This window comes from Lepisma saccharinum, chromosome 16 (genome assembly GCF_977018435.1).
Source record: "Lepisma saccharinum chromosome 16, izLepSacc3.1, whole genome shotgun sequence".
NCBI classification, from domain to species: domain Eukaryota; kingdom Metazoa; phylum Arthropoda; class Insecta; order Zygentoma; family Lepismatidae; genus Lepisma; species Lepisma saccharinum.
In genome coordinates this window covers 22651794-22771298 of record NC_139244.1, presented here as the reverse complement: position 1 = coordinate 22771298, position 119505 = coordinate 22651794, and the positions used below count along the sequence as shown (strand labels likewise).

The window sequence follows — 119505 nt, the reverse complement described above, 5'->3', positions numbered from 1 at the left end:
TGTTTTAACTTTAGCAGGTGCCATTTTCCAATATCTTTGTGATTAATAAAATTCCATTTTTAATGATTTCCTTTATTTTAAACACATATGCAACTGTAATATTAATTATAATTACAATTAGATTGTGTTCTCAAATTTGAAAGAAACTACTGATTTAAAAAAAAAACAAATCTCAAGTTTTGTTTTATTTTGTTCACTTTGTAGTACATATGACTAGTAAATTAAATAGTGTTCTTTTTCTTATTTTACAATGGAATATTTCGGAACAAAGTACAAATAATTGGATATTTTTCAACATAGTACAAGGATGCAAAATGCTACATTTTTTTAACAATGAACAATGTGCAAAAACTTGGTGCACTTTCACAAACATAACATTTTCTCCAAAAGCTTTATATTTTATTGCAATGATTTTGCAAATTTTAACAATGTCCTGAGCAAAATTACATTGTTTCAACCAGTCCTAAATTATGTTTTTGAAGCAGTGTTATAAAATGCAATTTATATAAAGTTGCTTATTTTTTCCCAATGACTTCTGCTTTCAGTCTCTCAGCTAATGCCTTGCGAATTTGAAGTGTTTTAGGATTTACTTGAGGAGTTCCTTTAAGAGCAGTTTGTGCAGCACGTGCAGACTTTGGTCGGGATTTTGCAGTTGTCTTTTCCACTGCATTCAACTGTTTCTCTCTCTCAGCTTTCTTTAAAACAAGAAGTTTATCACGCTGTGCTTTGAGATATTCCTGACGACGTTTCATTTCATCATCATCAACCTATGACAGAAGACATTCATGAGTTATCACATAGCTAAACTACACAACCAATTATGCAAGAACTAAATGTGGTGACACTTTTTTTTACATCAGCAATTCCAGCTGTTTTTATTTTCTAGTCTAAGCTGACCTTCATGGCAGAATAGTACACACAGCATACTAGAACAGCAAGCATCTCAGGTTCGAATCCCAGGCTGGACATTTGAGTTCTTTGTGAGTATTTCTTCAATTTCATCATATTACTCATCCTCATGATTAGCCAAAAGTGGTAGAAAAGATTGATTTCTTTGTTATAAATACAAATTTTCTCCAACAAAATAAGTCACATGGAAATAGTTTGGTTTCATTTCTACTACTCACCATTCTCAAAAGCAGCTTCTCTTATGCTAGACATCCACATTGACTCAAATTGCATGTAGGGTAATAATATAAAATTCCTTAAATTAGTTTGCAATTGTTTTATAACTAACCTCTGATGTAGTTTTTAGTTGCTCATCTTCTGCCCTATTATATGGTGCTGGTGCTTCTGCTTCTGAAAAGACAAAATAATAAATATGTACAGGGAATTTCACATACTTTGCCCAAATTGTAAGGCCCAGTCAAATGAAAATGGGTCACCATGCATAGAACTCAAGGTATGCGAAAGTTGGTAACACTGGCAAAGTTTATGAACAATACTCCCATCTGTAGGATGGAAGGGGGAAGCACAGTGACTAACACATACATACACACTCATTTGTTTATTGCCCACGAAGTGAGTTTAGCAACACAGCCCGCAACCTAACCAACTCGAATTTTCATGAAATTTAGGTAGTTGAAACTATGCATGGAACTTAGTAACTATGAAAATGAGTCTCCTATGTTTTTCCATCATATATTTAATCAGCATGAAGTTATTACTGCATGCTTGTAACCATTTTCTCCTTTTCGAGGTGTTAAAAACAAAGCTTTAGAATGCTCCTAACGTGTTAGGAACTCGTCAAGATCACGCTAACATGTTGTCGGGAGAGATGTCGCTAAAGATACGTTTGGAAAAAACTTAGCCACTTCATTTCTCGTGAAATTCAAGCCTGATTTGATATATCACATCACCCCCTTTCCTTTGAAATTTTTGCATTGAATTCAATATGGTGGTCAACAATATGCCGGACCTGCACTTGACACACACGACTAGGGATCTCCCTGTGCCTAACCTATTTCTTTCATGACCAATTATACCCAGGATAACTCCTTTACATTTTGTAGGGGGTGTTGAGGGACATTTGACTCGTTATAGTTCATGTAATGAGGCTTGTATCAGTCACATAGTTACACATATTATTTTGTATCTTCTGATCCCATTTCAGTCCCAGAATAATATTTTGATATGTTTTAGAGTATGGCATGAGGGGCCAAATATATTTTTTTCACGATTTTTGGTGATTATATGTTTTGAGATATTCAAGGTCAAAGGTCAAGGTCATGTGACAAAATTATATTTTTTTCCAAAGGTAGGCTTGTTATATATCTCTGGAAAGCTTGTTCAATTCCATGTACAATAAGCTTTATTTGAGCTTCCTAGGCGAAATAGGGGCGGAGTTACAGCACATTTAGTATAGCTAAGCGGGCTCAAAAAGAGCAATTGATGCTGACTTTGACCTTGATAATTTAACAATTACAAGATGCACGAGACTCAAAATTTTCATAGTTACCAAGTTCCATGCATAGTTTCAACTCCCCAAATTTCATGAAAATCGGAGATGGTCAGGTTGGAAATTGCACCTATCTGTGTTGATTTGGCATGGAATGACTCTTCTGCATGGTAATGACTGGCCCCACACTTCCAGTCTGGTGAGGGATGTGCTTCAGGGATGTGACTTGGAAACACTTCAACATCCTCCCTGCATTCCGAATCTCTTCCCCATGTGATTTTCACATTTTTAACAACCTGAAGAGACATTCTTGAACATTGGTTTAACTTGGATGTCGACGTATGCAACTGGGTAAGGTGGTGGATTCGTCAGCATCCAACAAGCTTCTACGAGAATGGAATTGACTGTCTTTGTCTTCCAGAGGAATAAATGTGTTAACAGCTATGGATGTTATTTTTAGGTAGTACATTCTCAATTAAACTTTTTGGTGGCTAACCCATTTTCATTTGACTACCCCATATCAGGCTTATATATGTTAGGCTAGCTAAGCTATCTCTGAAGCCCAGACTAAATACAGAATACAGGAAATAATCGACTAGCAAATGTGACTGATGTTTCACTCTCAAATAACAACTGCGGGAGAAAACAATAGTTTATGGGCATCTTTTCTTTAAGGCCTCTTCTTTTAGATTCTTCCCTGACCAGCGCCTGGAGGTGACCCATGACATATTTGGGTGGTTTCTAGGCCCAAGCGATGGACAGGGAAGTATTCATTTTACCACGGAGATAAATCTACAGCAATGCCAATTCGCTAACCAACATGGGATTTTTCCCAGGCAAGGGAAATTTTTAAAGAAACTACAATTACAGGAATGGGAAAAGGGTGGCAAGTGACAGGGAATTTTTTTCCCTCTGCGCCAACACTGTCCCATTGAACACATGCAGAAACGAGAGACTGCTGACCTTCAACCAACCATTACAATGGTGATGAAGTTTTGAACCCCTCGGCTGCTTTATTTATGACTTGGGGAGAGTGGTTGACCACGTTGAAGGAAGTTCAAGAAAATTACGTACCTTACTGCGCAGATGTTATTTAGTGTATTGAGTGAGTGACACATACATTTTGAATGATCTGTGCTGCATTGTGTAGCGAACAAACATGAGTGACATATTTAACGAACTGTTAACGAAACAATTTACTCTGCTTTTCTATGAGGATAAGCTTCAAATCATGAAGATATGCAGGCCTCCGGCATCCCAAAGAAGACCAGAATGGATTTGATTTAGTTTTGTTATTTAGCATCGCTTTTCTGCCACTTTAGCTAATCGCGACTACGAGGATGAGTAACAGATATGATGAAATTGACAGTCACAAACAGTAACCTTACCCAGGCCTGGATTTGAATCTCGGACCTCTGGCTTTGTAGTATGCTATACTAATAACAATTTTACCACAGAGGTCAGTAAAAGAAGAATGGAGTTCCTGTTCAAATGAAATATTCAAGGTAAGAAGTGTATTATGTATTTTATTGTCGCACGTAGGCCTACATAAATATTTCACAACATGGGCCTCTATATTTTATAAGTAACTATGAAGTACTTGAAATCCTTTCCTTACTGTTTCTATATTAATGAAACACTGACATTTTTTATAATTATTTGTAAATTGTAATGTACGTGCTTTTCATCACAATGTCACATCACTTCAAAATCCAAGAAATTGAACTAAAAAGAGCCTCCCATTCGAACATTATGATATGAAGAGATAGTCCAGGTTTTGAACCCCGCATACAGCACCGCCCCTTATATATTATAATGTATGACAGAAAATATCACTTCAAGTGAAAAAATAGAAAAAGATATGTGTGTATACAGGGTGACTGGTAATTAGATGTATTCCCTGAAAGGGGTTAAAGTAGAGACAATTTTCAATAAATTTGACCATAAGATACCCAGTCCGAAAATTAGTAGTTTTCGAGATAATCGAATTTCAATTGTTTTTTTTAAAAAATGACAATTTTACACATAAAAAGATGAATTGAGAAAAAACTGCTCATTGTATGGAACTTACAGTGAGTCACATAATTATTCGGACACAGTAAATTTCTAACGTTTAAGAGCAGGAAGGGAGTGAAATCTGTGTACAGCTTTGAAGTTGATTTTCGTTTAAAAAATGTCATGTTTAGCACAAAATTGGACGATAAAAAGTTAAAAAAAAGAACATCAGCAACAATATAACGAAGGATGAATCCCTACCGTTGCAAAAATAGTGCCACAAAATTATTCGGACACATAGTAAATGTTAACGTAAGTTTGCGATACAGTGACAATTTCGATTTACGGATTGATTGATACTCTGTTCATATATATTAACTCTGGTTTCCTGTAGGTTTCTATAGCAATTACGATCGCGTTTTGTTTAACAAAGTTGTGATATAAAACATTTTCTATGTAGAAATGGGGCGAAGAGGAAAGGAAAGTTCATTTGAACAACGTCAGTTAGTGATATGGCACCACGCTAAGGGTAAAACTTACCGTGCAATTGCCTCAATGTTGAAAATGAAAAAAAGTACAGTTGCAGATATTATTAAGCGATTTAAAGATGAAGACAGGATCGAGTCCCACGGTCATACAGGGAGACCAATAATTTTTTCCCCTAGAGAAGAGACAGTAATCGCGAGGAAAATTAAAAAAAAACCAAAGATGAGTGCTCCAATGGTGTGTGCTGAGGTAGTTGAGGAGTGTGGAAAGCATAGTCATCCTGAAACTATACGAAGAGTGCTCAGAAGGGCAAACTATCATGGCCGTGTAGCTAGGAGAAAGCCATTTGTAAGTAAGCCAAACAGGACAAAAAGACTGGTGTTCGCAAAGGAACACTTAGGAAAGGATCAGACATGGTGGAATCGGGTAATTTTCACTGACGAGAGTAAATTCAATATTTGTGAGTCAGATGGGAGGGTGACAGTGTGGCGTAAACCAAATGAGGAGCTCCGAGGGAAAAATTTGCAAGCAACAGTGAAGCATGGGGGTGGTCACATAATGGTTTGGGGCTGCATGTCGGCCCAAGGCGTTGGTAAATTGGCTTTCATCGAACAGACAATGGACAGGTACAGTTACTTTGACATTCTGAAGTCAAATCTAAAGACTAGTGCTGAAATGATGGGCATTCTTTGTAACTTTATGTTTTATCAAGATAATGACCTGAAGCACACTTCCCGCATAGTACAAGAATGGTTATTGTACAACTGCCCAAAAGTGCTCCATCCTCCACCGCAGTCTCCAGACTTGAACGTCATTGAGCACCTCTGGTGTAAGTTGGAGAAAGAAGTGAGGAAGACACCTATAACCTCGAAGGCAGACCTCAAGGAAAGACTTCAACATGAATGGGCCAACATATCGCCAGTGTACACCAGAAAATTGGTAGAAAGTATGCCAAATCATTTATCCGAGGTGTTAAAAATGAAAGGGATGCCTACCAGATACTGACATTTCTGTTCGTTGATTATGAAGCGTTTTTTCCTGTTTCTCCTTCCATGTGTCCGAATAATTTTGTTTAACCCACAAAAAATGTTTGTTTTGTTTAATGAAAATATTTTACTAATATATTATATTAAACATAATTGAAGATAATTAACAGTGTGCTCATATTGTGTTTTGTTTGTTAAATAAATATTAAACATTTATCATCGTATTATATCACGACTACGTCAGTAAATATTCAGAAATCTTATCTGTCCGAATAATTATGTGACTCACCGTATTTCAGCATTTTCTGATAGCTAACAAATAAGTGGTTCGTTGAAAAAAAAAGTTTTTCCCAAATAACAATCACATGTAAGTAACGGGTGGGTCTAAACTTACAAGTGATGATAAAAGAATGCACTCTTAGTTTACTTGGCAACGTATTAATAACAAAAATGGTATGACACGAAACGTACAAATTACTTAAATTACTTCCTTGTGCAATCTGCTATCCAACAAGGTACAAATGTTGCTAATGTTCACATTTGTGTACAAGAAAAAATACTTCATACATCTTCATGTGAATGGAATCAATGAACAATACAATTAAAGAACATTACACGTCTTGATCAAAGTGGGCACCTCCGTTACGAATGCAGGCACGCAGGTTTTTACGGACATTTGGTCTCTTAACTCGTGATCTGATGGTGTCATTGATGTGTTGACCAGCTGTTAAGATCCTCTCCCTGAGCTCTTCTTGCGAGTTTACCGGTGTCTTGTCATGTGGCTCCAAATGTAAAAGTCGCAAGGCGTCAAATCGATCGGGGGATCGAGCTGGGCAGTCATCATGCTGATAAATCATGTCACGTCTTGTAGCTAGAGGCACATCCTCCAACAACATTGCCATCCCGTTCCTCAAAAAATGTTCATAAGTGATGCCATTTATTTGGGGCAGGAAAAATGGCTCGATCAAATTATTGTTGCTTACGCCCATCCATACTTCTGCCTGGGCGTGCGACAGTGGCTGGATGAAAATTACCCAAAGAAATGGATTGGCCGAGGTGCCCCGATTCCCTGGCCGGCTCGATCCCCTGATTTGCCGCCTTGCGACTTTTACATTTGAGCCACATGACAAGACACCGGTAAACTCGCAAGAAGAGCTCAGGGAGAGGATCTTAACAGCTGGTCAACACATCAATGACACCATCAGATCACGAGTTAAGAGACCAAATGTCCGTAAAAACCTGCGTGCCTGCATTCGTAACGGAGGTGCCCACTTTGATCAAGACGTGTAATGTTCTTTAATTGTATTGTTCATTGATTCCTTTCACATGAAGATGAATGAAGTATTTTTTCTTGTACACAAATGTGAACGTTAGCAACATTTGTACCTTGTTGGGTAGCAGATGACACAAGGAAGTAATTAAAGTAATTTGTACGCTTCGTGTCATACCATTTTTGTTATTAATACGTTGCTAAGTAAACTAAGAGTGCATTTTTTTATCATCACTTGTAAGTTTAGACCCACCCGTTACTTACATGTGATTGTTATTTGGGAAAAACTTTTTTTTTCAACGAACCACTTATTTGTTAGCTATCAGAAAATGCTGAAATAAGTTCCATACCATGAGCAGTTTTTTCTCAATTCATCTTTTTATGTGGAAAATTGTCATTTTTAAAAAAACAATTGAAATTCGATTATCTCGAAAACTACTAATTTTCGGACGGGGTATCATATGGTCAAATTTATTGCAAATTGTCTCTACTTTAACCCCTTTCAGGGAATACATCTAATTACCAGTCACCCTGTATATTTAAGTGAGAATTATGTGCAAGTAAATCACCACATAGCTAATGAAATGAATGTGAGGTTTCACAATACCAAACTCTTAAATATTCTAAATGAGTTAATGGTCATCAAGAAAATTTTTAATGGTGACGCATTCCAAGCTGCCAATTCCTTGCACAAAGGATTAATGAGTGTTCACAGAAAAGTATGTTTATAAATTGATGTTTCCACACCCCTATATGACTTCATGATGTCGTGCAAAGCAAAGGGGAACACTTTATTTTTTTCTTACTGTACTATGTAGTTTATTTTGATAATAGCACAGGCAATAGACTAAAGTTAACCATTTTTTATGATTTGCACCTTTTTCTCCAGATGTGTCCTATGTCTGGGAGGAATTTGAAAAAAAATTCTAAATGTCCTATATTTTGGGTATAAAGCGACCACAAGGAAAAAAACCTTGGGCGAAAAGTCCCAGTGCAGCTTTCCCTTCTTCCATTCAGCTCGGCCCATAAGGAAGCATGGTCCACTCTCTCCCTCCCCTCCTCGCGGGAGTATGGGGCACAGGAGTTGTGGGTCTGCGCAGGTTTCTTTGCTTGTGGTTCCACTATATCACATAACTTGCATTGAGAGAACATGTCTTTCAATGAAAAACAGAAAGTCAGAGGAAATTCTGAGAATAATTGTCTCCTCAGAAAAGTGTGCTTGAAATTAAGGTTGTGAGAAAGAAATTTCCAATCTCGATCTGACTTCAGAAAATAACTTTGCAATTTTCAGGATCCTGAACAAGAAGGAAATTCTGAATGATCGTTTATTAAAAGTATGTGGCCACGGTGGCTCAGTCGGTAATGCGTCTGACTACCATGCTAAAGGTCCCGGGTTCGATCCCCAGCCGGTTCAAATCCGGGAACTTTTCTAACGATGGAAGCGGCCCCGGCACCCACCCAGCATCGAATAACATGGGTACCTGGGGGAAACCCTGGGGGGTAAAGGTGGTTAGGGGCGTGATGCTGATCACATCACCCCCACTCACGACCGGATCAAGAAAGTGGGGCGTTACCCCCACACCCCCTATATGCCTTCATGGCGTGGTGCTATGCACAGGGGAGCACTTTACCTTTTATCTTTTTTTTTTACGTTTATTAAAAGTGCTTAACACAAGGAAAGGTGCTTTAAATAAGACATTTCAAGTTTCTATTTGAACTGAGATGAATTTTTAAACCCTCAATCAACATTTGTAATTTATAATCAATATTTTTCATTACCATTAATAATTTCTTTTACATTAAAACTTAAAACTATTGAAAAACATAAATTCCACCAAGTGCAATCTTGGTTAGAAGTAGAAATAAGGTAAGCTTAAGATTTAATAAATTTTAATTATTATTATTAGAAAGTTTGCTTCAAGCCAAACTATCACTTTCATATAATCATGTGCCAAAGTGGTGATATAATTGTTGAAAATCACAAGTTTTGTTTTTATACGTACCAGTATCACTAGTTTCTTCCTCCATCAGTTTTTTCTCAAGAGCGTGTTTCAATTTTTCCTTTCCACGGTGCTTTTCTGTTTCTAATCGGTGGTGTTCCTCCTGCGAGGTGGCAAGAACTTGTTGAAGTTCTTGATTCTCTTTGTCCATAAACTCCTTAGTTGCTAGATGTTCAGCTATAGATTTCCTATACATTTATGGGAATTCAAGATTTCAGTCTTGAACAAGTCACTTGTCAATTAAAATATTAGAGTAATTTATATTATTTTTTCTTGGATTGGATATATATAGAAAAATATTTGGAAGGATGAATCAACTTTCAGTTATCTGAGGATAGTAAAATTTAAATGCTGCTAATAAATATTAATTGTACATGTTATTAAAATAATTACATTATTATTTTTTAAAACTAGTTTGTAATTAATGAAATGTTACTTTCTAAATTTCTCAATGAAGCACTGATTAGTATAACAGTTACAATATAATTTTTCGGAACATTTTTAGTTTCAAATCTATTGAAATATATCCATGCATTTTAATTTTTTTGAAAATGTATATGATTTATTGCCATTTTACATTTTATTATTAATACAATAAATTCTGCATCAGTCTCTCTCAGGTTATGAATAAAGTAACATCTCTAGGTCACCTCCAAACCATAAGTTCTATATTGAAAATGATTTCAAATAATATAGTGATTTTATCAAATAATGGAGTGATAATACAATTAATGCAAAATGTTTACAAAACCTATGGAGTGTGGTTGGGCCTTTTAAACCATTATACTGTATACGACCATGTTTGTAGGTCCAGACCTCAAGCACTACTTCATTTATTACAGTACCTTCTACAGCCAATGGCAAAGATAATAGTAGGAAGATTGTCCATAGCTATATTCATTCTTTCTTATTTTACATTCTGTGCTGTTTTAAGGAACGAAATTCTGCTGATACGAAGCCAATGTTGTCCTCTACTTGTTGACATTTTTGTTTCAACACATTACCATCACATGGTAGCAAAACAGACCGAATGAAAATGGTCATGGACAATTCGCCTCCCATTTCTTTTGCCGTTGAGTGTACATAAGTGTGTAGATTTATTTTTGTTTAGGTGAATTGTGTATTGTTTTATTATTTTGAATTTTAAAATGATACATAGTTTTTTTGTTTTTTTTTTAACTAAGTTGAACTTCATGATGGAATAATGTTTTGAAGGCAAGGCTTGCCAAATAGTTCACCATTCCTCCCAAACTGGGCTGACATGTGGTCAGCATGTTGAGTTCAGTTGCTGCACTCAAGTAGGGTTACCAGATCGCTGTAAGGGAAATGTAGGATATGCTGTCCCAAAATGTAGGACATTCAGTAAAAATGTAGGACACAACACATTCTCAATAAATAATACGTAAAGTTGGAAATTAGTAATTAAGAAAATAAATATTTATTTAATGAAAATCCCTACCAAAAGGCCAGTTAAGATGAAAACTGAAGATGAATTTAAGAAGAGAATTGGATCTGCTATTTTGTATGAATGCATCCTGAACTGTGTTTGGCAGACAAGCAAGGCTTTGGCGTCTGGACTCGCAGCCAGTATAATCTTATGTGGGGCTTGTGTCGGTTGTCACTATATGTTTATGACTATCTATTCATCCATCGTATCTTAACCACCATTCATCCTCATCTTTGCGATTAGCCAAAGGGACAGAAAAAAGTGAAGAAAAATAAACTAAATCAACCAATCAATAGCAAAGATTCTTGACCACGAGAATAATTTATTGCCTTTTTATTGACCTACTTGTTGATTTTTTACTTTTTCTTGATTTCCATGACTTTCTTGACTGGCAGACACCCTGAATAATTTTGTTCTCTATACCCCTGCTATACAATCAAATTATATTGAATATTGAATAAGAATGGGCAACACCTTGTTCCATCAGTATAAACCCTAAGGCAAGATATTCTGCTCAGGCATTGAACAGAAAGTGGTCTCAAAACTTTGAATTTCACTATTGAGTTTGGAAGCGCAGTCTATTAGACTTGTAACTTGCATGATTTTTTCTGTTACGTATTTTCCTTTTTTGTGACACTCAAAATGTAGGACATTTATGATATTTTTCAAATTCCTCCCGGACGCCAGACATAAGGCTAAAATGTAGGACATGTCCAGGAAAAACCGGACGTCTGGTAACCCTACACTCAAGTAGATAAAAGAGAGAGACAACCTTCTTTCTTTCCCTCTCCTTTTCTCTTCCTCTCCCAGACAGGGATGGGGGTCCCCTTCCCTGTCCACCTCACCCTCTCTCTGTGGTCCCCCTTCTATCTATCTCAAGGAGAGAAAAAAGAAGTTATGGAAAAGCTAATAAACTAAGGTGCTTCGTTAGAACATATGACGTCTGTGTGTGGTCATTTCTACATGAATGAACAAATTTTAAGTCCAGAAATCAATGTAGCAACATATCTCTTGAGCACCAGCAGAGAGTAGCTAGCTCTTTACTAGGCAGAAACATGATGGTGAAAGATTTACACTCTTGCTTGTCACATGAAGTCAGAGACTACATTAGAACATATTAATAGCAAATCAAACTGAAAACTTAAGTATGAGGAATAATGTTTAAGACTATTGACAGTTCTGTATTTTGAAATTGGAAGCAGAGAAACCTCGGTGAGGTTGGAAAAATAGAGAGATGAAAATGAGAAGATACTGATCTGTCTTAAAGAAGAATTTGCAAATGGTTGTAGCTTACTTAAAATTTTGAAAAATAACCACGTACTTGATAACTTCTTCCATAATCTTTGATTCCTCATCACTTTGACTTTCACCATCTGGCAAGAATGATTCTGGAGTGATTCCATGTTGTTGCTGGAGAAGTTCCAGTGCTTGTAGCTGCAGTTCTATGTTCTTCTGGACCATCATTCTCTCAAAGATCTCATAGTCATTCGCAGCCCATACCTGCTCAAATAGGGTCTATGTAATGAGGAAAAATTGAGCATTGTTACTATTGATTTATTTATAGTGTTCAGGCTTTCATATTACATAAGATACTTAGATGCAAATTGTAATGGTAATTGTAAATTTACATCCAAATAAAGTCTTCCAAACAGTGGCGGCGCCAGGATCAATCATCTAGGTGTCAGAGCGAAATTTAGGTGGTGTGATGTTGAAAACATGATACACTCGTGCAGCCTTTAGCCACTACATCAAAAATCAACCATCTTTTAGTAGGCACCTAGACAGATAGCACGTAAGTTAACTGCAAGTTAAATCGACATTCAATTTAACTTGCAGTTAACTTACGTGCTATCTGGGATGCCAATGAAACTGAAAAATACTAGCGACTTTCTTCATTTAGCACATGTTTGAAAATTTGAAAGAAACAGCTTGTTCAAGGGAAGTTAATGACACACATGAACACCCAGAGGATTTTTTTCCAGGAAGGGGGGTGGGGGAGAAGACAAAGAAGGCATATTTTTTCCTCTAATAGTGTTGCCCTCTCAAAAAATCATTCCTTCAGTTCGAAGTAATCATGTTCCTGCAACGCTCTTATAATAATTAACATAAATTACAGGATAAAATGAAATTGTATGTGTGAAATATATATAGGTTGACGTCCATTTTTCTCTGGATGCCGTTGATACCATATATTATGTCTTACACTCTAAGAAAGTGGTAATAGAGTGTAAACATTCAGAGACACATTACAGTCTTATTGAACTATGCAGTGGATACACACTTTTTTATCCTTTGTGATACAACATTGGAGGTACAAAGTTTAGTTAATCAAATGTTAAACACATGAGAAGTATTACAGAGTTTCGAAAAAGGTGTGCGCAAGCACCCCACTGGCGCCGCCCCTGCTTTCAAACAACAGTACATTCCAGTAGTGGTGGTGGATCATTACATCAGTAGCATGCCAAGGCATTTCCTGAAGGTTGGGCAGTGCTCTAGTTTACCTTCATTTTGGCATAGACAGTATTTTTTAAAAAGAGAAGCTGAAGTGGGACTATATACTGCATTCAGTAGTAGTGATGTAAACCTATGTACACTTGTCATTCTAACTAAATTTTAAAATTCATCCCAGCTACTTTTTACAGGATGCATAAATACATACAAGGGCCATTGAAGCATGATTGGTACTTTTAGGTGTACAAAGCAACAGAATGCATTTATAGGAGTGGGAACCATATTGATTTCCTGATGTAATCCTAGTCTACATTCGTGCAGTTGTCCCAGCATTTCACTAGTTCCCAAAACCATCTGTATGCTGTATGCTGGAGCCAAAAACATACACTAAATTGTCAAAAGTATCCGGACACCCCATTATACTGCAGAACTGAAGCCTAGACATCACTATGGTAGGGCATCAACAGATTTTTCACTATTTCCTTTCTCAAAAAGCAGTCTTCGAAATAGGCACTTATGACTAAAATATACAAAAGCAGCCACTACAAAATTTGTGCATTCCTCTCAGAAATGGCCTGGAATAGTATTTAAACATAGAAGCCTACATTTTCTGCCCAAGGAACAAAAATGGAATTTAGATCAAATCCTCCTGTTGTAATGAAGTCATTAGTAGACCTCGGATTTTTAGGTTCCTAAAATAGGTTCCAAAAACACTTAAATAGGTTATAAAAATCCTAAAATAGGTTCTAAAAATCCTAAAATAGGTCCTAAAAATCTTGTTAGGCTCGAAAAATCCTGAAGTAGGTTAAAAAAAACTTAAAATAGTTCAAAATTCCTGAAAAATACTGATTAGGTATAGTCACGGGCAATGAAAATGGGACAACGATATCTTGAAATACGCACTATCTTGCATAACGTTATGTGTGCTGCCTGACCCTATGGCAATGGCAGAACTTAACTTTGGAAATTTGCTATTAAAATCCACTCTTCGCTGTATACTTAGGCAACAATCTCTTTTCATGTTATCCACAGTCACACTTTGCAATTTTGTCTGTGAGGATCATCTTATATGCTGAAAATAATCTTTCAACTAAAACAGTCAGTGGTGCAAACTTCAATGTTGAAATGTTGTGCCTTTTCAAGGCGTGAATGCCACAAAGCACCGAAGTGACTCTAAAGTGAGCAAGACTACGCAGATTAGATCACTTTGGATTCTACAGGTAACAGTGGTACCAGACATTTTGCTTTGTTTAGAGCTTTGAAAAATCACTATCATCACAGGAAGGGAAATCAACAGAGAGTACTTTCCAACAGCGGCGGCTCTAAGGGGAGAGCCGCCGTGCCATGGCTCTAACCTCAGAAAAAGAAATAGCACTTGCTTTGCCAAAATATAGTTAAATTAATACATTTACAAACGAGGAGATTCGAATCTCGTAAGCGTTCCAGCTTACGGCCGCCTCAATTTCTTCGCCGCATCCCCAGCTGTTGTCTCACTTGCTCTGGGCCAGCATAGTCTGGCCTAAGCGCAGAGGCATGCGCGGAGGCATGAAAAAGTCTCCGCAGTTAACGAGCGAGGAGGTGGGGTGGTAGCCCAGTGGCAGCCATAAGACAACCAGCCGTGCCAGCTCGCGTCGTGCCACGACGCGAGAGCTTTTGCATTGTGTTGACATAGTTGAAAACTTCACAGAGAAGTGACTAATCCTGACTGATTTGTAATACTCGTTGGAGAAGTAATTCGCGAGAAAGATGCTTTCCTGCATACTTGGCAAGAACGAACGTAATATCTTCCCCAAATTTATATAACTATTTAAATAGATGCGTCTAAAGAGCCATCCAGACTTTTTTGTTATTGATTTCTTCCTTAAGAAAAGATATATTCCTTGCTCTCACGCACACAGACAATCATGTGTTGCAACTGACATTGACAACATTGAAGACATTTACTGTACAAAATAATTGCCTAAATATTAAAGGGAATTCGCATCACCAGGGGATTTTTTATTTTAATATTTGTAAAAAATCACACGGAAAATCTATCAGTATAAGAATTTCACTTGGAGATATAATTCAATTTCTTGCATTGAATTCTAAAAATTGTAGATCTACAGTTCATTTAGCAGATAATCATATTTCAGTTGTTAGTAACACCGATTGTTGATGTACTGTCTGCCGTGCTGGGGTTGCAAATTATGAACAAAGCAAGGCGAGAATACCGTGATCGACTCGGTGTCTCTAATTGTTCAGTGTTTTTCTTTTTAGTGAAGTGAAAGTGTCCGATGGTGTGTGAAAGGAAGGGTAGTTAGTAAAGATGAGTCAGATTAGAGCATTATTACATACATCGTTTTCCAAGGTACTATACAATATTAAATTAAAAGTTAAACAACTTGGCTGTCCCACGCCAGATTTAAACATCAATTCTATTTAAAAATATCAAAAAAATGGTAAAGGTGACAGGCGTCGAAATTTTAATAGTCACATTTATTTCCTAGAAACTCTGGCCAACCTCCACACAGCATGCTACGATGCCAGGGATTGCGGGTTCGAATCTCGGCCTGGGCATCGCTGTTCTTTGTGAGTGTTCACTCATCCTTATGTTCGGGATTAGCCAAAAGTAGTACAAATGCGAAGTAAAATAAACCAATCTTAGGAACTCTGAATTTTTTTCTGCAATTTTAGTAAACAAAGTTCCATTAAAATTACCTCTTTCATTAGATTTCTATGACATATGCTAGCGAAAATTTTTCGATTTCTTGATCACGTTGGCACTACCCATCATACTAGCTGCCAGCCACCACTGCTTTCCAATCACGTTCATCATTGAATTTTTTCGTGACCAAACAAAGCAAATGCCTCTGTGTAACATAAAAATCCTGTAAAATCTTTAAAAAAGGCTTGATTTAGGCACATAAACCTAAAATAGGTTCTAACAAACAAAATAGTTTTTTTAGGCACTATAAAACTTCATCAGTTTTTGCATTTTTTAACGAAACGCTGACATAACTTATTATTTCTTACATACCTCTAAAGAAAAAAATAGGTTAAAAACAAAATCCGATGTCTAGTCAGCTCCTTGCCAAGGAGCTGGCATATTGTACAGAATCCATATTCAAGATCGATCTTATAACATAAATCATAAATGAACATCCAAGTTGGTCGCCTGACTTCATATCTTTATTTTTCCCACACATTTTACCTTTATTTCTAATAAACATGTATTGTTGCTTATGCACATTCCTGATTTTTATATGTAATTACCCTGTTTGGTATTTTTTGCATCATTAAATTAAAAGCAGTGTTCAATAAGTGCCCCCCGCATCTGCTTCATTGTTAACATGTTGAACCGCCCCTCCCCTCTCCTTCACTCATGCAGGTGTGCTTCAATACAGCAAAACCAGCAGTGCTGGCCCACACATTGCAGTTGGAAAATGCTATTTTTAATTTTTCATTATATCTTCCCTATTACCTTAAAGGTTCATCCTTTTCTGATGTGGGGCCATTTTATGATTCGTTGAATCTTGGACTTTTCTCCCCCCCCCCCCTTCAAGCAGGGTTGGTGAAAACTCGCCATCCACACCTTCTTGAGGCATGTTGACTAAAACATGTGACCCAGCACCCTGCTGAAGGAATAGCCAAGGGAAGCAGTGTTCGAATGTGGAAACACAACCTTGAACCATCCAATGAGAGGCTACTTTTTATGCTCCGAATCTGCAGTGTCTGAAATAACAGTCGGGTACCAGCAGTGAGGTCTACTGACGTTCTGAAGTGTTGTGTTAATGTACTGATTAGCAGGTTGTCTAAAATGTATGACTATATTTCTCTCTCCAAAATTATTCAGCAAGTCAGTGTTTTGTACAAAAAACAAATAAATAGGAAAATGTTTACTATTGTATGCTTCCAAATGGAAATATTTTCCAAAGAAATACATGCTTATCTGCAGTATTTTGTCAATTTTAAGCATGGGAAAAATTCTAGGTTCATATTCCAACTAGTGTTCTGTTGCATGCCATGCACTAAACATTCAAAATATAACAATACTATACCTATTTATACATAAACTATCCAATATTGTACTGTAGTCTTGGAGGCACAGGCATGAAACAGAGAACATTGAGACCTGTGTTGAAACTTAATAATGAGATATTAATTTATTCAGCTCAGAAACATATGTTGCAATGTACTGAAAAAGGATACCCAAACATACACTATATTACAATAGAATTAGAATACACAGTAAATTAGCCAACTTTTCTCAGTTTCTATCAAAGAAAGGAGTTACAGAAATGTAGCTATGTTTGAAATCCACTGCAGAGGGAATAGTGTACTTTGTAATATTTACATGTAGAATCTATTGCTCATAGACAAATCACTTACTGTCGAGTCCATCCAATGTTTAAGACTTATAAGTTTGCACTCAATCTAGTAATATAATACCAGTTTAACAACAAAATACATTTTTCTTCTAGGTCATTAAGTTTGTTACTTATTCCATTAAAATATTAAAAAAGCTAATGTGACAACTGTTTGTTAGTGTGTGTGTATGTTTGTGTGGATAAAGCTATTATTTATTAAAACTGAAATAGTTTGTGGAACTATGTGATTTGATTTTTATTTAGCATCACTTTTCTGCCACTTTTGGCTAATTGCAATGTTGAGGATGAGTGATGATATGATGAAGGGACATTCACAAAGAACACTCTTGCGGAGGCCAGGATTCAAACGTGGGACCCCTGGTGTCATAGTGCACTGTACTACCACTCTGCCATATAGGCAAACTTGAACTACTTTAATATTGTTTTGAAGAATATAGATAAGCAAGTATATATAAAAGAAAATGAGAATATTTAACTTATTAAAATATATAAATTGGTAGAGGGGTCACATATAGTAACTTCAAATCAATGTACAGAGAGACAATGTATTTTTATGATAAAGAATAGTATTATAGTTTTATAAATGATACTAACTATGTGATGGATTATATTCTTTAGGGATGGGACCGATTAATCGGTACTCTATCGGTATCGGCCGATATAGGCATATCGGTGTATCGGTTTATCGGTAAAATTACCGATTATTTTACCGATCCGATATATCGATTATTTTCTGATAATTTAGTGCAAAATTCTGCCATTTTGTTGTAATTTTTATGGATAATATACATGCCCTACTTTCTAAAAAAGTAAATGTCTACATATGCAATTTCTCTTGCACTGCAGTCACCTTGAAACACACATTTATTAAAGAGGTCAGTGAACCTTTCAGGTTCTTCAAGGACCATTTCTAATTTTATATCGGATCGGTAGAATATCGGTTATCGGTATCGGTAAATTTTATATCGGTACTTTATCGGTATCGGCCAAATTTTCATATTGGCCCATCCCTAATATTCTTTTGATGAGTAGTCCAAAGATATGTTTTGCTGTTTCCATATTTTTGAAGATGATTTATGCAGTTGGCTGCCTTCATTGCATGACATTTGGTGTTCAAAATGTATGCTGTTCATGTACAGGGGGAAATGTCCGTGGAAAATGTACCTATGCTAATACATCATGGCAGGCAGTTGTGAATGAGAGGTCAAGTAGTACTAATGAGTACCTGCCAAGTGTAATACTGAAATCCATAAGTGCCCCATTGAGGATTATGGTTTGGCCATGATATTGAAACAATTTATCAAAATTGTGACTTTTATCTGCATGGAAGGTTAATGATTAGCATCCATGCTAAATCAATCAGTCATAGGTCGGGCAGAAATACTAGGTTGGATGCCACTAAAAATGTTGACCTTAAAGGTCATTTCAAGGTCATATTGTTGCCCAAAAAGGTCAAATCACAAAGTCACCCAAATGTAGTCATGTAATATATCAAAAGAAAGGTATGGACGAGATAAATAGTTTGGTACTTACTATTTTTAGGTTACAATATCGATCTCAGAAGTAGGCCATAGTCCCAAATTTGATTGATTGATTTAGTTTATTTTACTTCGCGTTTTGTGCCTCTTGGCTAATTTGCGAAGATGGGGATGAGTGATGAAATTGATTAATGGACATTCACAAACAACCAAGCCCAGGTGGGATTCGAACCCGGGACCCTTGGCATCACAGCGCGATGTGCTAACCACTCGCACAGGGTCCGGCTCCGAAATTTGAGAATGTTATACAGGGTTATTCATAATGATTGTCTGAGTTTCATTTTTTCTTCCTGAACAGGTTATGAAACATTTGGCATTTTTAATTGCACCAATTGACGGAGGCACTCTCAAAGTTTGCTTTCATAATAGACAGTATCCTGTATTTATATATTGAGCTGCTAGGAGGTAGGTTTCACAAAACAGCGGGCCTTGGCTCTAAGATGTTTTTTTGTTCTTGAGTTTCATCATAGTCAGTTAGTTTGCATTGTCCAATGGCAAATTCCATTCACCGGAATCCAGCAGTTTTACGAAAGTGCAACTGCAACAGATGTGAGCCTTCAATGTGTGGGTGCCATGGATCATTGCAATATTACTGTGGATGAAAATGACTCTGCATTGGGAATCAGAAATCCCCCTAGGTCAAATAATTGTGGCTCAGCATTATTGTCTGCATTATGAACAGGATGGCAATCAGCTTGTTTTGCATTGAGATTCGAGATAAGCTTGATCTACAATTGTACCCTGAGGCACTCCAGTTTCAAAATCAAAACGATTGCCCCAGTTGCCCGCAAGATCCTGCTGATCGTGTTCTAGGACAACAAAGAGTTCTGTTACTGGACTTACTTGAAGATGGAAATGTGAATCCCATGGTACTGTGGAAAACTGGCTGGTGGTCTCCTTCCTGATAACATGAGGAGACCTTACATGGCAGTTCAACCCCTTCCCCCTCCAACCTCCTTTTACAGTCCTGTTCTGACACCCAGCACATCTTCCCAGTTTCCCAGATGGTGCTGTCTACACAGCATTATACCAACAATAATGATATGAAACATGCTGCTTACAAACTTTTCCTAGAGAGGTTTCTTTAATTACGTGTACTATGGTGGAATATGTGCCTCATTATCAGTGGTTGGTTACCTTCTTGTCCATAATGACATGTCACCGAAAGGAGCACCTCCCGAATGGCATAGTGGTAACATCATCGCCTTGTAATCAAGAGGTCTCAGGTTTGATGCCCAGTGAAGGCATGTAGTGGTTTCAGATCCCACTTTAAACATAAGTCCAGTCCCAATTAGCCTATGTGTGCATAAAGTGGACATAAACACTCAAATTCACCAGAATAGACAGTCCTTTCATTTATGGATGCAGATTGCTACTTATTTCCATTATTAAATTTTGTGGATTTTCAAGGGATCTTATTAGGCAAAATGCATGTATGTGAATACAATAAAGACGAATAAATACACAAAAGCATACAGAAATTAGATATATCAAAGTGCAAGTAAGTTAAAACAAAAAAGATAATTAACCTGATGAAACTGAGACTCTATTTCCCCAGATGTCTTGTTACAAGCTTGTTCAAATTGGTCCGGTGTGATTCCAATATCTTCCATGTAGCTACCAAGCATGAAATCAACCTAGAAAGGAAAATATAGATGGAGTTAGTGGATTTCATTTTTCATTTTCATTAGAATCCATTTCATTTCATACACATTTTATATCTGACAGCAATTTGTTGCAGTCATGGCTTCCACTAGTGTACTTAAATACTTACTAATACACAACATATTAAAATCAAGTTATTCTTTTTTCAAAAAGACATGAACAGAAATATCACTCAAGTCAGTGGCGTACGCAAGGGGGGGTTACCGGGTTTAAACCCCCCCTTGAGCTTTCGAAATATTATGGAAAAGGCTGTAGAAAAAATTAAAAATGGCTAATTTATTATAGTCAAAGATCTGCGACAGTAATAATAATAATAACAATAGTCTACTACTACTAATATTAATAATTTGAATTATTATTCCCATGCAGCATGGAGAAAAACATAACATTCCAAACACAATCTAAGCGGCCGTAAAGTTCAATTTTGCAATTTTTTTTTTTTGCAAAAAGTCACGCAGCAACTCTCGCGAGAATTGTGAAAATTCCTTGCTTCGTCGCAGTGTGCCAACGTTATTGCAAACGTTCTTCCCGGTACTGATTTCACATCCCCTTGTGAACTCTCAAGTGATGCTGAGTCTACATCCACATCGTTAAATAATGTTGAAGAAGTGCTTTGTGAATCACCAAGAAGTGATAAATGTGTTGGAATATCTATAAACTTACTTTTGAACAAAAACATAGACTCAGTGAAATTTAGCAACACGTATTCTCGCGCTTCACCATCATCCTGGGTGAGTTCCATGAATGTAAATTTCCCCGTGCATATAGCACCGTGCCATGAAGGCACACGTAGTGGTGTGATGGGCCCCACACATTCTCGATCTCAGTCACTTTGCAGGTGATGTGATCAGCACCATGCTCCTGCAGCCTTTATCCCCAGGATTGCTCTCAGGTACCCATTGCTTTGAGGCTGGGTGCGGAGACAAGGTTAGATAAATTCCAACCAATTCCGGGAATTGAACCTGGATCTCCCATGAGGTTGTCAGACTAGACCACCGCGGCTCCTTGAATGAGTTTCATATTTTGATTATTCAATAAATTTAATATATTTGCTTGTTTTTATGGATTTTCTTCACACTTGAAATGTCTCACCTATCATATACAAATAACTGTTGACTAGACAATTATTTCGTAACAAAGAAACAAAAAAATGTAATTTTGTTATATTGCTTTCATAAATATGTTTATGTAGATCGCTTCTACTTAATAATAGTAGTGATATAAGTAGTAACAGCAGCTGCATTAGTAGTATTATTAGTAGTAATTAAACTAATTAATTAATTATAAGTATTATTAATTAAAGTATAATAAAACAATGGTAATGTGAATTTATAGAAAGTTTTCAAAATAACCCCCCCTTGATGAAATCCTGCGTACGCTACTGACTCAAGTAACCTATGTTCAGTGTGCATTATAACCTGTCTTTAGTTTTATGTATTCATTATTTCACTAGGAAACCAATGAATTTCAGTAGATTTCAGCAGTGACGTGCGGTGACGTCGACACTTGGGGTAGCAGTCAGTGACGTGCTCAAGGGGGGGGGTCACACCCCTCCTCCCTTTAGGGCCAGTATTCCTACAAAAAAGAAGAATGTCAATAACAGGAAAAGATTGCAAAATTATGAATGAGTACTATAAAAAAGTACACGTAACCCCCACCCACATTCGAAAATAAAAAACTATTTGATTTGACTCTAAGCCAGAGATCCTGTGTTCGAATCTCGGATTGGCCATTTGCGTTATTTGTGTGTGTCCCTTCATCAATTTTGTCGTACCAAAGGTGGCGGAAAAGCGAAGTAAAATAAACCAAATTGAGCAATCAATCAATGATTTGATTTCATTTTTGTTACTTAGCGTCGCTTTTTTGTCACATTTGGTTAATTGCGAAGATGATACGATGAAATTGATGAAGGGACGAGCACAGGGAACGCCCATGCCCGGGTCGGGGTTCGAACCCGGAACTCCTGGTGTCGTAGCGTGCTGTGATAACCACTCCCCCACGCTTGGTTGATTTGGTGACAGGTAACAAAACACAACACTTTTTTGTAGTTTCTTCAATGATATTCATTTGACTTTTTGAGTTCTGAGATACATTTTTCATTCCAAATTATTTCATTATTCACTGCAACACATAGGACAAGAATGCGCACTCATCACGGGTTCGAATCCTGGCCTGGATTGTTCATATGAGGTCCCTTAACCAATTTCATTATATTATCACTCAATCCTCATTTTCGCGATAACCAAATGTGGCAGAAAAGCGAAGTAAAATAAACCAAACCAACAACAATATGAACACGTGTTCTCCTGCCCAAATAAATACATCCGTATTTATGACTGTTAGAGACCAAGAGTAGTATATTTAAATGAAACACTACTAAAACGAGAGTCAGCGAGAGCCTGAGCACATATTTGTAATTTAATCATTATATATTCCATATTTGAAAAAGAAAAAAAAAGAAAGCATAACATTATTGTCTGCACATAACACGTTCCCATTTCATAAATAATAAAACTACATCCCATATTATACATACGCCCATATTGTACAACGTGTAAAAGGTTGTGTAAATACAGAGAACCTAAGTATTGTAGAAAATTTTACCCTGAGTTCTTTATAGGATTTACAAAGGAATCGAAGGGAAACGAATCCCCTGTCCTATAGGAGATAGACTGGGGGACCTGAAAGCCTGGGCTTTCAACCATTGCAGCGGGTCGGCGAGGGGCCAAGGGAGGTAGAGGTAGAAATCTTCCTTTTCCTTGGGCCGACCGTTTCTACCTGGAAACTGGTCTGGCGGAAGAAGAGCGAGCTAGGGTATCCAGCCAGCTTTGCCCGCGGAGAACCCGATGGACGAGAAGCGCGTGGAAAAGAAAGTGTTGCGTATGAGCTGTGGTGGCTTTAATAAGGCAATAAAGAATGTGATTTGAATATAATTCGAGATGTGAGATAGATTGATCTATCTCTGCTAGACCAGCTACTCCTCAGTGCACGTCACTGGATTTCAGAGAACACAGTAGAGTACAACAGATAACAGTAGATTTTGTCTACTGTAAACAGTAGAAATTTTCAGTAGGAAATACAAACCAAAGACAGCAAATTCTTCAAAATGTGTGTCTGAAAAAAAAATGTAATTTTTATGGAAAATTTCATGTAAATGAAACTGAATAACAACACGATACATCAAATGAGATGAGGATCATATATTGTAAATATTTTTCCTTAAATATTATATTTAAAAGAAGGAACACATTCTAATCTCTAACCTTTTTCATTAGCTGTATCGTTGACAGGTTGAAGGAAATAACTACCTTCATTTCAAACCGAAATTTCATGAAAGTGGAAAGGTAAGGTAAAGTTGCACGATTCCATTACGTTCTCAGCCATTTGGACATGATGTTATCAGCACCATGGTCTTTCCGCCTTTATCTCCAGGGTTGCCCAGAGACTTTGTGAACCCCAGAGCCGCCTTATGCAGAGACATGTTCAAAAAAATTCCAAACCAAAAGCACCCACTCCAGGAATCAAACCTGGGTCTCCCACATTGCAGTAAGATGCAGGTACCTAGCTAGGTTGGTAAGTTTGGGGGTACACCTCACACACATACATACATATATATGTATATGTGTGTGTCTGTACAAACCCCCCCCCCCCCACACACACACAGTGCTTTTTTTTCTGCAGGTACCCGGTACTGGAACCTTGGTGTAGGTGAGAGTAACACTACATTTCTTTCCTTTTTGTTTTGTAGAAATTATTGCAAAATTTGACCCAGTTTTACAAGAACATTTGAGACGAATATAAACTCGGAAAATCCATGACCATTATTTGGGACTCTAAATGCAGAATGAACTCGTAACTTAATAAGCGTCTAGAGTAACATACGAAATTCTAGAATGTCTTAAGATATCCATGTATTTTTTTCTGTTATATCAGACTTGAGCGGCAAAGCGAAATGTGTCATTAGTCCATATATTTGTAAATTTGTCTAAAAAATATTAAAAAATACAGGATATTCTTGGATGTTGCATCAGTTGCCAGGTATAGATATAAAAGAGGGGCATGATAATCGCGGAAAAACGAAAAGTGGTCACAATGAAGTTCAAGCTAGTCATCTAATTCATTAAATTAGGCACACACAGGAGATGTACTACGTAGATTATTCTGCGAGAAATACAAGCTCGACCAGGACTCTAACCCTGCTCTCTGGCATTCCGTGCCATTGGTCTACCACACCACTGAGCTACCGAGCCGGCCTGGCTTCGCTTGATTTTTCGCTGGCGCTATTTTACCTGTGTGGAATCGTCTCTGCAAGTGCTACAGCAACGGGATCTGTTGCCTTTGGCCTTTAAAACACTGTAGACTTCGACGTTGCCTGGTTCCTCCCAGCGTAGAGATGCCAATTCACTGCAGAGACGATTCTACACAGGTAAAACAGCGCCAGCCAAAAATCAGGCGAACCCAGGCCGGCTCGGTAGCTCAGTGACGGCTTCCCCGATGGCGTAGTGGCAACGTCGTCGCCTTGTAATCAACAGGTCCCGGGTTCGATACCCGGTGGAGGCACATTGCACAAAACGCAATAACACAGCAACTGGGCAACAACGAAATATCGAATTATCTTTGTGGATCTCTGTGGCGGAGTGGTTAGTCATCTTACGTGGAATATAACATTAATGGAACCAGAATCGAACCTGGAAACCCTTTTTCCAAGGTGACCGTGTTAGCCACTAAAGGCTTAGGAGAGGCCCGAGTCTCTTGCAGCAGCTCATTATGCATTTGAGGAGTGATGCCGTTTGATAAGAAATTCTATACTTCCGTAGAAATAGTCTTTGCGTGTCCAGCACTCACGATTTGTTGGTACTGAATATAGGAGAGCTCCCACGCACTCAAATCATTGCACTCTCGTCTTTCGTGCTAGAGGTCCCAAGTTCGATCTATGGTGGGAGCTCAAACATTTCTGTGCTGCCACAATATCGTGAGGACAATTGGGGAGTTACTTGAGATCGATATGGTAGCGAATTCTGGCCTCGAAACCAAAAGGGACTCAACGTGCTGTCCACGCGTAAGCCACCTGAAATCTCATCCCGTCAAATTAGCACAACGTGGTACAAAATCAGAGGACCAGGTTTGGACCCTAGTCAGGCATGGTTACCTTATCGCTATTTATTCAGGTCATCTTTCATCCTCATCGCCGCAGTTGCCCCAGAAGAAAGAAAAGCGACATAAAATATTCAAATTAGAAAGAAAATTAGAAAATGCATCTTGAAGTTGCAGGAGTTGAGTTCAACACGCAGGTTTAGATTCCGCTCCCACGAGTAGACAAATAACAATAGAGAATGCTTGATAGGTAATTTGCTTCTCTACATCTAATGATTACATTATGTAAGGATTGATTGATTGAGTTGGTGTTTTAAGTCCACCTTATGCACAGTGAGGCACTGGACCTGTACATGCCTTTCTGTGCATAAAGTGGACTTACAACACCAACTCATTCAATCAATCATTTGCTTTGTAAGTCTTGTAAACTGGACGCACACGAATAAACTTTCTAGTTTGGCCTCATCAAAAACTAGCTCAACTCTCCGAAGGTAAGGGAAAATCTATCCGTTGTACATAGCCCTGTGCCCTGAGGCACTTAGGATATATTATGACTAGCATCACTGTTGAGCGACTTTTACCCTAAACGATTTCCCCCATTTATAAAAGGCTGAGAATTTGTCCCAGATCGACTTATGCAGAGATATGGACGGAAAATTTCTGACCTTGAGAGTTGAACCCGGGCTCCTGTGTTGTGGTTAAAGGCTCTTTTAGAACACAAAATTTTGTGACACATTTCACCTAAATTGAAAAATATAATGTATAGTAGAAAAATAATGATGATAAATACTGTAGAAAAATACTACTTTCACACACAATTAACAATATTATCAGAACTTGCCTTACCAGTAGAGGAGATGCAATGCAACCATTGACGATGTTTCTTTGTAAAATTGTCCACGACTTTATCGGGAGTGACTTCAATGCGTTGGTGAATGTGGTCGATTCTGATCCATTGTTTTCATAGGTGGCAGCTTCACACTCGACTTTTCACTCGCAATGTACGAAAACGATATCGCGTATACTAAGTGATTCTACCATCTCGCGTTTACAGAAACTATATAACCACGAATTACCATCGGACCACCAAACCGATACCTCACAGCTTACAGTCAACAATTGTCCAGAATGGGGTAAAAGGCGGGAGAGGTTTCATAGAAAATGCGTGGAAACTTTCTGAGGAGCGATGGGAAGTCGGTACATTACAAGGGCTTATTACTTTGCCTCAGTGGAAACAATAAACCTCCAACCCCCATGGCTTGTGAATGAGTCTGGAAGAACCTTCTAGAGCGGCTTGACTCGTTGCTGTCAAAAGTGTTGTCTCTTGCTATTTCAAAAGCAATGGTCCTTACCGAACCATAAAATAATTAACCCACAGAGTTCTAGCGGCGTATCCGTAATCCACGTTTTCAAGGATCCTCCGAAGGAGTGATTGGGATCTCTGAAGGGAATATGGACAGCTGTTACCACTTAGCTGGAAGCCAAGGAGAGAAAGTGCATTTTCGAAAGGTCTCCTATAGCTCGACCACAAGGAAAAAAACCTTCCGTCCAAAGCGTTCGCGCAACTTCCCTGCCGTTATCGGTGTTCGGGGCAGTGTTGCCAGGTCAGATTTGAAAAATTCTGGAGATTGTTCCTTGGGAAACCAGAAGATCTGCTACAAAATCCGATGATCTAATAGTAGCGGATGAACGACGTTCTTGGGGGCGGAGGGGCGGCATAGTCGTGTGCACTGAGGGGGGGGCAATGGGAGTGGCGCGCATTGTTTACGGTGTAAACGTCACAGATATTTTTGTAACAATGGTGCTAAACCCAGCACCCTCTATTTGGCGAAAATATACTGAAGATCTCCATTTCAGGAGTGGACATGTTTCAAACAAAATAAAGTAAACCGTCCGAGGGAACCGACCAACATCTTTCATCTCTTCCGCATTTTCCGGTTAGAGGGTGCGTGGAAAACACCCTCAAATTTGCCCTTTCTCAGCACCGACACAAGGGGTTTGCGATGCCTCTATTATCGCGAGGAATTTTTATGACAGGAAATGGTAGAAAGTTGTGTTCACAGATGAATCTAACGTGCCGCCTTTCGTTGTCGGCGATTTTCCACAATCTTTCAAGTCGAATGCTGACAATAACAAATCAATTTGCCTTCTCCTGGTGTTCGGTGTACAGTTATCGATAGGGGTGGGCACGCGTCCTGCACCATAATGAGAAAATGCATTACGTATGTGAAATATATTTGGTGAATTAGACAGCGTGTCTTCCTCAATAATTCAAGATAGCAACGCTTATGCTAGGGTGCCACCCATCCTCCCCATCTGCTAGAAATACACACACACACCTACAAACTTGTTTCTACCTCGTAAGGCAAGAACGTTTCACTGTGTTTGTGTCACATTATCCATTTCATCAGTTTTTCATTCATCCATAGGCTATTGTCGTACTTACCCGTAGAGGCACAAAAGCGACGTAAAATAACTAAAATAGAAATAGAGTTTAGGGTGGGATAAAATACAGCCATCTAAAAATAGTAATGTAGTAAAAGTAATAAAGTAATGTCCTAGCACAATTGAGTAGCGTTTGACATAATTTCACAGTTCAAACAGCACTTTTCACAGCTGAGTGGAGTTCCACTCCACATCTCACCTCCATGTTCAAGTAAGATGAGCAGGAAACGTGTTTTTAAGCTGGCCGTTGGAGGTTCCATAGCAATAGTTTATTAAGGAATTATCCCGAGAAATCAATAGGCCTGGCAACGCTGACGTGAGCCAGCGCGAATGTTGCTCCCCCCCTGCCCTTTCTCGCACCCGCCGGCGCGATGTGCTTCTGCGCAGGTTTTTTTGCTTGTGGTTCCACTATACATCCCTGATCGGGCTGGGCCATAAAACTTCTGCAAATGCATCTATTTTTGTATTGGACGGAAGATTCAGGGAAATGAAGGGCACAAAGAAATGGTTTCCTTGCGGGTCATGCAGGAGAACAATTCAAGAGCAGTTTTTCAAACTGTAAGCAAAATTTAATGAAGAACTATTTTGCACTATTTATCACCGAATTCAAATTTCCGGTATAATATGCAAACAAGTTTGCCGGGGCCACGTAGACGTTTGCGGGGACCCGTGCCCCCTTGGCCTCCCTAACGACGTCCCTGCCCTATAAACTTAACAACTAGTATTTTCAATGTGTCATTTTTTACTAAATACAAAAATTAATATGGAACAGAATAGCTTACCAGGTTCTTATATTCCTCATGTATTTTTCGGTATTCTTGCTCATTCTCCTTTCCTCCGGGCTCAAAAACTGAAAAGAAATAAGTGAATTATAGTCAAGTCCACATAAATAGAACCCATTCCGTTTTAATGTCTGAAACAGATTACATTAATAGATTTTAATTTGGAGCATGTTTTGAACATTCTATTATTTAAACTCTCGAGAATAACGAGAATAACGCAAATGTAGGGTAAAAATAATTATAGCGTACATTGATAATATGATATAAAAGAAAATAGATAATTATAATATAAACCAGAGCTGTGAGTCTTAGAGCAACATATATTTTTGTTTCATGTCCAAATGTTGTACAATTTTTATTTTTTTCAGTACACACATCTAAGTTATATTTGATATTATGTAACAGAAGGTCATCTCCCCATTCACCTCATGAATGATGACAAAGGTCTTGATGAAATCATAAAAAATGTACAAGATTTGATGTGTGCAGAATACAATGTGCCCACGTATCTCTGAAGTATCATTAGATTTGTAGGCGCTATGTTTTTCATTAGAAGCATGATGGTTGCAAGGGGAGTACAAAATTGCCAGCTTATTTATTTATATATTTATTTATTTATTCACCTTAATCAATCTACACCCCTCTCTGCTAATGTTTGGCACTTAAGAGGTATGTAGTTTATGTAATATTGATATTGTTCAATAGAAGGTGCTGAAATGTCACACACACAAACACATACACACAGGGAAATTTTTCAAATACGACACTGTAAATGCATGCAAAATGGTACGTCACGGACACTGCTGGGTTGTAACGATTCCATTGGAAGTCAATGCATTCATTACAACTCAGAACTGTCCGTGACTGTACATCGAACACAGGGTACACTAATTTATCACATGCAATTGGTACTATTTCCTTTCCTGCCTCGGTAGCTTAATCGTGAGGATGAGTATAAATGCTGACTTAACGACAGTAGGGACAATAGGGACGGTACCAAGTCGACAATTCGCAGGTCTTGTTTTGAATTGTAAATGCCTGTCTCATTCTCGATCTCATCTATATTTATAAACATTTACATTGGTGTCGGTCTCATATTGAGTCTCGAAATACATAGTGCAAACAACGCGTGCAACGTGTCATTGCACGAATTTTCTCGAGGAGCTGATCTCGTTCTCGTGTAGAATTTCACAACTTTGTCGCGGTATGGATACCATCCCTAACAAAGATAACGAAACCTTCATATCTTACCCAGATTCGAACCTAGGACCTCTGAATTCGTATCCATTCCATATTTAGAGGGGGGGTCTGGTCCCTCTGGACCCTTCCCAAAAGACCCTACCAAGTACAAAATTAAATACTTGTTGATTTCTGCAGAGCTTAAATAAAGATAAGGTTCAGATTATTATTATACAGCTTTGGTCTTCTTCAGACTCTGCACCAAGTACAAATGTAACAAGGTACAAAACAGGACGATATATATACACAAAAAAAGAGAAAGAAAAAGAGGCTGAGAGACAGGTTGAAACGACATAGGGATGATGTACGACTTAAGAGAGAGAGAAATGCGATATTTAAACACACGAGAGAAACAGGACATGACATAGAGTGGGATGAGGCTAAGCAGACAGGAAGGGAGAAGAGAATACTAGTGAGAAAATGGAAGGAGGCCAAGGAAATAGAGAAGAAAGGTGAAGAAGACACAGTGAACTGGAATGGGGGACTGAAGATAAACAAAGAATGGAAGAAGGTGTTAGAAAGAGTGGAAAGGACAAGATAGAGAGGAGAGAAGAAGGAAGAAGAATGAAGGAAAAAGAGCGTGAGATAAAGAGTCCAACCACATTCCAGATGAAAGAAAATGTTTAGCTTTTCAGGTGAAAGTACAGTTGACAAGGGAAAGCCACCTGCTAGAATGTTCCAGAACAACTTTCTAATAGTCTGGAGGGGAGTAATTCTTCTGTATATATATCGTCCTGTTTTGTACCTTACATTCGTACTTGGTGCAGAGTCTGTAGAAGACCTTGCTAGAAGGTTGAAACGTTACGTTTAGTTTATGTTTTTAATAAAATAAATTTCTGCCTTGGTCAGCATATTGAGTTTTTCATATCATGGAAACAAGGCTTAATGGTGTTATAAATGATAGTGATCTTAACTAGGCTTAAAGTAGATAACGATGAATACATGCTGTTATATCTCTATTCTTATATCATAATTTTACCCGTTCATGTAATAATATTAATAATTGTTATTACGATTAATTGACGGATTTTAATAACAATATTATTAATATATATACATATTCATTTTAACATATTAATTATAAAATGTTATTATTATTACTAGTAGTAGTAGTAGTATATGTGTGGCACTTGGTTGGGACCCTTCTCAAAATATAATTCCAAATACGTGTCTGCATCGTATGTGATCTTCTTACAATCACACACGCATGAACACCAAACAAATTAACCGATATTTAAACAATGTAACTGCACCTGTCGCTTTTGTGAAATTAATTGCTCATCAGGTGCCATAGAGTACAAGGAATTAATCCATAAATGCCAGGAACAGTCGATCTAAAGCGACAGAGGATTGCGTCACGCCAGAAACGTGTGTTTTGCTTCTTTTGATCATAGAAGCAGTTGCCATTAAACCAGTTGTCGACTGACCTCGCTCGAGTCCATTAACTATTAATAGGCCCCCCATCTGTGTGTCGTGACCAGGTTGATTGATTTTTTTAGAGGAAAGTTCAACCAACAGAAAAGCTCTTCAAAGACTGTCAGGTAGGAAGGAAAACACTCTCTAGCCTCTTGACTTATTCATTGGCCGTTCAGAGTTTATTTTTATGTTTTTTCAGAGGATCTTCCGAAACACCTGCCGCATTAACATGATCATATCAGTTCTACGCGTATTCTTGCCATCATATCATGTATGCTTGTCATCCTTAAGGGACCTTTCATACCGTAGCGACAGACGACAAGCAGAGGAGGCTCAAGATAAAATTCTCTCCCGAGGGAGGTGAATTTTTGTCGCCCCCTAACTTTCTACCATCCCTCAATAAAAACATGACACATATTTACGGTTTTAACGAAGATAAATAATATCCTTATTTCTTAAATACCGTAAGTGTTACTGTTAAAGAACACGTTTATTTTATTCAGGTATTTATTTAATACCTACATACAGTGGCGAAGCGTAGAGTTCCTAGCAGGGTAGGCACAAAAGTGCGATAATTTCCATTAGTTGCTTAAATCTGCAAAAAGAAAGGGAGGGGGCTATGTCATGGAGAGTGGTTCAATGTCTCTCCAGGCCGCTGCTTTACTTGCCAGGGCGTGGCGTTTTCAAAAGTGTTGTTACCGGCCATCAGTATGATAATTATGTCTTGGACGTTCTCCTCCCGCCCACCAGATGTCATCCATCTAGATTTTTGTTCATTTCGTTTTTCTTTATTTGTTTGTATTTTTTCAACCCCTGATTTATGCACACACCTCCAGAAAGAACTACCAATCATGAGACATCGCGAAAATGCAACGAACAGTGCTCGAGCCGTGCTGTCAATTCTTCATCACTTTTGTTTTCTAAATGCATTTATTTATTTTGCAATGAGGTGAAAAGGACTAGAAGAACCCCATAATTTTCGAGTCAGTCTGACGTTTGTGCTGTGAGCAGACGACAGAATTCCGCAGTTTCAGCGACTACGTTCTACTGTTGCCAACTTAGTTTTTTTTTTTAGCAAGACTTCCTCGCACCGAGGAAAACACCATTGTTATCTGTTGTCTAACTAAAGGAATGGTTGTAGTTAATTCCAGTCTTGGCTTTCTAGATAAATGAATTTACGACACCTGTATGTGCAAGTAAACATAATTTAAATTTTGATTAATTTCGTCTCATTTGTTCTGATCTATGCTAATCGTGACGATGAGAATGTATGGAGAATGAATTAAAGATGATCAGGAAACATTGGCATGACCACAATTAGGTCACCTGGCTTCGTAACGTGTTAGGATGACCACCACGGGGCTTTCAAGAAAAAAAAACAAAAGTAAAGGTGACCTCTCTCATTCAGTGTGTGTACTTCGCATCCTAGTTTGTTCTACCCCTTGTGCTAGTAGACACCTTTACGTGATAATAGAACATAGGATCCTTGTTTGGGACCCGGCAACACGACGGGTTACTATGTAACATATAAACAGGTTATAATAAATATAGTTGCTTGAGAGAATAGAATCCCAATTTTTAGGCACAATTTAGCTCTTTTCTGCCAATCCAATGTGACAACACTGGCCTGTTCCGCCAGACCTGAACAGACATGGCCCGCGGAATAACTCCATAACACTCTTTGTCCTAAACCCAAAAAAAAGTCTTCCCATCAGGGTTGGCAAAATTTGTGTTTTTTTTAAAAAGAACAAAACAAACTGTTTTTTTTGTTTAAAACATGTTTTTTTTGTTTTAAACATAGTTTTGAACATGAGTTTAAAAAAACATATTTTAAACAAAACAAATTCAGCCTTTTCCCAGTAAATTATAGTTAAAGTCGTTAAAGAGAAAAAAATACTAATTTTTATGAGTACAGTGGCGACAAGGACAGTTTATTTACCTTTGGAGATAAGGTTTACCATACTGCAGGGTAGGGGTGTGCGGGACAGAAGTTTTTGGGTCGGGACGGGAAATTCTTTAAATCCCGACATTCGGGACGGGAAAAATTCTCAATTTCCCGAAAAAGTCGGAAACTTTTCTGGACGGGATGTGTTCGAAATTTCCCAAAGCTCTTGAAATCTCGAATTATATTCGTAATTTCCATCTTAAGAGCTTGTCTTTGCACTTCTGGTACAAATACTAACAATTTCCGATACGTTCCAGACATTTACAATGAAGAGAACGTCTACAATTGACAACGTTTTAAAATGACCATTCGGAATTTCCAGACTGCTTGGAATCCCAAAAAGTCGGGAAGTCATTTCCGGAAGTCGGGATCGGGACGGAAATTTTCTTTCCCGATGCCGGTCCCGACTTTTCGGGATCCCGCACACCTCTACTGCAGGGACAAAAGTTGTGGGTAATAGCCCCACTTTTTCCGCCACTACTGAAGTAGGTTATGATTTATATTCATCTAAATTTCAAGAAACTAAATATTATAGAATTACTATCCTCGTCCTGTAAAAAATCACGGTGAAATATTTCATGCTGTCTGAACAGTTTATATAGCAGAAAACAACCTGCAGTGTCATAATAGATTCTCCAGATCAATTTATCTTTCAAAGTACAAAATTATGTTACCAAAAGTAAGCATCTGCGCTTCATTCAGTTATACAGACCAATGAATCGTATCGCAAAAGAAAAAAAAATCACGGCATGATCAAAATCAGGCATTGTGTATTCAGATATTAGTTTCCATTTCCAGCTTCCACCAGTCTCAAACTTACAGGACGATACGAAACAAGAAACTGAGAGGTTCCGATTTCTACAGTAAAGCACGGGTCTTTCTTGTCGCACAACAATTTTGCTACCTTGTGCATACATAGCTAGCCTGCCTAACCTAACAACATAGGCATTTAGATTAAAATTAAAAAGCTTTCTCCCGTGACGTCAGAACATAAGGTTGCTCAAGTGTTGTGCGATAAGTGAGACCTGTAAAGCCCGGATTAATTGACACAGATTCAATTAAAAACAGGGTTTCCTAACAAAAAAAATTATCACAGACTACGAAATATATACAACCAAAATGTGTTTTAAACACTTGCAAAAAAAACATGTTTAAAACACATTGTTTTAAACGTTTAAAACATTTGTAAAAAAAACAAAGCCGTGTGTTTTAAACGTTTAAAACAAAGTGTTTTAAACACTTTTGTTTTAAACATGCCAACCCTGCTTCCCATGCATTGTACTCTCATTGTTCGCCCTCTTCTCTTGTTATCCCTTCAGGGTAAACGAAACTGCCCACCTTTTCGCTTGTGTCGGCTGCATAAAAAATGTCTGCTTGTAATATCTATTCGACCACAGTGTTAACGCATTAAATAACGTTTCAACAACTTTTATTTTTTTTTAATATTTTGCTGTCACTTGCCACTGCTACTTGCAAAGGAAAATATAGTTGAAAACATTTTAGAAATGATTGTTATAAGAAGGAAACATGAAAGACCAAAAGTGGGTCCTACCTTAACGATGATTACATCTTCACTCGATTGTTCTTGCATTTCAGTCCAGCACTTCTTTCATAAATCTGATCGCTGCGCACGACACGAATCACAAACAAAGCTCTACCGCCACGAAACTCGCGTTCCGAGCCACGCTCCCTTGTAGCGTCCTGAGCAGGAGGCAAGTTTTCACAGAGGGAAGAAAGGAGGGAATCCCCGTTCACGATAAAAATAAACTATTCTATTTCCAGTGAAAGTAAAACTACTTTGTAAATATAAGGCGTATCTAGCATTTTAATTTACATAATTTGGTATGAAGACTTACTTTACAAATATAAGTTCTTTAGACTTTCTGTTTACGCTACGGTGTTGGGTGAATCGACAAGACGATCAGCACTCTGACCAGAAAACGAAGTCAGAAGTACAGTACTCCGCAATTTTCAATTTCACTTACACTTGTCGATGAAAGGAAGGAAAACCCAAGTTTCGTACACAATATGGAGAATGTACAATGAAATAGAAATCTCTCTGCACGAACACAGGCTAATGTTTATAAAAAAAAGCTGGTACACCACAAATTTCCAACCCTGGCGGAAATGCAGTGTTGCTGACATTCTGTTCGTCCTAGTGGGTAACACCGCGAGGCCGGCCTCAGGAGCAAGTTATAAGCATACGTACAGTACTCGTAAGATTAGGCTTCCCGTATATGCGACCGTACGACAGAGTGTGAAGAGAAGAGGCCGCAGCAAATGTGCCTCACTCCGTGGAAAGTTCGTATACTGGACAGGGTTAGAATTTTTTTGTAATTATCATAAATGAAAATTCCGAACTTTTGCATTGCGTTACATATGTTTTGACGAAATAAGTAAATACACCTTGAAAAGAGTAATGCCGCGGGTAGGCCCGGCCTCCTGGCCTCATAGGACGCTTCGCCACTGCCTACATAACGATATCAAAATTACAGTAATCTCTTATCTTAAATTTCTACATGATTTTGCAATATACATTTTGGATTATGCAGCAGTAAGTTCAATTATTATTGTCTATACATATCCAACTCTTTTTAAAACAAACAACCATGCTTATACGTATATTCAGAAATAACGTTTTGGCGCTAATCAAGGGGGACGCCCCAGTTTTGCGCCCGGCGCCACTGGCGACAAACGACACGTGCCACTTGGAAACCAACCATCAGAAATCAATGCAACCTTTCGGATCGAGTTTAGTTATTGTTTTAAGTCCACTTTATGCACAAAAAGCTAATCAGGACTGGACCTACATTTTTAAATGGAATCCGAACCTCTGTGCAATATGCCTCCACCGGGAATCGAACCCGGGACCCCTTGATTTCAAGGCGGTGACGTCTTCCGAACCGAAGCGATACTACATACAAGTGCACGCGCCCACTTACACCGTTCTGGGCTCACAAGTTTTGCGTAGCATGGATGAAGAGAGAAAGTGTATGCAACCTACAACACATAAGTGTTGTTTGGGTTTCAGTCATTCAAGGCAAGGAACGGATTTTTTCCAACCTGCAACCTGTATGCTATTAAGTGCATAGTGCCCACCAATGAAGAGGGGCAGTGCCGGATCTACAAATCTTGCCCCCCCCCAAAGGTTACCAAAGGTCCCCTCTACCTACCTTCACACATATACACATATTATATATACAGGGCCGGCTCTACCGTACGTGCAACACGTGCATTTGCACGGGGCGGCAAGCCAAGGAGGCGGCAAAATGTTTTATAATGGAAGCTGCATTACTTGAGGCAGTTTGGTCTTCTTGGGGCGGAGAAAATTCAAATTAAATCCATTTGCATATGCAGTATAAAGCAGAAACGGATAAGAAAGCAAAAAGAAACTGCGAAAGAAAGCGGTGCTGAGAGTTCATATTACTTGTCCTCTTACAAAAGCAGCTATTATTGTTTTGTCTGTGAAAATGGTAAGCAACGTCTACTGTGCGTGTGCGGTGCCAAGTTACTACGCTATCTATTGTTTGATCGCCCGCCAGTCCTCCGCCCCGCCCCGTGTTATCCAGGTTTGAGTTAAACTGAGCTGTCGCATTCGGTAGTCGGAAATAGAGCTGCATTGTTCTTTGACGTGTTAATCGCGAAAGGTGGTGATGATAGGTACTGCCGAATCGCGCAAGACGCAATAGTAAGTACGAATATCTGCTGCTTTTGTCGTTGCTGGTTGCACCTCATTTACGATCTTGACGGTATAACGATAGTGCAGTTAGTGTATGTCGTGTGTGAGAACGCGTGCGCGTTTGAGTGTGACAATGTATTGAGCGACTTGTGTATTTGTGCTGTCATTAAAACAACTGGTTTGTAAAGTCGTCGTAAGAGATTTAAAAAATATTTGTTGCATTTATAACTGTAAACTAAGGTATGTCTGATAAAAGGAGAAAAAAAACACTCGGGTGCAGACGCAAACTATTTGCTTTATTATTATATACTTAAGTAGACTCTCCAGCTGTAGTTCTACTTCTTGAACTGGTGAGTCAATTTCACAAGGAAATTGACATCGTGCAATAACCCCCCTTTTTTTAAAGAAGGGGCTTATTATTTTGACTGTCAATAACAGAAATACAGTTCCATCAGAGTGACCAAAGGAAAAAAATAGCTTTAAAAAATTAGTGTGAAAATACAAAACCCGGTAAAAAATTCATGGTTTCAAATTGTATCCGTTACTCCTAGGCATTAACGGTTATATGGACAATATTTCCGAAACCATCTGAGTTACAAATACGACATTTGGTGGGCTGAAAGGACTGTGAATTATCTACGTGATGCAATATACATCTTCTGTATAAGTTTCTCCGTGTGTGTTCTTGTAAACGATCGATTTCTCCGTAACTACATAGATTCGGTAGACAGAGAGATCTATCTCAGTAATATTCAAACTGTGCTTCCCTAGGGAGACGCAGAAGTTTCGTAGGAGAGACGCGAGAACTTCTGAAAAAAAAGTTTAAGATGTATTAATAAAAAATATGCCTCTTTTGGCTAATTACGAAGATGGGTATGAGTGATGGTATGATGCCCGGATTCGAATCCGGGACCCCTGGCGTCGTAGCGCTATGTGCTAACCACTCCGCAACGGGGACCGTCCCGTAATTTTGAACGTAGACAAGAACTACACTCGTACCTTAAAAGAAACAAACTAATGTTCTGAATTGCAAGGGAATGATACGTGCTGTGCCTGTTAGACAGCCTTCAAAAGGGAGCTGCTGCTTTGTGCCACCTCCCTTGGGTGCAATTCTTTATATTTATGCCACGGCTAGTATCTTCAGGGTAGGATTCTTGTTAGAAATGAAATGAAACAGTAAGCCTACCAATGGAGACAGTTAATCGATTATATTATATCTTTCTTTGTACATGAAGATTATAGTTGAGAACACATGAGAATATATTCATATAGAAGTAATCTGACTTTTTACAGAAATTTCAATTGCTATAGTTCTTATTTGTTTGTCGTCACTTTCACATTCACTTGTGTGGGCTTCCTACGAGTTCTTGATCTTGACAGGGGCTTCCTCCTGGGTACAAACTGGGACTTCCTTCTGGATCTGGACTTTGGCTTTCTTCTGGATACGAACTGGAACTTCCTTCTAGACTCGGGAATTCCTTCTGGACTTGGACTTCCTTCTGGACTCGGACTTCCTTCTCGGGCTTATCTTCTTCTATCACAAATCTTTTGCTTTATTAATTGCCCTATTTGAGTCGACCAAATCCCAGAAAGTTTTGCCTTTTATTTTCCCAATACTAATATCAAGTCCAATCCAGTAACCCACCTTGGGGCGTCGATTAAAACGCGCCACCAACTATACTGTTCTCGACCACAAATGTAAACTTGGTGCTGCGGTTGATAAAGCGCTCCCAAGTCGGTGCAGCGATCGTGACGCGCAGCCAAAAGGTGCCGTGGGTCGCGATCGGAACGTGCCGCCACTGATGTAATCAAAAATTCCACATAGGGGAACGTAGTAAGCCTACAGATCAGAGATCAGTTATACGACACACATTTATATTGGTATTTTCACTTCTTTAAATTTCATATATACGAGGGGTGTCCCATAAGTAGTGAGCCTGATAGGGTTCCCATAGTTCAATCTGAAAATTATTTGGGGATTTGAAATAGCAAATCTTTGTAAGTGTATATGCAAAGCGGTGTCCAGTTCTAACCATCTTATTCTTCTGTACAGGAGCTAGAAGTGTGCTAAGTGCGTAACGTCATAAAAATGAAGAGAGAAGAGATACGAACAGTGGTCAAGTATCTGTTGAAAAAGAGGTTCAGTCCCAAAGAAATCCATGAGGATATGCTGACAACATTATGAGAGGATGCTCCATCCTCTGCCACAGTGAAGAGATGGGTAGCCAAATTTAAGCGGGGGAGAGTGAGTGTGGAAGATGACTCTCGCCCAGGCAGGTCAGTGGAGATGGTGACAAGAAAATGTAGAGAAAGTGCACAAGTTTATTCTTGCAGACAGACGTGTGACTGTGCGATATATTGCAGAGGAACTGAAGATGTCAAAATCAACAGTGGAGCGCATTGTGCATAACCAGTTGGGGATGAAAAGGTTTCTGCGCGTTGGGTTCCAAAACTTCTGACAAGTGAACAAAAGTTGACAAGAAGCATGATCTCAGAACGAAATCTTGAGCTGTTCCAGGCCGATCCAGACGGATTTGATGGACGACTTGTGACTGTTGACGAAACCTGGGCTCATCACTAGGTACCGGAGCCAAAACAGGCATCAAAACAGTGGAAACACCCCGGTTCCCCCACCCCAAAGAAGGCAAAGTCCGGTCCCTCTGCTGGGAAAATGATGACGACAGTCTTCTGGGACTCTAAGGGTGTTTTGTTGGTTAATCATCTCCGAGAGGGGAACACCATGATCGGAGAGCATTATGCTACCCTGGTGAGGCAATTAAGGGATGGTTTGAAGACTAAGCGACGGACAAAGCTCTCTAAAGGGGTGATTCTGCATCACGACAATGCACGTGTTCACACATCGCTTGTTGCGATGGCAACCATCCGTGATTGTGGGTTTGAATTGTTGGAACATCCCCCTTATTCACCAGATCTTGCTCCACCAGACTTTCATCTCTTCCCTAACCTGAAAAAAGCTTTGGGCGGTGTGCAATATCAGTGTGATGATGACGTCATCAGTGTTGTGGGTGACTATTTTGCAAGCCTTGAGGAAAGCTTTTATGAGACCGGGCTAAAATCACTGCAGAAGCGTTGGCAAAAGTGTGTGGACCTGCAGGGAGACTATGTGAAAAAAGGTTGCTATTGTGGTTTCATCCTGTTCTCCTCTAGGTTAGGCTCGCTACTTATGGGACACCCCTCGTATTTACATATGAGTATATTGTTAATTTCACAAGGATCTTTATTAATTAGTCATCTCTATATCTTTTCTTTTTTTCTTACATTGTACTTTATTATTGTTTATCTTTCTAATTAACTTTTACGTCTATTTACAATATCATTTATCATAATACAGCGATCTTCTTATTTACACGCCTAGTGCTGCTATCTCTGTTTCACTTTAGCAACTAGTTTCAAGTATTAGGCCTATTGGGTACGTAATATTTGGAAGAGAAAAATTGAAGATCAAAACATTGCTGATTGCTTTCCTACATTAAGCATGTTATTACCATAAAAGAAACAGGACAACAATTAAATGACGAAATCAAATCTGTGTTTGTGGAACCCTTGTCACTCACAACTTCTGTGAAAAGTACTGCTGGAAGTTGCCGTGACCAAGTCCAAAGACAGATTACAAGTAAATATCTAGAGTGAGACTTCCAAATATGTACCCCGATTCGATAAACTGCGTGACGAGAAAAAAATTCATACATCCCTCTGACTTTCCTAAACATTGTAATATGCTTGTTATTAACATCTATTCCCTTGAATATTGTATCGCTGAGTGAATTGACACCAGTTTAAAATATTTAAAAAAATATATTATAAATATATATCACTTGTATTAATCATACATTATATTTTCATTATTTGATGTGTACCAACAGTAAATAAACACATGAAAAGATTTTGTGTTGCTCTTTTATGGTCACATGTATTTATATTTTATTATTGAGGGGAGCCGCGTGCAGATTATGGCAGCTTAGGCGAGCCACGAGCCCACGACAGCAAAAGGTTTGAAAACTCCTGATCTATCTGATAGTAAACTGACGTCTTATAATGAATCTCGATCTGATTGACTGCCTGTGACGATCAAACAATCGCAAATGAGCAATGGATATACTGTCAGTATATGTATAATTCAGCATGTCCTAAGGAGAGGTGTTGTTGCTTTCGGCATTTTCTGTGAAAAAAGGATAAAGTGTTTTCAAAACCTGAAGCCTCGATGCCGGTTCACTTAGTATATTCTCCTTCTCTCCGAAAAAAATCCTACGTACGCTGGTGAATGAATGGCATTCTCCACGTCGAATACTCAGAGCATTCCCTGACATTCGCTACGAGACTCGGCGGCAAGCGGTCTGGCGTCAGCGCTTGTCTTTCGCGGTGAACGGGGTCCGCGACAGTCGCACGCTACAGTCTGTTTTTTTCGCTCTCCCTGCCTTCGCTCTCTTTCCCTTTCTGTTGACATTGGAGACTGGCGCCAGTGTAATCCTCCCTCGGAAGTTGTGTTGTGTCGTGTCCGTCTGTTGAGGATTGTGGCTTAATATGGCACCACAAAACTTTACATTACAACAAAGGATTTATCTTGTCGAGTGTTACTTCGGAAAGAGGAATTGTGGAGAAGTGCGACGACGTTTTGCAACGAAATTTCCTGGTGTTCCCATTCCACATAGGACCACTATATTAAACCTCGTAAAAATGTTTAGAGTAACAGGGTCAGTTCTGAATAAAAGTGGAAAGAAAAACCCACGTGTACTTACTGAGGAAAAACTCGATGAGATAGGACAAAGGTTAGAACAGTTCTCGGAAATCTATCCGCCGCGTCTCACAAGAAACGGGTGTTAAAAACCACAGTATTTAGAGCTGCTAAAATTCTTGAATCTAAATATAAAAAATTAAATCTAAAAAATAAAGTATACAAAGACAAGCCGCACACCATCCGTGAGTTAAAAGAGAGCATTGTACGAGAGATCTGGAGAATTACAGTAGACGAACTCGCACGTGTAAATGCCAATTTCCTTCGGAGATGGCAGGAATGTGTTGCAGCAGAGGGACATCGTTTTCAACACCTTCTGTAGTCAAGGTTAGTACACAATATGAAAACTGTAATTTTAATAGCCGACTGTAGCGACTGTCGCAGAGCCCGTTCACCGGGAAAGACAAGCGTTGACGCCGGGCCGCTTACCGCCGAGTCTCGTAGCGAATGCCAGGGAATACTCTGTATATTCAACGCGTATGTTTAAATCGGCCGGTTCCTACAATTTTAAAAATAAATATTTAACTTTAAAAAGACCATTTATTACATAATCTTACAGGAATAATCAGTATACAGTCCTAAGAGTTCTTCGTGCTTCTAATAGGCTACTTTGTATTGTAGGTTCGAACTTGTATATTTATTACAATACCATAATGGTATCTATAATTATTATTATTGATTGATTGATTGATTGATTTGGTGTTTTAAGTCCACTTTATGCACAGTAAGGCTAATTGGGACTGGACCTACAGTTTAAAGTGGGATCCGAACCACTTGTGCCTTCACCGGGTATCGAACAGCTTGATTACTAGGCGACGACGCTACCACTGTGCCATCGGGGAGGCCCCAATTATTATTATTATTATTACATATATTCGTGTACCATCATCCGCGGCGGAGTGATTAGCACAGTCGCTACGACATCAGGGATCCCGGGTTCGAATCCCAGCTTGGACATGAGTTTATTTGTGAGTGTTCCTTCATCAATTTCATCATACTATCATCACTAATATTCCTCTTAGAGATCAGCCAAAAGTTTCAGAAAAGCGAGGTAAAATAAACCAAATAAAAAAAAGTTCATATTTGTGTGAATTGCATCATATTTGTTGGTTGCCTAACCCGAAAATCTCACCTCGAACCCCTGGTTTAATTAGTGCTTATTTTCTGGTGTACGCCGTACCGGTAAATCTTTATAGATGAGAACAAAGCTGATAATATTTTATTTTAACGAAAGAAGCGACCGTGGGTGTGTGTTTGTGCATGGATGCATTTATGAACATCCCACATCAGTAGTTCTTATTACTAGCGTACACAGGATTTTTTCAGAGTGGGCTAGAATTGTAAGGGCATATATTTCATAGCTGCGTGCTAAGGAGGTTTTACTATAAAATATTTCGTAATTAACATTTCTAACCTTCGTTTTAAAAGTTATTCGAAGGGGCGATTTAAAGGGGTGATTTCATTTTCGATTTTTTTTTTAATGAGTTCTTTACTTATTTCAATTGAAAATGTCGATTATTTTTAATTTTAAGAAAAGGTTGTAGTCTGATCAGCTCCCCCTCTATGTACGCCAGTGGGTTTTGTGATTAACACAATAACAAATCAAATTAAAGGTTGAAAACAAAAGCACCCAGAAAACAAAGCACCTTGTATAACCACAGATAAAGATATATATCTGTAGTATAACCTTCAATAATTCAGAAACAAATAGAGTTTAAATATATAATTTGATGTGCCGAAAGATATATAAAATATCAACTTAATTCTACAGACCGATTGGTTTATTCATTTGTCTTCTTGAGGCCTTATTGTAAACCAAATACATCTGAGACAAGAAAATGAGTATAACGTTTACTTCGTGAAAGTCACTCACAAGTTCTTCCGACGTCAGCAATGTAAGGTGCAATCGATATTATGCTGTTAACATATCAGAACGCTAACAAAGAAAGATAGACCTAGACCTACTACTCACTCAATGATTTCTGCTCGATGAAAGTCATGATAGGGACATTCCAAACAGGTCCACGAAGAAAGCCTACCAAGGAATCGAAAACCCATGATGACTCATCCGCACTCATGTTTGAAGCTGGCTGCCTTCGCGAAAGACTTGAAAACACTTCCTTGTCTTATTCCATGCACAAGCACGGGTTTAAGGTCTGCAATTTACGTTGTCATGGCAACAGAACCGCCGTAATCACAACATTGACCTAGCAGGGTTTACCGCTAACCGGAAATGGATGGTTTAAGTTGAAGTGCGCATGCGAGCGATGTATGTTATCTGCCTGCTTTGTCGGTATTATCAAAGATATTATCACAATTGATTTAACGCAACGTTAACGCTTCCTCAAACATTATAAACTTATTTTAGGTGGGGCAAAGACTTTCCAAAGCAGAAGTAAATTTAAATGAAAAATACTTCTTCTTACCGTTTATCAGTTTTCTGTTGATAATTGCCTAAAAAATTAATGCATAATAATAATAACAATAATGATGATGAACGTGATAAAATATTGTTGTTATTATATTATAATATTATGTATAAAATATTAATCAGAGACTTCACTTTTATGAGCTGGAAGTAACAGTCATTTTTCTTATACTTTAAATACTGTATTTCTTTATTTATTTTGGCATTAATTTTTGTGAAATTTTAATGGTCTTATTTAGAAATATCCTTATTTAGCATTGGTAAATAAGGACTGTATGATGCAATCTATACTTTTACATTCATTATTACTAATAGACCTGTTAGTTTTAATAATAGGTAATCACGGACGTCTAGAAGGGGTGAAAGGGAGCCATGCCTCCCGTAAATAAATGTTAACCTATTATTATACATTTCACAGATATGATTTAATTCCTGTCACAGTAATTTTTGTTAATTATTATAATGGCATTGCAGAAACATAGTAACCTCAAACCAAAAGACTGTTTTTTGATGGGGGCTCGCCCCTCCCTGGAAAAAACCCTGCGAACTTCATGAAGGTAATCATTATTATTGTACGTGATACACTTGGTTAACGTGCGGGATCAATTCCGAAATAAATTTCTAGATTCGTGTTTGACTATAAATTGTACTTCAGTTATTTATTTCTTAATAGAGAAAGCCGTTTATAAAGGCACCATAAATTTTAAAAAATCAGTGAACAACCAAAATAGGGCGTGAACATGAACTTTATCAACTTATTCAACTCAGTCACCTTTTGAAACTAACATTCCGAAAACTAGGGAAAAAAGTTAGTAATTATTTACAATGGTTCAGAGATACTTTATGGTTGGTTGCTTGTGATTCATTTAACGCTTTATTAAGCTCGATGAAGTTAAATGGGCTGTAGTAAAGGGTAGAGATAAATACCAGAAGACACAAGGTGAGATGGAATCATCAGGATAGCTTTGTTTGATTCCATAATTCTACCTGAGATCAGTATCGTACTCATTTAGTTTGAGTTTAAGTTTTTGTTTTAAGTCCACTTTATGCACAGAAAGGCTAATCGGGACTGGACCAACAGTTTAAAGTGAGATCCGAACCACTATGTGCCTCCACCGGATCTCAAAACCGGAACCCCTTGATTACAAGGCCACGACGATACCACTGGGCCATCGGGGAGGCTCTCAAATATTCGAAACAGAGGGGCGGTGAGATATACACACCGTCCTTACACTCTCCAAATTTTCACGGTACTCTTACCTAAAAGTTTTCACAAGTGTTTAATTTATTATCATTTTAGCGTTCAAATATTGAGATGCGAGATAGTATTTCTGTTAACGAGATATTTAAAGACCATACAAGTGGCATAAATAATATATCTTCGTTTTTCAGTCTGATTTGAATATTAACGTTTTGAAAATACAATAATTTCGTTTATAATTGAATATTATAAGGAAAGTATTGGTCCAAAAGAATAGTGGAAAGGGTGGTGGGGATGTTTTTAAATATACGCTTCGTCATCTTTGAGTTATTGGGGACATGCTGTATATTTGCTTGTTTATTCGACTTTCTTGCCCCCACCCCCCGTTGCTAACTACGCCCGTCCTTCTAAGATGCTTTGGATTAATTTGACTGGATCAAGAAGATAAGTGGTACAGCCACAGAAAACTCTGGATTCTTATGATCCCATTGAAAGCCAATTGGGTTGTTACAACCCAGAAGTGTCCGTGAGTGTATAAGCATCCAGATAATGGGAATTTCCCCTTATCTCCCTTAAATGTATAGAGCGACCGCAAGGAAAAGAACCTTCCCAGAAAAGTTCCCGCGCATCTCTCCCTTCTTCCGCTCAACTCGGGCCATAAGGAAAAATGCTCCATTCTCACCCTCCCCTCCACGCGGGAGTACGGTGCACAGGAGTCGTGGGTCTGCACATGTTTTTTCCTTGTGGTTCCACGATGAATGCCAGCTTGGACTCATACTTAGGGACTACATGCTTCAGCAGTTAGGTTGAATACATTGATTTCTAATGAGGTGAATTAGCATTTAGTTTCTCGCTTTCCATGTGTTTATTATGGAAAGCGCCGTGCAATTATTATGACTACGTGTATGCCACAGTTTTGGCACCCTTGCCATCCAGTTTTGGAACCCAATCGCCGCCACTGATGGCAAAAATGTTAACTCGTAAAAAAAGAAGGTTATGTCCTCCCGTTTACGAAAACACTGGGGATACCACTGCTCATGGGGGGAATTCATAAGCATTTATATTACTTGCAATATAATTTTAAACGAGTAGTTCGTGTAGGCTATGGAAAGTCAAATATTGTGGTCCCCATAAAAAAAAAATACTGAAATCCCGCCTGTGGTGATATGCTAACATGTTTTGCTTCTGCTGGAAAATTTATCAATCCATTCCACACACCTTAACACATAGAGAGAGCTATCCATCAATGCAAATGACTGCCTCGCATAGACAGATCGATGTGAATGTTCTGCTTGATTGTGTAACCAATAGATACTTTATTTATAGTGTTGCTTTTCTTCACTTTTTAGGTTAATCTCGACGATGAGGATGATTGATGAATAGGTTCAGTAGCGGCGCTTGGATATCAAATCTGGTGGCAAGGATAGTTTATTTTCTCGTGAACGCCCCTAATCGCCGCCAGTGATTAGATTACATATGTGATATGAGACTGTTACAGACGTTTCAAAAGCACCCAATATATACATGGCCGTTCAGAAGAGGGATAAGGGGGAGCAGTGTCCCTCTGAAAAATTAATGTCAGGCTGTATTTCTCACAAATATAGCTATTTCATTCCAGTCATATTCATTTGATTTAATTATTATGAAGGACCAAGGGCGCCCGCAAGGTGGGGGGTTCCGGGGGCACTTGCCTCACTGAGATATCTGGATAAGGATCATGTAATTCGAATGGTGAAATTGTAGCGATATTTTATTACGAATAATGTTGTTTTCCGTGATATTAACTGCCATGTTCAACAAATTAACGAGAGAGCGTTTTTACAGGAGCCAATTAGCATGTTGACTTGTGAAACTAGGGATGTACGGGACGGAAAACTTTTGGTCGGGACGGGATTGGGAAGGAAAATATAATAATTTTGATGTTCGGGACTGAAAAAAATCTCAGGAAATTTTCGAAATTTTCCGCTGCGGTGAAAAATCTCGAATTGAACACAGTATTTCTCCTTCAAGTGATTGTTTTTGCATTTATGGAGTAAGAACTTAAATTTTAAGAAATTACAGGTAGCTTACGTATAGTGCAGCAAATAAGATCCCTTGGAATTTCTCGGCTGTTCGGCATTAGGCCTACGAAGAGACGGAAAATCATTTCCCGAAGTCGGGATCTGACATTGATAATTCACATCCAGTCATTTTGAATTATTATTATTATTTTACAATACCCTTCGGCACGTAAAAATATGGATCAGAGGTACACTCAAAATCGAATGAAACGTCCCCCCTTACGGTTATGCAACCCGGAATTTAATATCATCTAGTTTCGCCAGGAATAGCAGCTCGCGAGAAGCGTAGTGTTTCCAACTCTTGAATCTAGCCACAGATTCACGCAACCGGGTGTAGATCTTGCTTTCCTCTTGATTTGATTTTAACGGACAAGAAGTTTATTTTGAGAATGTCTCTGGTAATAATAACAAGTGTTATTAACATTTATGCTTGAGTTTTTTATTATTCTTTTACCACTTCCGAACGAATATGTGAAGATTTTTTTTTCATTTTGCAATAACGCTTTCGGCATTTTTCCTTCAGTTATTCTTTTTGTTTTTAAATTTTTGGCGACATCTGATTTGGAAAAAGTTCCACGAAGTTTGTTTTAAGTGTAAATGCATCTGGACATACAGTGTAGAGTGGGATTCGAACAACAAATATGAGCTTCCGTCGTGAATCGAACCAGCGCTCCTTTCATTATGTTTTCTTTCCACGTTTATTAAAATTTGCTTCCTTCAGCCTACTTCCGATTGTCGTATATTTCAATTCGTATTCCCGTTTTTTTTCATTTGCATTGTTCGAGCCGTGATAACTTTCTCTCTTTATCTGGTTATTCGAATACTTTTATACTTAATTTTTTTTTCCTTTTCTCGATTTTCCCTTCGCACTCATTACAGATTTCGGTATCGCGCTTTTCCATATTTTCAGTAATTTAATTCTTTGACTATTTTTAATTTGCCCTTAGTCCGAATCAAGAAAATATGTTAGGAAATGTTTCCCGTGTAAATCTTATTGTATGGTGGTGTAAAATTGATGCCAGCTTTTTCTTGCGATAAGGGTTTTGAAAGTGCAAGGGTCTCATTTATTAACCATGGTGGGAAGTGGGGGGGCGGAGGGGTGCCAGAAACCTTCCAGTCGGAATATGCCTGAAACGAAAAGTATAGATCGACCATAACGAAAAAAATCCTTGGGACGAAAAGTACCCGCGCAGATCTCCCTTCTTCCCTTCAGCTCGGGCCATAAGGAAGCATGGTCCACTCTCCCCCGCCCCTCCTCGCGGGAGTACGGTGCACAGGAGTCGTGGGTCTGCGCAGGTTGTTTTGCTTGTGGTTCCACTCTTCCATCAGCAGGTGGGTGCTGAGAAGGCTATGCTATCTGCGAGTGAGGGGGAGGGGGTGACGAGCAACACTGCCACAGCGAGTCGCTGTAAATGATTTCATTGTCTGTGCTGGGTGAAACCGGTTCTTGGTGCTCCTACACTTTTCCGATACATTTCTGCCAGCCTTTCTAGCGAAGCGAGGTCATATGTTCCAGATTCGAACTCTGGTCAGGCATGAATGTATCACTGAGTTTGTCCCGTCATAATTTTATAAATTGATAATTCATCCGTATTATCGCGATTAACTCAAGAGGCAGAAGAGTGATGTAAAATAACCGAAATAGAAATTGATGCATTTGTGTCTGGTGCTAGTGTAACGACGAAGTTAACTCTTTATAAATGATGAAATAGGTAGCCCTTGCGATAAAAAAAAACACACACACAAAAAAAAAATCCGACTTATCGCTGATCTCTTACTACATTTGGAATACAGCCAAGAGCGATGTAAAGCAATGCAATTACATTGTGAATGTTTCACATCCTATAGTCTTTCTTTTTCTCGTAGCGGGGGCGGGGGTTCATTCATTACAAATATCTAGGAATGGATTTAGCAGCAATCCGTGATATACTTAAATATCATAACATGCTGCGTAGCCAGGGTTCTTGGGTCCTAGCCTCTGATAATGAGTTTTTCTTTTTCGTTGTTTCTTCAATCTTCATCAATTTCCCTGAAGCATCATTCATCCTCTGTCGCCATTGGCTATATGTAAAAGTTGACATAAAATTAGTAAATTTTGAAAAGAAAACACAAGGATCTGCTTTTCTCATAGCTCGCCAAACATGCACATTTCTGTATTTTAGGCTTTCAGCGCTATCATTATTCTTGGCAGGCAATGGAATTGAAGCAACTCTCACAACTAACGTAAACTACATATCACTCAGGCATGACAATTCTCGCGGGCAAAGTGGATTTTTTTGGCACATGGTAGCGCAATGCATTTGCGCCAAAATCGCGTGTTTTGCGCCAATGAACAAATTGTAAATATTAGTGCCACAGTATCTTTTGCGCCAAGAATGTTTTCCGCCACTCTTGAATGTCTAGCCGAGCTAAGAATTGTAAAGTTTGGCAATCCTGTCTCTCAAGGGCAACGACTGATCGTGGCTTTCGTCTACCTCCCTGTGTTTCACCTCAACGTTACACGTTTTATTACACCGGGGTCCGGTCGACCATGGAACTGCTCGCAGAGGCATCGAATAGAGGTAAGGATCTAATAAGTAAGGACAATTATAAATTCATGAAAGCTTACGCATATTCAGGTTTAAGTGTTCGGTGGCGTTGCACAAACAAGTCGTGTACAGCAATAATAATTACGAACAGTGACATGATAGTTGAAAGTGAGAAGATAATTCATAATCACAATAGCAATGAACGTAGTTTAATACTTCAACAAATTCGTGGTTCATGTAAACGGAAGGCGTCAAGTGCATTACATGAACAACCCTCAACCATTGTGTACGCGGCGCTGAACGAAGAAAGGCTTACAAGTATCAATCAGCTACATTTCACAGATAAGAAACTTTTGCGAGAGGCTGTGTATAGAACACGGCGAAATATGCTCCCTCCATTGCCTAAATCAGTGAGCGATGTTCATGAAGCAGTCGAAAACCAGACCATAAGGACTATTCGTGGTGAGAATTTCGTACTAATTAATGACAGCGTAAAGAACATAATAGTATTCCTCGTAAGAGGAGCGTTTTAAGAGAAAAATACCTCAAAATTGAATCTTACATTGATCAATATAATCGCAAAGCAATTTCACGCATGCATTACGTGAAATTGATCTCACATGCCACAAAGGTTCCATTGTAAGAGACTGCAGTTTGACAAGTGCAATTTTGTATACTTATGGTTGGTGGTGCACATGGGCGTCCGGAAGGGGGGGGCAATATTCATTGCGGGCAGAAATGTGCGAGAAAACAATGCATTTTTTTAATGGAATGCATGAGTCAATAATAATGTATATTTTACGGTATATACTCTTTTATATTGCATTGATTCAATAGTATCCTTATTTCCTAAAGCAAGCGTGAGTTTCTTTGCACACACCACACAGGCCCTGCTTGGCGTAAATCTCAGATGCAGTAACTTCACGGTTGCCTTTGCCACCACGCTTTGGCTTTAATTCGAGCCCCGGTAGGTGCTTCGTTCGAGATCCTGCAGCAGTTTTACTCGTATCTATGCCTTGAGCATGTCACTTGCAACGGAACCAATAAAATGAAACTTTCTGCACCGGAATGGGCGTGAAACTCTACATGCACCAATGATAAGCTGTTTTCAAGAGGCATGTGCCACGTGCAGCATGTCTCTTCGGTCCGAATGTTCCTTTACGATATCATTTCATCATGCCTTACACTTCGGAATTTCCAAGAGAGGAGATAGTCCGCATGTTCTTGTGCGGGGGATCTGCTTTCAAGAGTAGATTGGCCAGCGAAGTCTTCCAATCGAAAACATTTGGGCGTTGATGGTGAGAGAGTGGGAACCTAGACAACTGAGAACAACGGAAGCTCTACTGACTCACGTGTTTGATGTTTCGGAGAGTTTAAGGAGAAGACCAAACATCTGCTCGTGGAATCCTTGCCTCGTCGACTAGATGATGTGCTTGAATCCAACGGCGGGTGAACACAGTATTGAAACTCCGCACTGTTTAACCGATGTTCTTTGCTACATCCCAGAACAAAACTAATAATTACACACATCTCCATATGCAACTTATCTTTCCAATTCTTTCTTATTGATACCTTGGTGCTCTTGCTTACTTTTTCGCACACCTGAACCATTATATTATATTCTATAATATTAATATTCACATTATTGACAGATTTGATTCACATGAAATTCAAGTGCGCAGCACACATGCACCCATTCCTAACACTTAACTGTTAGTTACATTACACCTATCACGTTGCCACAGTTCTAAATCAGGGGTGTCCAGGGGGAGGGGCATTATGGCGCAGACTGTGATGGAAATTTGACTGAGTAAACAGGGCACAAGTTGATTTACGTCATCAATTAGCCATTGCTGTTATACAAATAGTCATTTGTAGATTGTCAGGGGAATTGTTACGGGTAATAAGTAATATTGGTGGGGGGGGGGGCGATATCCAACTCTTACATATTAGGCCTTAGATTGATAGGGAAATTATGGTGGGCGGTTAATGAAGTTAGTGAGATTTTAAGGTAGCGGGATTGATAATTATTTGGGGGGCAGGGAATCCCAAGTCTTGTGTATTACTATTACGTCTTAGATTTCTTTTTTGGAGGGAGCAATATCAGCAGGAAGTCTAAAATTGGCATGGAAATTTTGTTGGGAAGATTGAGTATTAAATTTGAGGTGGAGGGGAGGGGAATGAAGTTTTGATAAAATGGTATGTCTTAGATTGTGAAGGGATTTCTGACGATTAAGAAATTGACAAAGATCCGGGCGGGACTCGAACCCGGAACATTCGGTGTCTGGATCGTTAGTCCACCACTAACCGCGCTTGGCCGCAGAGCCGGTTCTCTTTGGTGGCCAAGCGCGTTAAGTGGTCCACTTCCGATACCACGAAATTTCCGGGTTTGAGCCACAGCTTCAGTATTGGTATCATCGCATCAATTTAATCTTATCGTCACTCATCCTCATTAGCCGAAAGTGGCAGAAGAGCGACTTAAAATAACAAAAGGTACAAAAACAACTTTAACACTCTAGTAATTTCTGATCTATAGATGCGTATTAGCTTTGATTGTTGACTCTTTAATGATAAGTTTACGATTATTATTGTTAATATAAATTGCCATCCATCAACAGAAGGACGGACCAATCGATCATTTAATTCATGACGTTTTTTTGGTATTTGTTGTCCCTTCGGATCAGCTTCGAAATCTAAGGAAATTATTATATGTTTGTCTGAAGTTAGTGACAATGGTTCTTTAAATTCCTGTAGCTCTTTCAGCCGGCGCGGGAACCACCTTTATGGCAGTGATCCTCTGTTGCCGCGTTTACCTACGAAGGAACTTGTGGTCAATCAACCAATTAGGCCTACCGCTTGGGCAAGAAACGACAACTTCACAAAGTCCTCTTCTCGGAAGTAGCCAGCAGGGAAACAGGATTTTGTCACAATAACCCTTTTGCTCTGTGAATGAACACCGGTTCTAACAACGTTTCTACTTAATTGGATATTATCCATTGTTTTTCCTTTTGATTGAACATATATTCTATCTATATATTTCGAGACATTTCAAGAGATCACCTCTTCTCTCATCTTCAGGCGAACAATTTTTGCTATGTCTGTAGTGTGATTGGAACTGTGACAGTCCATGATTTTGCTCCAAATCCGGTCCGCTAAGCAACCAGTCTTAGATGCCCATTCGAAATCGACAACTATAGAGCAAAATATGTTTGAAGTTAAGATCTTATTGAATGAAACATAGCTCGACTCACCCTCACATTTGCATTTTTTTAGATAACTTGCATGCACTTCGTATAGAAGACTGAAAATTCACACTATTTGGCATGGCAAATAGACCTTATTCCAGCTTCGCTGAAAGTTCGATGTATGTAATAATTGTCAGTCATGACGTTCAACGCCCTCTGCGCGTGTGTTGTGATGGGTTACCGTGTTTTAATTCCATTTCATGCTCAGAAAGGCTACCCGAAGTGGCACCTACAGTTGAAAGTGAGATCCGAACCACTAGGCAGTTGTGTCTCCACCAGGAATCGAACCTGGGACTCCGTGATTATAGGGGTTTAACGAGTTCATGGCTTTACAGTTTCGTGAATTGAAGGAAGCCAAGGTGAGAAAAATGTGAAGAAATGTCTTCTACACGGAACTAACTATGTGTGTGTATGTATGTATGTGAAACTTTCTAGCACATCCATTTTCCTACCTTCATTTTATCATCATTACGTTGAATTTTGCACCAGTGATTTTTCACTACGTTCTAGGTCACGTCACTTTGAGTCGTAAAGTATTGTCTGTAATTTTAGCCTCTCACCCAAGAATTTTTAAGGTGGGAGAAGGGAGGTGGGACTCAACTTCTGGAGAAAATAGTGCGAGTTCAATTGAGAATACGAAAATGGAGCGGAATGATTATATTGCTAAAATATCTTCAGGAAAGTAAAGCCTAAAATTGAATTCTGCCTCTGAGTGAGTCCATGATATTGTTTATGTTTGAAGGTAATATATTAAACATGACTATCAGCATAACCGAACGCATATAATGAGATGATTTATTAGTGTTACCAGGTTAAAGGTGTGGAGTGCGGCCTGTTGCCTCCTTCATTACGGAATTCCACATGTAAAAATTGATCAGCTCTTATTGCGAGTAACCATTATAGGCTTAGACCAAATTCTGGCGTTTATATTTCAATTCGCTTCCTCAAAAAATCCTTTCTCGATTGACTAGATTTTAAGCGGAGCGTCATTCAGTTGTCTGTCAGTGTTCTTTTTTGCAGAAGCAACAGCAGCTCGCTCGCACCCACAGTGCCCCGCCCCCTCGACGAGACGCGTTGTCTGTGCAGTGCAGAACAGTGACAGTGTTGCCTCTCTATTCGATCTTTGTATTCTCCTTTGCCTGCCACTACACACACATTTCAGACAATTCTTCCCATACAACAAATGGAAAGGCAATCAGGCAACTGTTAAATGGTTCTTTTCTATTGTATTAACACTTTCCACGGTCAAGATATGTTAACTTGGTTCTGTTTCGTATTCCCACAATTTGGCTTCGTGCAGCAGGGGTTTATATTGCAAGCTTTAAAAAAAAACGTAGGCAGGTATTTTAACATTTTAATTTTCATCAGTTGCATGATTGTATGAAAGAATATGGTGGAAAAATACACTACTTAAGACAATATCACTAATAATAATTGGCCGCGTCTGTGCCCGAGCGTGGTAAGCCGTCGGCTTTTGATCTCGCTGCCGAAATTCCCGGGTTGGAGTCCCGACCTGGGTATGATTGTTTATGAGTGTTCCTTCATGCATTTTATCATACACTAATCCTCATCGTTGCGATTAGCCAAAAGTAAAGTAAAAAAAGAAAGATAATACTAGTAATAATAATAATATGAATCTATCCCCCATGGTTTCTTTATGACTGTCCTCTTATCAATTTCATCGAGTCATCATTCATCCTCATTGTTGCGATTAGCCAATAAATGGTAGAGAAGCTGCGAAAAATAAGATGTAAAATAATAACAGAATTTTCTCCGCAGAAGGAAAAATAAATGCTCCAGAACACATGCAATACAGGAAAAGAGTGTCCTGTAATGTGAGTCTGTAAACCAAATGTAACTCACGAATGAAGAAGTTTACGTGAAGGTTTCGTCTTCTACGAAGCAATACAGGCTTGGATGGCGCAATGGTATCGTCGTCGCCTTGTAATCAAGGAGTCCCGGTGGAGGCACAAAGGGGTTCGGATCCCACTTTAAACTGTAGGTCCAGTCCCGATTAGTCATACTGTGTATTGTGGACTTAAAACACCAAATCAACAACCAACCTACCAATACAGGGTTGGAAACACTACAGTTATAGGTTTGGAAACACTGCTCTTCTCGGGAACTACTCTACCAGGCGAAACTAGATGATATAAAATTACGGGTTGCATAACCGTAAGGGAGGGCGTTTCTTTCGAATTTGTGTGTACCATGAAGGACAGTAGATAAAGTGGTCTCTGACTTTGATGATATCTGTGCATTGTGAAAAAGTACAAAAAGAGAAAGAACCGTTCATCAACAAAGTGATAGATGTTTATTGAAAGGAAGCAAGGCGAATCTAGTTTCTATCTAAATAGTAGGCTCGAGTCAAAATATTTTAAATTCAATTTGAATCTTATGATTTGTAAAAAGTATACACGGTAACATTTTGATCATGGCATAAATGTTAAGGCTCCTTCATACCGCGACGAAAACGCGCAGTTCAGACGTTCCGTTTTAAACAGATTTTTCAGTTACGAGCAAAGATAGGACCTCGGGGTTTGTTTTCTATCCTTCAGAAAATATAGCTTCGTAATTCCTACAAAGCAGAAATTTAAAAAAAGACCCTGCTTATACCGCGTTTGTTACAACCTGTCCCGGTTCCCGCGCTAGTTGCTCCCTGGCTTTTCTCGGTGCTGGGGAAAGTCAAAGCCAGGCAGCCAATTAAAATACGCAACGTCGCAACAGCGTCTACGTAAGCGCCTCTCTTCTGGCTTCCATTCGCTCCTCGCTGCCCAGCAGACGATTTTTTCCTCGTTTCTCATTGGCACCGAAACTGCCGAGTGCTCCCTAGCGCGGGAAAGGGGACAGGTTGTAACAAACGCGGTATAATAAGTAAGTTGGGCATAAAAATGGGGAAAACCGTAATTTTCACATGCAATTATCTCGTTAACCACACAAACTTATGGAAAACTGTTTTGTTGGGGTCATGCAATGTTCATTGTACTTGACATTAACATCATCACTGTAGAAGTCAGTTTTCCTATTTTGAGACTGTTTGAGGAAAACGAAACCCTTGCAATACGTAAAAGTGTCTCTGCACTGTGGCGACACCTCGTGCAGATAGTTAGAAGCGTTATTAAACTCCACCCACAGTAGAACGCGGAGGGATACAACAAAATAGCTCGAAGACAAAACACGATCGCAAGAGACAGGGGGAAGTGTGCGTGCGTCAACTGGACGTGTTCAATTGCAAAATATGGGTGACGGCAGCAAGTGTGTTTGACGTAAGATGTGGGCTCCGAGAAAATCGTCTGCTGCAGAAACAACAATGAAGTTTCAAGCGCAACAAAATCGCCGGCAAAATAACTACACAGACGTTCACGTATTGTGGAAGGGTTCAGAATGAAATATAAATAATACCTATCCGTTTACTACATCATCAAATGGGGAAGTATTTATCGCTTTCCATTAGACGTCTACATTGTTCGTACGTAAACCAGTAACGTTATTTTGAGTAATTCAATTAAACCGGTCTCCTTGGCAAATATTACGCTATAATACGTAGAACAAGTTAGCTGGGGGTCCGGACCTCCCCCGAAAGGATTATGAAGTACTAAAATTAAATAATGTAAATATACTCCTTTAGCAATTTTTGCACATTCGATGGATAATTTCCTCTGAACGCGTATTGGAAGGAAAGGATTATAGCTATAAATATAATACGACTTTGAATTATAGCATCCGAAATACTTATCAAGTACAACTATTTTTACTCTGAATATATTGGAAGGCAATGATTAGGATTGACATCATACGGCTTTGAAAGACATAAGGAATTTATTTGTGGCGTCTGGACCCCCCTCCCCAAACGAAAAGATTACCAAGTAATAAAAGTATAACAATACTCGTTTAGCATTAGTGAATTTATTGGAAGCCAAGGATTATATTGGGATCGTACGGCTTTGAATGATATTACAAAAGAAGGTTTATGCATACTACAACTCATAACAATATGTATACAATATTAATCAGAAACTTCACTGTATCTAACATTTATTTCGTTATGCAATAGTATTCAATTCTTCTATTTGACATTAATTTCTAAACGAGGTAACCTTTGTATGTAAGTATGCACTGTTTGTGGCATAGTTGGAAGTGGATATTTCTGTATAACAGATTTCACTTTTGTAAGTGTTTAGAGGCTAATTTGTTCATGAATTTGATCGTATTTATGTATTGCAATGCACAGGAGGCGTTTTGTCCTTTGAGACTGATTTTGTCATATAAATTGTTCGTAAAGTATTATTAGCTTATGTAACGTAATGTACTGAAACGCAGGTCGCTTTCCAATTATTGTGAGAGTTTCGTTGTCATGTATTTGTTCTTATTGTATTACATAGTGTATCTACGTGCACTGCTGTTCATGAATTTTTAAGAAGCTCATTGTTTGTGTCCGTATATGATTTTTTTGTAGCCCACTGATTTTTTTACCTGTTTGTCAGATTTTTTTCTTTTCTTGTTATTTGTACTTCAAATAAGCAACAATTGGAATAGCATACAGGGTGGCCAGACTCAATTGGGCACTTTTCGAAAATTAGTAACCAATAAATCCAACAGCACACGGAAAAATTGGAAAGTACATTTTGTTGTCGATAGATGGCTGCATCATACGGTATGCTGTGAACGAGGTTGATCGCTGGATTGGCCGTCGAGGTCCTGTGGAGTGGCCAGCCCGATCACCCGACATCAACCCCCCAGACTTTTTCCTTTGGGGTTACCTCAAACACAAGGTGTACGCTAATCCCATTGACAGTGAGCAACATATGCGTGAGGTGATTGTTCAGGAGTAAGGCGTGTGAAAATGTTGCTCTGCGTCTACAAGCCTGTGTTGACTTAGATGGTGCCCAGGGTCGACCACTATCTTGAAAATCAATGACTTATGTGTACGTGATTCCATTTTTGTAACAATTTTGTAGCCATTGGAATTGTTAACATTTGTCAATAAAAATAAAATAAAGAAAAAATAAAAATAACATCTAATCAAAAACTGCCTAATTGAGTCTGGCCCACCCGGTATATATATACATAAGAAACTGTTACTTAAGCAAGAAAAATAAATGTACCTCGAGAAAAACCAGTCTACTCCGTTCCCTGCGGTGTAGATGGCAATGTAAGTTCTCATCATCCCATTCATTACTCTTCACCACGAAATAAACTTTATCTGCAGATAATAATACAGAAAGACTACTAATTCAGTAGCGCACAACAACTTTGCTCTTCCAGTGTGGGCGTTGTAAAAACAAAGTTGTAAAACTACAATTTTAGCATACGTGTAGTTAATTGTACATGATCAGAATGATATGTGTATATCTTATGGAACACTGTCCATTCAATGAACCTGTTGTGATCACTGACTGGGCAAACTGAAGAAATGTTTAATTCGTGGTCTGTTTTAAACTAAGTAGTGTCACATCCAGCGAAAATATAAGCAGTTCATATTATTAGATTACTATTGTTAGTAAATGTTATAATAAAAACAATGTATTGCTGGCCCGCGTGGCGGAGTGGTTAGCACATCGCGCTACGACGCCATGGGTTCCCGGGTAGTGTTGCCCACGAGACGAGACTTTGGGCTGTCTCGTCTCGTGGAAGTCTCGTGGAAATGCTGTCTCGTCTCGAAAATATTCGTTTGTCTCATGACACATGGTCAATCTCGTCTCGTCTCGAATTTTTAAAAGCCTGTCCCGTCTCGTCCCGTGGACAGTTAGTCCCGGGTTGGAATCCTGGCCTGGGCATGGTTGTATGTGAGTGTTCATTCATCAATTTCATCATATCATCACTCATCACCATCTTCGCAAATTAGCCAAAAGTGGCACAAAAAGCAAAGTAAAATAAAGCAAACCAATCAATCAATCAAAAAACAATGTATTGTTATTATTACTATAAATACTAAAATCTAAACAATCTTCAAACACCTCGCGACAAAATTCTGCTTAAGCCAATTATAGTTACAAAAATTGTAATTTCTATTTAGGAACTATAGGTACAAAATAGGAATAGTTTTTGGTTTTCCTTTCATTGCTCTTTATGGAAGATTAATAAGAGAAAGAGAGAGAGAGAGAGAGAGAGAGAGAGAGAGAGAGTGCCTTTTCCCCTCCCTGCCTCTCCCACATAATGATATATCCAAGATTTAAGACAGATGAAAGCGCGGCTGTGTTTACTATCTTCCATTTCATAAATGTTTGAGAATCTTTTGTCATCAAATTACGGTTTTACTATCCATGAAAAATTCGTTACGTGTTAAAAGAACGATAATTCATGTTTGCTTTATTCGCTCGCCTGCGCGCCAGATGGTCAACTGCTTCACAACAAACAAATTTTCGTCCTTCCACCCTTGCAAGCGATTGTTTTGTTTCCCCTCAGGTACCCACCCCACCCCAACTTCTCTCCCGTCAGCCGTGAACAATAAACAGCGAATGCATACCTTCAACTATCTCATATGAAGATCCGTTTCCATGTGTAGGTAATCTTTTATACTTTTTTAAAATCATTTCGTTGTTTCTTTGACATAACTTGTGTAGGTTCGTCAGGGACTATTTACTGTGTCGGAGCTCTACGAGGCAGTACAAGCTGAGACCCAAGAGAACTGTGAAGACAGCCAATCTCGTGACGTATTCTGTTAAGTCAGAGATACGTTATAGAGTAAGCCACACAAAAACCAACCCACATGACCCTCCTTTTTTCCCCTTCTTCCTCAGATTCGACTTTCGTCAAATGTATGAAGGAGCCTTAAGAAGAATGTGAAGGTAATTGCTTTCGTCTAAAGCAGGCCTAAGGAAGATAAAGCTATTTTAATCCTGATCCCTTGTCTAAAGTTCCTTTCAGCACCACACACCAGTCCCCTTACCCATAGCATCTGCTCCATAGTCCCCGTAGCTACAACCAGAGTGTGTCAGAACTACTATCGGATTAAACATTATAGATACTTGAGTTTGGACTTTAAAAAATAACCAGTAGACCTACATAAAAACGAGTTTCACCAAAATTTAACTTATCCAATTCTTAGTTTCTATGCTAACCAAAATGTTTTTCGAGTATGCCTTATATTTTTTATCGCCGTGAGAACAAAAGAAGGGGCCTTTTCTTCTTCTTTTTTTTCTTCCAAAAGATGGCTCTCTTTGAAATTCTGTACATAAAAAACGGGTTGTCCGATCCTTATGAAATTTTTGTAGGGTGCAGGCAGAAAGGTTTTAAACACAATCATTAGTTTTCAGTTTTCAAAATTTGTCAAAAACCCGTTCTTTTGTGAAACAACTTTTTCTTAGGATTGGGTAGTCCTACAAATACAATATTGATCTTGTTTTGAAGCTCTTTGCATCTGTTTTTAAAATCCATTATCATTGTCAATTCACATTTCGAAATCGATTTTATACAGAATTTTATTCAGAGAAGTAAAGCTGTACGCGAAACATGGCAACACGGCACACAGCGATGTCCGTCACAGATGTCCGTTGAACAGGGGAAACTGCTTGCGGCGTTGCCACGTTCCGCGTACAGCTTTACTCCGCTGAAAAAAATCTGTATAAAATCGATTTCGAAATGTGAATTGACATTCATTCATACATTCATACTTTATTGGTTTTAGCTGTTATACCAGCTCTACACCAAGTGTCCTAAAAATATGTCATGCATGACACTGTTACACAAATTACAAATTTTGAATATATACAGTTTTCTTATACATAATTTATCTACATCATTATCATACAAATTTAAAATTGATAATAAATACAATTGTTATATCTGGTGACTATATCAAGTTACAAATTTTGAATATTTACAATTTTCATATGTCTATATTAATATCATGAAAAAATCTACAAATGATAAATACAATTGTTACATCTGGTGACGATATTAAACAGGATAAAGAAGTTGGAAAAGGTATTCCTTTCTTTATTAGATTCTTGAATAACGTCTCCCTTTGAGTGGTATAAAGTGGACATTGAAATATAACATGATGAGCACCTTCCTGATCTAGATTGCACTTGCACATAGGTGAATTTACTAAATTAATTTTATATAAATGGTGATTTAAACGTATGTGACCTGATCTCAATCTTAGTATTAAAACTAAAAACTTTCTGGGTATATTAAATGTATAAAACCACGGAGTCTTATTGTTTAAATTTAGTACATTTTTATATGAATGATCCATATATGTAAATTTTTGTTTGACCCATATCTCCCAATCTTGTTGAATTTTGTTTTTAACTCTTGGTAACATATCTGTATATGATAATAATATATTCGTTCTGTGATCCATAATTCTTGCTTCTTTAGCATTTTTATCTGCCAGTTCATTATAATGAAACCCTGAATGTGCTGGTATATATGCAAAATGAATTGTCCTTCCCTCTGTAGTTAACTTACCATACAATCTTATTATGTAAAGTACCAATGCTGATGCCTTATATAACTTTTTATATGAAGATTGCACACTATACAAAACACTTTTAGCATCTGTTAATATTAATATCCTTTTATCTGGAATATTATTAATGTACATCAATGCACGATAGATATATTCCATATGCTTCTGCCGAGAAAATAGAACACTCTCCAGGTAGTCTAAACTTTTTAATATTTCCATTTGAAGAGTCAATAAAAGCACATCCTACTTCTTTATTTTTTGATGCATCTGTGTATATGAATCTATAATTCTCCCAATTTTGTAAATATAATTGAATATTTGCATAACTTGTTAATGAAACATTCCTTACCGGTATTTGATCATATGAAATTTCATAAATTGGATGTTTGCTATGCGTTATTATTGTAGAAAATAAATCTTGAAATTCTATTTTACATTGTAGGAAAGTTGAATATTGTCCCTTTATTTTGTTCTCTTGATATAAAATCCATTGGTCTTGCATAAGTTTATTTACTGGATGTTCTTGTGTTTCCCAGCACTTGAAAACGAATTTATTTGTAATCCATTTGCATCTATACTTAAAAGGTTTTTCTATGGATTCTAAATAAACTCCTACATTGGGAGCTGAATTCATGAGACCCAATGATCTCCTCAAGACTTTTCTTTCTAAACTATCTATCTTAGATAGAATTCTTTCTGTAGCATTTCCATATATGCTGCATCCGTATTCTAGCTTAGGCCTAAAAAAGTTTTTGTAAAATAAAAGCATTATTCTTGGGTGAGCACCCCAATTAGTATTTCCTAAAATTTTAAGCATGTTGAAAATTTTTTCACCTTTAGCTTGTAAATACCTTATATGATCAATCCACATTAATTTTCTATCAAAATTAATTCCTAAATATTTTATTTTATTTTGAAATGGAATACCAGCAATTTGTGTCAACGTATTTGGATATTTATGTTCACTTTTGTTATTAAAACATACAGCTGCTGACTTGTTCTGTGATATGATAAAGTTCATTCTCTCCAGCCAACATTTCACTTTATAAAAATTATTTTCTATTTTCTGAATACCTTCATATGGATTACAAAATGATCCTAATATACACAAGTCGTCTGCATACTGAATTATTTTTATTGTAGAATTATGAAATTGAAATATTCCTCTCATATATATATATTAAATAATAATGGACTCAGTGGACTTCCCTGAGGTAATCCTTGTGAAGTGGTACGGGGCCCACTAAGTGTGTCCTGAAACCAAAATAATATTTTCCTATTTATCATCAAGTTCCATATTATCTTCTTAATTATTTTCGGAGTATTTGTCTGATTTAACATATCAATTAATATATGAGGATCAACGCTATCATATGCACCTTGTATATCTATAAAGTGAGCAAATGTATATTGTTTCTTATACATTGCATTTTGAACATGCAATGTTAATGTTGATAATGCATCAATACAACCCTTGTTTAGCCTAAAACCGAACTGATAGGGATAAAAATATTCTTCTTTCTCAAAATACCACTCTAATCTTTTTAATAATAATCTTTCAAATATCTTCTCAATTGTAGGAGCCAACGTAATAGGTCGATATGATTCAGCTTCTTTCGGATCTTTAGTTGATTTAAGTATAGGTAGTATCAGATGTGTTTTCCAGTTTTGTGGCACATTTCCACTTCTCAGAATATTATTATAAATATTTACAAGTACTTTTAATGCATTGTCCGATTGATGTCCTATCATTTCATACGTTATTCCGTCGTATCCTGGAGCAGTTGATTTTATATTACTTAGAGTTTCTCTTAATTCTTGCAATGTTATTTTTGAATAAATTTCATCACTGGAACTTATATTATTTATAATCTCGGGTATTTTATTTCTTACATAACTAGGTGTAAACTTTTTTTCAAAATGTTCTTGCCAAATTGTTGTTATAGGTGAAACTCTAATTTTATGTCCTTTTTTAAGAAAATTTATTTTTTTCCAAATTGTGTTTGTTTTAACAGATGGTGATAATGATTCACATAATTCTTCCCATGCTTGCCTTTTTGCTTTATTAAAGATACGTTTTGCTTTAGCAATTACTTGTTTTAAATTTATCCAATTATTTGGCAAAGGTTGTTCAGCAAATATTTCAGACAATCTTATTCTTTCTTCTTTTGCATCTTGACACTCATCATTCCACCAACTTATAGTAGGAAAGTTGTTTTTATTATTAATTTTCTTCCGTTTAGCTACAATATCCATTGCATATGTTATTAATTGTAAATAACGTTGACACGTTATGTTTTGTTCCTGTTTAATATCTTCCATTGAGATATAAGAGTCCAAAATTATAGAATATAATTCCCAATCGATGTTTTTAACCTGCCACCTTCTAATTGGTAACGAATATATTTTAGGTACTGAGTGTGCATCATTTAACAGTGTAATGAAAATTGGCAAATGATCACTACCCCTATTCACAAAATCTACTTCCCAAAACAATTTATTTATTATATTATTTGACACAATAGTTAAATCTATGGCTGTTGGTGATTTACCATTCCATGGATAATGAGTAGCTGACCCATCGTTCATGAAATGTAATGATCGATCACTAATCCAGTCCATCACTAATTCAGTCCAAAATACTACATCCTAATGCATCTCTATAATTACAACCCCATGCTTCATGATGAGCATTCATATCACCTGTGATAATGACATTGTCGTGGACATAATATAATAATTCATTAAAGTGTGTTACTTTAATATGTTGAGATTTATAACTCGATGGAATATAAATTGAAACTATTGTACACTCTAATGTGTTCTTCTTCATTTTCACTGCTATTAATTCTACATTAAATAATTTTATCAACCCTAATGATTCTGGTAATGTTACTCTCTTAAATTTTATACTTTCATGTATATATAAACCTACACCTCTTGTATCTTTAGTATGTAAATTAGATATTAACTCGTAATGAGGTATTTGATAATATTGATGCTGTCTACCACGAAATTCGGACAAACTCAATATACCTGGATGATGTTCATCTATAATTTGTAATACTTCTAATCTTCTAGCTGTAAATGAATTTATATTCCATTGCACTATAAAAGACATATCTATTGATCCTCTTCTACAAGTTTAACTTTCTGATAATATTGCAATTATCTTTCCTATAATTTGTTGCATTGAAATTAAAATCTTCTGTTTCTTCCTGGAATCATTTAAATCACGAACTGATTCAATCATGTCTGGTAAAAGGTCCAACAATGACTGGTATATTTCCTTTTGTCTACAAGAAACTGATTTACGATCCGAATATCTTCTGCAATTTATATTATCCATATCTTGTTCTTGCTTACTATAAGGGGATTCTCTCAAATATACTGGATATTTGTATTTTATTTGTTCTTTTTCTGTGTCTGATGAGGATGAAGAATCCACGTTCACATCCTTTTTGTTTTCCCGTGGGAGTTGTACAATACGTCTTGTAGCCGTTTTCATAATCTTCTTTGGAGGTGATGTAACAACTTTGCTGCATTGTACTCTCATTTTTTGACCACTATTCTCTTTTGCTATTTTCTTTTGTTCCGCCATTTGAGTTACAAAACTCGCACAATAACTCTCTCTACCCTCCTTGCAACTATCACTTGTTGGTGCATTCTTCTCATTCACATAACTCTTTTTGATGGGAGGGAATTCCAATCCGCTTCTTCGAACAGTTTCATGTTGAAATTGATCCCTAAATAATTTAATTTTTTGTTCACATGATATATTTTTTGAATTATTTCCCGTCACAATACCTTTTGCTTCATAGTATGAGATGTTTTTCTCGGCCATAATAATTTGAATTTGCTTTTCATCCTGATATTTTGAGCACATTTTGTTGCAAGCGTTATGATCTCCTTTGCAATTTATACATGTTTCACTCATTTCGCAGTTTCCTTCGTGATAATCTTGGCCACATTTATAACACAATTTTTTACCCTTGCACTGTTGACCTGTGTGAGCAAATCTGAAACATCTATTACATTCCAACACTGGTTTCACACGTGGCACTACCTCAACTATTTGTTTTCCAACTGCTATGTATTGTGGTAAAACTGTCCCCTTAAAAGTTACACATAAGACTTGAGTAGGTTCAAGCTTAAATGACCCATCATTCCGCCATATTTTCTTCTTCATTCTTTCCATCTTAGTCACTAGCACTGGGCTTTCTATACTGCTTTCCAAATACTGCATTTCAAATTCTGTTGGTATTCCAAACACAAGGCCTTCCTTCTCCACTAAAGATTTAGGAATTCTGGCATTTACTCCTAACTTGTCTAATAACACTTTATTTTTCACAAAGTTATTAGCTTCTTGTGACGTGTTGAATAATGCTCGAACTCTATTTCGTCCACTTTGATCTACATACTTTACTTTCACATTATTATCCATCAACATATATCCAACTTTAACTGGATGCAAATTTCCTAACTGTTGGTTTCTACTTTCTATTATCACTAAATAGGGTTCGTTGGCACCTATGTCATACTGGTATATTTTTTCTTCATGATTGGTAGTGTGTTCCATCCTAGAACTTTTGTTACCCATTTCATTTTGTATTTTATTGTTCTTTCTTTTATTCGGCCCATTTACTTTGTGTGAAATGTCCATGACATCATTTACATCATTTTCTTCATGTTTTGAATCAGATGATATTATATCAATATTATCACTGGTTATAGTATTATTGCATATAGCACTATGTCCGTCCTCAACAATATTGCTTCCCTTTTGATCCATTATGATAAATAAACGAGACAGTTAAAGCACATCTCTAATACAATCCAAAGGGATATTGAACGTCTTAAATTGTAATAGATTTGATTATTATCAATCAACTTTTGTCCTTTTCTATCACAATAGATAATAATCTAAACACTACTTAATCTTACTACACAAGTCCTTCAATTAAATCCACATAACCACTTATAATTCAACTTGATTACTCTATTAAAAAAACCGAGCCAGAACTTCCAAGTCAAGACCTCAATTCTCCTGTGAATTGACAATGATAATGGATTTTAGAAACAGATGCACAGAGCTTCAAAGCAAGATCAATATTATATTTGTAGGACCACAGACAAACCACTACACAATACTAAGAAGAAGTTGTTTCACAAAATTGAAGAGAATGGTTTTTGGACAAATTTGGAAAACCTGAAACCCTACTAAAATTTCATAACGATCGAACAACCCGTTTATGATTTACAGAATTTTAAAGAGAGCGATCGTTTGCAAAACTAAAAAAAAGGTTTTTTTTTGTTCTCACGGCGATAAAAAATATAAGGCATACTCGAAAATCATTTTGGTTAGCATAGATCAACGTAGAATTGAATAAGCTAAATGTCACAATGTTTGTCTTGTTTCATTTCAACTGTGATAATTATTTGTCAATATTATAGAAAATAAAATAAGGCCCATGGGAATGAGATGGTCTTCTGCTGTGCTGTGTCCCGTCCCAAGATCCTCAGGAGAGAATGGCCGCACCCACACTTCTTGAATCTGCCATTGCAGCAAATTATGAAGATTGGTCCTTCGTCTAAAGTTATTTTCACCACCCTCATCATAATGTGTGGGAATTTTGGTCTACTAATAATAAATATTAATTCCCTCTCCCTCCCTAACCCCCCTCAATATTTCAAACATTACAGTACGGCGTTTAAACAACAGCGCCAGTGCAGTACCTGACATTTTGTATCTCTATGGATTTTACGTAAGGAGTGGTTTACCTTTTAAAAATATCCAAATTCTTGTAAATGTAAGAAAATATATCAGAACATAAATAACACTTCCTTTAAAACATTTTGTGTAATTAAATTGTACAACTTTTTTGTATTTAACTGTTTATGTAAATATCGAATGTCCATTTTTGGCGGGAAACATCAAAACTGAGGGCGCCGTTGTGTACGAATGTAAGGTGGGTTGTTATTTTTAAATATTATTGCATATTTCGTACAGTATATCACGAGCTTTGATATATTTTAGTACATTAATTTCATATAAGTGACTACATAGTAACAATATTTGTATATTCGATTAAATATAGTCTACATTTCAAATTGCTGTTCCAAGCCAGACTGAAGAAGAAGAAGACTGAAAGGAAGTTGCTTGTGGGAACATTTAATTTTTGTTGCCATAATAATTAAATTTTGGTTGTGCATTGAAGTGTGATTTGATGTCTGGAAAAACCGTAACTAGTATCGAAGAAAGCATAAGTGGGCGTAAATTGAATTTACGAATATTGAAGCATAGTGCATCAAATATATGCTACGAATACGTTGTGGCAAGCGAGGCTGAATCTTTAAAAACATTTATTGTCACAGTTGGATTTCTTGTTTCAGCTTCCTTACTCATGGTGCTCAGCGTGAATGAGAATTTCTTAAAACTGTTTATCTTGTGCATTTTCGTAGTGCTAATTACGAAGTATGTTCTTTTCGAATTATTATGGAAAGTTGATAAAGGTGAGCAAATGTGTTCTGTGTTAAAATGTTATAACAGGATAGGAGGTGATGACACTTTACACTGCATCTAATTCTTCAAATTTAATGTTAAATTCAGAGTTGTGTCATTGTGCTATAATCATGCTATTCTATTGACACACTAGTGTCTTGCTATAGTGTTGATTGATTGATTGATTTGGTGTTTTAAGTCCACTTTATGCACTGTAAGGCTAATCGGGACTGGACCTACAGTTTAAAGTGGAATCCGAACCACTGTGTACCTCCACCGGGTATTGAACCCAGGAACCCTTGATTATAAGGCAACGACGCTACCACTGCACCATTGGGGAGGCCCTGTTATAGTGTTCAGAAGGATAAATGCATCTGACCAGAGTGTAATACGAAATTTCACCACATAGGGTGTAGTCCCCTTTAAATGAACCCTGAAAAACCGCCATTCATCTTGTTTCTAGCCTTTTATGTACTTCACTGACTGACACAATGTACCTTTCACCTCCAATAATAATAATAGGGGTACTAATCTGATATTCCCCGGACAGATTTCTTCATTTTTAGAGAAGAAACTAGTTACGGTAATAAGTTCCTGTAGTATTGTCTAACATCTGGAAGGTGTTTTGTGTGATGTGGGAATGTTTCATAGCGGAAATTCAACCATTGACGCATAGCCCCACGAACCATTTCCGGTAAGGTTAGGTTAGGTAGGGTCACATATAGGTTACAATAGTTAAAAATTGTTTCGAAAAAAATATGCATAGCCCCATGAACCATTGACACATAGCCCCACAAACCATTTGCGGAAACGTACGTTCTTCAGTTACAAAAACACTTTTTTTTTTAAAAAAAATTGTAATTACTTTCATCAAAAAAACGTGAATACACATTAAAGAATGTTCCGCGAAACAGATAGGTAAGTAGAAATGTCAAAAATTGACAAAACGAAGGAGTTATAGGTGTCCAGGGAATATCAGATTTTTACCATAATAGGTGTTACTAGAATACATTTTGTACTAAACTCTGGAATTAAGCACTGTTGAAATGTTCATTTGCCATCATTTTGTACAGTGCCGTCACTAGCCTACTATTATATTTGCTGAACTATTTTTGGGACCGTTTACCCACTGTACCCCCTCGAGAATTACGTCGAATTTTCTTTTAATCGACAGATTTTAATGCTTTATTTAATGTAAAATTGAATCCAGCTTTAGGAAAGCACAAATAACCGAGATATTTGGTCCCAAAGAATATCCCACATAAGTTAAAACCTGCAATTTCAGAGTATTTTCGCCGCTTTTTATTAGTAAAACTGTTTGTATGCACACTAAAATAGCGAAAGAACACGTCAAAAATAACTATCGGTACCAAACCTAACAATCCTAACCTAATTACTTAAAATTATAGCTGCTGTTGTGGAGAGTAGTTTTGGGTGCTATATTCACTTGCGCGAAACCTTCTGGCTGTTCTGCTACACGGTAAAGTAATACGCTAAGGTTACATACATACTTTACTTCACAAGAAACATTTCTGAGAACTAAAATCAACTGAAAACGTTCATGAACAACAAAATCTTCATAAGCCATGAAAACTATTTCACATTCTCCAGGGGTTACAGTGGGTCAAGGGTATCCAGTCTCCGGTATAGTAAAGTAGTATCCAATTTTTTTTTTTTTTTTTAAAAAAAGTGTTTTTGTAACTGAAGAACGTACGTTTCCGCAAATGGTTTGTGGGGCTATGCGAGAATGGTGTGTGGGGTTACACATATTTTTTTCGGAACCAATTTTTAACTATTGTAACCTATTGTGACCCTACCTAACCTAACCTTACCGGAAATGGTTCGTGGGGCTATGTGTCAATGGTTGAATTTTCGCTATGAAACATTCCCACATCACACAAAACACCTTCCAGATGTTAGACAATACTACAGGAACTTATTACGGTAAGTAGTTTCTTCTGTAGAAATGAAGAAATCTGTCCGAAGGATAGTAAACTAGTACCAAGAAAATTAACAGTTCTTCAACAGGCATGAACAACATAAGTGGCAAGCAATTGCTAGGAGAAATGTTGATTTCTGAAATTTTCCTTACATATTGGCAATAACATATGAATGGTTTATTACTTGCTATGTTTTACTTTTACATATAATAATGACAAAGTGAAGGAAAACCTTACTCACCGCGAGGACCTCCAGTTTTCAAAATTACAGCGATAACGTCCTCAAAGAGTGATATTTTGTCATGCTACCCTGCAAAAATTGATACCCTTGACTCTCTCTACCCGCTCAAAAAAAATGGGTATGAATGTACAATATAGAGAATGTCTCCAATTGCTTTCCTACTTCTTATACTCACTAAATAAGCAGTTCTGGTAAAGTATCTGGAGTTAAGGTTTGGGGGTCACGTGTAAAAATTGTACACTTACGTCTATATATGTTGCAAAATTACGTTCTTCATTACCGCAATCATTCTCCATACATAAACATGACAACCATGTTTGATGATATTAACTAGTGACGTTCGGCATTCGTTGGGCTGTCTACAGCATTGCCACACTGTTCCTTTATTACTTGCAGACCATTAGTTGTTGCTTCGACAGTGAGAACGACGAGGTAGAAGAGCATGTGGAATGCAGACTTTGATTAGAGGTTGGTTTGGCAACTGTGTTTGAGCGTTCTTCTAGTAAAATGGCATCGTGCGCAGTGAGGAAGCTACTGCTACAATACTTATATTTTGTTACAATATGTGCTCATTGGGAAAATATTTAACTGATATCCCCACGAAACTTTCCCGGTAAGGTTAGGGTAAGAAAGGATCTTGAATTTTGTTAATATTTGGTAGATTAACTAATTTTGGCCTTCTGATCAGTACATTATGCATGGGTAGCTGCACGAACCATGCACGGGTAGCCCCACAAACCATTTCCGGTAAGGTTAGGTTAGGCAAGCTTAGTTAAAATTTTGTTCGTAAAACAATGCGATACAGCTTTTTTTTTTTAAAAAAAATTCTCACCTTACATCAGCTTTTTCACGATTTCCAGACGTGATTCGTCATTAGAAGGACAAATTTAGTTAGTATACCAAATATTAACGAAATTGGAGATATTCTCTATATTCTACATTCGCTCCAAAAAATGAAATATTTTGCATAGTTTATGAACGTTTTCAATTGTTTTTAGCTCAAGGAGTTACCTTACGATGAAGCAGAACAGCCCGAAGGCTTCGTGCAAGTGAATATTGCACCAAACATGACATTGCACAATTAGGTTTAGATGTGATAGCAATTTTCAACTTGTTATTTTGCTATTTTAGTGTGCATGCAAACAGATTTTACTAATAAAAAGCAGTGAAAGTATTTCGAGATGGCAGGTTTTTAATTACACAGGCCCTACTTTGGGATGAAGTATCTCTGTTATTTGTGTTTGTTTTCTGCATGGTGAAACCAATTTTATATAATATAAGACATCGAAATCTGTCAATTAAAAAAAAATGTAATTCTTTAGGGGGTACGGTGGGTCAATGGTACCTCAAAATTGGTGCATCTAGCATCAATAGTGTCAATGTTGGATCCGGTTTTTCTGGAAATGTATTCCTCAAGATGGCTACGTTGCTTTGCTTGTAAATTTTTTAAAATTATTTTTCCCTCAAGAAGTTACTTATTTTCAACGTGACTTGGCATGGTTGTAGGAATATACCACTGATACATAGTTCATTATTTTCATTCACTTTGGTATTAAATCCAGTGCATTTTTACGTAATTTAGCTTCAAATTGTTCATTGCTGTTTTATTTTATTTTGTGAATTTTCATTTCAACTTCTCTGGATTAATTGTGACAATAAAGATAAAGAGAATGAAGGATCAAGCGCAATGCACACATAACATGCTTTGAAAACCACTCCATCCCTGAGAATGGCATCTCTTTAGCATCCATGTGTATTTTTTAAGAAATAGAATTATATGATAGGGTTGCAGAAGTTTATATGATGGTGTTGTGTGTTTACTTCTTTGGCACCATATTGGGCCCAAGTTCCTTTTTTTTTTTGTGATTTTATCATGCTACGAATGCAATTTTTACATGGTTTGATTTTGATGTATGTCTGTTAACATGTAGCGATTACTTAAGGTTTTGTACAATATATGCTTTCGTGGTTAGGTTAGGCAGGTTAGGTTTGGTTCCCATAGCATTAAAATAAAGTCCCTAAATGAATTCTACTAAGGTTCCGATTTACTTCTACATTCATACCCAGGCTTCTACAATATTTACTGTCGCTTGTCAATGGAGAATATCTTGTCCATGAGAAATGCGTAAGGTAATTTTCAAGTTGTTTTTTTCAACATAAATAATTTTTTTCAAGTCCAAACAGTGCTCATTACTTTAAAGAAGGTTCAAATTTCGTGTGACAATGATTTCCAAAATTCTACGATAATTAGTGTGTGTGCTATGAGAAATCATAAAACAATCGGAACCGTTACCACATTCAATTCAACAACTTGTTCATGATTCATTTGATCGTGTACAAACAGCTTAAAATAATTTTGCTTGTACACATGAAAACGGGTCAGGGTTGAATCCCTGGTGGAGTAAAATGTGGTTCAGATCACACTTTAAACTGTAGGCCAGTCTCGATTGGCCTTTCTGTGTGGAAAGTGGTCTTAAAAATAAGCTCCAATATGAAATTAGGTTATTTTCCTTCATACGATTGCTTGTGTTGAAGAATGTAGGGCTTCTTGCATTATGCCCTTTCTAGTGATTGTTATGCTAGCAGGCTCGTTGATGTATCTGTGATCCTCATCTGTAATAAAATGTAATTGAAACATCAATCTTAAGGAAGATGTAAAGTAATTTAACATACACTTAATGATATGTATGCTCTTTCCCTACAGAGTGTCTTCTCATCGTTACATCTGTTGGCCTGCAAATAACATCAACGTTTAAAAGTGGCCAACAGATATCCCAATTTATAGCTTGGAAGAACCTAAACAACATAGTTATAAATGAAGCAATTACTATGGTAAGTAGTAATATTTTATTATCTGATTATATTCTTTCCATGTTTAGCTGTTGAATTTAGTTTTCATTATTTACAAATTCCAAAAATTGTACTTCATTTGTAGGGTGGAAAGTTAGGAATGATATCCAGGTGTCAACATAGGCATTGCACAATTTTTTTTAAAAAAAGTGAATGATGTTGAAATGAAAGTGTGCACATAAAAGAAGTTTATTCCAATGTTGTTTGAAATAAGTAGTATCACCTTTTGTTTTATTGCGATTCCATCATGCTACAAATGCAATTTTAACATGGTTTAATTTTAATTAGCGATTACTTAAGATTTTGTTCAATATATGCTTTAGTAGTTAGGTTAGGCAGGCCAGGTTTGGTTCTCTTAGCATTAAAATAAAGTCCCTAAATAAATTCTACTAAGGTTCATATTTAACTCTACATTAATTCCCAGTAGTTGACGATAGTTAGTTGCTTTTCAACGGAAAATACATTGTCCATGTGAAGCATGCACGCTTGCGTAAGGTAATTTTTAAGTTGTTTTTTCAACGTAAATAACTTTTTTCGAAATCCAAACAGTGCTCATTACTTTAAAGAAGGTTCAAATTTCATGTAATAATGTAACCAAAATTCTACGATAATTAGTCTTCCTGCTAGGAGAATTTGAAAAAAAAAATCATAAAACAATCTGAACTGTTACTGGTGATTGGTAGAGAACCTGGCCCAAGTTCAGATTGTTTAATTCTGAATATATCACGGAGCACAGGCATTTTTTTACATGATTTAATTTCTAATGATGTCTTTTAACCCATTACCTGCAGCAGAGCTACATATATATAGACTCTCTAAGAGAGGCCAGCAAGTCATTTTTATAGACAGTTTTTTCAAGCTTTTGAGCTTTTCGTACTCTATGTGGGCAATTCGCAATCAAAGAATCCATTGTTGATGCTTTGTCGATTCCTGAAAAGTATTTCTCTTTTGTAATATGGAATTAGAGCCACGCTGGTCTAGTCGATAGGACATCTAACTGCCATGTAGGAGACCAAGGTTTCATTCCCAAGGTGGGTGATCTGTCAGAATTTTTCTGGCATTGTCCCCCGCATAAAGCAGCTCTGGGGCTCACCCATCCTCAGATCAATTGGCATGGTAGGGACCTTGGGTGGTATAGGTGGCCGGAGCATGGTGCTGATCACATCACCTCCAAAATGGCCGATATCGAGAATGTGTGGGGCCCTACCCTCACATCCCCTAACTGTGCTTTCATGGCAAGGTTCTATGTGCACAGGGAACTTTACCTTTTTACCTTACCTAATATGGAATGTTTATTTGCGTTAGAGTCTATATATAGATTGCTTTCCTTAGCTTCATTATGCAGCAAGTGTTTTTGTAGTTATTATTTTCGATGAAACGAATTTGCAGTTGCATCTGTATTTAGATGATTTCTTTTTGGAAGCACTTCTCTTTAACATTGCTGCAGGAAAGGTCTTCGTGATTACTAGACCTCTGATATTTACTATCTCTAGAAAATCATTATAAGTAAATTCTATATTGGTACCATTCCAAGTATTGAAATTGCTAAAATATTCTAGTATTGATATTAACATTAACAATGATTGATAATTGTATTGCATTTTTTAATTCATATTAGCTAAGTTTTGTTACTGATACACAGGAATCTTGAATTATCATTGATAAATGAATTCTCTTTCTAGCACAGAGTTCTCTATTATCTGGCTGTTATAGTAGAAGAGGCAGATGAAGTGAACAGTAAAAGACTTATACCTCTATTTCAGGTAAGCAGATGTTCTTCCTCTTTTATGCAATTTGAATGGTTGGTTTTGATAATTGATTTATGTAAATTGTAAGACAGGACAAACAAGTTGTGGTAAGTACCTTACAATGAAATACAGGTATAACTGGAAAATTGTTGATGTTGTTTGCATCTACTGGCAAAAATTTCGATAAATTTGTCATTCTTTCAGTTCTAACATGGAAGGAATATGATTCATTGTCACCAGATGAGTTTATTTTGTACATTCGATGGACAATATCAGAATATACAGAGTGGTCACAATGTAGGCATACCCCCACCCCCTTTATTTTCGACACAATCATGTTTTTTTGTTAAATGCTTGATGTGGACACATACATGATGGTTAGGGGCATGCATATTTCGTTTTTGACAAAAAAATGAAATTTGAAAAATCACATTGTAGTGTTAATTTTTCATGTTTTTGAAAGGTGTGAGATGCATTTTGTGACCATGTTTTGTCACGAAATTATGCGAAATGAACTGCAAAAAGCGAAATTAACTCTTAAACACAAAATTCAGAGTTTATTCACTGACGCGACACTTTCTGATGTCTGAATTATCCTGAGTGTTATGCAATTTCCGGAAATTTTATTAATTCTGCTGTTAATATTGGAGAAGCAAAAATGGACTCCTTTACACAGAAATAAACTTAATACTCTGCTAACTACATAAAAATGTGCTTACATAAATGTGCTATTAGAAGTGAAATGTTAATTCTGTGGAATAAGTGTAGTTTTTAAATCAAATGTAGGATTATATTCACAATTTTAAAACGAAAATGTCTTTTTATATACCACTTTTCATCCAATTTTTCACCACTATAACACCGATATTTTATTTTATTTACCACTTTTGAACCCGAAATTGACTCAGTTTTTGTACCGAAATTTTGCTTTTTTATTTACCAAAAATATGTGCCTCTAATGATGGTTTAAGAGTCCAGAACATTGATATGGAGATCGTCATTCTCGTAACATAGCCGAATTCTGCATCATGTTCTGGCAGATGTATTGCGGACATTAATACGCAGTCACGTATGTGAACAGGGTGGCGACAGACCTGGAAAACCTGGAAAACCGGGAAAAGTCAGGGAATTTGAGGTGTCAAAAAAAGTCAGGGAAATGTCAGGGAATTTCATCTTATCTTTTTTTTTTTTTTAATATCGTTATGGAACTCTGCACGGGAACAGATAATCTCGTTCGTAAGTTTCAGCCTCAACTTTTAGGCCCCTTTTATACCCCAGTGATGGCAGGAGGATAGAGTGATAGAGAGAGAGAGAGAGAGAGAGATTTCTCTCGCCCGGGCTTCTTGGCGGGAATTTTAAATTCGAACACTCTTTGAAGGAAAATTGTTATTACTCTGGCACTATGGGAGCAATCTACTTCGGATAACTTTTGTTTTGCAGCTAAAACATCAGAGCATGCAACCGTGTACAACTCAGAATGCCGAACCGAGGAAGGGGGGTTTGGGGGCACGACCTCCGAATCTCAATGGAAAAAACAAAAATCTGGAGTTTGCCCACTCTTCTCCCACTATTTTGGAGAGAAGGCGCGAACTTTAGTATTCCTTTCAAAGAATGGACATTTCTCAAGAGAATGAAACATGTTTAATGTTCTTGGGTGCCATACAAGTTGAATAATAAGCCAAAATGTGATTTTTTTTTACGAAAAATAAGTAATTTGCAATTTTGGAGGAAAATTGTTATAACTCGGGCACTATGGGAGCAATCTATTTCAGATAAGTTTTGTTTTTCAGCTAAAACACCAGAGCATGCAACCGTGTACAATTCAGAATGCCGAACCGAGGAAGGGGGGTTTGGGGGGCGCGACCTCCAAATTTCAATGAAAAAAAATGTGGAGTTTGCCCCCTCTTCTCCCACTATTTTGGAGAGAAGGCGCAAACCTTAGTATTCTCTTCAAATAATGGACGTTTCCAGAGAGAATGAAACATGTTTCATGTTATTGGGTGCGATACAAGTTGAATAATAACCCAAAATGTGTTTATTTTTATTTTTTTACGAAAAATAGGTAATTTGCATTTTTGAAGGAAAATTGTTATGGGAGCAATCTACTTCGGATAAGTTTTGTTTTGCAGCTAAAATATCATAGCATGCAACCGTGTACAATTCAGAACGCCGGACCGAGGAAGCGGGCTTGGGGCACGACCCCCGAATTTCAATGGATAAAACATAAAACTTTGGAGTTTGCCCATTCTTCCTCCGCTATTTTGAGGAGAGGGTGCGTACTTTAGTATTATTTTCAAAGAATGGACATTTCTCAAGAGAACGTAACATGTTTCATGTTCTTGGGTGCTATACAAGTTGAATAATAAGACAAAATGTGATTTTTTTTTACGAAAAATATGTAATTTGAATTTTTGGAGATAAATTGTTAGAAATCGGGCACTATGGGAGCAATCTACTTCGGATAAGTTTTGTTTGTCAGATAGAACATCAGAGCATGCAACCGTGTATAATTCAGAACGCCGGACTGAGGAAGGGGGCTTGCAGGGCGCGACCCTCCAATTTCAATGAAAAAAAAAACGACATAAAAATCTTAAGTTTGCCTCCTCTTCTCCCGCTATTTTGGAGAGAAGGTGCAAACCTTAGTATTCTCTTCAAATAATGGACGTTTCCAGAGAGAATGAAACATGTTTCATGTTCTTGGGTGCGATACAAGTTGAATAATAACCCAAAATGTGAAACTCTGTTTTTTACTAAAAAATAGGTAATTTGCATATTACTCAGAACATTGTTATAACTCGGGCAATATGGGAGCAATCTACTTCGGATAAGTTTTGTTTTGCAGCTAAAACATCAGAGCATGCAACAGTGTACAATTCAGATCGCCGAACCGAGGAAGGGGGTTTGGGGGGCGTGACCCCCGAATTTCAATGACAAAACTATAAAAATCTGGAGTTTGCCCCTTCTTCTCCCGCTATTTGTGGGAGAAGGCGCAAACCTTAGTATTCCCTTCAAAGAATGGACGTTTCCAAAAAGATTGTAACATTTCATGTTCCTGAGTGCCATAAAAGTTGAATAATGAGCCAAAATGTGAAACTCTGTTCGGAAATGTGGCATGGATATGTTGCGGGCAGAGGGGTGAGGTTGGTCATCAATATGAATTTCCCAGGCTTGCTCCAGACCTGTGTCAGAGTTTCCACCCAAACATAAGAGTATCAAGTTCCGAAAAGCATATTTATTTCGTAATCAGCACCATGATACCTTTTGGTATCATCGGGCCAGTATGACCTTACTCTGATGATACCATATGGTATCATCGGGGGAGTAAAGGTTAAGCCTCTAAATATTACATGGAAAATGCATTGAATTATTATTTTTTTCTTGTCTGTATAGGAGTAGTAAGGGAACTTGTCAACAGATGGAGGGGATAAGAGCCGGTGGCGCCGTCCGATAGTTGTCGGACGTCGTACTAAGGCATTTTCTTGGGCAAACTGAAGGAACATTGAAACAAATAGATTACATTGATACATACGATTTTTGTCGAATATCGCCACCCGACAAAGTATCTCACTACAATATGCGACAGAAATTGCATTGACTGCAACATCCAACAAAAATTTCATGCATAAACAAGAAGAGCTTTAGACTGCAAATATGCTGCTGGAATTTATTACTCTTCTGGCTCACTTCACCTTCTTTAATGTAGCAGTGCTTACGAAGGTCTTCTTTCATCATCCTGACGTATTACTGGTTTCGCACAAGTTAACATACGTTTACAATGACATTGCACTATTCTTAGATATCAAGAAGAATCCAACCAAACGGGATATTGAATACTATTACGAAAAAGTGAAACATAAATCTGCATTGGTGAACATTATAAAAATTGGCAAGTGCATGCTCCCAACCTTAAATTTACTGCAACACTAGTATTGCAATGAAATTAACGCCACTCTCTGTCCTGTCTGTTAGTAGGGACATTGATTTTTCGCAAACGCCAAAACCGTGAAAAATGGTAATTGCTGTGAAGTTATGTTTAGGAATGTGCAGTGATGTCTGGACACATTTTTCGCCCGTTAGAAATATCGAAATAATGCGTATTTGGCATAAAATGCGAATTGTTGGCGTTTTTAGCGATTTTTTTTTTTAAAAGACATGTCCTAAAACAATGAAAAATTCCATGAAATCCAACATGCTTGTCTTTTCTAGGCCATGTTTGTGTACATAGAACATGCAAGTTTTCCAACATTTTATTCAAGAGTAAACTATAGAGTTATACGTACATGGAATAATTCCGACAGCCACATTAAATCACGTAAAAGTGGCAGGGTTCTAACAGGAGATTGAGTGCGTATCTACCGTCACACGGGAGCAGCATCTTCAGTATTTGTCGCACGAGATATGTTTTGAATTACCAAGCTAAGTGTGAACCATCGGCATTTGTCGAGCTAGTAATAATGGAGCTCAGTCGTTAGGGCGTCTGACTACTATGCGAGAGACCCGGGGTCGATCCCCTGCGGGGGAGAACTGGGATGTTTTCCACCTATTCAAACTGCTACGGCACCACCCAGCATCATATGAAGCTGGTACCTTGAGGAAACTTTGAGGAATAAAGGTAGCCAGGAGCGTTGTGCTGGTCACATCACCCCCACCTTCAGCCGTGATCAAGAAAGTGTGGGGTCCTAACTCCAAACCCCTATACACCTTCATGGAAAAGTGCAGGGGAGCTATTTACTTTTACTTCCTCAAAAATCTGTTCCAACATATCAAACTGTCTCGAAAATACGTAGACCATGTGACCTACAATTTAAAATAATAGTTTAAAAGCACAATGGAGTATTAAGTTTCAGTATATTTGGCAGATAAATGTTCTAAAACAAAAACGCGAATTTTGGGAAACGTAACACTAACAAGTCAAAAAAATTCAATGCCAATTTTTGGTGCCATAATATATCGGTATCTGTCACATGAGATTGATTGATTTTAATTTTTTGGGTGCATCGCCACTTATGGTCATTATGCACCCTTCAGTATATACGGGGGAAATGCCATTATCTAAAATCCTTACCTTAAAATTAAAAAAAAAAACGGGTGTGGAAAATAACTTACCCAAAATAGCTTTCAAGATATCAAACTCTCACAAAGAGGCGTAAGCCATGTGACTTACAATTTGAAACAGTAGTTTTAAAACACCATGAAGGTATAATTTGAGATATTTGCCAGAAAATGCGCTAAAATGAAAATGTGAATTTTGGGGAAAATAACACGTTATAGTAAAAAAAAAAATACACCAATTTGAAAAAAAGTAACAAAATATCAAGGTCCCTACCGATTAGGTATAAATAAAACAAGGATATCAGTTGTAATTTATTGCATTAGTAACAGTGATTCCTAACCTAATTTTCGGCATAATCACCACCGTTGTTCTGGCATTTGTCGTAGCATGGCACTAAATTTTGTATGCTCATGGAACTATCTCTACCGCAGTGTAGCTGTCAAATCCTTGCCCTGCCAGAGACCTCCAGTTAAACAAAGAGATGAAAGTCGGTACATTCAAGGCCAGGGCTGTACAGGAAGTGGTCCAAAATCTCTCACCGAACTGATGGAACACCCGTGTGTACTCAGCTGTATGGGGTTGTGCACATTTGATTGGCCTTCGTGAATTGTCTGCACCATCGTCTGACCATACTACCTTTCACGACATCTGGTCTGCACACATCACACGATTGCTGGTGGCTCTGTGCCAAATTCTGAGCGTGCAAAAATCTGATTACTACACGTAGGCTACATCGCAGTCGGTGGGAGACTGTAAGAGAGCTGCAATATTTAACCTAGAACTTTCCTAAGATGGCTGTATTGCAAGCATACCAGATTACAGCTACAAGTACATGCCACTTCTTCCTGCCTGCATGTGTGTGTGTCGCTCTCCGACCACTAGTGCTGCGTATAGGGACCATTGGACCCTTTTTCAGGATGCCTCTCGTATATGAACTTTCAGAAGCTTTTAGTGTTCCTGTTTTAATGTGTGGTTAGCTAAGTCAGGTACCTATACAATGAAATTCTATAAATTGCTTGCTTTAAATTTCCAATACCTACATACCCTTTTCGTCAGCATTAATGGTATAACTGCATGTTGTCAGTTTCACAGTACTTCACTTGGATATACTGTACTGAAGCAGAAATCCCATTCATAATGTAAGGAAATATACAACTTTATTTTGTTCGATTCAAGTGTTTCACTTATATGCAAGAGTTAAGTTGTTTTCTTTACAGAGAAGAGAGAAGTAGCTTCATGTATTGAAAAATGAGTGCGCACTCATGGTTCTTGCAAGCAGAGGGTTCCAAACCTCAGTGGAAATATCAGCATATAATACCGAGAATGTATAAGGAGACTGATAAATTACAAATTGTATTTCTTAGCGTCGAATAACATGGGTACCTGGGGGAAACCCTGGGGGGTAAAGGCGGTCAGGGGCGTGATGCTGATCACATCACCCCCACTCACGACCGGATCAAGAAAGTGTGGGGCGTTACCCCTACACCCCCTATACGCCTTCATGGCATGGTGCTATGCACAGGGGAGCACTTTATCTTTTTTTTTACCTTTTTTATTTCTTAATCACTCTTCACTCTTATCTCATTTAGTCGTAACTTTAAAAATAATCAAGTATTTTATTTTAAACTTACTGCGTATGACAATATTCCGTAATCCTTCCCTAGCTTGTGAATTGTAATAATTTTCCAAATTCACTATTTTGCAGTTTGAATTCAAATCATAGAGAATAGAGAAATTAAGTCAATTTCATAGAAGATAATATTGGTACTTAACAAAACTGGTACGTGGATCTGTATGAGTTTATTATTTCCATTTGCAAAAACATCGATTTAGTTTAGTTTGTAATTGTCAGGGAAAAATGTAGATTTTGTCCTGGAAAACCTGGAAAAGTCAGGGAATTTCATTTCTGCTTGTTTGTAGCCACCCTGGTGAAGACATCTTTCACAGCTGCTCGTAACTCTTGTGTTGTGTGATACCGATTTTTTCAGACTCTGTCATTGATGAACCCTCAGAGATGAGGTTGGGACTTGGAAAGTAGGTTAATGGAGCTGGGTAATCTTCAAAACCTCTTGCCCAGGCAAGCTCTTATCTAGGTAATGACTAGACATATTCTATTCCTTTCTAGTTACATACCTTGAACAGGAAAATGTCAACGAATTTTGTAACACATGATTTTCCACAAGTTTTATGTTAACACATTTTTACATATTTGTCAGGATATTACATATTTTACATATTTGCTAATTTACTTTACATGAAACAACATATTTTGGTTACTTTTTCCTATTTTTTTTATTTCTGAAACATGATGAAGAAAACTTGTAGCACATACGATGTCATATTTTCTAATCAATGATATGCATAATGCTTACAGTCACCTAGAATTGGCTGCCAAGTCGAGAGACAGGCTGAAGACAAGAAAAAAAAAAGGGAGAACTCTTATTTATCGAAAGATGCTGGAGTTTCTCCCCCCCTCCCCCCTTCTGGTTACATATTTTTGTTTCGCTTTTAGGTTTTGGCAGGGAACCTAGAAACTTGGCATCGGTGGACATGAAATTTACTTTCCTGTACATAACGAGTTACACAATATATTCCCTTGTACAGCTTCTTATTTTTATTCAATTGTTCTTTCTGTGGATGCTTTTTTTTACAATTTGTTTTGGAAGTTACAAAGAGCTCTCTTTTCCCTTAATGCAGTCAGAAGTTTGACAACTGCACCGAATTTGAAAGCTGCAAGTGTTCAGCAATGCTGCGCTGTTTGTATTAGGTGGAGTAGCTCACACGTATACAATACTCTGATACTAGAGCCTCTGGTTTATTGCTGCTGACTTGCATTAGACATTCAAGTTGATCATTGAATAGGTATATTACATATTCTTTGATACTACATATTTAGCTACATATCCTTTTGATAATACATATTTAGGTACATATTTTAGCAATTATTGTTACATATTTTGTACTTCGATATTACAAAAAATTCAGGATCTAGTAATGACGTACTTGCAATTCTAAGTGGACCAGAACATGGTGAATTTGACCCTACTACTAAAATGGCAGTCTCCATATCGATGCTCAAGATCTTAAAGTATCAGGTATGTGACCATATCAAGCATTCAACTATTATCATTATAGTGTCTAAAATAAAGGTGGGGTAAATTCATTTATCTTACATGTTGGAGAGCAGGAACACTAGAAAATAAAACTTTAAAAGTTCAGGTATTTTGGAGCAGTGTCAAGGCTAAAATGGAGTTACAAACAGATGTGGACAGTAAGAGGACATAAGGCAAACATGTTCTGCTTGGCATGTGGTGTTAGAAGCTATTTGTGTGAAAACCATGGAATTTATAGCTGGTATGGATTGTAACAACAGAAAAAAATCATGGCTGCAAATGGTATGGGATAGCAAATAGAATGAAATAATACATAACCAGATAATAATGTTCACATGAAAATTGGCATATATTTCCGATAATATTGAATGAACTTGATTTGTTCATCAAAAATGCAAAGTTAAGGATGTAGTACTTATTTTTTAGTGCATTAAGCCATTTGATTGGTCTGGAGAGAGATTCAAACATACCTGGAAACTGGAGAAGTCTGGAAATTTGGTTTTGCAAAATGAGTGGGAAATGTGAGAAGGAAAGAGTACAGCAACCCTTTGATATTAGAATTCTGGACAAGTCAAGGAAATTGACCTATGACTAAGAAGTTCTGGAAAAGTCCAGAGATTTCATACTGGAAAAGGCAGTGGATATTAAGGTACCCTTGACCCTCTGTACTCCCTAGAGAAAGTGAAATATCTTGCATGGTTTATGAAGATTTTGTTGTTTATGAACGTTTTCCGTAGATTTTAGCTCTCGGAAATGTGTTATTGTGAAGTAAAGTACGTCTGTTACCTCATCATGTGAAGCAGAACAACCAGAAGGCTTCGTGCAAAAGAGTATAGCACCCAAGATGACTTTCCACAACAGCAGCTATAATTTTACGTAGTTAGGTTAGGATTGTTAGGTTTGGTACTCATAGTTATTTTCGGCATGTTCTTTCACTATTTTAGTGTACATACGAACAGTTTTTACTAACAAAAAGTGGCGAAAGTACTCTGAAGTTGCAGGTTTTAACTTACGTGGGCCTTTCTTTGGGATCAAATATCTGTTATTTGTGCTTTCCTAATGCTGGAACCACTTTTACAGTACGTAAAACTTGAAAATATGTCGATTACAAAAAAAAATGACGTAATTCTCAAGGGAGTACAGTGGGTAAACGGCAAGACTACTAGAGTAGAAGGCTGGGGCCATACCTGATCACGTGGTCCTTGACGTCAGGCATGACGTCACGCGTGGACAGATCGCTCTACGCTCCGGTTTCGCAGCCGAATCAAAGCAGTAATTATGAACAAAAAAGAGCCGTAATTATGTCCAGAAGCTAATTGGGAGTGAATACACAGACTTACTTAGGATCCGACATAACGTATGTCCTTACAGTTGGATTACACAGCCATTTACGCACACATTTTATCGGTAGTTTATAAGTCGTCACATTCCTCTGTGAAACATTAGTTTCATGTAAAATTGCGGTTAATACACCTAGTAATGCATTTTGTTAGGGCAGAAAGAAAAATGTATATGTTGAATGCGTAAAATAATTTTGTTAAATAAAGAAAGGCAGAAAGCCAAAATTATGGATAAGTTGAATATGTAAAAGAAAACAATCTCGTCTATTGCTCTCTTTTAGGAGTGAGAGAGGAGCTGTTTTCACTTCTTCAACTTTTGTTAGGGCAGAAAGAAAAATATATATGTTGAATGCGTAAAATAATTTTGTTAAATAAAGAAAGGCAGAAAGCCAAAATTATGGATAAGTTGAATATGTAAAAGAAAACAATCTCGTCTATTGCTCTCTTTTAGGAGTGAGAGAGGAGCTGTTTTCACTTAACTTCTTCAACTTTGGTAACTTTGCTTCGACTATTGGTATTTATTTCTTAATTAAATTTCCTTATTCAGATTACAATTCTGAGTCTTATGAATCTTTGAACTACACAGGGAGGAATGTGAGGAAGTTCCGTGTGTATTATGTAACACACACTTTAAAAAACTTTTCACTGAACGAAAACTTGAGACATAGAACTGAAGAAAGTCGTGGGTCACTTTATATACTTATACGCAGTGATTAGAACGCTACATTTTATAAGTAGCTTCGCTACAACTACAGCTACTCTTCCAAAATGTAGCTTCGCTACAGCTACAACTACATTTACCAAAAAGTAGCTCGCTACGCTACTCCTGTTCGCTACTCGCTACTTTTGCGCTACTTCTGTATTAAAAACTTAAAACAAGTATATGGCTATTCAAAAGAAGCCCTAGTATGATAGTTGTACGTACTGAAAAGTAGATTCTGTTATTTATTACCATGATCCCCTTCATTCTATAATTTTTATAGCAGTGTTACTTCAGTTACATATTTTTACTAAACTGTTTGAGAATAAAGTGCCTTTGTAAGTGGGATATCAATTCAAAAAACTAGGTCTTACACGTATCTGTGTTGTTCTTATTGTCATATCAAAAATATTTATGTGACAGACTTATTTTTAAAATTAATTGGAAGAATATCACATATATCGAAATAAACTATAACGTGTTGCGTGATGTGATATTTATCAATTTATTTTTCTTAACTTAAACAGAATGTTCTTTGGGGGATGGCGGATATTTGATCGAACCTTGAGGATAGCTGGGTGATGCTTCTAATGGTATAAATGAGAAACAGGTGGAGCAATGCTTTACGTAAGTTTTTATGTTGGAAATGCTTCCCCGAAGACACGGTGGAAATTGTAATTGTTGCATTGTATTCAAAGTGCCCAGGTTCGATACCCGGTGGAGGGCACATGGTGGTTCGTATCAGTCTCGATCAGCTGATCTGTGCATCAAGTGGACTCAAAACAAATACTAGAAAATACGCCTAGTTGGGAGGTTGGGATCCTCCTGCTCCTACATTCCCCACTCTGCTTACCATTCTTCCTCATTCTCACAATTAGCCAAAAGTGGCAGAAAACGGCCATAGATAAGAGCATAACTAAATAAAAAATGCATCCTCATTGTCATGATTAGAAAAAGTTACAGAAAGGGACGCAAAAGTAGGAAAAATACATAAATTTGAAAACTCTGTATTTTAACAAAATAAAATTGTCATTTCTGCAGGAAAGTCAATAACTTGTACGTTCTTTTACAATATGATAAAATATATTGAGGAAACTGATGTGCAAACCCGAGTGTTCTAACCATATTGTAATTTTAACATTTGCGAACAAACATTATAACGAAAATAATTGTAATTTCAGAAACATTATCGTTCTTGTAACAATAATTTCTTGCCGGTGTGATCCTATACACTTGCAATGATCAATGCTGTTAACGTACTGAACCATTGATTGCTGGCATTATTGCTTTGTCAGATTAGTTGAAAATGGATTGCTCGTTTTTGCACTGTAAGTTGTGTTTTACACAGTAATTTTCGATTTTTTGCTGTCTGTTACGCCATCAATATCCACAGGATTTGTTCCAGGGGTGGCGCAAACGGGGCATTTTTTCCTGGCGGTGTAGCAAATGAGGCATGATTCTCCACAAAATAGTGATGCAGATAAAAGAAATGGCTATTAGCCAGAATATATTCATATATGCCAGTTAGTTATCTGGATATTAGAATTATTCAGATGCTAATGAAATAAATTACGCAGATATTTATAACCTGCGATATAAAGATATTTATAATATAGATTATCTCTATTCCCATGTAATGGACTTTGTCTTTTTGAGTCTCTTGCAAAAGTAAGCAATACTGTCGTTTATTTTTAACGCCGTTGCCACTTTCAAAAATTACCTTAAAATGCTGAGAAAAATGTAGCTGTAGCGAAATTTTCGCTACAACTACAGGAATTTTGTAGCTTCGCTACAGCTACAACTACAATTTAAAAAATGTAGTGCCGCTACAGCTACCGCTACAAATTTTGTAGCTAGCTACAGTAGCGACGCTACAAGTAGCGCGCTACTTCCTACCACTGCTTATACGTATATATAATCAGTGGAATGTCGAACAGGGGTGCCTACAGGCGGGTATGTGAAAGCTGGTTGAGTCCACTTAACTTTGGGGGGGGGGGGATTGTCATGAAAATTTGACTGAATAAATAATAGAACAATGGAGGACGGAAGTTGAACTACGTTGTCATTTAAGCATCACTCGTATATAAATAGCAAGTTGTGTATTTTGAAGTGTATGGTAGCCTGATGTTGTGTAATGAGACTACTGGTATTGCAATCCACTAACAAGTCTCGTTAGATGCGATGTGTTCAGTTATATATTGTCGCCCGCTGTTTTTATTTTTTTCATCGGAGATCACGACACGTCGCAACACCTCTCTGAAGGCATTGTGAACTGCAACACCTCACAAGCCACCAGGGTGCGAAATCATTGAAAACTGGTGAGGGGGAGAAAGTTCGTAACCTACAACCCCCCTCCCCACAGACATATGTGTGAATTATACGATGTGCATATTTGTAATGTTATTAAAAGTAAAAATAAATTACTCAATTAAAATAATTATTGTGATTATTAATTAGAAATTAATTTGTTACTTTCATACATATTGATGTAGATTTGTTAATGATCTCTTGAGACAGAAAGCATTCAACACTCACAACTACACTAATTTGTGTGTTTTCAATATTATTCTTAGTAAAGTATATTTGAAATTTAAAGTAATTGCTTATCTTTTCATTGTTATAACAAAAACTCTTTCCCCCGGGAAATTTTTGGTGGTTTTTTTTTGTGGCCAAGATTGTTGGTGGGGGGAAATCCCCCTCGTCCCCTCCAGGATTTCGCACCCTGAACCCAACAATCGAGAAATACAAGAAAAATGGAGCGAAAAGAACAAAACAGATCAGCCTTTCCACGTTTCTTTCCGTATGGGGTAAAGACTCAGCTGGGTTTTGTCCGCCCATGACGTCACACCCGCAGCAGTCGCGAAAAGAGGCGTGTCTGACCCCAGCCTTTCCTTCTAGTAGTCTTGGGTAAACGGCCCCAATATTAAATATCAAATTTGTATTTGCATTGAATATGGATTTTTCTTTCATTTATACACTAGAAATCTCACAAGATTCATCAGAAGTGCCATTTCTTTTTCAAGCCAAAGTCTTTTGCAATCATCTGGTAATCCATCATTTATACAGGAACGTCTGTTGGTGAATGAACCATTTATATTTTTCATAAAACATTTATAATTTTGTTTTGAATTGGAAGATTGATTGATTGATTTATTTGGTGTTTTAAGTCCGCTTTATGCACAGTAAAGCTAATCAGGACTGGACCTACAGCTTAAAGTGAAATCCGGACCACTATGTGCCTCCACCGGTTATTGAACCCCGGACCCCTTGAATACAAGGAGACGACGCTACCACACCACCATCGGGGAGGCCCTTTGGATTGGAAGATTATCAGTATATTTTATGGTAATACTTTGTTAGTATTGGTAAGAATTTCATTTTGGTCCATTCCCATTGTAAACATTAATTTGCTACAACAGACGTTCATAGTAAGTCTTGAAACCTTCTTCATGACAAATTATGAATAAATTCTCTCAAGCTATTCTGGAACGGTTCCAGAAGTGGCCTGGTTGGTGGCCCAAGAGAATTTATTCCAACAGACGTTCCCGTATAAAGAAAAAGACTCTAAACAACATGACATTTGTTGCAACTGAAGTAAGTTTTTCATATTTCTACTCTAAAAATTAGGGATGGGACAGATTTATCGGTACCCTATTGGTTTCAGCCAATATATGCATATCAGTTCATCGGTAAAATTACCCATTTACCGATCTGATATGTCTATCAGTATCTTTTTATTTAGTTCAAAATTCTGCAATTTTGTTAATTTTTATGGATAATCTCCATGCCGTACATTTTATAAAAGTAAATGTCTAAATATAACAGTTGGGCTGAAAAGTTCGTAGGCTAACATAGTAAAAAATATTTTTTTGACAAAATTCGATTTTATTATTCAATATAGTTGCCTTCGAGGGCGATACAACGATTATAGCGGTCATACAATTTTTCGATGCCATTTTTATAGTACGATTTCTCTTTAGCCTCAAAATAGGCCTCAGTTTCGGCGATTACCTCTTCATCAGTGCTAAATTTCTTTCCAGCGAGCATTCTTTTAAGGTCTGCAAACAGGAAAAAGTCACTGGGGGCCAGATCTGGAGAATATGGTGGATGGAGAAGCAATTCGTAGTCTAATTCATATAATTTTGCCATCGTTTTCATTGATTTGTGACACGGTGCATTGTCTTGATGAAACAGCACTTTTTTCTTCTTCAAATGGGGCCGTTTTTTCGTGATTTCATCCTTTAAACGCTCCAACAACGCTATGTAATAATCTCAGCTATCTCGATCAACTTCACTTTACGATCATTTAAAATTATTTTGTGGACTTTTTTGATGTTTTCGTCGGTAACAGCCTCTTTGGGGTGTCCACTGCGTGCATCGTCTTCGATGCTCATTTCGCCTCGTTTAAATTTAGCAAACCACTTCTCAACGGTTGATTTTCCTGGTGCAGAGTCCGAATAATGTTTATCAAGCCAAGCCTTGGCTTCAACAGTATTTTTTTTCGCCAAAAAGCAATGCTTTATTAACACACGAAATTCTGTTTTTATCCATTTTTTCACAATAACAAAAGCTGCTTCACTCACAATGCTATATCTCACGAACTAATTATCCGGCAGCTGTGAAATTTATACACGTATCTTTTGAAGGTTAGTACTAAGTAAAAATCACATGGATTTAATTCTAGTAACGCCATCTATGAGTCAGCCTACGAACTTTTCAGCCCAACTGTTACATAATCTGTTGCATTGCATTCATCTGGAAACAAACATTCATTAAGGAAGTCAATGAACCATTCACGTACTTCATGCATCATTTGGGATTTTACATATATCTGATTGGTAGAATATCGGTAAATTTTGGGACAATCCATGTTGCTTGACAATTTTTTAAAAATCTAATTTTTTCTGTGCAGTTACTTTACCATGTTGTTAGTTGAAAACTGTCATTATTTTAATTTTAGTGGCTGTACGTTTCGAGTGGCAGCCATATTTGTTTTCAAAGATCCACCATTTGGTGGTGTCATAAGGGGTTACTGAATCTGAAGTATCTCAGCCCCTAATTATCCTATCGATGTGGAACAAAAACCAAAATGATCAGCAAACTGTAAGCTACAAGACTGTGTATTAGCCATTGTTATATATGAATTATGAAAGGGTGAAATTTACATTTGAAAAAGTAGGTCATTGATGCTAAAAGTCCTGATTTTAGCAGATAATACTTGCAAGCAAGGAAATGGTCAGGAAGTTGAGCTTTACTGGATAAAAACTCTGATAGAGGTGTGCTCATTCACCAAGTTTCAACCCTTAGACATGCCCCCCTTTTTTTTAGAAATGATTAAAAAATTAGAAAAGTGAAAAAAGTGCTCCTGTCACGGGTGGGGGACCTGATAAAAATATCCAATCCCTCTCCATAACAGTTTTGTATGAATATATTATGTACCAAAAATTTAGGATTTTCAGATTTCATTATAAGTACCTTTAATATTTACACAAAGTTATACCTACAAATAAGCATATGCAGAAGTACAGATAAATGAGAGTTTACTGTATATACAGTAGAGCGTCGATTATCCGAACGTCGGTCAACCGAACGACCGCTTAACCGAACTGTGTACTCGCTCACTTTCAGATATCTGTAATGAAAAAAGTACGTGACTTAGCTGCTCGTAAGCGTGTAGGCTTGCTTAGACAGACCAAAATAAAGGATTTTTTTAAAATGTTAATTTTGTGTACTGTGTGTATTGTTCATGCAAAATGCGTATGTAATATGTACATATTTTTGTTTAATAAACTGTACCACATACTATATATTCCTACTAAAGTTGCCTTTGTACGTTACTTTGTAATACATACTTAAAGAGATGCCTGTTTTTATGAATAAATTTACTGTACAGTACTTCTTTTTGGCAAATAAACATGTACAGTTCGATTATCCGAACAAACCAGTTTTCCGAACACCCATGTCCCCCAATTACTTCGGATAATCGACGCTCTACTGTACATCATAAATCAATTGACAGTGGACGAATAACTCACAAAGGGGTTTATCAAAGCATACAAGAACAACACTTGGTTACTTTTTACCACTTAAACAGTGTGTTCCACAAAAAGTTGTGAGATTTCATCACACAACTGAAGAGTGATAGTGTGACACTGACCAGTTGCATTTGTAAGCTCAATGGGTGTAAGCTACCTTAAAATATTCTTGAAAGGCACCCATGTCTTGTCGTCTCTTGAAATTTGGAGTAAAGTTCGTGGTCCATGTGGCTCGTAAAAATGAACTTTGAGGTCATCATGTTCGATGCTGACTTCTTCAACAATTCCAATATTCCAGTTTGCATCATAAATACATGCAACTATGTCACCTGTTTGGAGGTGACATCATTGTTTTTGTTATTGCAATTTTCCTTCACAACAAATAATCTTGTGTAGCATGTAGCACATAATTATATTCCAGGAATCAGATCTACAACATAATTCTTTTCCTTTAGTAGGTGTGCACTCATAATTTCTGAAGGTCCTTTAGTTATGACTTTTTTATGGATTTTTAGAGGGTTGCAACACGATTGACCAAAAAGATGATGATACTTTCAAGAAAACTTCACTTCATGGTAGTTGCATATATTTCCAATGCCACTGCTGTTCTCAATATCAGAAGATTCCTCTTTTCTTCACTGAAGTCACTAAGTGCCTTAATGCTTCTTGATACTGACCCATACACATCCTTATGACATTCTTCACCACTTAATTTACCTACATCACATTCCATTTTGTCACTAACTGGATGTAACAATACACTGAACTGCAGAAACACAACCTTCCTCTTGAGCTGCAAGCATCTGAATGAGGCACCAGTGATGAATTCCCATGAGATGCATGCCTGAACACGATTGTGCATGTTGGAACGAGCAACCTGCTTACTGTTTTCATTTATATCTATTCTATTTACCTCATATAACTTTTTCTTGTATGCTTTGATAAACCCCTTTGTGAGTTATTCATCCACTATCAATTGATTTATGATGTATATACAGTAAAGTCTCATTTATCTGTACTTCTGCATATGCTTATTTGTAGGTATAACTTTGTGTTAATATTAAAGGTACTTATAATGAAATCTGAAAATTCTAATTTTTGGTACATAATATATTCATACCAAACTGTTATGGGGAAGGATTGTATATTTTTATCAGGTCTCAGTGGATACATCAACTCACAAAACACCCGAATGTGGGCAACTGTAAACACACATGCCCTGCATGAAGTACCGCTACATTCTGCAAAGGTCGGTGTCTAGTGTGCCATTTCGCGACGAAGGATTGTTGGACCCCTGATCTTTGAGGACACAGTGGATGGCAATGTGTACAGGGATTTGGTGCAACAATTCGTGGCTATGTTGGGAGAGGATGAGCGTGAATGTTGGTTCCAACAAGATGGGGCAACGTGCCATACTGCAAACGACACAATGGCTATGTTGCGCGAGTTTTTCGGGAACCGCATCATCTCCAAAAATTTGTGGCCCCCTCGTTCCCCCGATCTCACGTCCCCCGATTTCTTTCTTTGGGGGTTCCTGAAAGAAAGAGTATATACACACAACCCTCGCACATTGAATGAACTCCGACAAGCAATTTCTGACACTATTGCTGCAATTCCAGCGGAAACATTGAGGAAGGTGTCGCGGAACATGTGTAAGTGTGTAGACATGTGTTTACAGGAACATGGTGGCCATTTTCAACACTTCCTATGAACTGGAAACCAAACACTACTTTGCAATGTCCATAGAGAGTGCAGCATAACCTCCATTGTGTGTTTATGTGATTATGTTCTGTTTGTGTTGCGTTATGTTTGTGTTTTGGAAACTTTTTCTTCATGCGCTTAAAGTTATATGTCATCTTGTTTGTGTTTTACCGACCGTTGCCATTACAGTATACCTCACTTTTGGTTTACATTTATTTTTCTGTGTAGTACAAGGACTAAAGCATTTATATATGTATTCCTTTCGTTCCCATGTGTATTACCTTCTACACAATAAATTCTTAAAAAGTGAGTGCGGGGACTTTTCGATCGCACTGTACAAGTGAGTTTGGTTAAATTTTCTGCAAAGGAATGACCATTCCGAAGTAAAAATATGTAATTTTTTTCACTGTTGTAAATATTGGATTTGCCATTTCAGCGATTTCATACCCAGTTTCTTTTCAGGATACATTCCCACGCTTGGAGTGCCTCGAGAAGATATATTCCAGTGTACAAACGGATGTTCTCAGCTGGAAGGCAATGCACGAACCAAACCTCAAGTAGCAAGGAATATATTGCTTTGCAGCTAGAATTGACAACAAAGGTAGCATATATTCTTTAGACATTTTAATGATTGAAAGAAAAAGAGCTGATGTGGCATTATCTTTTAAAGAAATACTAGCCCTTCTGGGTAATATTTGAGCAAAGCCTTGAATATGATATCTCTGCATCGTAGATACTGGCTGCAACATGGGAAAACCATTTATAGTGTGAATTTCAAAGGAAAGAAGAATAGCAAGAGGTAAGCATCCTAGGTGTGAGTACTTATGCAGCCAGATATGTAGTGATGGGTAGTTGTTATTTGAGGCGTATTGTTGGAGCTATTTCAATTTTCTGTGTTCGTGAAATAATCTAACAAGTAGTGGTGCTTGCAGTATTTAGTCCTGTATGTCTTTAACATTGTTTATGTTGAGATGATAAAATATAGGAACTTTCAAATTTACTTTTGTATAGGTTAAATGAAACTCCTGTGGAAGCTCCGCTGTTAAATTGCACAGATACCCATGACCCTCTGTAAACCAGAAAGTGAAAAATTTGCGTTGTGTATGAAGATTATATAGTTTAAACATTTTCTGTTATTTTTAGCTTGGAGATGTGCTATAGTGAAGTAATGTACCTCTGTTATGATTAGGCCCAACATGGAGGCTTCACACAAGTGAATAACACCCGACATGACAAGCCAAAACAACACCGGTGCTTACCACTTCATATGTTGTTAGGTTTGGCGATATAGCAATTTCCATAATTTTTCTTAGGTTAGAAGTTCTAAGTTTGGTGTCATTATCATTTGCACGTTTTTTAAATTAAATATTTTGGTTATTTGTGGATTCCGCCTCCTGAAACACATTTTATATTGCATAATGTATCGAAATCTCTCGATTAATAAAAAAATTGACATAATTCTTGAGGTGCTGCAGTCAGTCAAGGCCCCCATGGCACATTTGTGGATGTGTGAACAACCCATAAACTTTCCATTTGATGGATGCACTACCCGACATAAAATGTAAATCCATAGAATCACGATTGAAGAAGTGTGCTCCTGAAACGAGCCATTGATGGTCCACAAATGCTCCACCGACTAATGCCACTCACTGACCTTGTGAGAAGGGATGTAGAAGTTTCCAAACTCACCTCTAAATGCATATTTCATCTGGGGACAATATATTCCATGCCTAGAAGGAAGCTGCAGAATTTTAGCATCAGTAATAATGAGCTTTAGTTTGGCTTTCATCATCTGTAGTGCTGGGAATGACAACTTAGCTCACTTCTTTTATGCTGGTGAGGAATATGATCCGATCTTAGAGCCAGGAATTCCCCCATGATTGCCTAATCCACATTTTCCAAACATCTTTCCTTGCAGTCTTTATAATGGTATTAGTGTAAAAATACAGTTCACTGAATCGGGTGGTCAGAATCCCAATCTATGCTGATGGCAATAGTAAATTATTTGGTCATTTTTCCGCTCATTAAACAATAATAATTTTGTAACTTTCAAATGTCCAATCTTTATAAAACTTGCCCTCCCTTGGTTTGATTATTGTATAAAATTTGATTTATTCCCTTACGTGAGTTTATGATTAAATTGGAGAAATTGTAGTGTATTAAATATTGTGTAAATTGTAGTATAGAAAATTAGTATAGTTAATTAGCATTTATTAGGGTTCAGTGGCCGCGGTGGCTCAGTCGGTAAAGCATCTGACTACCATGCTACATGTCCTGGGTTCGATCCCCGGCCGGTTCAAATCCGGGAACTTTTCTAACGTTGGAAGCGGCCCCGGCGCCCACCCAGCGTCGAATAACATGGGTACCTGGGGGAAACCCTGGGGGGTAAAGGTGGTCAGGGACGTGATGCTGATTACATCACCCTTCACTCACGACGGGATCAAGAAAGTGTACGTTACCCCCACACCCCCTATATGCCTTTATGGCGTGGTGCTATGCACACTTTACCTTTTACCTTTTTGGGTTCAGTGTAAAATGATGGTACAGTAGTTGTTTAGAAATACTAGGGCTGAACCGATACCCACCTATACTTGAAGAATTGCAATAATTAAAATTTGTTCAAAATACTGATCAATATTGGTGTGTAAATATTCCTCTCCATTCATATGCATCAATTTACCAAGAAATTTGCTTTAGAATATTAAAAAATTCTGATCAGAATATTAAAATGGATGTTATGTAATCACAAAATATAGTTTTTTGTGGAAAATTGGTGTAAAATGAAAAGAAAGTTCGAGTTTTGCATAATTTCCAGGATAATTAGTCTCTGCGAAAGTGTTGCGTGGAATTTTTGCGGACCCCGTGAAAGACTAAAATGACGGAAAAGTATCAGCTGGTATTGGTAGCTGAATTCCAACCGATACTTTCAGATACTGATACCACTGGTATTGGCTGACACCGATGCATTGGTATGGGCTCAGCTCTAAGAAATACTGTGAAGATTACAGCACAATAACATCAACCTTGTGTCAGTTGTCCTTTCATAGTTCCAGATTTTTAATTGTTAAAAAGTAACCAACATTTGAAATTTGCTAAACTAATTTCAAAAATTTAAAATAAAACAGTAGAGTGATTTGTTTTGAAAAATAGGATGATTGCACTCTTAAGGGGACCTCTTAAAGTTTGTAGTTATACTTGTGTATTCTTTAGTTTGTTTTCAACGCTAATCTATTTTGTATAAATTTGCATAATATAAATTAGTAGTAGTAGCAGATTATATGTAGTAGTGCATGTCTAATATCGTATCAATTTTTTTTAAGTAACAATTAGTAATATTTTGTGTATTTATTACTCATATATTATAATTTTGAACTGATTTGTGTAAATATTAGGGTTGAGCTGATAACAACACCAATACCAATACTCTTAAGGATAATTTACACCCAGGCAACAAGCAACACGTGACACTTGAGGATTTCACCAATTGAACGCAGGCATGTGCTGCCTGTCATGCCGCTAGGGTGTGGAACGTAGCTGCTGATTGGCTCGATCCCAAGCAACACGTGTTGCTTGTCGCATCGGTGTGAATTCTCTCTTACAGATTCCCAATACTGATCCTTGAAAATTGCAAAAATTATTCATTCATGTTAATATGTAAGTATTCCATTACAATTTACCAACATTTGCTTTAAAACATTCAAGTATTACATCAGAATATTAAATTAGCTGTCAACATCTAATTACAGCTGGGACTAAAGTAGTCCAAGTGCCATGCAACAGTATTTAACGTGTCATTTCTTGAAAGTGGTTTGGAAATACTGTGAAGATTATAGCACAATAATATCAACGTTGTGTCTTTAGAATTTTAAAGTGTAACTTTTCAGATGCTTAGGAATGTGTTTAAAATTTACAGAATGAGAACTGTTCATCGTAGAGAGTTAAAGTTTGTTGTATTTTGGATGGAATGTACAGGGCTTTCACATGATGTACAATGTTGGCATGCCATCTTGATATGGGCACAATTAGAAGAAAAGGGTAATTTGCTCAAGAAATCCCATATTGGGGATCACTTGTGGCTCCTACATTAGTCCGAAGCGAATCTGTGCGTTTCACTGATATCATCGAAATATATATTATGGGATAGAGTTGCCATGATTGCAACCTAACATTGGAGTGAGGATTTAAATGCAATGGTTCATTGTACAATGGCCAGTTGCTTATATAGAAGCTTCTGCTTGTCTTTTGACTAGGGATGTGACGAAGCTGAAAATTTGCCGATGCCGATGTACTCACCGATTATTTTTGGAACCGATACCGATGCCGATATTTTACCGATTCCGATACATAAGACTATTTAACGAAAATGGAATGTTATTTTGAGAATGACAAAAATAAATTTCCTTTAAACACTTATATTTGCACATTATACACATACATATGTATTTTCAGAGATTTAGCATTAGTACAAAAGCAGTTCTTATTAGTCAAAGGACTTCCTGTTCTTAGTAATGGAAGTTCAATTCTGTAAGATTCAACTTTAAAAACATGAGTTTTTGCAGCACTTCTAGTGTTGGGAAAAATTGAACATTTCTCGTACTGAAAATATCCTAACTTGGCCAGGAACTTGTAAATTTTTCCCATCCCAAACGTCAGGATTAAAAAAAAAAGAGTCCTAGTGCCATTCCGATCAAAACATTTCTATCCCTCACATCCGATAGTCAAAGTGAAGAAAGCATCGAGAATTAGCCCCTTTTAATTCGATTGTTGGACAATTTCTGACACTTCGGGATCCCGAAATGTTGGGAAATTATTTCCCGAAGTCCCTGAACAGATTTTTCGGAATCACACAACTGAATGCTGATTAGGGATCACATGAAGCGTGTGAGAATAGTAGAGGAGTAGGGGCGTGCCGGACAATTTTTTTTTTTTTTTTTTTTGGTCGGGACGAGAAAAATTCGCAATTTCCTGACTAAGTGGGAAAATGTACGAAATTTTGTGAACCTCGGGAAATCTCGAATTCTACACGTCATTTTCACCTTAAGTGATTATTTTTGCATATCTGGAATAATTAAAAACAAACAACTTCCGATGAGTTCAAGACATTTTCAATGCAGAATATGTCGAGAATTCACGAATTTGTAAAACGACCTTTCGGTATTTTCCGACTGCTCGGGATCCCGAAAAGTCAGGAAGCCATTTCCCCAAGTCGAGATCGGAAGGGAAATTTTTTTCCCGATCCCAACTTTTCGGGATCCCGCACACACCAAGAAGAGGGCCGATATTACACTTTATCTGGCACGAATGACAACTTGACTCGAGTTAGTAACATTGGTTACATACACAGGTTCATACTTCATTTTATAACCTGTGTATTAACCTTTTTCGTCTTACGGCGTACGTGCTGTTGCAATGTATGTTAAAATTAGATTATATCATTCAAATAATGATAAATATATTTTAGTTGTTGGTGCAAATATAATTTGGCTTAGCATTTGCGGATTGTCCAACCTAAAACACATTAATCATAATAAAATGGAAAGAAGAACTGTACACACAAGCTGTCGGAAGCAAGTCGGTATGTGTTTGTGAATACGTTCATCACCGGTACTGTACTTTAGTTGGTTTTCTGTTTTTTATGTGAACATTATAAGCACAGTCTCGGATTTAACTCAATTTAACCTAATTTTCAATAAATCTTACAAAATTAAAATATAAAACTTATTTCAAGGTAAAACTCTAGTATAATCGGTACCGGTTTAAATATCGGACTTTTGCCGATGCCGATGCCGAAGCCGATGTGTCAATTTCGGCCGATATTCGAACATCGGTAATCGGCTTCGGTACATCCCTACTTTTGACTATCTGAAAATGGATATGTTTAAAATTGATTGCACTGTGTTTAAAATAATGAGGTCACGTAAATAGACTGTGTGAAAAATATTCTGATACATTTAATTTATTGAGGTAATAGAATGGAAATTCACTCAAAACTTGTGGAAAACATGTGTTTTGTGTTAATCAATAGATTTGAAACACCTTTTTTTTCTTTGATGAAGAAACTTTTTTATTTTTTAAACTTAAAAGTATATATATGAGGAAGTTCTTTGTTGTAAGGGAGAGTGTGATTGTGTTAGAAATTCTCAGTTCATATTATTGATTGATTATGAGAAAATTACGTTTTGCAATCTTTGTTTTTAAATCTTTTCTTATCTTTGTCTAATCAAAATCAGGCTTTACTTTTTGGAGACATTTATGTGTAAGTTTATTTGTATATTTAACCCTGCCCCTTTTTTGTTATATGCTGCAATTTTGTACAGTGTGTGATTGTTTTATTTATTAATCGCATATACATCAAGATATCAACAATGAAAAAATAATTTAAGAGGCACTTTTTAAAGCAGTATATGAAGGATAAGGTGTATAGCCTCTCCAGATGGGAACTTATCAAGCACGTGCTTTTCAAACTTGCCATGATGTACAAAGAAACTCTTAGCTCGAGAACAAATTGTTGTAGAGAGATAAAATTATTATTTTTTTCAGAATAGCAGAATTTTTATCACGTGAAATTTATACATTGTACCTCCCCATAATGAAAGTTCAAGGAAAGAGAAGAAAGCGGAATTAAAAAAAAAGAAATTGGTATGGACCCCTCTCTGCAGCCACCACAATAGACCAAAGTGAGTGGGAAAAAATTAGCATGTTGCAATGGTACATTCCTACAAGCATGCAAAGTTTTGTTGAAAATAGGCTGATACTTCTTGGGGAAAAAAATAATAACAATGTATAAGGAACACAGTGTTTCCAGCTTTTGGAAAAAAAAATCCTGAATTTTGCTTGTGGCGTAGGCTTTATAGATGCTGGATGAACTAAATTTGCAGGGGAGCATGACAAAAGACCATTCTTTGAGGGCATGTAATGCCCTTCCCTCAATTTTGGAAAAAATATAAAATTAACACCACATTTTCAAAAGTTGTAAGAGATTTATAAAATTGGGCATTTTTCCCTGGACCCCTAATTCTCTCACATTGTGAATGTGCTCTTTTGTTCTCATTTTTACATGTAAAAGTGAATTATATCAACAAAAATCTGTGCTTGAAGCGTTAGTCAATTTTATAAGAGCTGTCCCATAATAGTGCGAGGAAAACAGACATTTTCAAATTATGCTTGTTAATCAGAGTAAGAACTGATATATTGTTTTGTAATTTGAGTATGTCATACCTACATATGTATACAATCGACCAAGAGAGACAGAACTGAAATAAAAGTGTTCCCCTGTGCATAGCACCACGCCATGAAGGCGTATAGGGGGTGTGGGGGTAACGCCCCACACTTTCTTGATCCGGTCGTGAGTGGAGGTGATGTGATCAGCATCACGCCCCTGACCGCCTTTACCCCCCAGGGTTTCCCCCCAGGTACCCATGTTATTCGACGCTGGGTGGGCGCCGGGACCGCTTTCACCGTTAGAAAAGTTCCCGGATTTGAACCGGCCGGGGATCGAACCCGGGACCTTGAGCATGGTAGTCAGACGCGTTACCGACTGAGCCACCGCGGCCACGACAGAACTGAAATATCATGTAGTTTTGAAAATTGCACATTAATTGCTACCATGTAGAGATTATTAACGTAGATACAACTCGTTAACTAACGGTAAATGATAAGATCCAATGTTGTAAAATAAAGTGTCTGTAGCATTTTTGTGGACCCTGTGAGATTATTGAACTATGGAAAAGTATTGGTGAAAGAATTTGATACTTTTCGATATTGATACATTGGCTTCGGAATCAGCTCAATCCTGATTATAACATAATTATCTAGCAGTCAGATGTTATTACTGTGCAGTGGCATTAGTTTTATATGTGCTTACGTTTGTTTTCCTGATCGATTTCTTATCCTGTGTTTTTTCCAGCATTGATCTGAGTGAAGAGGATCTAAGTAGAGAATTAGCTCAAGCGGTATCATTAATATTGGAACGCCCTTACAGACTGCTGACCCGCTACACGAAACACCTGAAAATTGAACCGAGTATCCTTTTGAAAATCTCTCGTCTTCTCGTGCGTAAATAGACTTAAATTATGTCAATGGGCCAGAAATGTGCATGTGGGAAACTGGTGGTAAGTAATGGTGCATGAAATTCGACTAATATAAAAACAATATCGAGTAATTTCTTAAAAGTTCACACGAGCACAGCTTGCGATTATTAAATAATATTAAATAAATTAAACAAGTGAATAGTTGCGTGTTGTTTAACAGGTTCTTTCCAAAAACCGACGTTTCAGATATTTTTGGCAGATCCTTCCAAAGAAATCACATTAGAAGGATAAGAACGGATTACGGTGGAACCTCGATTTTACGATTTTCAGTGACCGAGATGAAAGAACGTAAGATGCGGGAAAATGTGAAATCTGGAAAAATTTTGTAACATTTAGTTATATTGGGACCATGAGGATTGAATGCATAATCTGGGAAAATTTACAACTGTGGAACGTAACATCGGGGTTCCACTGTAGTTTGTAAAGCAAGGGCAGTGCTGTAGGTGGTAGATAGTGATGTGCATCTTTCATGCAAGACAGCTGGTGGCCGCAATGCAGTTTTTAAATCCTATGACTGTTATTTTCTCCTTTTAACCACTTTTTATTCCATTTTTATCCTTTTAATGTCATTCGACCCCCTCAGAGAGGACTTGGCAACAGGTGTGAAACGTCAGTATTTATTTATTTACACATCCTGGTTAACAAGTTGTTTATGATTTACAAGGTAACCAATTAACAAACTTGGCCTTTAAGGTTTTTTTATAATTTTGGTAATTTAAGTTAAATAATAATAATCGTTAACTTAGAATTGAATCTAACTCTCGAGCCTTCTCATACCTGAAGGTCTATGGCTGCAGCAACACAAGCATTCCATCTGTCCCTATCCTGAGCAAGATCAATCCGATCACGATTCAACATTAAAAATACTAATTAACCATAGATCGACAGATTATTTGATTCTTGTAGACAAATGTTAACATGGAGCGCAGTCGTGGCAAGACATTCTGTGTTGGCATCTTCTGTATTGTTGCTTCTGTATTGGTTTATGTCCTTAATAAATGCCAGCTTTGGAAACATGGTCTCGACAGGATAAGATATTGGCAACAATTCACTTCTTACCTAGAAGAGACTTGCAGCCATTTGATATGGGTTTTGTATTGAAAATTAGCTGGAGAGAAAACAGGTCTAAGAGAAATTCCGCAGCTTATGGTAAGTATTATTCTTTTATACAGGCTAAATTTATCTTCTTTGTTTCTTCATTTCATGATTTTAGCATGCATAAATTATAGAATTGTACAGTTTGTGTTGTGTTGCATGTTATTTTGATTTAAATTGAAATGCAGTAACATTTTTGTAATTAAAAAAAATTAAAATTACGCATGTCTACCTCAATTAGATTAAAAATATATAATTAGTTTTGATTGTACAGTGTGGTCCACATAAAATGTGCCTCATTCACCATTCAAACAATGATTTATGCACGCAAGCTTTAACTTGATTTATGCATTGTCTGGTGGAGGAACATGGTCATTCATTCAGTCACAGAATGTAATGTCAGAATGTCTTTTGTTTTACTTTCTTAACCAGCGAGTGGTTCTGGTTTTAAGTGAGACCCGTATAAAGCAGACATGTTCAACTGAAGCTGTTGTCTGTAGTGACCACTGCATGATTCGTTGGGAATGGTTTTATATGTACTAATAAGTGTTACATTTGTAAATAATATTAATCAAAATATGGATTTACAATCGTTAAAAAACTTCTTTCTCATTTTTTATATTACACACATACACACAAAGCAATTTTCATTAAGCAAGTGGCTCACCTATCTAAATGTGATGCATGAGGCTTACGTGACATTACGTGTAATGCAAAATTAAATACAAAATGTACTTTATTTTCTGTTCCCAAAATAATGGATTACCAATAAATGCTGAAACGTGTCTCTAAAGAAAGATTTATATTGGCTGAAATGGCATTCCATATCACATGAAGTATACAATGGGAGTATATTTAAAATATTCATTACCATTAACTTTTTGAACATCTTCATGCCCGGGGTATATATATTGGTGACAAGAATGTTAGATGCATTGTCTATTATAAGGATTTAAAATAAATAGTACAAAACAAACATAATACAGATGAGCGGGAAGGGAAAATGTAGTGATACTATGAATTTTTGAAAACCTGGAAATTTTATGTAAAAATAACTAAAATATGTGCTAAACACTAATACATGGAAAATAGAAATAGCATTCTTTGAGCTTGCTTACCACGATTCACAAAGATAATACAAAATAAATGTTATTTAGCATCATACAAAGATATGTATATACATATGATGATTTTAGATTTAAAAATAGCACAGCAAGTCTGATGCTGGTTCCATGAAACCCATTATTTCCATTTCTATTACTTAATAAGAAATAAAGTATTGCTTAACTGTAACCCTATTGCACGATAAAAAGAGTTCCTGTGCAATCAGAAGACTAAGGTGTAAATCACGAACCCTGAGACCTTCTGTAAACAAACGGTCTCACCGATTCGTTGTATCACTCCGCATCAGCTGATTCATGACCGCAATCATCTGCTGTTACACTCATAGTTCACCTCACCTATTCATTTTATATAAGGGCCTCTGAATGTGAGAACCCGCTCTCAAAACATCAGACGAATATGCAGTCGCATACATTGTTACTCTCCCGGTCATTCTCTCTTTCATAACCCTTAAAAGTGCAGACACTGACACACCACTGCACTGGGATACCAACTTAACCACTTCATTTACTGGTTTCTCAGGATACCACTGACAGAACGTTACATAAATATTGAGTAGAATCTGTTTCTCACACCTTTTCAAAGGCTGTCCTTGTTGGTGTTTTGAAAACAAGCTCGGAGAACACGGAGACCTTCCCGCACGCATAGAACTCGGCATGTTATTTTTCTAAGGATAACTCAGGCAATATTACTAAGTTGCACTACTTCCTTGCTGTTCACATGATTATTTTTAGAAAATAACCAAATGTTATAAAATATCATTATGTACACAAATCTCTAAGCTCATTGAAAGTTACAATGCATATTACTACAAAATGTTCACACATATCTTGCCTTGCCATGTCACCAAGTTATTTTACGAAGTGCACTATATTTGGCGGAACAGAAATCGTTATTAGGATGCTTGTCAAAGTTTCCAACCACAATAAATTTACGAACTTTCTTTGTCTTGTTTTGATCATCATCATCAATATATTTATTGAACTTACAGCAATGCATATGGCTGTTTATGCCCATTATATATTTTATTTACATAAGATACAATTTACATAAAATCTACAAACAAATTTCAAATACACTCCTATCTATATCATCCTTAGAAATATACATTACCATGTTATATCATTTTGTCTAAAAAAAATGCAAGTAAAATATATTCAATTCACATGCAAGAAAGAAGCCCAATTTATGGGAAAATTTTTACTGGTGCAAAGAGTTAACCATAAAGGTGAAGCAATAAGTAAAAAAAGAAAGAGCATTGGGTTTAAAGTGAGACGTCATTTGCGGCAGCGTATCCCATACTACAAATTGGCCATTGTTTTACCTTACGTAATGAATCCTGTAGCAACGCTGGATTTTCGTGTGGATTATTTTACTTCTATGAGTTTGCAATGCTTTCTGCATGCAGGTGGTTTTGTTTACAGAAGGTCTCAGGGTTTGTGATTTACACCTTAGTGTCCTTACCTTTAGTGTTGTCAGTCCAAGGTTTGATCCTCACTTGATCTTGCATCGTGAGGACGATTGGGGAACTACAGTGGAACCTCAATTTTACATTTTTCAGGGAACCAAGCTGGAAAAAGCTTAAAATGCGGGAAAATGGAAAATCTAGGAAAATTATATAGCATTTTGCTCTATTGGGACCATGAATATTGAATCTTATAATGCGGGAAAATGTAAGATCGGGGTTCTACTGTACTTATGAAGTAGCAGGCTCCAGTGTAGAAGAACAGACAACAGTGTTGATGTTACTCGGTGTGCTGGCAGTGAGCCACAGGGCAGTTATTGTGTCGGTCATGCCATGGTAAATAGCCTCTGCATGGATATGCAGGCCGAAATTGGCATAGCAGCATTAAAAATTCAATAAACTGATGCTGATAATAGATTTTCTACCTTCAAAAGCTTTATCATGCATATACCATAATTTTGTAGGATTTAATTAGTGAAAAGTAGGCTTAAAATCAAGTAAATCCATAAATACACTCCAACTAAGAATAAGCATGGTAATGTTGCTGAACATATTCAAAGAACTGTTGTGTTTTATGTTTTTTTTTATCCTGAAATTTGATTTAATCTCTTGCATTGGCAAGTAATTTAAGTATATATGTAGTGTTGTTCTGCACTGCTTTTGAGGAATAGTTTTGTTTGTAATGATTTCAAATTTAATATGTTTTATCACTAACAATATGCCAACAACTAGTGTTATGTATGCCTAGTGTAAGACCCAGAACATATTTATTTATATTAATATTAGAATCTGTTAATGTAGGCATCGATATTAATTCAAAAAATTATCTGTGTGTATATCAGATTCTGAGAATTTTATGCTTTGTCACATCACGAATTTTCAACTTTGTGAGTGCTGAAATGTGAATGTAATTCCAATTGAACACTGATGTCAGAAACAATGGAATGTTTGCTCCACTCATGTTTATCAGTTTCGTGGATTATTATTTGAATCGTATCACTGTTTTTAGGCTTCACTTGAACACATCTTGCAACTATGCCCATTGTACTATATTTTATTCCTGCAAAATGTACTTTTAGAATTTATTTTATGTGAGTCGTTGAAAACTAATGTTTGCTCATACATTTTCCTGTCACATCTGTTAGTTTCATATTAATTTTTGATTTAGTAATGTATATAGCTTCTCACTTTTATATTAGATGGACTTCAAACTTTATATATATATATATATATATATATATTCTACTAATATCTCGTCTATCTTGATCTATAATCTAGTTTGAAGTGTAATTGCTAGTTTCAATTATCTTTTTTATTATAATTACTTTGGATCTTACATGTTGCTGTAATTGTGTGTATTGTGGAATTGGATGCCATGAACTGCAGGATTGTAACTTTTCTCCTTTTCTTGTATATATTTTCTTTGTAGCTTTGGATTGCATTGTGACATTTTTTTGTGTTCTCTGCTTGTACAGGGTATCTGGTTAAGTCCTGTCCTCCAAACTCTAATATTATACTCTGTTGTGATATAATGGATAAGTGGACATTTCTGTTTCATTGCTATACTGCTGTCGTGTGTTTTGAAAATTCATGAAAAAAAGTTTGATTTGGAATCGTACAGATTGAAGTTAACCGTTCCTCATATTTTGGAAGAAAAAAAATATTGAAATCATGTTTTAGGACATTTCAATAGAAAAGCACACACATGAAGTTCGGTGTTTCCGCATTGCAAATTTAGATGATTTCTGATTAATTTCAAAGGGCCGCTGCCTTCATTACAAAGGGCCGCTGCCTTCATTAACTGAGGATGCGATGTTGGAGATGCAGATGATAGTGCATCACTGCTTGGTTTGTTCCCAGCTGGCGGGAGTGGAATGGAAAATTAAACTACCACTGACATATGTAAATTCGCAGTTATGTAATAAATCTCGAAAATAACAACCACTAGCGGATATGAACATGTTTGCATCTTTGACATCCATTGCAGTATGCAACAACATACTGCAATAGATGTCACTTAGTTTATATATTTTTCATACTTTTATAGTTTATATCCGAGTAAATACTGCTGCATGATGTTTAATTTATAAAATAATTCTGTGTAAATAATATATATATAATAATAATAAGTATTTGCAGTTTCTTATGAAGTTATACTTAAGCAATTTACAAATTCGACTTACGTAAAATTCAAGTTACGTAAAGGTTTATGGAACGCATTACTTACGTAACTCGGGCGGATTTCCTGTAGTAGGAAATCATCAAAATTTGCAACGTGGAAACACCAAACTTCACCTATGTAAAAGCATTTTCCTCATAATCTTTACATGTATATTTTCGACAGTGGCATATTCTCCCATCTTACCATATTCATGTAGAGAAATTCAATTAGAGTTGTCGGATTTCTGTTTTCGTTTTACTTGCATGCAGTGGTGTTTTATATCTATTATATCGGATTAATATGTAATAAATGTATACAATAAATAAGAGTTGTTGCAGTAAATCCAGTTAAATTTTCAGAGTACGCCAACTGATTGTTAATGTTAATTTGCTTCTGATTGGTACGTTGTTTGCATTCAACTGTAAAACGTGCCAGTGAAGAAGTTTGCTTATGTGTTACAATCACATAATTATTTGTTGTCAAAGTGTGTGGGACCGGACTTTCCTGATACCCTGTACCAGGTAACAGTTAGTGATCAGATCCATAACAGAGGAAGACTGTGTTTGTGTCACCAGTTTTTTCTTCATGCAGGGTAGATGTAGCAAAAAGCGAAATTATTTTGTCAAAATTGCACCCTGCCTATGTTGTGGAAAAATCAAAAGAGAGCGAAACAATGGTAGCAAAGAGTGTAGACGCAAGACAGCCATCCGGAGACATCGGTGTGGTCAAATCATCAAGCAGAAAGGAGAATAAGAATTCTTGCTCCACACGTGAAACCCCCGCAGAGAATGACTGGTGGGATTCGGCTTCAAATTCGCATGAAGTTTCACGAGGATGCAAACCGCAGCCTCTTATCAAAGAGAGTAATCTGAAAGATGACAATGGTATTGTTAATTTATGCTTGCCTGAATGGATTGTGGTGCAAGTGGGGATTCTGCATGACTGGATTTTTTCTTCCTGGAGCTGGAGAGCTTATGCTTATTACTGAACTACCCAGATTACCCCCCTACACAAACTGCAGTCATCACCTCCTATAAGAAAACCTAACATCCTCAGCCTAAAACCTTTCACATTAAAATTCCTAATTTCCGAATGACAGAACAATTCCATAGTTTTCTTGCTTTCTGTTTATTTATTATTATTTTTTCATTATTATTTCTGCTCGTGTGCTCAGAATTGTTAAACATGATGTTCAAATCTCTGCCTGCAACACTTCTGAATTTGATTTAATTTTTATTATTAAGCATCACCTTTCTGCAGCTTTTGGCTAATCGTGACGATGAAGATTAGTGATAATGATATAATGAAATTGGTGAAGGACACTCGTAAAGAATGTTCATGCGTAGGCCCAGATTCGAACCCCGGGCCCCTGGCATTGTAGTGCATGGAGCTAACCACTCCATCACAGAGGTTGCTGCAACTATTCTGAAGGCTACAGAATTTCTTCTGGATATGGTCTACTGCATCTTTTTTTTGAAGAATGTTAGGAAATGTTTACTGTCTGATTAAAGATTATAGATACTCAAGTTTGGACTCCAATTAAAAATTACCCAGTAGACCTACATAAAAACGAGTTACATCAAAATTTAGCAATTCTTCTTCAATCTATACTAACCAATTGTTTTTTCGAGTATGCCTTCTATTTTTTATCGTCATGAGAACAAGAAGAGGGACTTTTTTTTTTTTTTGTGCAAAGGATCGCTCTCTTCGAAATTCTGTAAATCAAAAACTGGTTGTCCGATCATTATGAAATTTTAGTAGGTTGCAGGCAGAAATGTTTTAAATACAATTATTAATTTTCAGGTTTTCAAAATTTGTCAAAAAACTGTTGTTAGCAATTTTGCGAAACAACGTTTTCTTAGTATTGGGTAGTCATACAAATACAATATTGATCTTGTTTTGATGCTGTTTGCATCTGTTTTTAAAATGCATTATCATTGTCATTTCACATTGCAAAACATAATTTTATACAGATTTTTATTCAGCGAAGTAAAGTTGTTTGCGGAAGGTGGCAACATGGCGCACAGCGATGTCCGTTGAACCGCGGGAACTGTCCATAGTCTGACAGCTAGTGGAGAATGTCAGTGTACTTTTGATCACATAGCATATAAGACTAAGAAGTAGGCCTTGTTTCTTCAGAAATTAAGAAAACCGAGAAATGGAATTGTTCTGCTCCATATTTTTTTGTTTGTTTTAATTCTTAGATTGCTTTAGTTGTTTGATTTTAGTTTCTTGTAGCTTTCTGTTTTAGTTCATTCAAACTCAACCATGTATAATGCAAGATTACTAAGAGGATTTGTATATAGTCCATATTTATTATGCATCTTTTAACCCTTTCGAGGCAGATGACGAAATATTCATCATCAATGGAAATTCCCCAAGGACGGGGCTCATTATAAACAAAATGTAACATGTTGCAAAATGTTTTTTTTTTTAAAAAAAAAAGTTGTAATAACACGATAAATGCCAATGAGGGCTCGTTTTATTCAGAATTTCCAAGGCTTTCATTCGGTAAGGTAAACATGTCGATGTGTACAGCTGGCAGCCGACGAGAAGAGCGCTGGCAGAAGAGGTGTGACGTACTGCCAGGCGACTCCACTCTTTCGCGTGGGGAAGGTGCGTTCCACCAGAACTCTTCTCGTCAGCTTGACAATGACCCACCAAGAAGAAAACAAGACTTCCTTCTCCCCGACCACCCCCAACCACCCCTAAATTCTGCAAATGAACCTGACCCTCCCTTTCCCTCTGTGCCCCGTCTCCCTTCATTCAGTGATCTTCTCGTCGGCTGCCGGCTGTACTCATTTTTGGAAGCAACAGACAGAGGAATTTCAATTTTTATTTTTTCAAAGTTTGGCTAGCTCCGGTAGCACTCATCGATCTGGCCAAACCACCACTTGTCGCTGATTGCCCCAAGTTATGTAATGGTGAATACATAGTATTAAAACGATAATACAAATAGTATTTTTTTTTAAAGAAAGAAGAAGAAAACTCAAAGTCAAGGAGAATGTTTATCACAACTGACCGGAAACTCCCATCAGAAATTTGCCCATCGATCCAAACTGAAAGCTTGAAAAGGAGTAGGATTGTTCACAAGGGCACGAACTCTTACACCTGGCTGTCCAGAGAAAGGAAGAACATTTGCCCCCCTCCCCTGATGTCTATCCCCCTTCTTCACTTTTTTCCACTGCACTGCACTCGCATCACCACTATCTTCATTCTCCTCTAATTCTTCTTCATCTTCCCCCTTCCTCTTCTGGTTCTTCTCGATCATCTTCTGGCACACCCTGTATATCATCTTCTGAACCACCCTGTATATCTTCAACTTCAGTTTCATCCCCCGTGTCAAACCCCTCCTCCAACAATTCACGAATTTCTCCTGGCCGAAGAGATGCCATCACAAACGACTTACTTCTCACGACAAGATTTCAAAAGCACTCACGTTCATAGTCCGATAACAAGAGAATGATTTGTGCAGCCAAACTCCTTGCCTGCAAGCACGTATTACATTTCACCCACGCATCTCCCCTCCACCTGTGTGGCACCGATGCCGCGAAAATCATTCTCGAATAACGCTATACAGAAAGTCTTCCCCCCCCTCCCACTTCCCTGCCTGTTGCTAAGTAGAAAACACAGGATAAACAAAGATCTAATCACTTTCTTCCTTCCAGAGCCAAATTTACTGCGTAGAAATGACGCTTGTTTAGAACTTGAAGGACCGAGCCCTTTAATTTAAAAAGCCTTGAAAAACACGTGGGCCCTTGTTGTGTCTTTTAACAATCTGCCTGGTGATGCGACAATGACGTCAGAGTGTACCCGGCGATGACAGCAGATGTGAGGTAGATGCTTGGAGATTAAAGCCAAAAAGATTCAGTGTTTTTTTTTTTGTTGTTTTTTTTATTCGGTTTCCTGTTTATTGAACATTTATTACAAAGATTTGTGTTTGCCGAAATATTCGTCAACCATCCTTCAGTTGCTTTTGTCATCTGGAGGCTCTGCCTCGAAAGGGTTAAGGAAGAGACAAAGTTTCAAAACATGGAACTATTATTTTGAGAATTGAAATTTTTCTTTTACAATTATATATAAAAGTTGAGAATTTAAATTACTATATGTATCTGACACCATCAGGAAATTTGAAGTAGCAGCAGCTCGGTCATTATGGCAGCTGACTACCATGCGAGAGACCCAGGATCAAACCTGGTAGGGCAAAATCAGGATTTTTTTCCACCTGTTCAAGCGACTTTGGTGCCCACCCAGCATCATATAAAGTGGGTACCTGGAGGGAACTCTGGGGGGTAAAGGTGGCCAGGGGCATGATGTTGATCACATCACCCCCACCTTCGGCCGTGATCAAGAAAGTGTGGGGCTCTAATTCCACACCCCTATATGCCTTCATGGCATGGTGCAAAGCTCAGGGGAACAATTTACTTATTTTTTTTATTCCATTCCTGTTACCTGTTTTAAAAGAATCGAATTTCCATTGCATGACTAAACATTTGCGTAACTGTGTTGGTTTGTATCTTGAAGAAATTGCAGGCAACATTCACACCTAAAGGAGAAATATTGAATTTGGTTCAGGAAGAGATTCAGATTAAAATAATTTAATTATTTTGAGTGAGAACTGTAGTGGTATATTAACTGTATCAAAGAGTTGGCATCAGTTTATTCAAAAAGAAAATTTGATGAAACAAATATTTCTGAAAATCATATTTCATTCTCGTAGCATGCATGCATGTGTGTGTGAAAAACTAAAATTTCGGTGGTTGAGGGTTGATGGCAAAATGAATGTTTTCTTCTATTCTGTCTTCTTTTTTGTTTATTATTTGTTTCAGTTACAGTAGTTTTATTTTTTCTGTTTATTATTATTTTTTTATTTATCTTGTGTACAAGATATTTTACATTCCTGCACCCTTAAATCTTTACTTCATGTTTTCTTTGAGGAGTAAAATACACCACCTGTGCACAGAGGCTAACATTTTGCCTGGTGAAAAGTGACAGAGTGGGGTTTTATGCTGTTTCCAATTAAAAAACTAGCTGTAACTTCCATAATTTGGTGGAGCAAAATACAGAAATTTCTTGGAAGTACAAACCTTCAGTTTAATAAAGGGTGAATACATTTCCTTGCTCCTAACAGACCTAGGTTTGATTTCCTGTAGAGCCCTACATGTTCAGCATTGGCCCAGTATTTTGAGCTGAGAAGAATTATCTGGCTCCGATTTAGATAGCCAAAAAACAGTGAGAATATATCTCTGTGTGCATATCACATGTCACCCAATCGAAAGTTGCTTGGTGCATCTTGACCCTGAAGTAATTGTTTGATTTCTCTAAAGGTTTTTGTGGCAACCGGCAAAATGAACTCTCCTCTTAAATATACTGAGCTCAAATTATACACTTTCCTGCATTTTAAGTTCTTTTTTCGTCCATGAAAAAAACAATTGAGGCTTAACTCAAGAACTTGAGAAAGTTGTTCTGTTTTTCAAGTCCACCACCGTATGCTCAGATAGGTTGGACATACTGTTTCAAGTGGGATCTGAACCACTGTGCCTCCACCAGGGATCGAACCCATTTCTTGTTACAAGGTGACAGTGCTACCTGCACGTACCATCAAGGAGACCCTCTTCAGAACAAGGCTAAATCAATACAGTTTTTGTAACATACATTGTGGACAATGCTTTGAAAATTGATCCCAGAAAATGTAGAACGGAGTGCATTGAGTTACATCACGAAAATATTGTTATATAATTGCCAATCATGCCACAAATAATAACATGTGTACTTACAGACATGGTCTTCTGTATTGGTTTTAACTTCATTTAGTAATTTTATTGTACCAGCATTATTATATTATATATTATATTATATATTAGATATTATATGCTAGATATTAAAAGACTGGTAGCAGGGAACATTTTATCGAAATAATTATTTTTTAGGGCTGAGTTGATACTACTTTGAACTGATACCAATACCAATGCAAAAACTGTTGTCAATTCTCACTAATCCCGATGTTTGAAAATTCTAATTGCTTAAAATACTGATTAATAATCATGTGTAATTACTCCACTCCAATTATAAGCATCAATTTACTAGAATTTTGGTTTTGAAATCACAAAAATCCAGTTTTTCACACAAAACTGGTACAAAATAAAAAGAGACTTCAAATTTTGCATAATTGCAGGATAATTAGGCTCCGAGAGAGTGCCACGTGACATTATTGCAGCTCCTGTGAAAGACCAAACTGCCGGAAAAGTATCAGCTGGTATCAGTAAATAAATTTCAACCGATACATCTACGTAATTATTTTCTAAAGTCATTGGACATTGCTGAGAAATAATGCTACACAATAAAGATCATTTGGAAAGTAATTTGAAATTACATGTAGACTTCTTTTGGAGCCCAATTACATGCATATTACATACACAAACTTTATGTAAAATTGGGTGACGTGACATGTGTATTGGGTCCCATCACATTTCCAGACCAAAGTTTACCACTATTCATTTCTAGTAGATCATGATGCAGGGTCAATGTTGAAATTTTATGTATTTATTAACTTCTTTACATCAGATCTTATTTCACATACCCTTACCTTTCAAAAAGTTTTTAAACAAGAACAATACAGTGTTTAATCAGATTTCATGTCTTTGTCAAAAGACACATGAACGGTCTTGCCGGTTGTGTAATGATTGGGGAAACATTCACTGAAATAACATTTATCTTTTCCAGGACCTGAAGTTTTATTGACTTTGAACAAAATTCTTGAAAGCGTGGTTGAAGCTTGTGAACAGGAAGAAATTGAGAATTGTGCATGCGGTTCAAAGTGTGGTGGCGATTGTGCCGGTGAAGATGATTCGGATGACTCTTCCATGAACAGGAGTTGCAATGATCCTTACGAAACCGGATCATTTAGTATTGGTTTGGATGAAGGTCAGTTGTCGTTGTCCGAGGATGAGCTTTCGTATGATGGAGACACATCCAGTCTAAGTATAGACACAGATATAAATAGAAACAAAGAACTCGGTTCATTTTCAAATAGTTTATTGAATCCAAAAGTACATTGCGGGCATTATTCAGTGAATAATGAACAATGCCCTTTTTTAACTCAAGATTCTATGTTTGTTAAGGGTAGGGATGTGTTGGGTGATACCACAAACATACTCAGGGAAAACTTAAAAATGGCATCTGCTAATTATATGCTAGAAGACTGTTTATTTAAAGGTCAGTATTGCATAAACACTGAAAAATTGAAAGAAAATTTCAGCATATTTTATGAGCAGGACAAGGGCATAGGGAACTTGAAAAACAGCTGCAAGGTAGAAAGTTGCAAGGAATTGCTCAGCAGCCTGTGTAAATCTTTACAAACTGCAAATGAAACCAATGGTGCTGACTATGAAAGTGATAGAAAGAAAGTTTGCCCAAGTGTGTGTTTGAGTGTTAATAGTGCTTCGTTAGAGGAGTCATCAGAAATAGAGGGAAGTGGATTAGGCAAATTGGAGCAAGCGTTAGATGTTGCTAAACCAGAAACAAGCGGAACGTCACAGTTGCTAGAGGAACAGACACTTGAAAGTAGAAGACCAAATGTGGAAAAATCTGGAAGAACCTTGCGTCAAAGGAAATCAGGCATTTCGTACCAAGAATGCAGAAAAGTGGCCGAATCACCTGCAAAGAAACGACCCAATACGTCTTCGGTTTCTGCAAGTTCTCCGAAGAGGTTTAACAAGGGCAGTTCAGTATATTTCCAACTTGATGAAGATGAGGAGTTCGATGCTAAATTATATGTTTATAATAATTTATGCTCTTTGGATAGCAGTAGCTTGGATGATTTGCACTGTTTATATGAAGACGATTTGGAGTTTTTAAATGATCTGCATCAAGACCTAAACAACTATCCTGTTGTGGTTCTTAATAAATTAAGTGCTGAAACAATTAAAAAGTATACAAGAATCAGTAGAGGTGAGAAACCAGACACCAAATCCAGAGTGAAAAGATCCAAATATAACTGGTACCATAGGAAAAAGGGTAGTATATCGAAATCCAAGTCACACAACAGTAGCCACAAGAATGAAAAATCAGGGAACAGGCATAAATCACAGAATACTAGCAACGGAACTAAAAATAATCCAAAGAGAATTCAAAATCATGCACACGTAAAGATCAGTTCAAAGGCAAGGTGATAAATTCAGAAAAGAAGGATTTTGGATTCATTTCTGTTCCTCACGTTAATATTACCATTAGAAGCTCTTAGCACTAGAGCCAAAAGAATTTAAAAGATTGTCTTCCATGAGAATTAGCTACAAAAGATGAATTCTTTAAAAATGTCATTGATGAGGAAAGTGTATCTGTGTATGTGTAGATATGTATTTGTGTATATATACGTTTGTATTGTTGAAATTAAACTGTCTCTAATTTTAAATTCCTTTAATTTTTCATGTGAAAACTCTCATTGTGTCATGTATATTTTAATGGAAATTTGAGCAAATGTAAATTTTAAAAATAAGTATTTACAGATGATGCTTAAGTTGTAAAGTTTTTTAAAGGTTATGTTTTTTCTAAATGAGTTTGTATTGAAGTTAAGGTAGCATTTTCTAATGAAACTAATGTTAATTATACTATTTGTTTACAATTAAACTTGCATCACATAATCATAATAATAATAATAATATTGTGAAGAATATAAGGGGTGTGTCAATGTGGAGAGGCTCATGTCAGGACATTTTTAACTCACTGTGAAATTTAGCTTTGAAAGTGCATTTTTGGAAAATTTGTTTTGTTACAGCAATGGAACTAAATCTTAAGCACTGTTGAAAGTTGATGAATTGTTGCAAAAATCCAGTGAACATTTTCTTTCTTGTTTTGCTATAGTTCCCAATAGTCCGTTATCAATGAAGTTGTATGCAATCTCCTGAAGTATAACTGGTTCATGACGGAGCTGTAGTGTCAATTCTAACAGATCTAATAGTTCTGCTTATGTATAAACAATAGGATTTTTGCTTGTGAAACATTATGTAATGTTTATTAGTCATTCCCTCTTTTATTGATGGAACCCAGTGCTCAAAGTGAAAATTTCTAGGTGGGGGGATGCTTTATGAAAATTTCCTGAACTGAAAAGATAGCCCCCCCCTCCTCCTGCTCCCATGTTTCTTTACTTTGAGCACTGGTGAAACCACAGCTGCGCAAGCTACATATGTTTCAAAAGCAACATTTCAAAATGGCAAAAACAACATGCTGCCTTTTGGAGATTTTGAAGTTTTTGCTTGACCTTGAGGGGGGTGCGATGTCACATCTACTTCAGTATGGGCACTTAGGACCGGCTCCTTGGTATAATTAGTGTACCCTGGTTTTGTAAAGTAAATGCTTTAGTAATGCTAGGTGCTGATCACATTGCTTCCAGCCAAGATCAAGAATATGTGTGGCCCTACCTCCAAATCCCCTTTGTCTCAAAGCTCTCTCAGGGGGAACTTTAAAATAATAATGTAAACATGTAATCATATGCTTTCTCTATGTGTATTGTACTAGTTGACTAGAACTAACTACTGTACATGCAAGTGCCAAACTAAATAAGAATGCAAATAAGTTGTCAAAATTACCCCCCTAATAGTACGTTTTATGTAGTATCAGAGTATTAAGTTTATTTTTGTGGAAAGGAATCTATTTATGCTTCTCAAATATTTACAGCAGAATCAGTTTTCTGTGATTTGCATAACTCACAGGATAATTTAACTTCAAAAAGTGCCACGTCGCTAAATAAACTCTAAATTTCATGTTTAAGTGTTTATTTTGCAGTTCATTTCGTGACAAAACACGGTAGGAAAATGCACCTCACACCTTTCAAAAAGATAACAAAATGAACACTACAGTGTATTATTTCATATTTTGTTTCTATCAAAAACAAAATATGCATGCCTGTAGGTCTAGAATCGCAACAAATTTGTAGAATGCACAGGTTGACACACACAAAGATTGAAAGAAAATTAAATTGTAAATATATTACTGAAAATAACTAATTCTATAATACACCATGTTGCTTGTACAGTGTTATGCATACGTATTACTAAGCAAATTTTCCATCACAATGTTTATTTACTTTGTTCAAGCAATGAGAGCGTCAAGAATTTAAACAAAATGCCAAACAGCCCCCTGATAATCTCTGCACATAGAATGGAATAGAAAAATTAATAAAAATAAACATGGACAATTTGCCAACCAATTGTGCATTCCGCTAATATGAAAAAGTACTAGCAAACTCTTGTCTAAGATAAATTTACCTTCACCTGAGCTCTTCTTCCATTGATGCACTCTGTATATTCACTCCCAGTGCCAAATAAACACAGTTAATGTTGAATGAAATCTAGGTACGGTGTTCATGTGAGTGTACATTGTGAGAAACAGTACAAAAACATGTATCCTTTTTCTTCTTTAATGCTGCTATTGTACATTGTTAAATTGTATAATATTTTAGAAACTTACCAATGTTACTGTTAAATTTTAATTACTTCCATGTACATAAATTGAGGTTTTGGGTAAACATATGTATTTACATTTTCATAAATTATCAAATAATCAAAGGTGCTATTGATGCAAACTCTTAATTGTAACAAATTTTCATTGTTAATTGTGTGTATGGTACATATCAACAGTCTTAGCTATGCTACTGAACAGAATATGTTGGATAAATAAAATTCCTGATGTACATACTTTTATCTTTATTTGCAAGATGTAGTATTAAGTTTTACATTTAGAGAAAACTAGCTGATTACTCAGCATTGCCTAGGTATTTATTTATCCCAATGTTCTATTAGACAGGAAAATAATGAATTCTAACTATAGTGTAAAATGTAAGTAATGTTATTTCATCCTCAATGTTAGACAACCTGAGAAACAATATCATTGTCCGGGATGCATAGTCACGGCTGATTTGTGCAGAATTTAATATCAGTCGTTTTCGACTATTTTTATATCACCCCTTTCCCACCCCCACCCCTATGCATGCCAGGGGTGTCTTACCCTCACAGTATTTCTTTCCACGTTGTAAGTGATACATGTACCAAGTTTGGTTGAAATTGCTCCACATGTACCAAGTTTGGTTGAAATTGCTCCAGGAGTTCGAGAATTATGCTGGAACAAATATATATACACACACACATAGATAGATTTAATGGACTATACAGGGAGGATCATAATAAACAGCTTTAAGAATGTATTTTGACTAAACTATATAAAATACAACAATGATATTTGTTGTGCACCAATCAGTAACACTTCAAGTTTGTATAAATGTCTACAAATGTTCATTGTGACTTCCATCAGATATGCGTCACACATCCCAATGAAATTCTAGTTCTTGCCACACTTTTCTTCACCCACAAACTAGTCTTAACAAAAATTTATTTTCTTGTTGGTAGGTAGTAGTCGTGGACTGAGTTTCATGGAACTTTTAAGATACAGCCTGCTTTTTTTGCACCTATGAAAGTCCCCATTTTCTTTAACACTACATCGTCACAATGGTTATGTTTACAAAAAAGTATTGTGCATGAAAAATTTTTTTCAAATAATAAACCTGATAAGTTGTTTATTATGATACACTCTGGATAATGCTTTCTCTACTCAAACTGTTTGCAAATGATAATGCTTGATTAATTAGCATGTGCTGTGGCAGGGTTAATGTTTTTCTGGAAGCCAGATAAAATTTGGGGCTTTTTGTACCTGTCAGGATTAGTGAATGAAAACAATTTGACTTTTTTTTCTTTCTTTCTTTGACTTGGACGATATTACAAAAATGTTTTTGTTTTATTTTTTGTCTTTAAGAAAACATTACAGATAAAAAAGCACCACTTCCATGCTTTAATACATTTTTTATTTCCTTCATTGCTTGACAAAAAATTTGTGTCCATAATAATAGGCCAAATAAAACGTGGAATATCGATCACGGAACAGGTTCCTCTAAATAGAATAAACCACCGCCAAATTCTTTGAGTTTAAAAGATCTTTTGGAATAACACAATTCCTCGACTGTTAACAGGTTTTCCATAACAATAACCAAAATTTTCCAGACCACATTGTAAGGGGATTTGCTGTCCAGTCGTTGACACTTCTGGATTGTAACAATCCCATTAACCTTCAATGGAATAGTTACAACCCAGAAGTGTCCATGACTGTACATGAACATGTCTGGAAGATGGGGCTCAGTTGCCAAGCACTTGAAGTGGTGAACTTTCAATTTCATCTAATCACCACTTATAATTAGCCAAAAGTGGCAGAAAAGCAAGCTAAAACCAAATGCATAACAAATACTATATTTTAGATAAGTTACACTTCAAATCCCACTTAACTGAATTTTAGAATATTAACTGTACAAGTAAACGCAATAATGTGAAGAGAAACAACATTAATTGACTGTTGTGTAAGGGGAAGGATAGCTACGTGTCGGGGATGATTTTCTATGAAACACTTGAAATGAATTGATTAATGATTAACAAATAACCTTTTCTAAATATTCATAACAATGCCAACCCTGA

The 119505-nt window shown here is 37.1% G+C and overlaps 3 protein-coding genes across 6 annotated transcripts; 2 read left to right on the top strand and 1 right to left on the bottom strand.

Moving 5' to 3' along the window:
* Nucleotides 1-334: 334 nt before the first annotated feature.
* On the bottom strand, nt 335-44147 carry LOC146000336 (cilia- and flagella-associated protein 36). 3 transcript variants are annotated; one of them, XM_083137859.1, is made up of 8 exons: nt 43932-44147; nt 30179-30265; nt 28928-28995; nt 20471-20578; nt 11904-12082; nt 9139-9323; nt 1238-1299; nt 335-767 (listed from the first exon to the last, which is right to left on the bottom strand). In XM_083137859.1, the coding sequence occupies exons 1-8, from the start codon at nt 44035-44037 to the stop codon at nt 516-518; spliced, it is 1047 nt and encodes a 348-aa protein (XP_082993985.1). In that variant the 5' UTR covers nt 44038-44147; the 3' UTR covers nt 335-515. The 3 variants fall into 3 exon arrangements, with proteins under 3 accessions (XP_082993985.1, XP_082993984.1, XP_082993986.1); XM_083137858.1 differs by having other exon boundaries at nt 11904-12097; nt 43932-44146; XM_083137860.1 differs by lacking the exon at nt 30179-30265 and having other exon boundaries at nt 11904-12097; nt 43932-44145.
* Nucleotides 44148-67945: 23798 nt separating this feature from the next.
* On the top strand, nt 67946-93654 carry LOC146000334 (phosphatidylinositol N-acetylglucosaminyltransferase subunit H-like). Its single transcript, XM_083137857.1, has 4 exons — nt 67946-68350; nt 73225-73352; nt 75053-75133; nt 93523-93654. Exons 1-4 carry the CDS (start codon nt 68065-68067, stop codon nt 93619-93621), a joined length of 594 nt encoding a protein of 197 aa, XP_082993983.1. The 5' UTR covers nt 67946-68064; the 3' UTR covers nt 93622-93654.
* Nucleotides 93655-93740: 86 nt separating this feature from the next.
* On the top strand, nt 93741-117646 carry LOC146000333 (uncharacterized). Of its 2 annotated transcripts, XM_083137854.1 has the most exons (4): nt 93741-93859; nt 100967-101082; nt 102156-102299; nt 113717-117646. In XM_083137854.1, the coding sequence occupies exons 1-4, from the start codon at nt 93774-93776 to the stop codon at nt 115162-115164; spliced, it is 1794 nt and encodes a 597-aa protein (XP_082993980.1). In that variant the 5' UTR covers nt 93741-93773; the 3' UTR covers nt 115165-117646. The 2 variants fall into 2 exon arrangements, with proteins under 2 accessions (XP_082993980.1, XP_082993981.1); XM_083137855.1 differs by lacking the exons at nt 93741-93859; nt 100967-101082; nt 102156-102299 and adding an exon at nt 107590-107877.
* Nucleotides 117647-119505: the final 1859 nt, after the last annotated feature.

Excerpts from the sequence above, each read along its gene's own strand:
- LOC146000333 (XM_083137854.1), top strand. The coding sequence starts at position 93,774 with ATGATATCTCTGCATCGTAGATACTGGCTGCAACATGGGAAAACCATT. Across the intron at positions 93,860-100,966 it reads GGAAAGAAGAATAGCAAGAG|CATTGATCTGAGTGAAGAGG; the intron begins GTAAGCATCCTA and ends TGTTTTTTCCAG. Across the intron at positions 102,300-113,716 it reads GAGAAATTCCGCAGCTTATG|GACCTGAAGTTTTATTGACT; the intron begins GTAAGTATTATT and ends TATCTTTTCCAG.
- LOC146000334 (XM_083137857.1), top strand. The coding sequence starts at position 68,065 with ATGTCTGGAAAAACCGTAACTAGTATCGAAGAAAGCATAAGTGGGCGT. Across the intron at positions 68,351-73,224 it reads ATTATGGAAAGTTGATAAAG|AGTGTCTTCTCATCGTTACA; the intron begins GTGAGCAAATGT and ends CTTTCCCTACAG. Across the intron at positions 75,134-93,522 it reads GACTTATACCTCTATTTCAG|GATACATTCCCACGCTTGGA; the intron begins GTAAGCAGATGT and ends GTTTCTTTTCAG.
- LOC146000336 (XM_083137858.1), bottom strand. The coding sequence starts at position 44,037 with ATGAGTGCGGATGAGTCATCATGGGTTTTCGATTCCTTGGTAGGCTTT. Across the intron at positions 28,996-30,178 it reads GGTCCTAGGTTCGAATCTGG|TTTTTGAGCCCGGAGGAAAG; the intron begins GTAAGATATGAA and ends ATTTCTTTTCAG. Across the intron at positions 9,324-11,903 it reads ATTATGGAAGAAGTTATCAA|GAAATCTATAGCTGAACATC; the intron begins GTACGTGGTTAT and ends ATAAATGTATAG.